Source organism: Uloborus diversus, chromosome 5, assembly GCF_026930045.1.
Source record: "Uloborus diversus isolate 005 chromosome 5, Udiv.v.3.1, whole genome shotgun sequence".
NCBI lineage: Eukaryota > Metazoa > Arthropoda > Arachnida > Araneae > Uloboridae > Uloborus > Uloborus diversus.
The window spans coordinates 23,444,917-23,589,095 of NC_072735.1; the positions used below are offsets into that span (position 1 = coordinate 23,444,917).

At 32.6% G+C, this 144,179-nt stretch overlaps 3 protein-coding genes across 3 annotated transcripts; 2 read left to right on the forward strand and 1 right to left on the reverse strand.

Moving 5' to 3' along the window:
• The first annotated feature begins 16,399 nt into the window (after window positions 1–16,399).
• LOC129221877 (zwei Ig domain protein zig-8-like) lies at window positions 16,400–33,922 on the forward strand. The gene is made up of 6 exons (XM_054856244.1): window positions 16,400–16,682; window positions 20,469–20,671; window positions 25,499–25,709; window positions 28,068–28,364; window positions 31,021–31,182; window positions 33,355–33,922. The coding sequence occupies exons 1-5, from the start codon at window positions 16,565–16,567 to the stop codon at window positions 31,140–31,142; spliced, it is 951 nt and encodes a 316-aa protein (XP_054712219.1). The 5' UTR covers window positions 16,400–16,564; the 3' UTR covers window positions 31,143–31,182; window positions 33,355–33,922.
• An 8,544-nt stretch (window positions 33,923–42,466) lies between these two features.
• On the reverse strand, window positions 42,467–50,595 carry LOC129222316 (cytosolic iron-sulfur assembly component 2A-like). The gene is made up of 5 exons (XM_054856810.1): window positions 50,512–50,595; window positions 47,902–48,063; window positions 47,775–47,824; window positions 47,641–47,686; window positions 42,467–44,054 (listed from the first exon to the last, which is right to left on the reverse strand). The coding sequence occupies exons 1-5, from the start codon at window positions 50,555–50,557 to the stop codon at window positions 43,948–43,950; spliced, it is 411 nt and encodes a 136-aa protein (XP_054712785.1). The 5' UTR covers window positions 50,558–50,595; the 3' UTR covers window positions 42,467–43,947.
• A 260-nt stretch (window positions 50,596–50,855) lies between these two features.
• LOC129222100 (glycine--tRNA ligase-like) lies at window positions 50,856–117,951 on the forward strand. The gene is made up of 17 exons (XM_054856541.1): window positions 50,856–51,109; window positions 51,315–51,416; window positions 52,890–52,992; window positions 56,883–57,024; window positions 58,782–58,870; window positions 59,225–59,301; window positions 62,732–62,877; window positions 67,228–67,377; window positions 73,194–73,356; window positions 76,135–76,299; window positions 79,336–79,440; window positions 80,039–80,187; window positions 82,268–82,353; window positions 102,240–102,349; window positions 107,732–107,825; window positions 113,407–113,594; window positions 117,794–117,951. The coding sequence occupies exons 1-17, from the start codon at window positions 51,050–51,052 to the stop codon at window positions 117,905–117,907; spliced, it is 2,043 nt and encodes a 680-aa protein (XP_054712516.1). The 5' UTR covers window positions 50,856–51,049; the 3' UTR covers window positions 117,908–117,951.
• The last annotated feature ends 26,228 nt before the right edge of the window (window positions 117,952–144,179 follow it).

Consider the following 144,179-nt stretch of genomic DNA (forward strand, 5'->3'; position numbering starts at 1 on the left):
AACGAGTTTGGAGCAGTGTAAGCCATACTTTAGAGGACAGAGCATTATCGATGGGTCAAAAAACCCTTGAATACAGACTTCAAATCAAAAGGTCAAAAGTATCGCTTGATAATTTTGATCCTACCAATGCTGTGAAATTATGGTGGTCAGACACCGTCAGAAGCAGACAGCCCAACTTTACAAAATAAGTACACCTAATCATTTCTTTTAAAAATTAAATTGTCCTGTATCCTAAATCATGCTTTTAAAAGAAATTAACAAGTACTTTTCATATTTTGTAATTTTTTAAAACATTAGTAAAATCAATTTAATACAAATCAAATTTAAAAATGTTTTTGTTTAAAGCATTTTCAATATAAGTAATTGAAATTTATCATTATGTAATAATATTGTATATAATGTGCTAAAAATAAACAATTAACATCCAGTTTCCTGTTTTTAGCATTATTACGTATTCTCCTTTTTAATTTTCATGTTTGTCAACTAAAAATTATCAATACAAACTGTGTTCTTTTAGTCAAAAAAACAAACATATATATAGATAGATATGCTTTTTATAAAATATAAAATATTATGTATAGAGTATGAAACTTAGTCTTAATCTTATTTGTGACACAAATTAATTAAAAATAGCTATTTATTATTTAGGTTTTGGTGGAACAATTACTTAGATTTTTTTTTATGTTGAGTTGATTATAATAATCACATTGTACCTCATCATTAAACTCAAAGCTGAAATTCTAATTCAATTAAATTTTGAATATTATTTTTATTCTAGCAAATTTTGCATTTCCTCTTTTTAACTTTTTCTTTAAGCACATGCTAATAATTGACGTCGACAATGTTTTAATTTAATTGTTATTTGAAATACACTAAAACTTTGCAAATGGGGGGGGGGGGGGGAGAGTGGATGATGAAATTGTAATGCAGATGAACATTTTCAGTCATCAATCTTATTCAACAATTACTAGTTAATAATACTCTAGTACTATAAGTATGAATAATTAAATTTTATATGTTTTGGAAACCATAGATTCATTTAAATCAAGTTCATAATGCGTGAATGATCAAAAAATTCATTCTTTCTTAAAATTTCATACAAAAAGAAACATGTGCAAGATTTTAATGTCTGTTTCCGCCCGGTTACAAATTAAATGCATTTTGCATATATCTTCTGGGATATGCTCATGAATAGTTGGCAGGTTATAGATTTAGAGAGAAAAATGTTTAATGCTTTGTGATGATAGTTTTTTTTCGTTATAGTTGCCATTTTAAAAAGTGGCTATTAACTGGAAAAAAGTGGCCACTAATAAAATTGAGTCTACTGGCCACTGGCTACTAACCAAATTTCCCAGTTTTCACCTATATATTGAAATCAGTCTCTATAGGGAAAATATTCTTCTAAACCATGGGGACAATATCTGAGCCCCCCCCCCCTTAAAAATTTGCATGTAGGCTCCCTTGACGTACCTCCCATCAATTTTCCTGAGGGTATACTCCCAGTAATTCACTATGTACAATATGTGTATGCGATCATATACATAATATGTCAGAATATGAAAATTTTTGAAGCTTGAGGGCATACGGCATGTGTAAAAAATGTTTGAGAGTATATGGCATGCATGTATGGAGGATACCCTATGGGAACACCACTGAGATGGCCATAGTTATTGTTGGGAAAATAGTTCAGCAATCATTAGCTGAACAAAAATTTTATTAGTTTTTGAAGTAGGGGGGAAACAATAATTGTCCTACTGAAATTCAATAGGGTGGCATTTGCTCTGGACTGTAGCTTGTTACCCTAGAAGTTCACTTAACGATGCAGAGCCGCACCATGCTTGGACCACTTGCTGGTGTGCTACAGTTAAATTTAGCATGGTAAACTGAGTTTCTGTGAAAGGTTCACTACATGAACTTTGTTGTGGCTATTCCAGACTGATAATCACTAATAAGAGTGAAACTGCAGTCTCCGGATCCCTTAACATTTTTACAATTATTTTCTTACATCTTTTAGAATGAATTTTGATCTCCAGTTTTACTCTAGCATATTGTTCTCATTCGGTATTTATTTATTTTTTAAAATTAATCTTTCAGATGAACTATCAAGATTAGTGGCTGAGTTGGGAATGGTATCAAGTTCAAGTTCTGTTGATGAGCCTAGTTGTGCTGGCAACAACATTACTTTTCATGCTGAAGAGGCATGTAACAAAATGCCTGAAGATAACACCAATGTTTCTTTTTATTCAGATACTGTTATGGATCAAGATTATCATAATAAAAATGCAGAATTGAATGTGAATGAAAATCAATTGGTATGTGTTTTGTTGTAAGCTTTTACATTATTTCAAGCTAGAAAAAACCAAGGAATCATAAATTAAATTGGTCTACATTTTAGCTTTTTACATCTAAAATTTCTTGTACATAAATTTCTAAGGTACTTGATACAAAATGTAAACTTATTATTTATTTTCAAACTGCGACAATTGAATCTAAGCAAACTGCCATTGAAAATTTCAAAATGATTTATTTGATGTAATTATTTGCATTTATTTCGACCTTCGCTTAACTTTAGATAGAGCAGCAGAATATGATTAGAAATGCTCAAAAGAGGGCTTATTTTCACCAAACGCAATTAAGTCATCACACTGACCTGCCTATACACACTATTTAAAAGCATAGCTACAGTAAAAAGTTGAATAAAAAAAATTGACGCCCCCTCCCCCTATGATGTAAAATGATCATTTTTCTTTGTATAAAATGCGTACATACCTTTTTTTAAAAAAAAATCATATTAAAGTTTCTTTGGAATTTAAAACTTTTCGTCAAATCATTAAATTAGATTTACAGTTGCTTTAAAACTCTATTTAGCGAGTGAAGCGGTTTTTTCTGCAATTTAAAATATTTCGCCAGATAAACGAAAAAAGAAATCAAATAATATCTTTCAAATGTAAAAATAGTTCTGCAACTCTGTTGCTTATCGCCAAACTCGCCCAGCAACAACGCTATCATAATCCATCCGTCCAACGAAAAAAAATACATCCAGAGGAACATTCAAATATAATCGTCAGAAAAAAAAGAAAATGTCGTAAATTTCACTCAGATAAAAACAAATCAAAAGTTTCTTTTCTTTCAAAACAATTAATTACATTTACGGTTGCTTTAAAACAATAATCCTAGACTGAACTGCTCAGCGCCTAATGCGCCAAGTGACCACGCTACCAAAACCCAGCCCTTTTGAGGGTGAAGCAGATGTTTTTTCTTTGGCAATAATAAACGTTTCACCAAACAAACAGAAAAGTATAAAATTACATTAACAGTAGCTTTCAAATCTTTATATATATTAAGAGCTGCGTTGCCCAGCTTAGTCCGGTTTACCTTGAGAATAAAAATTGTGTCAAGTGACATATTCAACAATCAGGCTTAAATAAAAGAAAAAAAACACCTTGCAAAATTACCCTTCCAAACAATGACGACAGACATTAAAATACTTTTAAGAAATTAATGCGAAAGATGGATTTTAAAAGCGTAACTATGGAAACATGAAATAAAATAAGTTTAAGAAATTAAACGCAAAATAAGGAAAGAAACAATGGATTCAGAAAGCGTAACCATGGAAACGCAAAAATAAAACGGTTGACAATCTGAATCAAAATGGCATTTTTCGAATTTGATTTTAAAACGCTTGTAACTTTTTTCCTTTGAAGATAGAAGATAAGTTTTTGTGACCATAGGTCGAGAGACATCTGGAGTAAAAAATGTCGCTTTTTCCAATGGTGTCAAAAAGAAAACTGTGGGGCAATTCCTTCACTTTTTATTGATAGATTTAATGAAGAAAGTAGTGCCTAAATTTCAGCTAAGCCTAAAAAAGTCCGAGCTAAGAACGCAAATTATTCTAGCCGTAATTAGGTTAGAGCATTGAAACAAATTGTTTAGAACGCAGAAAATTCTGCCCTTTTCAATGATATATAATATTAATATGTGCAAGTAATTTTTCACTCCCATATTCGGGAATTTATGTGAAATTGGGCCTTTAATTGGAATATAAAAAAAAAACCATTTATCGGATTTTTCAGAATTATAGCCTATGTCACTCAGTAAGAAAGCACCTTTCATGTAGTGAAGGAATTTTTCAAATAGGTGCAGTGGTTCCGGAGATTACCTCGAACATATAAATACACAAAAATCCGCCCTCTCTCTTTATAACATTAATATAGATTACTTCAATTATTTGTTAATTTCTTTTGTAGTTGTATTAGAACTGATAGAATTTGCGTGTGCATCTAATAAGTATATATGATTTCAGAATGCATCTTCATCTGGCATGCAAGATCAAATTCAAGTTTGTGGAGTTCAACCCATAAGACTTGATGGTTAGTATACTTTGTTTTTTTAAGTATCAGATTTTAAAGTATATGTACACTCATAAAATACTTAAACTGAAAGGAAACGTAGACTGCTTTAAACTTTCTTATAGGCTGTCAAGCGTTCCCACTACAATTGTCGGGATCTGGCCAGAGGAAAGTTGGGTCCTCTTTGGGACCGCTTACACAATTCCTATTGATCATATATGGCCCCTTCACAAATTTTTGATCAACCAAAATGACCTTCTTGAAATTACACTGTGCAGCAAAAAAAATACCTTCAAAATTCTTCTGACATAATTCTTGCAGATTCTTATGCAAAATGACCCCTGAATCCAAATATCAGCACCATTTTCCCCTACACATCCCACTTTTTGGAAATTATATCCTTTTTTTTTCAGTTTTTGATAGTTTCATAGCCTTTATTTTTATTTGGAGGGGAAGGGAGCATAAAATTAGCCTTTAACACTCTTTTAAAAGGCTAGAGAGGTGAAAAGTTCAAAAACATGAACATTTAGTCGGGAGACCCAGACTCACTTAGGTACTCCCGTCCCCCCCAAAAATATTTCAATAATCATCAAAACCAATATTTTTTCTAGGGGTTTGTTTTACAATCTTTTCACCAAATTTTTGGCATAAAACCAGAGTATAGAATTCACTCCTATAAGCCCTATGTCCGAAAAAAATTTCAAATATTTTAAAAAATGTAGAAAAATATTGAAAGCATCGCATTTTGCATAGTCAGAGTTGCATCTCAAATCTTCAGTAAAAAACTTCTGGTATTATTCAACTTGCATTCCCAGATATAATTATAATAAAAATTAAGCTTAGGTATGCTTATAAAGTATCATTAATGTATATATTAATATTTCTGGGGATGCACCAGCTCCATTATTTATTACTTCTTAAAAAAGTGGAAAACAGTGGGAGCAGTGCACCCCCCAGAAAAAAAAAACATGCATTAATGCTATAGTATAAGCATACCTAAATTCATTTTCAATCATAATTATATCTGGGAATGCAAATTGAATAATACAGGAAAGTTCTCTACTGAAGATCTGGGATGCGATCCTGACTATGCAAAATACGATCCTTCCTATATTTTTTTATTATTTTTTTTTCAAAGTAAAAATTTTTTCGGACATGGGGCTCTTAGAAATGAGTCCTATACTCTGGTTTTATGTCAAAAAATTAGTGAAAAAATTGTAAAACAAGCTCCTAGAACGGAAAATTTGTTTTGATGATTTAAAAAATATTTTAGGGATGAATACTTGGTCTTAATGTTCATGCTTTTGAACTTCACACCCCTCTAGCCCCTCAGAAGAGAGTCAAAGGCTAAACTAATGCTACCTTCCCCTCCAAATAAAAATAATGGCTAAAAAAATTGAATTGTAGGTGTAGAGGGAAAACAGTGGTCATATTTGGAGGTCATATTTCAAGGGGTCAATTTGCATAAGAATCAGTAGGAATTATGTCAGAAGCATTTTAAAGGTATTTTTTCCCCACACAGTGTTAATTGTCAACAAAGTCAATTAATATACAAATTATATCTGATCATGAGTGTAGCGTGAGATCAACAGTGGTCATATTTCAAGGGGTCAATTTGCATAAGAATCAGTAGGAATTATGTCAGAAGCATTTTAAAGGTATTTTATCCCCACACAGTGTTAATTGTCAACAAAGTCAATTAATATACAAATTATATCAGATCATGAGTGTAGCAATGTTGTCGCTAATGAATGAAGAATGTACATTTTGTCACTAAAAAAGACCAATTAAACTTTTAAAAACCTATTACAAATAAAAATTTCACAGAGTTGTTTGATTTTTCAACGAGTTAAAATTCGCAAAGACAAGAGCCTGTAAAAAATCATGAACATGCCCATATTACATTGTCATTTACTAGCTGAAAAATTGAACTTTCAGCCAAAAAGTTTATCAGCACTGGTGTTTCTTGCAAATTTAGTTTAAGCGAGGTAATTTAATTTCAGTGATAGATTAAAAGGGTCAAATACAGAATATTTTTAACAAAAAGCACAAAACAATTGGAATGAAAATAATGTTATGAGTCAATATCGATAAAATTATTTTTAAGCTTTTTAAGTTCCCATTGTCAAGATCAGGATAGTTTTACTAATCATAAAATTAAATTAATAAAAGTAGTTTTGCCGAAATCTTATACAATTAAGCTTTCTCTTTTTGCAAAAGAACTCGCAGAGGACGTTGAAAAGCTTAAAAGTAAAAATTTAAGCACAAAATTAGCAGTTAATTTTCCTTTACTTCTAGAGTCAACTTTTTTTGTAAAAATCCCCAATTTACGCACAATTAAACCTGTGTCCCTGAAACCTGTCAAAGGAGGTTTTAACATACGGAAGTTTTAATAGTTATGAAAATATGCTGTGGTGACTAACTTGAAAAGTTAATGTATTCTTTTGATTAAAATTCTATTTAAATGGTGTTGAACTACCTTTTACTGGAATACAGTATTTGAGTACAAAATTGGACAGCAGTGCAGTTCTTGGATGCTGCAAGAAAACTGCTTGGTATTTGCTTGCAATCAGGGGTGCCCCTTCCCCCAAGTTCAATGGCACAACCCCCCCCCCCCTCCCCATTTTTCTCAACCTTCTTTCCCGTTTTTGTTTTTTACATTTTAACTCTTTTTTTGTTTTGTTTATTTAAAAAAAATATTAATTTTAAATTACTATTATTATTTTATTAGAGAAGTTGTGTGCTACGCCAATGACATACACACACAAACAAATTAGTAAATAAATGAAATAAAATATAAACAGAATAAAATAAAATAATTTCAATGAAAAATAAATCAATAAATAAATTTAAACAAATAAAAAAAAATTAAAAATCCCCCCCCCCTATGAGCACCCCTGCTTGCAATTCTGCCTTAGCTCAGGCTATGAGGCATTATTTGTAGCTTTCTATTTTACTTAACAGAAATCATGACAAATACATTTTATTTGTTTGTTTTTTGCATTGTAAATTTATGTTTCATTTAATTGGTGTATTTTTTACACAAATTCTCTTTGTTTTCATTGTAGGATCCAAACTGGATTTTGTCAGTGAAGATGAGGCGAGTGTGGATAAATCGGTGAAATACATGATTTCACTTCAATTATTAGATTAAAATTACTAATATTTCCTGACACTGGCAGTCTTAACGGTTTTCACATGAACACTTTTTCGAAAATTTGAAAAAATGTTTTTCTGAATCAGCAATTATGCTGCTGTGTACCAATTTAAAAGCTATTGTTCAGTGTTACTTTAAAATTAATCTGAACTAGTGCCACTTTTGGTTAAAATTCGATCTGTTGTGCGAAAGTGTCTCTGTCTCTTTGCATTTCAATTTGCCTTGATAACATTGTTCTTGGTGGTATCATATAGTGTGGCTCTAAGAGTTTTATGTTTGACCTTGGACAAGCTCATTTAGGTATACGTTGAAAAGGGAGAAATTTTTAGATTGGAATAGTGATATAAAATACCTGGGTATTTATTTTTAGGGGTAAACACCAAGGGTATATACCCGGGTAAATACCCAAAATGAGTATTTACCCGGGTATTTATTTCAAAAATTTATATTCAACTAATATACTTTTCTGTATGTATTCCACTATGTATATATACAGGGTGTTTTGTTTTAACCTTCAAGACCTCTATTTTTGCAACTGTTAGTCCTAGATGCATACGTCCAATTGCAAAAATGTTCAAAATCAGATGCAGACTTAAGATATTGAAAATTTGAAGTGAAAATAAAAGTGCATAAAAAAATACAAATTTTAACTTTTTACACAGGCCTCTGACTTATGTTTAGGGAAAACATTTGTGACTTACACCACTTTACACTCGCCGTCAGTAACATCTTTTGGGGGAAAACATAGCAGTTGATGAGTGTTTATATAAAATTATGTGTGCAGAGTGTGGTTTTTCAAATTGTTCAAGGTTTTGCAGCATGTTTTGCTTATCACTGCATAACATTTGCATGAATTTTTGAATAGAAATGAAAAATGTAAATACCTTATGTTTTTTACTTTGCCAACCTGTCATTATTCTGAGAGGGTAATAAGTTCTAATCTCATCTTCTGCATGGTCCCTTAAAACTTTCAAATATTATATGTCCTTGAGTTTTGATTGCACAAATGTCAAGTTTTTTTGTGTCAGAAAGCTTTAAATGCAGATCATTTCTCTATATATAAGTTAGGGGACCTAGGGCCGTATAAAAAGTTAAATTTTGTAGTTTTTGACTCATTTTTATTTTTCCTTCAAACTTTCAATATCTTTACTCCACATCTGATTTTGAATATTTTTGCAATTGGAAGTATGCATCTAGGACTAACGGTTGCAAAAATAAAGGTCTTGCAGGTTAAAACGGAACAGCCTGTATAACCAACCATATACAAAACAATAAATTTTTCCCTAAAATTTGTATTTTGATCACATATTTAAAGAATTATTGTGTGAAACAACTCAGCAATTTAATATGATATTCACATTAAATGTGTTGGATATGCCTAATCAATGTTGATAGCCAAATTTCAGACATAAAAAGCCATTCTACAAAAAGTAAAAAGCTTAACTGGTTACAAAAAAAAAGCAAACATCTTCTCCAATTATGGCATTGAAAAGATTCTTTGGTTCACGATATGTTTCTTTCATAATTTCATTAAGTCTTTCAATAAAAAATATTATTAACTGTGTGATACATACGTATGTATCAGTTTTACCAATTATTTCATATTTAGATTTAAAAAAAAAAATTCTCATTCACTTTTTGTATTTTTTTTTTTTTTTTGTAAAATACCCAGTTTTTGGGTATTTACCCAGGCTTTGGGTAAATACCCAAAAAATATTCACCTACCCACTGGGTATTTACCCAATCCACATCACTAGATTGGAATAATCTGCCTTAGAACCCCAGAGCCCGTTAGCAGAAACAGCATGATGATGCGATGTGCATCACTGATTCTTGAGAAAGTCTGTACTATTTTTTAATTGGGGGTGAAAAAAAACTTAAAATTTAAAATAAAATTAATCTTAAACTTCAAGGGCTAGCATTTGTACCATATTTTTCTGGATATCATCTACAAGTAGAATTTTTTTGTGTCCTTTTTAAATTTAGTATCTTATCTTAAGTTTTATATCTGTAAGCATTTCTCAATGCTTATTTCGATTAACAAACTCATTCAACTTCAACAGAATTCAATCAAATTGGATATAATCAATTGTATTTTCTACAAATCTCACAGCCAAAAATTTCTTTTTTCCCACCCAAAAGGAAATTTCTCGCTGCCTTAAAATTAGATAGAATTTGATTGAATTGCACAAAATCGAGTGGAATGAGTTCTTAACCTAGCATGAGTTCTTACCTTGCAGATTATTTTTAGGGTTTTCAACTTGCATGGCATACTACTGAAAAAAATTCTGCTGCTAGATGTGTAAGTAGGCCTTTGCCCCCATTAGCTGTTATGCCATTGAATTTAGTTTAGAACTTCAAAAATCCAAACGCACTCTCATAAAGTTATAATAAACTCAAAAGAATTTCAAAGCTCTTGCAGCTGCAAATCTGAATTTTTTAAATGAGTTTAAGCCAGTTTTTCCTCATAGAAATTTCTCAACTTTCTTTGTGTAATGTATTTTTCAGAAGTTCATTTAATTTTCTTTATTTAATTACTGTGTAATAGAATAGTTCCTCACAGAGTACAAATTGTAAATTTTTTTTTTTTTTTTCAATTTTTTCCTTTACGATCAGTAAACAGTAAGAGTTAATGTTTGTTAAATTTTGTTAAAAAATATAATGATATATTGTAACATTATGTATTGTATTGTGTGTTAGGTACAAGAGTCATTCAATGAGACAAACTGGTGTGGGGGAAAAACTGTTGGTAATGCAAGCTTTATATTTTTTGGATCTTAAGTTGGCATAACTAAGATGAGTTCTAATCAGCTGATTGACCAATATTGCTCTGTTTATACCCTCCAAAATTAAGTTAAATCACAGTCTTCTTGACGTCTAGTTGTCTTGAAATTCCTACATTGGTTGAGCTAAGGTGAGTTGGGGGAAGTGGAGCCCTTAAATTGTACAGTTCGACTTTATTAAGGCCTAGACATTACAAGACTTGATACAAATTTTTTAATTTTTATTTCGTATGTTACCTGTTTTAGTGTGTTTCCCGAGACATGAGCCTGTTAAAATCATTGCAAGTAAAAAAATTGAAAAAAACATTTTAAACTATTGTGCTCTAGGGCCGCACTTTCTCAGTAAAAGTGGGGCAAGAGCATCACCTATCTGAATTTTTTTTCAAAACCGTTTGAGAAAATAAGGGGCAAATGCAATCAACAGAGTATTTTTTCCTGATTAAAAACGATTTTTTTATTTTAATTTTCACCTATTCATTGGGAAGTTATTGCATTTTTCCTAACGAAACCTGTCAATGTAAAATGAAGAACGTTCAAGGAACAATGGATTATTAAACAAAATTATGAAGTTTATTTTAAATTAAATAAGGAACATGAAAGATAACTTTTATTATGCTAATAAGCTTAAAAAACCAAAAACAAAACTTGCATACCAAGGAATAATCTTTAAAACTTGAATATCAACAAACTTATAAAATATTAATTTAATAATACAAAAGGTAACTATACAACTGACAAAAGGTAACATGTCTTTGGCGAACATGAACATATTTTTTTGTATAAGTACACTTAGTATAGTAATTAACAATAAATAAGTATAGTAATTAACAATTTAAATTATATTATATTCTGAAAATGTTACTTGGAATATCAAATTTCATCTACGATCTGAAGAGGGATTTGGAAGGATTGATGCAATGTGGTCGTCTTGGATCTCGCTAATGTCGTGTCTTGAAGGATATCTAAACACAATACTATAATTTCCAGCCGCTTTTAACTTTAAAAATTTAATTTCAGAAAAATTATCATCATTTATATTAGTAATTTGTCCTACAAAATGTTTAGTCATCTTTTTTGTTGAAAATCTCACAAGAACCCAGTCGCCTACCTTTCTCTCCGTTGGATACCTTCCCCACTGAATGATATCTTGCTGTTTTTGCTCTGGCAATCATTTCTTCGACAGTCATTTCATCATGTAAATCTTCCCTTAAACTCATATTTTCATTATCGTCACTTTCTTCCTCCTCGAATAATTTCGGAAGAATTACAAATTAATTACATTGCTTCATTAAATCGTTGCGAACAAATTATATCTGTCATAAAATAACATTGCCAGATTAATGGGAAAGTGCAGCCCCAAAAAATGCGAGGCTGCACTTGCCCCTTTTTTTCGGGCCGCACTTTCCCAGTCGTATAATTTTCTGGGGCAAGTGCAGCCCTAAAATTAATTGATTTGTAAGTAAAAAATAATAAATCTCAGCTTCAAAAATACGTAAAGCATACATGAAATAGTTGTACTTACGTTTTGGAAGCACGAAAAAGTGAGAACAACAACAGAAGAAACGATGATTTCTCGAACCATAACAACATGGCACTGTAGTGGGAATTAGAAAAGTTAGGAAACCAGGGAAGGAGTAGAGTTACCATTCAAGTAGCGCGATCCAACGCACGCAGTGCAAAGTAATAACGTTTACCAAGCTACCCAGATGACAGTAGCCTTGCAGATATTCCCGGTTTCTGATTATTAACCTAAGCCGCACTTACCCCAACTGACCTTACATTCTATAATTCGTTTTTTGGTTATTGAAGGTTAAAAACCAGCTAATGGATCCTCTAGAATGACTAAAGTTTATGGTGAAAGTTTCATGAACCACAGCATTTTTTACAAATGGCTAAAATAGTTAAAAGGTAGTTCAGAATCAGTGTCTGACAATGTTCTGGCGGGGTTATTGAGGTTTAAACTTCCTCACTTCAAACTACTGCTCGGGTTTGCTTTTGATAGGGAAGCCAGCCAAGAGAAACATCCTGGATCTCAAGGGAAAGGTGTGATGATCCAGCAAGACGATGTAGGTTCTCGCTGTGCTCAATTAACCTGCGAAACTATTGATACAATACCCTGGATGATATTGCCTCATCCCCTTACCCGATTATCACCCTCTGATTTCTATTTGTTTGATCTACTAAATAAGACAGTACGTGGAAAGAAATTCCAAGGGAGGATAACAAGGATGTCAAGAAATTTCTAGGAATCTGGCTCCAACACCAAGACAAAGAATTCTTTGCAACTAGTATCAAAAATCTAGTATCCCATTAATACAAATGCATAAATATTGATGGGGAACATGTTGAAATGTAGTACAAGCCTTACTTTGTAGGAAAAAAAACCTTTTTTTACTTAAGTCAGTTTGTCTCTTTAATTATTGAATGACCCAGGTACATGCATATTGTATAATCACTTTATTTGATCAAATGGCTTACTGTTTCTCTAAATGGTATTTTCTTGGTTATTTTCGAAAACCCAAATTGCCTGTATGGTCCCATTTAGTTCAGATTTTTGAGGCTCCACTGAACTTTGTAACTTACGAGTATAAAATCTGAATGTTTTAAGATTTCTCCATATTACAAAAAATTTGAGAAATTTTTTTATATTTTTTTTACAGCTCTTAGAAAATATTTCCAATGATTTGTATTAGATACCTGTTATGTATATATCAAGAATATAATGCTATAAATTATATACTGTTATAATAGGATTTGGTAAATGATATTAGTTATTATGTTATAATTTGTGCAAAGTTTTACTATTTTGTTATTTTGAAATTTAAATACCGTAGATTTTCTGATTGATAATTGCACTGAGAATCATTTTGCGATGTTTTATTATATCTAGAATGATGTCTTGTATATAATAGAGCATTTGCTTTTATTATTCAGTGGATTAGTTGTCACATTTTACAGTTGTGCTTTTAACCTTATTTGTTAGTACAGTTTTATTTCCTGTTACATGCTAAATTGCATTGCTGATAATTATATATTTTAAAAATAAAGGTTTAAATTCTTTGGTTGAAGTTTTGAATTGTACTTCGTTACTTTTCTTGAACTTTTTTTAACAACAATCATCTCTGGGGTTTGGGTGATTAACATACAGTGGTGTATCCAGGATTCTGTTTCCAATGGGGACCCTAAGTTCTTACCTCCAAAAGACTATCATAATAATTATTTTTCATGAAATTGCTTATTAATAGACCTCATTATAGATTATCCTAATGTAATTAGCATAATATCATTAACTAAATTATTGATAACTGCTAAATAATTGATTAATAAAATGCAAATTCATTCCTATTTGATTCTGGGTATTTTTAAGAGGGATAAATAACCTCAATATGTATGCATGAGTAATATGATTGAAATATTTTTTGAAATAGGAAACAGAAGTACTGAAGTGGTTTTTACCTGCAATAGTTTTAATTCACTTAAATTTATCAGAAAAAGTTTTTTAAAAATGAAAATGTCTTTCCTTTTTTTTTAAAAAAAATAGTTATTAAAACAGAGACTTTGATTTCACTATGTATTGACATCAGATAGAGCTTAACCACACTAAAAAAAAAGTGTAAGGTTACACGAATTCTAAAGTGTGTAGCATCACTTGTTTTAAAAATTCAAATTGTTAGAGGAATCTTGTACTATGGTTTCAGTAGAATTTAAAATGCATGCCTTAAGATCAGAATCAGCGCAGAGCAGGTGAACTCTTATTAACAGAACGAAAAACCAGCCTTCATAGCCAAGCGGTAAAACTCTTGCTTTGCGACCTGTTTCGTCTGTGAGATTCGCGTTCTGGCTTCGAACACCACTCGGATCATTTCGTCTATTAGTGCTAAAAATTTCTTGTTTGTATATTAAAATAAATAAATATTGTATTGTCAAATAATTGGTGTATATTGGTTGTTAAAAAGCATGAATTAGATCAATCGTTCAAGAAAGTCAGATGATGAAAGCTTAATTATTGCTAATGTGTAACTTTTTAAGCAATTTCTCTGTAAGCATACAGGAAATTCTGGTGCAACCGTACGCATAAATGAGTGAGATGTTACGCTGAGCTATAGTTCCATTAGCATGGTGTAACTTTCCACTAGTTATATCAGTTAAGTTACTTTAGAGTAGTGGAGAGAGCTAAGCTGCCATTGTTTTTATGAAGTAAGGATACACAAATTTTTTTACAGTGCATTTAGACCGTCTTGACCAGTAGTGTGTTGAAATTGTCCTTTCAACTGCTGCCATGCCTACTACTGAGAGAGAAGCTATTATCAAGAGCAGAATGAATATTTGAAATTGAGGTCAAAGATCGGATTTTTAAACAATATTTGGTAGCTTTGTAGGAGAGGGGGTTTTAGGTGTGCTTCCAAATAATTTTCTTAATAATTAAAGTCAATTTTGCAGTATTCTTGAGGATATTAGGGGACCGACTGATTTTCCCGCTAATTATTCGAAATTGAAGTTAAAAACGCAATTTCAGGCAATCTTTGGAAACAATAGGTGAAAAAGGGTGTTTTGTGATTAATCTCTGAAAAACTTGGAAATTGAAATCCTACAGGCACAGTTTCAGGATCTCTTTGATATAATGTTTGGAAAAATGTATGGTTCAGGGACCCTTCCGTAGAATTTTTTTTAAATTCAAGCACTTAAAAACGCATTTTTTGGTTAACTTTGGTGAAGTTACGAAATGGGTTAGAGCTTGTAGGATATGGCTTCAGAAGCTCTTTGATACGAAGTATCGAAAACGTAATTTGGTATTGTATGTAGTGACGCCAGAGGGGAAAAAATCATTGAAAAAAAATATAATATGGAGGTAAAGAATACTTCCATTCGTGGATTAAAGACCCCAAGTCACGTGATGGATTTAAAAGCATTTGAAGAAAGCAGGTTTCTTTCGCTAGCTTCAAGCAAAGAGTGTCAACCACTCGGCGTTGTTGAATCACGTGACTTGGGGTCTTTGCCTTAGCTTTTGCTAAGTCAATGATTGAACCCTCCATTTTCTAATTCTTGCTCTAAAGAGAAAATAGTCCGTAGTAATTGAAGGTCTGAAATGCACTTTTAGGCTATTTTTCGTGACGTTAGAGGAAAGGAGAGTTTTCATAAATACATTTTCAAGCCATCTTTGGAGATAGGGGAAGAAATAGGATATTCGGTAGCTCCCCCTATTGAAAAGCTGTTTTTGCTTACGTTAGATAATGGAGAGGAGAGGAGAGGAGCAAACCCTGAAAACACCATCCTTTTGAGGATCGGGGGCTCACCCCCGGAAATTTTTCAAAACAAAAGCCTAAAAACTCATAAGGCTTTCTTTTTGTTGTATAGAAGGAAATCTAGTAAAATGAAAGCATAAAAACTCATTGGCCTTTTGAGTTTTCAAAAAGCATGACACGTCACTTGGGCCCCCTCCTTTTTCTACGCTACTTCCTCTCTTTTAAAGCTGATTCAAAACAGAAAAAGCACTCATTTTATTTAAATCAGGTTGAAACCTACTCGGGCTTTGTTATAAAGGGAAAGGGATTCTAGGTTACCCTGCCCCAGCCCCATCCCCTGTCCATGGGACACGATACATGAAGACAACGTCTCCCTACTTTTGTTTTTACCTTTTTATTCCGTTCAGTTTTGATTTCATCATCCTATAATTATATCCCCTCATCTGTTGTTTTTCAAGATTACACCACTGCTCTCTAGTTTTCCTAGTAGTTAATTTAAATTAAGAAAAAAGAATACAAACACGCATGCTGTCATCTTTCAACCTGCTGTAATTTGTTATAAAATGTTCTGAATGTGTCCTTTAGATTTTAAAGGGGAAAAATTATTTCATAACTTCAAACTGTGGAGACAATCTTTTATAAAATCTGAAACTGTTTGTAAATGTAGAGACAAGTTGTGTAAAGTGGGGACTAACTTTTCAAAACGGGATCATTTGGTATGTAGGGACGTAGCCTACGGTAGGGACTCTAATTAATGCAGTGTTATTGCATGGAGGAGCAAGTTTTGCTCAAAATGCATAGCTGAGTTGAGTTGAGTAGTGCTCAAATTTGTTATATTTGTGTAGGAGAAGGTGAATATGAAGAGAATATGAATGTTACTATGTAAATAATAACATATATTTGCTTTTCATTTATGAACAAATGTCATCAATGGTGACGAAAGAATGGTTTTTGTTTAGATCATTCAGACATTCATGAACGAAACGTGTTTCCAGCGTTTTAACAAACTTAAGTACTCTGATCTATCAGAGTATGGAGGTGGATAAAAGAAACATTGCTATGGGTTCAGAATTCATGTCCGGAATATTTCAGCGTTTGTTGATTTTATTAGTGTATTATAGTTTAAGCTTCACTTTGACATTCGTTAGCTGTAAGTTTTTATTATCTTTTCTCTTATAGTTGTTCATTTGTTTACTAATGGAGTAGTAGTAGGATACGTTATGTAGGGGAGAGTGGTAATAAGGGGTCAATTTTTGGTCTTTAATTTTTGTAATTTTTTCTAATACTTTTTTCTTAACTCAAAATTGCTCCTTAGTTTTTTTTTCTTATTTGGTTACATAAAAAAGTTATAAAACCTGGATTAAAATATGTCTATAATGAATGATAATAGAAAGTAAAAGCATAGAAAATTGGCCCATTCAGCCCCAGGGGTGGGGATGAATGGGCCATTGAAGGTAATGAATGGACCACCAAAGGAATTCAATGAAAACATGCGGAATTAATCTTTTCGAAAATTCTCATGAATAAATAAAAACACAAGCAAAAAATGTTTATCAACTTCACTACACTTACTTTTTATTTATTTTGTTTAATAATTAAAATTTTATTGCTTCTAAAATTCAATATTTTTTCTTTAAAATTCAATGGTAAACTTCAATATTATGTCATTGACAATGTGTTAATAATAAATAATTTAATTATTACCTAGATTTTCAAATAGAGAAATATTTTTTTAGTGTTTGATTCAAATATACAGCAGTCTATAAAAGCAAACAGTAGGACATTTAAAAAAAAAAAACTATAAAATCAACAAAGCAAAAGCACACTTTTCTACTCTAACCTATTTATTTAATACTGGATGGAATCAATCATATCAAATTCAAATGGTGAAACACTGGCAGGTGGAGTCAATAATTGGACAGTTTATTTTAATCATTTATAGAATTTAATAGCTAATCCTTCTTGGGGTTAGTGCAAATTTTAGAAATTATTATAAACTTATTCTAACAAGACAGTAATCTAAATCTATGACAGCCAGTTATGTTTCATATTGAAGAGAAAATCAGAAAAAAAGAAAGAAAAGCCCTTTTTTTGGTGGCCCATCCATATTTATGATATAGTGGCCCATTCAGCCCCACCTATACTACTGGAATTATATTTGATTTTTAATACATGAAATTCAAATAGCATCAAAATATGTCTTAAAATTAGTTTACAGATATGGAAAAACTTGCTAATATATCATATACCTGCAGTGAAATAATAGATATATTTTTAGCTAGTATTTATTTTACTGAAAAGGGGAAAAAATGCTTTTCAGTCAGATTCTTGACCATCGTACTCAAGTGGAAAAATGGCTTTTCTCAAACAATTAAATGTTGCATAAATTTAGTAGAACAAATAGCTCTATCGATTAGTGGCATCTAAAATAATTTTATGCAAATACTTTTTCATATTTTGTTAGTGGCCCATTCATCCCCATGGCCCGTTCATTACTACTCTCCCTTATACTCAACTAGTAAGCAAACGAACTAATTTTTAAAATTATGTTTTAAAAGCAATGTAGAAATTGCCATAGCCTTTCACTTTTCAATTTTTCATTAAATATGGCAAAAAAGGTTTCTAGTAAAGATACAGTATATGTGATCCCCCCTAATATGTTGCCACATAAATATTGACTGAAAAATGTTGCAGGACAAACATTTAAAAAGTAAATTTGCTTAAAGTACATTTCCTTGTATTTTTTTTAGTAGAAGTATTCTGATGAAACTTTTTTTTTGTTATAACTATCTGGTTTTCATTTAGAAGAACGTCGGGGCCATTTACGGATTTCGCATAATATTTCAAACTTGAAAAACATTACCTCAAAAAATGGACCCTTTGCAAAGCTCTGCTGTTAAAAAGTAGTATTTAGCGATATCTATCAGTAACTGCTGCAATCTTTCGAGAAAATTAAGATTGCGTTTACTGCAAATATTATCTTATTTACTGAAAACCTTTTTCTTAAAACTAAATTTCATGAAACTTGATAAGTTTTTGCAAAAAAGGGACTTTAAGAATACTTGGAATAATCCTCCACTATGAGGGAGTAACGAATGATTGATTTGAGTTAGTATTAATTACAGTGATGAACTAATGAGATATAGGCTTGGGACATTAATTTGATGTAATTGGAAATATAATGATCCATCTACTAATGGGTAGTTCTCAAAGGTGGGAACAAAAAAGTTAATTCTGAGCAATTTTTAAAATTTTGAAATTTGAGATCAATTTTGGTTTTATTGCATAGTATGTACACCTAGGACACCATATACAAACATGAAAAGAGAGCAGGTATTTATAAAAATTAATAAATAGAAAATTTAATGATCGGTCTATGGGTATCAGATTTTGGACATCATCATAATGAAAGTTTCAGTTTTTGAACTTTTCCAATGAAAATTTTATCTATTTTTAAATTCTGCAATAAAAAACAGGAATTATGAACTACATGAATGACTTTATGTACTGGTTTTTAAATAATAAAATTTTGTTATAATTTCGTAGAACCCGGAAAAAAAACAACCCCCATCCATTTTGCCAGCGCAGGTGTTAAAGTCGCCAAAACCGACGCTGTTGGCGAAAACCAGAATTCCCTGCTAGTAACCCTTTGCTTATCGTACGCTATGAGCTGTCACCAATCGATATTGTACGCTATGAGTTGTCAAATTTAAAACTTCTGTTAATTTGAAAATTAGAAAGCAAGGGTCAAACATGATGGCAGCGTAACGTTAATTTTTAATTTTTTGCTAAAGTGAAAGTAAACAAGTTGGCAAGCCAAATGAGAAATGACTAAGCTATACTGGAAAAGTACCTGAAATGCAAATTGATGCATTAATAGTGTTGTTTTTCTTATTGCTTTGTTACAGTTGACATCCTTGGAGAACCCCCACAATTACGTATTGCTTGATTTGTCGGTTTTAAATGCTCAGATAAATCTAAGTAAGTGGGTCCCTGAGGAATGCTGCTATATCACACAAAAGTTCATTTCTTAATGACTGCTTGTTTCCAACATTAAGCACAATTTATTGTAATGTGTGTGTTTGTGCAATTGTATGGAACATATGATATTTTAAATTAAGTATTTAGCTTGAATACATGCCTTACATCTTGAAATACAGTCAATTCGCGGTAACTCAAATCTAAAGGGATCAATGAAAAACTTCGACTTATCGGAAGTTCGACTTACCACTAGTTTTGGTTTTCGACATTTTAATATTAGAAACTATCGTAAATATTTTAATTAATATGGACATATAACAGACAAAATTACAGAACTGAGAAGTTTTTAAGCACAAAATGCACGGTTTAATCAAAAATATCGAGAGAAAAAAATTAAAAGCATTGTTTTGATTTCGATACTGCTGGAACCACTTAAATAGAGCTGATTAAACTTCAAGAAAGGTGCACATCTGCGTCCGTTTCAAATTCGGATTCATGGATTCTACCGCTTTAGAAGTTTTTTTTTCTTTTAATATCATTGACTTGTTTAGACATCTTTAACCCATTAAGCGTCAAGTCTCCCATTTTCTGAACCTTTTATTGAAATTATTTTAAATTGAATGATCAGTGGCTATCTACTTATAAGATCTATCTCCATTTTTTTTATCCATCTTTATTTATTTTAACCTCCTTGCCCATTTCCTAATCTGATCAAAGATCACTCAAAAAACTGCACTTTATTCATTTAATTAAAAATTAGGCAAAAAAAAAAAAAGCTCTCTCCTTGTTTTATTTTTACCTCCTTGTTCCTCCACATTAAGCAGAGACTAGTTATTGTATCTGCTTTACAGACATTGATTAAAGAAAATTTCTATTTATAAGAATGGTATGTTTTAATATGAATATCATAATCATAACACTTTCAACTATAAAAATAATTTGAAACTTTTTACAGATGTTGAAAGAACTAGAGCTGTACAACCTATGAGTATACAGACACCCATTGAAAGCAGTATTACAGAAGATCCATTAGCAGCTTTATTACCACATTACATCAAAAAATCAAATGTTGATCCATATTTAACAAGAAATGTAACCACACAAGTTGGACAAACAGTATATCTACATTGTATTGTAAATCTGGTTGGGGATCGAACGGTATGTATTTTGAGAATTTCAAAAATTCTTGTATTAAGGGTGATTTTGTTTTAACTTATACACTGGAATTCCTGCATTTTTTTTTTTTTTTTAAATTTTAATGCTAGAAAACCAGTATCATGTGTTCTGCTTAATTTCTCTCTATCCCAAAAAACTTTTATTAGCTGCAGTAGAGTCTCAAAAGTCTGAGGTTCCGCTTAATTCGAGGTGCTTTGTTGATATTTTAAAGGTATACTTTTTATAGACAAAAATGTTTTAATCTGAAAATTGGAGTATTTTGCTATGTAGAACTTCTCTAACAATGTATAATAAGATAATAAAAAGATATTGAAATGTTTATGTCAATAACACTTGCCAAGTGGCATGAAATATTCATTGACTGTTAGAGATGGTCTAAAAGATGCCTTGGAGAAAGTAGAAAGTAGGTTGACTTAAAAAAATAACTTGAAATTAAAACATTGTTTTGCCTCAAAGAACGATCAAACAGCTCTTTTGAAATATCCGATTGCAATTAAAAAAATTAGTGCAAAACTTGATGCTGTATGAAGCAAATACACGAAATTTTATCCTTCTATGACTAACATTTTGTATTATGTGAGGTAGGTATATATGCCCACACATAGACACAAATGTCATGACAAAACTTATCAAAACTTATTCAAGGATGATCAAAGGGGCATTTTTTGGTTGCCTGCAAGTTTACACACAAGTACGTGCAGACAGCAAGAAAAAAACTAATCAAATTTGTGCTTCATTTACGTTGATTTTTCAACTTAATCCTATTGTAGCGCTAAGCTTATTCGATCTTTTTTCATTTAAGGAATATTAGGGTTTAAAAAAAGAAGAAAAGGGTTTTCTGAAAACATAAAGTGTTTTAGATAATAAATATATATATAAAAGAAAAAGAAGGTGGAAAACATTCACGAAACTGGCAGCAGTTCATTAAGCTCTAGTTAAACAAGGATCAGATACTCTAGATTTTACTGTACATCAGTTTGTATATATTGCGGAAGAATTCGACAGTCAGAATAATTATAATTCAGCAAAATTTGGATTTCTCTTTGGCAAATTGAGAATTTTTAACCTCCCAAACATATACTTTTTGTGTGCCCCTGTGTGAATTGTAATATTATGCAAATAATTACATGTACATAAATAAAGATATGTATAGTTTATCACTCTTGAACATTATTTAAATCTAATGAGTAAAGCAAAGTACAGTACTTACTTCACTCAGTAGATTTATAAATACTAGCTGATATAGGAATAGGAGGGAAACCTTTACTTTGGGTTAGGAATTGGCTGACTGGAAGGAAACAAAGACTAGTTGTGAGGGGAAATCATTCTAAATGGAGTCATGTTTTAAGCGGGGTTCCTCAAGGATCAGTTTTAGGACCTCTTTTGTTTATTATCTTTGTGAATGACATCAATTATATTTCTGAAAGCACATGAATTGTTTTGCTGATGATGTAAAAGTTATGGAGATTGTAGAAAATGAGAACAAGTAAAACAGCTTCAGAGGATTTAGATCTTATAACTAAGTGGGCGGATAAGTGGGGTATAGCAGTAATGTTGGGAAATGTCAAGTACTACACTTAGGTCATGGAAATAAGCCTATAATTTATAGTTTACAGGGTTCAGTCACAGGGTTCATTGATTTAATTCAGCTTGATTTAAATCACAATTCAAATCATGATTTAAATCAAGTGATTTTTTAAAAAAAATCATTTTTTTAAATCAATTGATTTTAATCAAGTGATTTTTTTTACTAAAATCATTAATTAAAACCAATTAATTTTATTTTTATAAATTAATTTTGCATTTTTAGAATGTGTTGATCTAACTTTAATTATACTGCCTTATACAACTTGAACGGGAAAAACTGCATAGATGCTTGTTTCTGTGTGTGTAACAGATTTTCAGAATCTTGCAATATTGCTTTTGCTCCAAAATTAGTTCCTAACAAAATAAAAATTTGCAGTTTTTCTTTTACACCATGACTAATATAGTTAAGAAAAGTAATTGTTCAACTTATTATTTTACACTAAAAATGTACATGATAATGGAAACCTTATCTTTTAGCAAAACATGAAACACAATCACATCTTATCCCGAAACATAACATACGGGTCATTCTTCAAAAAGTGTAACTTTTCTGTCACACGCCTTTTACAGTAAAACCTTTAAGGAACAATTCATTTAACAATGATTTTTAATTTCATCAAAAATGTAGCTATTTAAACCTGCAATAAAACTTTTTATTTTAGTATATTTTTGGCTCATAACATGTGATTTCTCACCTCCGTGGCATGTCATACACCTTGTGTGACTGTGTATGTTGCTTAATAACTTGTTTAATTAAAAGTGCATACTTATTTATTGATTATTCCTTTCACAAGTGTTTCAAATACTAATTGTTTAAGTATATTCAATTTTTTAATATTGTGTTTTAGTTCATTTTAGTAGGACAAGGAGTCATGTCTCACAATAAATTCTCACCTCCGTTACCTAAACACAAAATGCCATTCCTCATTAACACATTGCAGTAATGACATCAAATTTATTTTTCATGATACAAGGGAGCCCCCCTCGTTTATTTTCAGCCATAGTTGAAGTTGTGAGATTTTTGGCGAAAAACAGGATAGATTTTGCTTTAAAAGCTTAGTATGATTATTCTGACTTCTCATCTCCGTGAACTTGAATTTCAGAGATGTAAATTGATGTAAAAAAAGAAATGAACATGTTTTCACATGCTTAGCATGTGCAGATTATAGCAACGAAGATTATATTAATGGAAAATTCCTCCCCTCTGTGAATCTTACCTCCATGACAGACCTTGTTATTTCTGAGGTGAAAATAAATGATGGAGGGGAAATACATCAATAATAAACATTCTACCAAAGTTATAACTTACCAGTATATCCTCAAATTTACTAAATACTATTTTTTAACATACAATTTGAAACTACTAATCAAGCTGTACTTTAATTAAAAGAACTTAATATTATATTCCCACTAATCATTAAAATGATGTTTGCAGAAATAACAAAATTACTACTTTGATATTAAATTGGCCTGGATTTTTTAATATTACATTTCTTTCTTTTTTTTTTCATTTCCTTGAACAAGGTATTTTTTTTTTTTTTTTTTTTTTAAATTTATTAGTAAAATAATTGGAACTTAGCTGGGCCATTGTTTATGGTTACTTCTAATAGGTAACGCTTTCATGTAAGAATGAAAAAAAAAGAAAACAAAAGGTTTCGAAATTGAAAAATATTTGCGTTCAAAAGTTAAGTTTTCTGATATGACCCATACATAAATCTGCAAATTTATTGAACATTTAGGGAACTCACCCTAATTTTAAAAGTAAGCTGAAAGTAGTTCAGATTGCTTTATTATCAAGGCTTTTTGCCTTCTTCATTCCAATTGAACAATTGATCCATTCAGAACTTTTATTGACTTTAAGCTGAAAGACGTAAAAAAACTGCCAAATTTTAACAATTTTTCTACTAAAACATACGAGAATTATAATTATAGGAAATAGTGGTACCATTGTTTCCTAGAATTATAGCTGAAGAATTGGTGGTTGTAACTGGGAAGAGGGGGTGGGATGCTTAATTTGAATCATTCATTTGTATATTAAAACTGATCTACTTATACCTACTATTAAAATAAAACTACGGCCATGAAAATAGCTAGAAAGTTGCACTTTTATCTATTGTAAGAAGTATGTTATGTTTATAAATGTAAAGTAATTGATGTCTACAAATTTTTGAAAATTGAAAAAATAAATAAATAAAAAAATCTGATTTTAATCAAAAAATTCCGATTTAAATTTAAAAATCCAATTTTTTTTATTTAAAAAAATTTAAAAAATCACAAATTCTGTACCAGTCATTAGTCAGTCAGAAAATGTTATTGATCTGGGAACCATAATAAATCTGGCTTTCAAGTTTAGTCAAAAGTGCAGCATTGCAAGTAACAAAGCCAACAGAATGCTTGGGTTTATCAATAGATCTATTTCAAACAAATCTAAGAAGATTCTGCCTTTGTATAGGAGATAAGTAAGACCTCACCTGGAGTATGCTGTTCGGTTTGATTGCCTTATCTGAAGATAGATATTTCTGTATTGGAAAGGGGTTAAAGAAGGTTAACTAAACTAGAAAGGAGACTTTTAGATTTAGATTATGATATCAGACTTAGTAGAATTAATATATATAACCTGGAGCAAAGAAAAGTCAGAGGAGACATGATTCCGTTATTTAAATTTATCAGAATGAAAGATGTTAATGGATTAAATTTTTGAACGGAAATCAGGACAAGGTGTCGTTGTTTTAAGCTATTCAAATCTCAGGCTAACCAGGAAATTAGAAAAAATTATTTGTTTAGTTGTGTTGTGGGCACTTGGAACAGCTTACCGCGAGATGCGGTAATGAGTAAGGGGGGTGGATAGCTTTAAAAGGGCCATTGATCTTCATTAGGGACTAATAAACAGATTAGGACCAGCCTAGCTGGGCTGCCAGCTGTTATTCATCACATTTGTATGTGTATAAATAACATCTACTATTGCTTTTGTGTATATAGTCAACTTTCGGTAACTCATAGCCCAAGGGAAGCAGTTAAAACCCTTTATTTATTGGTAGTACAAGCTATGGCAAGCTCCCATAGCCTTCTCAGGTGTTTAGATCCCAATGAAAACTTTGAGATAAAGGAATTTTCGAGTTATAAGGCTTCACATTATCGAGAGTTGACTGTAGAATGCGTCTAATGCAAAAATTAAACATTGATGTTCTTACAGTAATCCATCTTTTAAAATTTTGTATTTAGGTTTCTTGGATCAGGCTTAAAGATTTTCATCTTTTAACTGTTGGGAAGTATACATACACAAGTGATACAAGGTTTCAGTCTGTATTTATGCATATCTCAAATGATTGGGCCCTGCAAATTAAATATCCACAAGTTTCAGATGAAGGATTATATGAATGTCAAGTTAGCTCTTTTCCCTCAAAAAGTGTTTATTTTCGACTTTGGGTGGTTGGTAAGTAAAATGAGATTATTTTTGTATTTTAGAAGTAGATATGTTCTGTGATTCATTGCTTATGCTTATAAGATTTAAGAAAAAGCTACATGAGCAAATTAGATGACTGAAATATTTTATTGTATATTATTTACAGAAGTTGTACCTCTCTGTAGACCCTCCTTTTACAAGGGTTAATTTTACGTGATTTTGATTATACGCAGTTTGAACTTTTATTTTATTTTGTGGGGATGAGTTTTGGTTTTACGTTAATGCGGCAATGCTAACAGATAAAATTTTCCCCTCTTTCGAAAACCAACCTCCTGAGATTGCAGATTACGTGTAATGAACTGCATTTTGGCATGCTAATAATCAAGCTTGGGCCCCTAGAGATATTTTATGAGATTAGTTCCAGAACTCTTTCCAGATGTAAAGTTATTAAATTTACTCAGTTCAGAACTCACTGGAAGAAGAGCTTTTAGGAGTGATAAAGAAGGGCAAAAACAACGAGGACACAACATCTGTCACACAATACCAAAAACGTTAACATTGAAAATTTTGAGCCATTTCTTGACAATGGCAAATGATCTTTCTGATTTGTTAAAGAAAGAAGATTCTATCATGGAAATGACGCAAGTGATCATGGATGTGTTAATGCTCTGCAAACAGTAACAGAGAAAAATTCTTAATGACTGCCAAACGACTATCATTGCCAGCTCCTCTTTATAAACAGAACACAAAATTAATTTGTTTGCTTTATGCATGTTGTGTATAAAAGTCGATATAAGTACACATTAAACTTATTACACAATTAGTTATCACTAGAATGAAGTATTTTGTTATCTACAGATGCATTAATGCTTTGGAAAAAAACTCCTGAAAAAAATTCTTAATGGCTGCCAAAATACTATCATATCCAGCTCGTTTTTATAAACACAAAATTAATTTATGTTTTCTTTATACATTTTGTGCATATATATCGGTATAAGTACACATTAAACTTATAATAAAATTAGTCATCACTAGAATGAAATATATATTTTTTCTTCTATATAGAAACTAACCACTATTTTAACACTACTACTCGTATTAAGTCTTAATTTATGCGATTTTGATTTACGTGGTATTTCTGTTTAACGTAACCTCCGCGTAAAACGAGGGTCTACTGTAGAAATTTTAATGTGTACTTGTTTCGTTGCTTCTTCAAAAGGCTTTATTTGTTTTTAGAAAATACTAATAATGGTTATTAGAAAAGCTTTTTTGCTTACTTGAAAGCCTTAAAACTAGTTCTTAATTTTCATTCATGCTTAGAATTGCCATGTGCATATTTTTTGGACATTTTGTTCATGCATGTCAATTCATTGCAGCTTCCTAAAAATATTCATCTACCCTAGGAAAGAGTAGGCATCTACTTACCAACTTTACTGTTTTTAGTGGGAGACTCCTGTTTTTTACTTCCATCTCCTGATTTCCAATTTTGGTCGTAGAGGGTTAGCCATGGGGATAAGACTACACATAACCACTTGAAACTGCACTTTTTTTTTCATTTTTACTACACACTACTTTCTGGAAAAGGTTGTCAGCTCAGAGAATGGGAGCTGAATCACAGGACGATGATCGGAAGATGTTGCTCCAACCTGGGTCGTTTGGGACAGGAGCTGTGTGCTATACTGCTGTAGGAAGGTAAAGGGCGGTATTTGCAAATGTTTCATTTTTTTCTGAATTCTTGTCATCTATGGCACTTTTTTTCCTTTACATATCAGAGTTGAAGGCAATGAGCGAGCCGAATCCCTGGCTAGATCTGCTGCTGAGTAGGGTGTGAGTCCTTGTGGGCATCTCACATTTAGTAAGATTTCCACCATAGCAAAAATAGAGTTAAACAGACAAATGCAAAATGTCCTGGTGAGACTCAGACCCCGCCAAACCTTTTACTCCAGACTCTCGAGTGGCCATATAGGGGCCTTCAGGTTTTGTAAGGGCATAAGACCTTTCGGAAATGCTACTGGTTTTCTGGGGATGAGGTCCTTTCTGACCCACAAATGCTTTTGGACTTTTTGGAGACATTCAGATTCATGGGGATTGTCCAGCCCTGCCAGATAATTCCAAGATAATTCAAGAAAATTAAAAAAAAAATAGCTTTACTGTACAAGCTTTTTTCTTTGGTTTAAAGAAACTGCTGAAAATAAAGCACATCATCTGTAGAATAATCAGTCCTGTTATAATTTATTTTTAGGGTACCATTGAAGTAAAAGTAATTATATTGCTTATTTTTTTCTTGTAATTTACAAATTTAAAAGATGTTTCATTAACAGACTAAATTGTAGATGAAGCAGAAAAATTTCGTCGTTAAATAAATTTGTTTACTATTTTAAAATTTAGTTCCTCAAGCGAGAATTCTTGAAGGCCCGGACATGTATGTTGAAGTTGGAAGCTCTATCAACTTAACTTGTGTGATTGTTGACAGCCCTGAGGCACCAGCATATGTGTTTTGGTACCAAGATGACAGAATGATCAATTATGATTTCAAAAGGGGATATATTACTGTACAAAAAGGTGGTGGAAATACTGCAATAAGTCGATTGCGTATTAAAGATGCTCAAGCTTCTGATTCTGGGAATTACACATGCTCTCCTTCAAATGCAGATGCTGTCAGCACAATAGTATATGTTGTAAAAGGTATTGTATGAAAAATTATTTACTATTCACTGATGCAATCTTAAGATTTTTTTTCTTTTGCATTATGTTTGAATTTTTTATTCATCAGATTGGTAAATCAAAACTCCATTTTATAATTTCTAAGAAAAAATAAATCATGAATTCAGCTGCTGTTGAAAGTATTGTACATTCTCCTTGACAGCTAATGATGTAGATTTGTGAATTAGTACAAACTTTGTTGAGATTCTGCTAACCATTCCATAAAAGCCATTCAAAAAAAAAAAATGTCAGGATGGTAACCAACAATAATTGTAGTGCTATGAACTACTGTTAATTGCCACCAATCGTCCCTCATCGTCATTGTATCTAATTATGATAATCATTCACATAAATAGTTTCATGATCAAGTGTTTCTTAAAATGTACGCTGCTGGAAATATATCTGAAAAAAATTTGTCCCCTATATTCATACATGATTGAATTTTTACAGAGAAGTGTGAGCTCAAGTATACCCTTTGTAGGAATGTAATTCCAGAGCAGTTTATCAAGTATTGTTCTTGGAATTAGAAGAAAACTTTATCATTGAAAGTATCTGGATACTGTTAACTGTATAGTGAACCATTTGATGCATGTTCTCAAAATTGATAATGTACTTAAAGTCTCAAATAGTTCTTATGCGGTCATTTTGTAAGCACAAATGTAGAAGGGTAGTTCTCAAAAGGTGGGAACAAAAAAGTTAATTCTGAGAAATTTTTAAAATTTTGAAATTTGACATCAATTTTGTTTTGATTGCATAGTATGTACATCTAGAACGTCATATACAAACATAAAAAGACAGCTGGTATTTATAAAAATTAATAAATAGTAAATTTAATGATCGTTCTGTAAGTAACAGATTTTAGACATCATCATAATATAAGTTTCACAGTGTTTGAACTTTCCCAGTGAAAATTTTACCTATTTTTAAATTTTGCAATGAAAAATACAGGATTTAAAGTACTTAAATGACTTTATATTGACTTGTATTGATTCTCTTAATGCTTAGTGGCGCATGAGGCTGCTAGCATTGTATTCCGTAACGACCGGTTTAATGCCGCCTCCCTGGCACTCCCATTTTGGCCAACCAAAGGTATTTCTTTCTTATATGGCCATCTGATGCCAGGTTAGTTTTGGACGCCCACGCTTCCTCTTGCCATCAGGGCTCCACGTGAGAACAGTTCTTGTAGGGCCTATTGAATGACTTTATATACTGGTCTTTAAATAATAAAATTTTGTTATGGTTTCTTAGAATCCAAAAAAAAAACCTATCCATTTTGTCAGCACAGGTGATTAAGTTGCCAAAAACCGGAATTCCCCGCTGGTAACCCTTTGCTTATCATACGCTGTGAGTTGTCGCCAATCGGGGTTTGTTTGGCGATTTTTGTGCAAAGAGAGAAATATCTAAATATTAGAACATTAAAGAATTATTTATTAAATAATTGCTGTTTAGAAATCGATTTGTTGTCGTAATTTTAAAACATTTTATCCAAAATATCAGCAAAATAACAGATAATCATGTTCGAAATGTTGCTGAGTTATAAGCTGCCGCCGTTTTGTTTACTTAAATGCGTTCGTTACAATCGAAACTTGTGTTTCTACTGTTATTTATGTAATGTTCAATGCATAACGTATTAATTGTGCAAAATACCAGTAGATTAAAGAAATTAACATTATAATAGCCTTTTTTATTAAGGTTACAAGACAGAAAATCATTTATAATAATGAATAAATGGATAGAATTATCGGCATCTAGATGGTAACGCAATTTGGACATCTCACATATATGTTTAAGAAAAATGAATTTGCTTCAAAGATACTGCATAAAAACATATGAAAACACTGTAAAATAATTAAAAATTGATTTATAGGATCAAAAAATACCTTTAAAACATATTTATCATATATTTAGTTCTCGAATAATAGATTTGTCCAGATCGTAACTTTTGGACATACATCAAACTTTCAACTTCTTTTTTTTTGTAAAATCCTTCACAAAATAAATAATATGTCTTTACTTTTTTATTTGTAGAAAATATCAAAAAATTATTCAGTTTGAGATTTATGCCCTTCATTTTTTTTTTTTGAAACCTATAGAAATAATAAAAAAAATTTTTTTTTTGATGGTACGTTTGCTCAGTTAACGTTTTGAATGTCCAAAATTGTGCCTTTTAGCAAAGAAAATATTTTTTAAGGGTATTTAAAAAGTATTTTTTCCATAATTTATGTCAATTCTTGTCTCTATACAGTACAGTGAAATCCTGTTACAATGAATACCAATATAACGAAATTTCCGTTACAGCGAAATAAAATTTCAGTCCCGATTTAATTTCTAGTACGTTGCTTGAATTTCATTATGACGAAATTCTCGTTACAACGCACAAAATTTACGGTCCCTTGAAGTTTGTTGTAACGGGATTTCACTGTACTACAATTTAACTCAAAAATTTTTGAGTGAATTAAAATGAAAGTTATTTGGTGTTAAGCTTCAAGGTTGAGGTCTGTGTTAGCTTCCACCTTTTGAGAACTGTCCAGAATTCTTTTAGTTTAATTTTATAAAAGAAGAGATAGCATTATAAAGTTCATTTCTAGACATGTAATAATATTAGAAGAATTGAAATATGTATTGGTTATTTTTATAGGGGAGAAACAAGCAGTTGTTCAAAATATTGAAGGTTCAACTTCCTTGAGTAGTTTTGGCTTAAATGTTAATAACATCGTACTGTTTATCAGTATCCTATTAGCCTGTTTTTTAAGAAGATGACCTCTTAAATAGTGACTGAAGTTTATTTGCTGGATAAAAGGTAATGTTTAATTATTCATTTTTTTTAATTTTAAAACTATTTTTTATCATAACTGTATCTATTATTAAATTATCTTGCTGAAACAAGAGAAATTTTACAGTTCTCAAAGTGCTTCAAGTTTTACGTCAAACTGCGTTTTACTTAGTGTATTATTTTGTTGATAGGCACTTTATCGATTTTTATTTAATTGGATACAATTATAGTACCCACAACTGTTTAGAAGTTAGCATGGGCGCCCATATGCAAAGTTACAAGGGGGGGGGGAGCTCAAATATTTTTCCTGTGGTTTAGCTGGATATTTTTCCTGTGGAAACTGATTTCAGGACAGATTAGAGTCATTAAAATTTGACATTTTTAATAGCTTATTCATTAATGGCTGGAAAAGAAATGTTTTTACATTTTTGCAAAGAAAAATGTGCCAAAAACAAGGAAGTTCCAATTTAAAGGGGGGGGGGGGGGCTCGAGCCCCCCCCCTGCCCCCCTATATGGGCGCCCTTGGAAGTTAGGCATTTTGTGATTTTGACTGCTTATGATCAAACTCATTTCAGTGAATGAGTTGTTAGTATAAAACTTATGAAGCACAATTATTATGAGATTTATTGCATAAAAGTTAATCCTGTTTAGAATAATAAGAATATTTGCTAATTCGTGAGGCAAATAATTTAAAAATAAATTTCCTCATTTTTGCTTGAAGAAAATTTTATGTATGCACATTTTTTTGAATTTCTCACATGTTAATTATTGTCTACTCATATCTTATTAAGTCCTAGAGTGTCAGTGTGTTATTGTTAAAAAACAGTAAGATGCACGACCCTAATGAACTTGTCATTAAATTTTTCTTAAGACATGTGTGGGAGTTCTATGTATTCACAGGGTTGTTAAAATTTGTTTGGAAATGGCAGTATTGCAGATAATTTCTCAATGCTAGCATGAGTCACAAGCACCAGTTTAATGGGCCGCTTGTTGCCAACCTCTGTACTCCAGATTTTTCCCAGCATAATAAGCTCTGCAAAAATTATGGTCATGGGCCAAAGAACATGGACTAGTGCAATCCCTAAACGCATGACAAAACTAATGAACTATCAACCAAATTAATTTGCATTGAAACTGAAAGTTTGATGGTGGGCAGGAGATGTATGATGTATGTTAATAAGGGCTTGTTGAATTGTTTCAATCAGATGCAGAATTACTTACAGAAATTAAACCTGCCTTAATTGACAAATTACATTTGATATTTAAATATGTCTCTAATGAAAAGATATTGCATTAATTTCAAGTGCTGATAATTATTTTAATATTTCAAACCAAAGTGAACATTTTAAAATCCTCCTTGTTCCTCAAAAATTTTCAATACTTTTAAATTTTAAGACAATTGTATAAAACCAAAAGATAATATAAAATGCAGTGAAATCTCATTACAACCTATACCAATTCATTTAACAAAATCAATAATCAATCTTGTTTAGTTGCCAATACAATGGAATTCCCATGTAAAGTGAAACAAATTTGTGTCTCTTGAATTTCATGGTTGGGGGATTTCACTTTATATACAAACCACTATAGAGATCTTAAAAATACTAACATCCCAAAATGACTTATAGCAAATTGCTGCTCAACTTGAAAATATCAACAGTCATATGCATGATGAAGTCATTGAATTATAAGATGGCCTTGAAGCAAAGAATATAAATTTTTATTTATTTATCTATCAGTAAATTTTTAATAAATGTAAATGTGACATAAAAATATCTGAAACTTTATAATGCAGAACTTTCCTTTGTAATTGCACTCCTAAACTCATATGTTATGTATTTTTCTTTTTTTTTTAAACAATTTTTACTGATGGGGGTCTGTAGGAGAACTAGTTTGTTTTTAGGAATTGATGTCAAACTTCTTGTTATTTTTAAAATTTAAACCATCTTTTCATGCATTCAGTTGTGCATATCATCCCTTCAGAGCAACAGTAAGATATCTTAGTGTTATTTCTGGGATTAGATATCTTACTGTTGCTCTTAGGTGACGATGTGTTGTGTATCTGTCAAAAAACTTTGTGAAATTTATCAAAATTATATTTTATGTTTTACTTGCCTTTAATTCTACAGTAATAATGAAGAGTAGTAAAAGTAACCATTATTGAGCATCACATAATTTATATGTTTTTTTCTTCTTCAGCTGAAGCAAGGTTAATATTTGAAGGAATTAATGACATGAACTAAACTCTCCAGTTTTACTTCCTCCTTAAAAAGTAGGACATTTATTGGTATGTAATCTATGGAGGGAGAAAACAACTGCTTTCTGGAATGTTGATTCATACTGTTCATGGAAAGTTTCAACTTTGTGAATTCCCAGATGTTTTTGCAGTGTACACTAAAAACATTTACTGTTTTTTCCTATATTCTTCATGTTGAGTCATTTAATTTCAGAAACTTAATTTTCTGAAGATGTGAATTGTTTTCCACTAAGTGTGCAATATTGTTTTATAAATGTGCCATATTAAGTTTTGAAGTTTTGTGCAATATTTTTAAAAAGTTGTGTACTTACACATATTTTCTATTTCACTCGTTTTTTTTTATTGTTTTAAGCTGTTTACATGAAATAATTCTGATGCATGAATTTAATTACATAACAAATGTATATAGTTGAATCTTTTAACATTGTTGATACTGTTTTTAATCAAAAAAGAGTATTGTATTTACATTTTAAAAAATAGTCTTACGTCAAATTTTGTACAAAAAAAATTTCTTATTAGCGTTATAATTGAATGCATTTGATGATAAATGTCAAAAAAAAAAAAAAAAAAAAGTTGCATTTTTATGTTGTCAACAATATCTTCATTATTTTAACATTTCTCTTACATGGTTTTTTTGGTAAAAAATAGTGCATTAAAATTGATGTCATCAATTTAAAATTTCCTTGTTAAAAATTCAGTAAAATTTGTTGTAGGAAAATATTTTAAAGACTAATGATGGGTCATTGAAATCAATCCTTATAAAATTTAAATAATATCACTGGTGCTTTGAAAACCTTACATCATCATTTTTAATAAACTCTCTTAACGTAAAAATTTAACGCTTTTGAATCTGAATATACTATGTCATTATTATAATTGTCTTCTTAGTTTTTGATATATTGTTAGATGAATTAAGATTCTACTTTTCTCTTTACAATTTATCGAAATTTATGTTACCATTTTTGGTTCTGTTTTGTTAGGTTGATATTTTTGTTTTGTTTTTGTGAAATTTGTCAGTTTCTCTACTGGCATACACAAAACATATTTATTTATTGAATTGTAGAAGAGATCTCGTTAAGGATTATATTGTTTCAAGAATCTCATTTTTTTGTTGTTTATTTTCTTGGTGTTTTATTCTATAGGTTTATCGTTTAACTTGATGCGCCATCATAAATGTTATTTACATTTGTTTTATTTATTTTTTGGCATGCCTTTCAATTGATTCAAATGCTTGAAAATTACACATTATTATATACAGTGTAACTTTGATTTAACAATTGTCAAGGGACTGGAAAAAGTTATTGTTAAAGCAAGGAGCATATACATTCAATGCAGTTAAATCCGGACCATTGAAATGTATAGTTAAATCAAAGTTATACTGCATATTTTCTTTATTTTAGACTTCAAACATTGGAATTATCTTTAGAAACTGCTAGAATGGCTTTTGCTCTACAGCAGAGCTCTCCAACCTACTTCCCGCGGGCCGCATACGGCCCTCAATGTCGAGCCCGCGGGAAGCTTACAAACTATCTTTTTTTCAACAAAATTTGATAACATAGTTCCTGTAAGCATTTTAATAGAAAATTTAGTTCAGAAAGTCTCAAAATCCACCACTGAGCGTTTAGTTAAAACGAAAAATATGTCAGTAAGACTAACTAGAGGGGACAAACTAGAGTATGAGTGCTAACTAGACCATCTGAACTGAAATATTGTTGGCCCAACTAGTCTCCAAAAAATTTACAATGTGGCCATTGAAAAAAAAGAAAAAAATGGAGACCCCTGCTCTATAGAATTAATTTTTACTTAGGCTGTTTACTGTTCAAAACGTTTTTTTTTTTACATTGAGAGTGAAGAATTTGTCTATGAACTTTTGTGAATTTTTATTCCTTTCAATCAGTTTAAAATACAACTGTATTTAATGTCTGACTACATAAAATCAAATTTCTGTATATATATATATTAAAAAAAAAAAAAACTTGCAATTTTATATGTATATATATAATTTTAACCACAGCGAAATATCTGCCTAAAATCAAGACACGAAAAATAACAATTAAAAGAATAAACTGAATTCTAATTAAGTTTTAGGGAATGGTAAATATTTTAAGGTTTTCAACAAATTGCTTACACAACTCTTCCTTCATATGAATTACACAGCATTTAAATTCAAAATATAAAATACTTAAAAACAGCAAATCAAGACTATTTTGAAATTCATAATATTTTCAAGATTACACAAATAAGTAATGCATTTATTAAGGAGAAAACAATAAATGCATGTCTGCATTCAGTATCTGTTTTTTTTTTTTTTTGGAATCTGTATAATGTTGGAGTAAAGAAAAATAGTTACGTCCTTGCTCTGAAATAATTTTATACAATCAGTTTTGAAGTATTTATACTCATAGTATAACAGGAATATTTTAAGTTCGGACTAGTTGTTTAGTAAGAAAGCGATAGGTTAATGGTTATAAGTTTTTAAAATATGACTTAGAAATAATTCATCATTGATATTTTATAAAATATTTCATTGCAGTTATATATACATATAATCAGTGGCATTCCTAGCACAGGTGTCAGCCGAGGTGGTAATTTGTGGTGTTGTTGGCTTGAAGTTCGAATAATTTTTAAACAGCTTATTTTCATTTTTGTGGTGACTAAAACATAAATTTTATGCATTCTATAAAAATTTTCCTTAATGCATATGTAACCCCTCCTTCCCCAAAATATTAAACTCTATTTTGATTTTCATTAAAATTTGATAAATATAACTTAAAATATATTGGGGAAAAATTTCAGAATGGAAGAATTCATATTTTTTTATTTACTCTTGAATCCATTTTGAATGTCAACTGGGACAGACTGCCCCTGCACCTCCTGTACTGCTGCTACTGTGTATATATATAATTAAAAAACATTTTATAATTGACAATATATGAGCATTTTAAATCAAGCTCTCTTATGTGCCTGATTTCAGTTTTCATTGTTTCAAATACAAGGCAGCCTGCATTTAGCGAGGGAAATAATATTTTTTGCCTTGTTGCATTATAACTTCATTGCTTTCTTTGAGTGAATTTTCTTCACCACCTTGAATTTAGTCAAAAGAAAATTGAACTTAGCACCGTGAGGGAAATACTCTCAAGGATTTTCTATTTTCATAGGCCAGACTAGTACATTCAATCCCTGACCAATGTCTATCAAATAGTGTAATAATAAGTTTACTGTATTTTAAACATTGTCAATAGGACTATAGCTTTTGTTTTACAAATTGTCACCAAGTGTACATTCCTAGCAAATGTGAATTCCAACTCTAACACTCGAAAAGAATTTGATAACTTATACCTTATATAGCGTGATAATAGTCTAGAATTTTTCCTTTCTCATAAATAAGTTTCAATTTTTTTTTTCTGCCAGTAACATGGCAATAAATTTGGTGAACAATCAAATTTTACAAATATTTTAATTTGTCTAGAGCTCCTCGTTAAATGCAGGTTTTACGATTGCATTAATGTTTATTAATATATAAAAAAAGAATAATTTTGTAGATTTTAAAAGTTTTTCTTTGTTACTTTTGAGTTATACCACTTAAAAAATTTTCTTTTGAGTACATTTCATCTTTTCCAACTTTATTTTCAAAATTTTTTTTAAATTATGTAATTATAAATAAACTAGTAATTATCCACAGTGTTGTAACGCTCATTGTGGTTATGTAGCATAAATTGCATTACTTTATGATCGAACAAGATTGTGAAAATGATGTAAGCTAAGAATCTTTATAAATGAAACTGCTTTCTCCTTACACTTTGAGTAGTGTTTTACTATTACTCTACTAGTCAGATGTATTATTATACTGTTCTAATAACTTTGTTGGTGTTATGTGAAAATGTATTATATGATCGCTAGATTTAAATTGGAATTGCTGTCACTGTAACAGTACAGTTTTAATTTATTGTTCTGTACAGAAAGGTGTAATAAAGTTGTTGTATTAAGTTTTATAATATCTTGATTCTTATACTTAACACTTACTTTCTGTATTACAAAGGAGAAGTTTTGTAAAATTCAATATCTTATCATTTAAATAACTAAAAAAATATCAATGAAAACTAAGTTAGAAAAAAAGAGAAATTAAAAACTCGGAAAATAAGTATTAGTAGTGACTCATTTGAGTGAAATATTGCAGATTATGCAAGCAAATTACTTATTAATTTTCTCTTTTTTTTTTTTTTTTTTTTTGTCAGCTCGTTGGCATGTATACATGTAATACAATAGGCATTTCTGAAATATAAATTATATGTAATGATTTCAAACAAGTTTTTTTTTGTTTTGAATTACTATGCTACAAAATATCTCAAGACATCAATTATTACACTAAATCCTTGTTGCACGTACCATTTTAAAGTTATGGTGAATTTAATTTCCGTAAAGGAAAATAAATTGAAAATATCAAATCTAAACACATTTTTTTTTGCCTGTATTTTGAATTTTAATGAAATTATAGGGGTATTATTTACTTAAAATGTATATTGTGGATATAAATGAAATCACACAGGTTTAAATATTAAATAGGAAAATGTGTTGTTGTTTTTTATAGAAGAAAAAAATCAACTTCCTTTTGTGAATCGATTCATATTTATAAAACAAAATGTTGCCTCCCAGCTAATTTTTTTCTCTAAGATTTTCATCAGTTTTCTTAATTGTGGACCGAAAAAATACCTTTTTTATTTTGTCAATTCTAAATTTGGAAAAAACTTTTTCAAATAGAAAATTTCTCTACTATTACTATCCTATCGCCTTGACTCAATTTTACATCCAAGCACAAAGTGAAAGAATTTCATTTTCTTGTGGGATAAGGGTTTCATTTGACACTTCATTTCAAACAAAAGTTTTTTTTTCTATTTCTTTTGGTCAATATTTAACTCTAGTTATTTTTTTATCTCTACTTTCCTGCAAACAGAAAAAAAAATGTTTTATAAATCCTCCTAGTCTACCAATCACTGCAATCACCCCATATCCATGATTCCCGTTAAGGAGGGGTAAGTATAGGCCCAACAAGATAAGGGTTTTTATTCCCCCCCCCTGTAGTACGGACCTTGAAAATTGCTTGAAATTATTGCCCTCCCCTCTTCCCCTTGAAAAAACATTTTATGCAACTTTTGGTCAAATGAAGGCAGAAAAAGTGGTTAGGCGGCTCTCCCCTGGAACTTTTTCGAAATTGAAGCCCTAAAATTGCAATTTTAAAATATCTTTGCTAGGAAAGAGCGTGGGATTCAGAGGTTCTTCTCTAGGAAATTGCCCCCCCCCCCCCTTTGGCTATGCGCATGACCACTCTTAAATCAGTCATTAGGCAAAAAAATATTGAAAGATAGTTTTTTCATTGTATACTATTGGGGCCTGTTCACATGATTCGATTGCTGCATCACAATTCCTGATGGGTAGAAATAATAAGTGTTAGTGACATATCAAGGTATCTAGGAGATTACATCTACAATGTGATTGTGCCGCATTCGCAAGCAACATTCCAAATCACTGCGTTTTGAACTTTTTTGTACCTTATTATACAGGGTGGCGACAGGGACTGTGAAAAAAAGTTCCCTGACTTTTCCCTGATTATGTTCTTCAAATTTCCCTGATTTACATTACCAATGATAATGGTTTCCTTTCTTTGCTCTACTTAAAATCCATTGTATGTTTGTATAAAATGCGGTATTTTAAACGTTTTAAGTTATGTAAAGTTGATGAACTAAAGATATATTTTAAAAAGATGCTACTTTTTTAACAAAATGGTTAAAAAAAAAACATATCAAGTCATTTTTTTGAAAAAAAAAACCTACAAAACAGTATATTAAATTTTTCTACTAGGAAAGATATCAGAAATTTTTTAAAAAATACTTTACTTCCAGAAACCAGTTAGCATAAGAATTTTAAGAAACTATTATAATCACTCTTAAAAACATATGTGTATTTATGGTAGAACTAAAAAGTAATTGAATTTTTTTTGAACTAAATTTTCAAACAGTATAATAATTGTTGCAAGAATAACAAGTAAGAGTGAAAGAATAGAAGTAATGTAGTTATTCTTATATAACTAATTGACATTTTTATGCAAAACAGATGAAACCTTTTGACATCCATTCATAAGGATCTTTTCTCTAATCTAGAACATAGGTTTTAATGAATGAATACAGCATTTTAACAATAAAAAAATAAAGATATTTACTTAAGTACACAAGTTATTTCAAATGATTTAAGTATGTAACGAAAAAGTCTTGGATTGCTTTTGTATGAAACGACTTTGAAATGCAAGAAAAAAAAACAGAAAAAAAAAGCAATTAGTCAATTTCAAAATATATAAAAGAAGAATACAACTTGGTTATAAAATATAAGAATCATTTAAGTCTGAAATTAAAAAGAAAACCTTTATAATTACGGCGACCGCAAATAATATAACGGCAAAACACAAAGTTTTTTGATTGAAAGTTCAATTTTAGCAATTAAATTAAAAACGAGAAGAAGTAATAACTTTTAAGCTTTTATCAGTATTAATTCAAAAACCAAAGATTTCTTCTTGAAATCATGATTGCGTACGCTAATTACTTCGAAATAATGGAATAAAGGCAAAGGAGCTAAGGCATTAATAAAGGCTTCCTCTTTGCCTGCATGGTTGTTTATTTTACACCACATTGAAAGCGTCAAAGGAAATTTCAAGCTAGGTAAAATAAACAACCTAACAGACACAGAAGCAATCTTAGGATGTTCATCCTGCAGTTAATAAGGAAGATTCAATACTTTGACGTTGAGGAAAAAAAGATTTACAACTATGCGGCAGTGTATAATCGCACCTCATTAATTTGCCTTTTTTTTTTGAACAGGTAATTGGCGGAAAATGCGTAGGGAATTATTATACAAAATTTTGTAAAGCAAAAAAAATTTTTTTTTTCCTTCATAAAATCAATTTTCCCTGATTTTTTGTTATTTTTTCAAAATTCCCTGATATTTCCCTGATCTGTCGCCACCCTGTTATAAGCAAGGGTACAAAAAATTAATTGAGACACTAACTAATGAATGTAACCTGTTACACACCCTTACGTTTAGGCAATTTTGGTTACAATTGAATAAATAATTCAAAGCACGTAACATTATTAATGTTTGAAAAATTGTGTTACAGTGAAAAAAACAGGTTACAATAACCTGTCATAGAGTTAATCCTGTGAAATTATTACACCAACAATTGCAGCTATTCTATTACATATTCTTCAGTGTGGGATATCCCCACTGTTGACTTTTTGTTCATTCATTTAATCCACCTGTTTTTTCTTGTTCACATTTCCAAAAAAAAAAAAAGCTTTTTATTTTATTTCAAATTAACAAAATTTTATCTTAATTTTCTTGTTTTCATTTTTTTTTTTTTTTTTTGTGGCCTTAATTCAATAAGCTCAATCCAACCTGAACTAAATGGGTAAAGTTGTTATACTTTAAAACTAACTCTCATCTTGAATCTAGAAAGACATTGAGATAACAGGGTTGCGACAGATCAGGGAAAAGTCAGGGAACTTTATTAATCAGGGAAAAGTCAGGGAAATATCAGGAAATTTTGAAAAAATAACAAAAAATCAGGGAAAATTGATTTTTTGAAGAAAAAAAATTTTTTTTGCTTTACAAAATTAAGTACTCTTAATTCCCTACGCATTTTCCGCCAATTATCTGTTCAAAAAAATAAATAAATAAAATCAATGAGGTGCGATTATACACTGCCGCATATTTGTGCATCTTTTTTCCTCAACGTCAAAGTATTGAATCTTACTTACAGGATGAACTTCCTAAGATTGCTTCTGTGTCTGTTAGGTTGTTTATTTTACCTAGCTTGAAATTTCTTATTACGCTTTCAATGCTACGTAAAATAAACAACCATAAAGGCAAAGAGGATGCCTTCAATTATGCCTTAGCTCCTTTGCCTTTATTCCATTGTCTCAAAGTAATTAGCGTACTATAATGACGATTTCAAGAAGAAATCTTTGGTTTTTGAATTAATACTATAAAAGCTTAAAAGTTATTACTTCTTTGCGTTTTTAATGAACTTTCAATTAAAAAAACTTTTTTTTTTTGCCGTTATACTATTTGTTGTCACTGCAGATTATAAAGGTTTTCTTTTCTTCAGATATTAGTGATTCTTTAATTTTATAACCAAGTTGTATTCTTCTTTTATATACTTTGAAATTAACTAATTGCTTTTTTTTTCTTTTTTTTCCCTTGCATTTCAAAGTTGTTTGTTACAAAAGCAATCTAAGATTTTTTCTCGTTACATACTGAAATCATTTGAAATAGAGTTAACTTGTGTACTTAAGAAAATATCTTTATTTATTTATTGTTAAAATGCTGTATTCATTCATTAAAACCTATGTTCTTGATTAGAGAAAAGCTCCCTATGAATGGTTGTCAAATGGTTTCATCTGTTTTGCATAAATATGTCAATTAGTTATATAAGAATAACTACATTATTTCTATTCTTTCACTATTACTTGTTATTCTTGCAACAATTATTATACTGTTTGAAAACTTAGAACTAAAAAGTAATTGAAATTATTTTGAACTATCATAAATACACATGTTTTTAAAAGTAATTTTAATAGTTTCTTGAATAATTCTTCTTATGCTAAGTGATTTCTGGAAGTAAAGTTTTTTTTTAAAATTTTTCTATAATCTTTCCATTGTATAAAAATTTACTATACTGTTTTGTAGGTCATTCCCCCCCCCTTCCCCCCCACATTGTCTTGTTTTTTTTTTTACCATTTTGTTAAAAAAATTCGCGTCTTTTTAAAATATATCTTTAGTTCAACAACTTTACATAACTTAAAACGTTTAAATTACTGCATTTTATGCAAACATACAATAGATTTCAAGTAAAGCAAAGAAAGAAAACCATTATCATTGGTAACGTAAATCAGGGAAATTTGGTGAACTAAATCAGGGAAAAGTCAGGGAACTTTTTTTCACAGTTCCTGTCGCCACCCTGGATAAGGACTGCATAACATATTGTAGTTAACAGAGTTGAGGTCTAAATTAAGAAGAAAAAAATATTCAGCTAAATTACAAATCTTTTAGTTCACTTCACTTTTGAACTCATTTTATTAGTGTTCACAAAATAGGTAGGTTCAATTTTCAAAATAATTAGGTATACTAGTTTGTTTAAATATTTTAGAGTTGTTTTAATGCATTAAAATTTCCATGTTTGAAAAAAAAGGCTTAAGTGTTTCACATATGTGCAAATACAATTATGATTATAAAAGAATAATTGGGATGTGGTTCATTCTTTACATTTTTTTTTTAATTGACAAAGATTTAACTGAATCATGCTTAAGTTCATTGTTTACATAATTGATGCTTCCTTAGTTACAGATTCAATTTTAAAAACTATATTTGCAAGAGATTTGATTTAATATTTTTGAATTGTTTTATTTCATTAAAACTTCCATATTTGAAATAGAGGATGTATTTGTCTTTATATATGGATGCCTCAATTGCCAAATTGATTAACTCCACTTTAAAAAAAAATCCTCATTTCTGTTTTAACAGTGCTTTATCAATGCTTAGCAGGTGAATTTATATTAAAGTTTTGGTTCATTACATTTCTGACCATGTGATGGCAGAAAATGTAACACGAAGGCCTATTCACTCTTATGGATAACACTATCTTCTTCACAACTTTTTGTTTTATGGAGTTAATCGATTTGGCAAGTGAGGCATCCATATGTGCAAATATTTATATGATTATAAAACGATAAATGGGTCGTGGTTCAGTCATATACATTAATTAAAATAAAAAAAAAGAAATACTTAAGTGAACCATATTTTAGATAATGGAAAAATTTACCTGCTTTCAATCAGAACTGTTTTTACCTGAAAATTTGATACAGAGAAATATTCACAGGACAAAATAAATTTTATTTACAAAATAACATCAAGAAAAAAAAATCTTTTAGATCTTAAGTTGCAATGACTGAGCTAATAAGCATTGTATAATCAGGCCCTGCGCTAGGGATTTCAAATTGTTTGCCAGTAAATTAGCCAAATTTTGAAAATATTAGCCAAAGATTAATGTAACCTATTTTAATCAACTTTTTCTATTGAACTTCAATCAGAGAGTTAAGTATAATTTTTTAAAATATAAAATGCAGTTTATCACTTATTTTTAATATGCAGCGTTCACTTAAGTTTAGTAAGACTCTTTCAGAAAGTTATTTTTTTCTCTTTCAGAATTTTTAACAATCTTTTGCCATGAATTTGTGGATCAAGGGTAAGTTTTTTTTCTGTGAAAATTGGGATACTTTTCTGTTTGTCAATACATTCACCAAATGAGTTTGTTTTGCCGAATTTACAATTTTATCACATTTGGCTTAGTAACAAATGCTTAGCTAGAGCCTTGCATAATATTAAGTTAAAAAATAAATTTCAAAGTGTACAGTAAAATTGCTCAATGAAATGTACTTTGTATAAAACAGTGGTAAAAAATAGGAGAAAAATTGACATTTTAGAATTATATTTTAAGATATGCCATCATCTTCACTAATGCAGTTTTCTACTATTTTCTGTAATTCTGGATTTTCCATAGCAGCTGCTATTCTTTCTTTATCATTCAATTGTTTACTTACTATAACCAAAAAAAAAAAAAAAAAAAATGATGGATTCAGATGAATATGCAACATTTAATTATGATTTTATACATGATTACATACATAAAAAAAACTTAAGTGCTAACATGAAATGCTTGCTTAGAATGGAATTCTCAGTTGAACATTTTTAGAATAAGAACTATACTTAACACAATTTCAGAGTCAAACTATCGTATTTAACCTGTAAATTGAGAATGTTTACGTGAGCTACGTATTTAATTTAAACTACTGAAAGTATGAGTGCAACTTTCTACTAAGAGTTGAGAAGCATCCATACCAAAAAAAAAAAATGCTGATAAAATTCTATTTTATCTTTACTAATAATAAAGCTGAAAGTCTCTCTATCTGTCAGATCTCTGCGACGCGCATAGCGCCTAGACCGTTTGGCCGATTTTCATGAAATTTGGCACAAAGTTAGTTTGTAGCATGGGGGTGTGCACCTCAAAGCGATTTTTCGAAAATTCGATGTGGTTCTTTTTCTATTCCAATTTTAAGAACAAAATTATCATAAGACGGACAAGTAAATTGCGAGATTATCATAATGTGGAACCGTAACATGGGACAAGCCAATTGGCGAGGTACGAAATTATCATAACGTGGAACTGTAACATGGGCACAAGCCAACTGACAAGATACGAAATTATCATAACGTGGAACCATAACATGGGCACAAGCCAATTGGCGAAATACGAAATTATCATAACGTGGTACTGTAACATGGGTACAAGCCAATTGGCGAGAAAATTCACCATACATTATTTGTAAATATACAGGCGAACCAAAAGACCTTTTAATTTTTCTATTATGGGCAAAGCCATGCGGGTACCACTAGTTTTAAATAAACAGGAACGTTTCAAAAAGAAGAAGAAGAAGAAAAATTATACATACTGCATGTGGGATCCTAAATCTGGCAGACCTTAAACGGGACTCAAAATGTAATTTGCTTTACAGAAATAAAATGGTTATAAAAATAAATCAGGAAACTATCATGGATGTTTTTTTAAAACATGGGTGCCTTGTTTGGCAGTTGCATTAAGAACGTCTAGTTTGTGAAGTTAATTAGTCTGATTCTACTAAGGCGATGTCAGTACTTGTAGTATAAGTACTTGCAAAGATCACTACCTAAATTATTGCATCTTAAGTGTTTACTTAGAATCAAATTAAATGTTTCCTGTTTTTCATTTCTAACAGGATTGTCCCTTATTTGTAATTTTCTCATTGCTAATAATTAATGAGACTTGAGTTCTAGAAAATTTCAAACTTTTCAAGAATAACAGTGAGAGGTAGACTAGAGATCCTACTGTTTATGTTTTTGCCATGAGTTGGGTGAAATGTGTTTATGAATGCAAAGTATTAATAATTGTATTTTCTTACAAATAAGTCATGACTTATGTAGGTTTAAAAATTCAACTCTAATAATTGTGACAAACATGAATGAGTAATGTTTTGATTTCCTTCAAAAATGAAAGTTGAAGCATGCTTCCACACAATCTTACTATACTGGGGTCGCCATAACATATTTGTGTAATTTAGAAAAAAACTCAGTGGATCAAACAATAATTTACAGCAATTTCCTTGTATGGTTCATCATCAAATTATACGCAATTCTGAGAGGATAAAATGGCAAGAATATTTTACCACATCATGTTTTTCTCCACAGAAGGGGGGGGGGGGCAAGTAAAAAATTGAAATTAAATTATTAAATAATTTGCACCTTCCGTAAAAATATATTAACATGTTCTAAAGATTGAAGAAATTCTCATATGACATGCTCTTGTGAAAAATTCCCTATGAAGCTCTGTCACTTGCTCATTATATGGCATTTGCTTTTGGTATCTACTTGACATTTGTTCACACAACTTGTTGCCAGGGTGCTTCACCCGCTTCTCATTAAGGGGATCTTGCACTCACTAGCCAGCGGCCTTTGTAGCTGCTCGCATTTGGTGATAAGTTGGCGATATCTCACCGCTGCCAATCTGGATGACAGCCCATAAGGATCAGCCCATAATCATCCATACTATATACACATGAATAAATTTCAATAACCAATATTTTAGTCAATATCTTCAATAATGGAGATCCTAAGATATAAGAAGCTCTGAAGGGTGATGAGACTGGGAGAAATGCTTCCTCAGAATACTAGAAATCCGATCGCAGCCATTTTGACCTTGGTTTGACAGATAATCTGGTTTGGACTGACAGATTATAATTGCATACACACGAAACAAATGCAGCTTATACTCAATGCATTGTATTCAGGCCAATGTTCAAAATTTCAAAAAGGCAGGAGGTGCAAACTTTTCTTTTCTATCTGACATTGTCAATGAAAAAAAAAAAAAAAAAAAAAAAAAAAAACCAACCATGTTAAACAATTCATTTTAGTTTGATGGCAAGGACTTTTTTACATTATTCTGATTTTTTTTTAATTTTTAAATTAATAAATAATTAATGTACAATTCTGAATTTTGTAAAAAGGAAAAAAACATTCTTTTTATAGCACCTGATGCTAAGTTTTATTCTGTCAAACGACACTAAACAGGAATTGAATGAAATAGAAATTGTTTTCCAAGCAATTACACTGTACTGTTTCCCATAGAAACATTCTTCTGCTATGTGAAGTAACAAATTTAGCACCACTCCATTACAAAAAATACTATATCTTTCCCCTGGATGCTTAGCATTGTTGTACTATTAAATAACTAAAAGAAAATATTACAATATGAAATGCACAAATTTGGAAAGAACTGCAACACCTCCTCCAGGGTTACCAGGAGCGCTTTTTAGCTGCTTATTACGCTAGTGAGCTTACGTGCTTATGAAAAAGACAGCGGACAACCCCGAAACATATTTCTGCAGTTCTCTGCAAATTTGTGTGATATAACCTAGTAACATTTCCTTTCACTTTTCTGCACAAGAGTATTTCTTTATTTTTTATTCACCTATTTTTTCATCATTGATTTTTCAAAAGTAATATCATTGTCATTGAGCTACGAACGGGGTATAGGAATTCTACAAGGCAGAAAAATATTCAAGATGGGGGAAAAGTTAAAAAGGATGAACAGATTGTTAGAGCACTAACTCTAAAATTAAACTTACAAATTTAAAAGTTAATTTAGTTATTCATTTTTTCAAGGGGAGGGGTTTACCCCATTGAGAAGAGTTAAAATGGAGGAGGTGAAGACTTTCATTCCTGAAGTAAAGACCACAAATCATGTGATAGATTTTAAAGCAAAGCATTGGAAGAAATCAGGTTTCTTTCGCTTGTTTCAGGCAAAACGTGCCAACCATTCGTCGTTGTTGAGTCATGTGAGGGGGGGGGGGGGTCTTTGGGTTAGCTTTTGCTAAGCCAATGATTGGACTTGCTCCTTCCATTTTAATTCCTGCTCTAAGGTTTATTCCTGAAACCCTACCCTTGAGCACTGCTTTGATTGTATCTGACAAAATATTTTTTCCTACCAACATTGTCAGAAAGACTTAATACTTCAGGAAATGCAGTGAACAAATAGAGAAAAAAAATGATAAAAAATTAAATCTTTTTTTGCTGTAAATCAAATGCATACATACCAGCTCCGGCTGTTTCATGAGTTCCTTCTTTCAAGTAAATATCAAGCTGCAAAAGAATAAAAACAAAAAATTAATTCAATCATGTAAAAATACAATGAATCTTGGACACTATATCAATAAAAAAATTAACATACTTTCCATTGCTTTCCCCAATATTTTTCAAGTTTTATACGAACACACAAACCTGCAAAACAGGAAATTTAATTAACAAAATTTATAATGTAAGTATTATTTTAGTAATTGTATTGATTTTAATATTACCAATAATGGTTGCTAAAGAACAATGTGGAACAGTTGGAGTAAGTTCAATTTTCACCATGCGGCACTTAGCGTAAACTTGCACAGTGATGTCACTTTCATTGATAACACCAAGTTCTTCTAGTGTTTGAGGCTTTTCAGGATCCCGTATATTTTTTATCAGATCTAATTGGAAAAAAGAGAAAAGGAAGTTTCCTTTTTTTTCTTCTGGAAAACCAGTCTTATGTAAATAAATAACTATTTGAAACATGCATATCACATAAGAGAAGCACAATTCAAAAAGTGGTGTATGATGGCGGAAAACAATGTTCATGATTCATGAGGTTACTTTAAATAAGGAGCAGCAGAAATAGTGTCAGAAACATTTTTATACCTCTTAATGTAATTAATTTGTTCATTATGAAAAACTTTACCTTCACTTTACAAAATACTTATTTTTCATTACTATGCAGGAGACCTAAATGTAACTTCAGAGCAAAATTTTTTTTTTTAAGAATAATTTTTTACTTCATTGTTCGTATTGTTCAAATTAAAAATTTTTCAAAAAGTTTCCCTGATTGTTACAGGGTCTGTAGAGGCAACTTTTATCAACAAATTTTAATTTCCAAAAAAAAAAAAAAAAATGAATTTTGAATTCAAATTATGTTTTTTGTAATCACGAGTGTGTGAGTGCATGGAGGCGTTTGTATTTGTGTTTATGTGTGTGTGTGCAGGCATGAGTGTGTGTGTGGGATATGGATGCAACCTTGAGACTGTTTTCGCTAGAGGAGCAGCATCGGGAAGGGCCTGGTCAATGGTGGTGCTGTGAAAGGAAGGCGGGGGAGAAATCAAAAGACATCATTCATCAAGTGAGAACAACAAGCAATGTGAATGTTCAAAAAAGTTTTTTTTTTCGATACACCCTCACCAGCATGCACACAACAACATTAGGTATCACTTTGAAAAATGCAAAACTGTCTCTAAGTTTGCCAAATTGTTCGATAAAATTTGACGACTGATGACATTTTTTGAGAAGTCACCAGTGGCATTATTTGAGGGGAGTCAAGAAGAGGCAATTGCCTCCCTGGCAATGAGGGATAAATGTTTTAGATATCTTCACCTCAGAGCAGCAATACAATATCTGATCCCATGAATAACAGTAAGATATTCAACTCTTGCTTTGAACTGATGATATATGTGAGAGTGGTTTCATTACTTTTCAACAAAATATACATAGAGTACATACCCTTTCACCCCCAAGAAAAATATGAAATGATGACCTGGAGGTCACCCTAACTTCCGATTGGGGTACTGCAGAGATGCTAAATGAAAAAAAAAGTGAAAACTGAAAAATTAAAAAACTATTATATTTATCTCCAGTAATCAAGCCTATAATAACCCTATGTTTACCTTGACACCTTTAGAACTTTCTGGGTTTTATTTACCCAGAAAGTTCTAAAGGTGTCAAGGTAAACATAGGGTTATTATAGGCTTGATTGTAAAAGCCTATAATAACCCTATACCAAAAGTACCAAAATTTATTGGTACTTTTTGTATTATGCAGGACAGGGAGATTAATAGCTTAAATATTAGTGGTTCTCAACTTTTTCACCACTGAGGACCACTATTTTCATTGATGTCATTCATAAAAGTAATTAACAAAAGAGGCCCTAAAACTGATCCCTGATGAACTTCGCTTAAAACATCACTCCATTTAGAATGATTTCCCCTCACAACTACTCTTTGTCTCCTTCTAGTGAGCCAATTTCTAACCCAAAGTAAAGTTTACCCTCTTATTCCTATATCAGCTAGTTTGCCCAGAAGAGCAACATGTGGTACCTTGTCAAAAGCTTTTTGAAAATCAATATAAAGCAACATCCACACTATTTTTTTTTTAAATCTAAAGCTGAGGTAACCTTGTCATAGAAATGCAATAAATTAGTAGCACAGGGTTTACTTTCTTGAGAATCACTGGCCTATATGACTATGCCAGTGATTTGTACATAGCTGAGAGATGAAAGAAATTAGAAATACACTTGAATCATAATATTCAAACGCATATTTTCACACACACACACACACACACAAAAATAAAGGGGGGAAACTGCTGGCTTTAGTAAAAGGATTCAGTTCTGTAATAATAATAGCCCCATTTAACAATTCTTAAAGAAAGTTTGTTCGTAGGTGGGATATTTTTTATTGAACAATTTTTAACCTCTTAATAAAAATACTTAAAAAATAAATAAATAAATAAATAGTATAATAAAAAGCTAGAAGAAAGAAAAACTAGAATGCACCATCACTGGACATTAAACTTTATGTTTTAAAATCAAGTTTCAACATCAAATTGATTGGCTCAAAAGTTAAACTCCTGATTAAAGATTATTTTAGCAATAAAAATGTTCAATGAGCAATTCCTTCATCCTTGAATAGATCCCCAGAAAAGATTTCATAATTTTAGAAAAAGCTTTTCTTAATGAATGCTTAGGAAGTTGCAGTTTCCCCTTTTGATAACAGTATCCGTCTTTCTATTTGGCCCATGTTGGAATTTCTGTTTATTTGAGTTTTCGGTAACTTAACTGGAAAAAATCTAAACTTATCATCGCAAAAAGTTTCAAGAATTCATTGTTTTACCATATACTTCGCCTATTATGTCATCACAATTATCCAAATTGTCCATTTTCACCTTCAGAGCATTGCAAGCATTAAAGCTGTCTGCTTTCAAAACATTAAATGCTTGTTGCCATACTCAAGTAAAAAGATTCAAATTTAAATCATATTTTTAAAATTGACAATGTTTCGAGGGTTATATTTTGCTATAAGCATTAGATACCAAATTTTTAATTTTTAGGCATTGCAAATGTAAATTTTCAGTACCCTAGAGGATATTAACGCAACGAGAAGGACTTTGCAATTAGCAAGAAAATTCTAAGCTGCGTAATGTTGAAAAGTTTTTGTTTCTTGGCCTTTCCGTCAAATGTTTGCATGTGGAGGTTTGTTTAGGTCACGTCCGAGAATTATAATAAGGTTTTTACAAACTTCTGCACCTGTCCACGTATGCAATAAATTAACTTCGCAACGCATCATTCTCTATAGATTTTTTGCGGCAAAATTACCGAAACATTGGGGCAAGAAAAGATTGGTTCGCGATAAACTTGATTTTGTCAGAAAGATGGGAGATCCCAAAGTTCAAGAATTGCTACAGCCGTTTCGAGTTGCTGTCAAGGAACAGGTTGAAAAATTAGTTGTTAAAAGCATTTAATAAAATTTTCACTCTCTCTTTGAAGCATTACAACAGCTTTGTTCATTTATGTTTATATTCTTGCATGACCGTCGCTGTTGAGTTAAAAGACAGCTATCGGCCTTTTGTATCACTGCAGACAGATGAGTTTTTCTTAAAATGTTTTGTTTATGTTATACATTCATTTAAATTCCAGGGTGACATTGTGCGTTCTTTGAAAGAAAGCGGGGCTCCAGAGTTGGATATCAAAAAAGCTGTAAATGAACTCAAGGCACGAAAAAAAGTCTTAGAAGAAAAGGTATTGTTTGTTTATTCTTGATTATGCGTTTAAAACTCCCTCTTGGTACAACAAGTGAATTCTTGAACATAGGTGCCTTAACGTCTAGTAATTTATTTAATTCTGTGAAATTTAAAAAAATTACATTTTGTAATGTTATTTATTATTCAAAAATGTTGTAACCAGGAGTGCTCAGAAGTCAAATATTTTTGAGTGGAAAATTCTCAATTTAGGAATGCAACTGAATTTAAATGAATAATAAAATATAAGCATTTCCCCGACATACACACATCTAACTATTGAAAGTGGGGACATGCAGCATCATTTTTAAAGAATCATGTCAATACTGTCTCCAAATTCACAGCATAAAAAAATAATTTGGAAGGTTACACTGATCTGCTATCAAAGTGCTCCTAGTTGCAATCATATACATGCAATATTTACTCCTATTGCGGAATTTAAATTTCCAGCAATGTGTTATAATTGGAGATATTTGTGTAATTTTTTTTTCATGGCTATTATGGTTCATCATTGTTGATGAACATTCTTTTATACAGACCCCTATCCACCTGATTAAACCACCTATAGTGGTAGGTGCGGGGTCTCTGAAGTATAAAGGTTTGTAATATATATACAGTCTAGCCTCCATATATCGAACTTCCACATATAAAAATTTTCTATATATCAAAATCCCAGCAAATTTCAATGTTCATTACATAAAAAAACTGTTTCTATATATCGAAAAAATCTCTATATATCGAAATTATTTTTCGAGATATTCGAAGATTTTTTTCCGCTTTAGACTGTTTATCTGATGAAAAATGGAGGTTAGGGGAGAACTTTATGTTCACTAAAGGTTGCTAAGAAACTCATAAGGAATCTGAGGTTGAGGAGTGTGTAGATAGGTCGTTATTCTGTTCTGGAGTTCTTAAATTCCCGCAAGTTTATTTCAAATCTTAGTTGTATCCAGTAACACTGTAAAATCATTTTCAAGTTATCCCTTTTGTCTGTTGATTATCATTCCTAATCTTTTTAGCTTCAGTAAAAATAATTCAAGTTAAGTAGATTGATTTTTTTTACTTGTCTCTCAATTATATTGTCAAAACTGAATTCCCCTCATGTTGCAAATCAAGTTGAACTGCCGAAGAATGAAGATGTATGAAGGCACAAAAATGTAATTTCTGTTAATTTTCCAGTTATTAACTTTCGTTTAATCCGATGCTTGTATAAATTAGAAATTGGGTTTCATGCACGAAAATTAGCTTTAATTTTAATGTTTTAGGAGATTTTTATGACAAAATAGGATCGTTTCTATATATCGAAATTTCTATATATCGAATTTTTTTCCTGCCATTTGCTACTTCGATATATGGAGGTCCGACTGTAGTTCCAACAATTTTTGCTTTTAAAAAAATTTCAAAGTTGTCTTTTATCTAATGTACATACATGCATATATAATTACGTTTTGTTCTGAAATTCATGTTATAATTACAGGAAATAGAATTGGCACCTCCAGAAGTTGGCTTTGATCGAGCCAGAATGGAAGATTTATTAAAGCGCCGTTTTTTTTATGACCAGTCATTTGCAATTTATGGTGGTATGTAAACTTTATGTAAGATATGAAGAAAGAACATTTCTGGGCTTATTGACCGTGGTCTAAATGAAAACGAAGAAAAACCAAACGTTTCGTTAAGCTTTGCGGCTAACATCATTGATGGATGGATTCAAAATGCAAATCGCTCAGGTATTTAAGACAAACCCCTGTGGGTGCCAGTTCCTTATTGGATGGCATTCCGAAACTGCTGGTGGATGCCGGTTCCTGATTGGATGGCCAGTCTTGCATAATATAGACAAACACGCGAACAGCGCTCGCAGAAAATTTTTGGCTCTGCAGAAAATTTTTTCAAACTGCTAACGTTAATTTTTTTTTTTAAAAAAAGGTGATTTTTTTTAAAAAAGAAACCGAGTTTATTTCTGTTGAAGATTTTTTCCAAAAGCCTCTTAAAGCACATATGTGGAAAAAAAATGGTTGGTTTCAATTGACGAAAAAAGCAAACTGTATGTTATTAAAAAAAATTAAAAGATTTAAAGCACTTTTTTTTTGACCTCTTTCATATTTGAATATAAATTTAATTCTTTATTCAAGGGCAAGTTGAGTTAGGCAAAATAATTACTTGCAGAAAACTTTCCAGCTAGGATTTGTGTTCGCAGAAAGCTTTTCATTTTATCTAAGTCTGTGGATGGCGTCCTTCTGTTGGATGGCAGTCTTCTCTGACCGCCATCCAACAAACCACGGTCAGTAAGCCCAGAAATGTTCTCTCTTCATATTGACCTCGGCCTTGAAAGCCTTAAGCTGTTTTTATTTGTATCTAAGATAGTAACCCTCAGTGAGAATTTCAACTCATTCTGTCCTTATTTTAAGCAGCTTGATTGTCATAAAATTATTATTCTTCAGAGCAGAACCTTAGTTGCATGAAGGCTCATGGAAGTTTAGTTCCTGTACTGCTTTAAAGTGATCTTTTCAATGTTAGCTGGAATCCAGACTATTTATATATAAAAATAAGCTCTGAAAACTATGGCTCCCAAACTTCTTTTGTTAGAAATTAAGCTTTGCTTCAATGCATTCAAGTTAGTTCTTTTACATGGGTTCTATTCAAAGTTGAACATGTTGCATTTTGAATTGATTTCCGTGGGCATTGACACATTTTGAGCTGTAAGTTACCACCCTTAAGCTAGGCCTAAGGCAAAACTACACTGTACTCCCAATTAGACTGTGTGGCAAAAAAAACCCCTTGAAAAAGCTTCTGACATTTCATCGACTGATTCTTATGTAAAATGACCCACTGAATCCAAATATGACCTCCATTCCCCCCCATACGTACCAATTTTTTTTAAAGCCCCCCCTTCCCCATTTTTTTTTAAAATTTTCCTTAATTTCAAAGCAATTATTTATTTTTTTTGGAGGTTGAAGGAGCTTTATATTAACTGCTTACATAGTTTTGGCGGGCAAGAGAGGGTCAAAGTTCAAGATCAGGGACACCAATAGCAAAAAGGGGGACTTGGTGGGTATACCCCCTTTAATTTCCCCAAAAGAAAAAGCAAAAAAAAAAAAAAAAAATTCTGCTTTTTTACAAAAGATGTTTGCAAAAAAATTTTTGGTGCAGAATAAGAATATAGGACTTGTTTCTATGACTTCCATGTCCAAAAAATTTTTCACAATGTAAAAATTTTTTTTAAAAATTAAAAAAAAAAAAATATCATGTGAATGTTGCACGTTGCATACGAGTTTAATCACAGGTCTTCATTCTTCTTCTGGATGATTCTTAGGTAAAATGACCCCTTGTTTCCAAATACGACCACCTTTCCCCCCTCCTATCACGCCCCCTTTTTAGAACCTCCCCTCCCCCTCTTCTGATTCAGAGCCATTTTTTTTTAATTTGGAGGGGAAAAAGAGCATTACAATACCCTATATTATTCTGAATGACTAGAGATGTGCAAAGCTCAAAGTCTTGTGCATATGTAGCAAAAAGGAAAGTCTGGGCCCCCCCCCCCCCCCCCCCAAAACACACTGCAGCAAAAAAACTCTCAAATGCTTCTGAGGCTATTCCAGCTGATTCTTCTGCAAATTGACCCCCTGAATCCGAATATGATCTCCGTTTTCTCCGTACACATACAAGATTTTTGTAGAAAAGCCCCCCCCCCCTTCTTAGCCTACTTTCCCAGTAAAAGTCAGAAAAAGAAGAAAAAAGCATGAAAGGAGGCTTAATGCATCTTAAAAATTTCGCGAAAAACAAAAAAAGTCAAAAATAAATAAAATAATTAAATAAATATCAAAAAAATAAAAATTGGAAAGTAGGGTATTGAGATGGGAAAAAAATGTCTGTTTATCCCCCTTAATAACTTTTGAATGAATAGTCCGATTCAAACAAACTTTTTTTTGTTCGAAAGATCTCCGCGAGGACGCCTCATTCCCATATTTCACTTTTTGATTTGAACTATTTTTTGTTCAATTTTGAACAGTTCAAAAAAACTTAACATTAGCACCTACAGGGAAATTCAAGGCAATTCCGAACTGTGAAGCAAATTTGCTTCAAACGAACTTTGTAGGAAAAAGCTTTTGATGAAAAACTTGTATATAAAATATCTTTTTGATTTGAACAATTTTCTGTTCAATTTTGAACAGTTCAAATTCCTTAACTTTAGCGCCTACAGAGAAACTGAAAGTCAATGCAGATTCCATATTTGAAGGTGGATTTACTTCACACAAATTTTGTTGGAAATAGCTCTTGATGACAAACTCCAGACTGAGGCTCCGAGAATTTAGGGGCATCCGACTCCTTTGCCCGCCAGTTAATCGGACTCAGGCTCCCCGACTTCGACTCGTACTTCGTAGCTTTGGCAACAATTTATACACGAAGGACAAATGACTGACTCCGATTCTTGGATATTCGTCTTCGACTCCTTTATCCCAAAATAAGATTGACTCCGACTCCGCAGCTATGGTTTTAACTGTGAAATAATTATTGTTGATATGACTTGTTTTTATTTTCACGCTAAAGTTTTAATTTAGGTATTCAGTTAGGAATAAACTCGAAGTTATTTATGTTTCTACATAAAGTTATGTGCAGATGACCGTCTCGATTTTTGATGCTATATTCCACATTTTTAGAAGTTATTAAGTCAATAATATTAAAATCCAGTTATAGAGCCCAATTTTACAAAAAGAAAAATCAGCTTCTGGGCTCATGCCCCCTAACTCTTATACTTTTGACTTCCCACTCTTTAATGCATCAGCCATCAATGTTATTAGCACTTATACCTAGAACCATGGGGTTGGTCAATTTGATCCGTAAGAAATGATACTGTGCAGTAACATACCCCCCCGTCCCAGGGAGCTTGGTATTAGATGTCGGATTTCTCATTGCTATTAGCGCTTTGCAATGATGCAGAATCCTCTTAAAAAAAGTAAATAGAGAGCAGCTCCATGCTTTTTTCTTTATAGTAAAGTTAATTATTTGGACAATTATTTTATTCCTATTATTTTGAGCTAATTTTTAAAAATAAGTTGCACTTCTCTGCGGGACATTTTCTTGCTGATGAACATATTTTACATTCAAAGATTATTTTTCACTTTTTAGTTAATTTTGCCAATAGAACTGATTTATTTACATTTTTAAACTTATTTTGTTTAGTTTCTTTCACTTACAAGTAAAAATCTTTTTAGTATCATTATGCATTGCATGTATCCAAAAAACAATCTACTATTCACTGAAAACTGCATGGCATCTTAAGAGATTTCAATCCAGTTGCTTGCTGTAAATGTTTCAATTATTAGTTACTAAATCATCTAACTGAAACATTCTTGGATTGTTGGTTCATTTTGCTTTTTAAAAATGTTCAATGTGGGGTTTTGAGTAGAAAAGTTGAAGATCCCAGAACTACAATAGTGTTTTCAGCATTATTTATTTATTATTTCTTTTTTTCCAGGTGTAACTGGGCAGTTCGATTTTGGGCCCATGGGATGTGCTATGAAAAATAATATTCTGAATTTGTGGAGATCGCATTTTATTCTAGAAGAACAAATGCTAGAAGTTGATTGTACCATTCTTACACCTGAACATGTGCTGAAGTGGGTATAAATTAAAAAATCCTGTAGATAAAAATATGTTTTGGCTAATAATCAATAACTTGATTGTAGTTTTAAAAGAATTTCTTTAATTTGTTTAAATTTTGTAATTTTGTTTTCCTTAAAATGTAGCCTTTTTGGTTAATTTTGATGTTTTTATTACTTGAATGTTTATTGTTTTATGACTTTTTAGAATAATACTTAAAGAACTGGTCTGCAATACTAAACTACTAATGTAACAATAAGTAAAACAAGGGTTCCTTTGTAAAACTATTTGCACTGGAGAAAAAAAGTGATGAAATTTCTCAAAATCTTTGAAATATCAATGTGTTATTTGAATTATGTGTAAACAAATATGGATTTTCAGCGATTTTAATATTCAACAAATTTGATATTATAACAGAAGGCAGCCATTTTGAGGGGTCATTTGGCCACACTTTATTTCTCTAAATGGCTGCTTTACTTAATTCTTAAAGAACTGGCCTATAAAACTAAACTGTTTTGATGTTACAATAAGTCTTACACAAGCATATGTTTGTAAGATTATCTTAACATTTGAGAAAAGAACTACTATCTGAAATTTTAATGTGCTATTTGAACTATGTATAAACAAATATGGATTTTTAGTGACTTTTATGTAAATGAGTTTGATATTACAGTAGAATACCTTTATAACGCTGACCTGTGTAATGAAATTCTCTAGAAACCGTACAACTCTTCAGAAGTAAACAAGTTTTGAAGTTTAAAAACTTCCATTGTTTTTGCCTTACAAACATAAAAATTGTTAAGAAAATTACATTTTGAAACAGTTTTTCATCTTTTTATCTTAATTCATAGCTTTTAAATGAAAATTAGCATTCACAGTAAAATGAAAATACCAGATGGTTCTTGAAAATGCAGCTTTTATGCAAACCATGAAGCTAGCAGAAGTGCAAGATAGTTCACTTTCTTGTAATAAAGAAACATATTTATTTGTGAATGACTAATTCTATAATTAGTGCTATAATACTCACTATAAATAAAACTCATTCTGAAGTGCTACTATATTGATATATTTTGAATATTAGTGTAAAAAGTTTGTGAAATGACCTATGTAATGCCAAAACCTGTATAACTCAAAAGCTCTGGTCCCAAGGCGTTCGTTATAATGATCTTCTACTGTATCTACATATCGCAGCCATTTAGATGGTTCAATTACCACCCTTGACTGTGAGAAATATGATGAATTTACGCATGTGTGTATGTATTTTGCTTCTGATTTAAAAAAAAAAAATGCCAGGCTTTTGGCCACTGATCCCGTAGCTTTTGTTTTGGGTCTCGATTCTTAAAAGCCACCAAGTTAAAATAATTGAATTAATTTTCATTTTAAGCATTTGTTAGAATGCTTTCTGTTCATAACTTGTCCAGAATCATATATGACAAATAGAAGAGTCTTCAAGACTAATTTAAAAAGATGGCCATAAAAACAATCATTTCATAAAACAAAATATCACTACAGTGAAACCGGTGTAAGTTGACCACTTGCGGTGCACTTCTTTAGTGGTCAACTTATAGAGGTCAAAATATATGATAAGACCCAATTCTGTGCCTGAAAGTAGCAGTCAACTTACAAGGGTGGTCAACTTCACAGGTTTTACTGTATATGTTTTCTAATGTAGTGTATATTGAATTTGTATCTCTTTTTAATGTATATAAATTTGTGCACATTTATAAACATGGTTTGCATAAATAAATGCAAAAGATGTTTTTTTCATTTATAGAGCATCAGGACACGTTGATAGATTTGCTGATCTCATGGTGAAAGATTTGAAGAATGGTGAATGTTTTCGGTTAGATCATTTAATTAAAGGTAAAAATTTTAGCCAAATTGCTTTCCTTTAAATAAATATAGAATTTATGCGAAATCTTATCTCTCATTATTCCAAATTACTTTTTTGTCTAAAAGAAATCTGCATAATATCTTTTTTGGCTGTATTTAATTTCATGTTTAAAATGTTCAAAAATCCATAGTTATTCAAAATTTTGACATGTTACCATAGTTCCTACCTTGAATTCAATGATTTTCTCTGTGCAATATTATTATTGATATTACTAAATTATTTGTTATTATTTTCCTGTGTAATTAATAAAAAAAAGTCTTGCTGTAAATTTAATTAACTAATACTGCAATGGAGAAAACTGACTAAACTATTAATTTGTGTAGCTCATTTGGAAAAATTGCAGACAGAAAAAAATATAACACCAGAAAAGATAGCAGAACATGAAGACATTATTGTAAAAGTGAGTGCCAATATTTTTCTTCAAATATAGTTCTAACTAGTTTGTAAGGTAACTTGATTTAAAATATTTACAGTAGAAATAATTAGTTTCTTTAAAGTTTATTATCCAATTAAATGGTGCTTTCAAAAATAATTTTATTCATGACTGTTTTAGTGAAAACCAAAAAAAGATAGACTTATGATTTTAAAGTTTAAAAGGAAAAGAAAAAAAATATCTATGTTTTTGAAGGGGGGGGGGGGGGCAAAAAAAAGTTTTTTCCTAATTTTGATGATGGGTAGTGCGGTAAAGGTGCCATTAGTGGTCCTTAATTCCCTCAAAATAATAATACAGTAAAACCTGTAAAGTTGACCACCCTTGTAAGTTGACCACCTGTCTATGTTGACCGCTTTTGTCAGGAACGGAATTAGTCCTATCTCATATAATAAAGGAAAAACTCTCTAACTTGACCACCTCTCTATCTTGACCACCTGTCAATCTTGACCACTAATGTGCGCCAAATTTGGTTTGAAGTATTGTAAAAAACCCTTTGAAAGTTCACCACTTGGTTTATTTTTTTAAACTTTCTTCAGCAAATTATTTTATTATTTATTTATTTATTATTTTTTTTTCTTTCTATTTTTTTTCTTTTTTTGATAACTTTCCAAAAATGTTTTTAATGCTTTGATGAGACACTAGCATTTTATTAACTAAACAGCAGCATAAAGCTTATGCTGCTCTTTATTCTCCAAACTTATTTTTCATTTGTTGTTCTATTTGAGATACCTTTTTGTACTCTGTTCAATGAAAATAGATGTCAGTAGAAAAGTTCAAAGTCTTTTCTTTCAGTTGCAATATGTTGTGGCAACACAGGAATTGTGCTAAAAAGAGCAGGCCAGGGATATATACATTTTGAGCCCGCCTGCAACAAAATATGTAGGGCCCCTCCTTAGTGGCCAGCAGTGTCTATTTGCAAAGTGAATTAGTCTTAGTGCTAGTTTTTTTTCTATTTTTTCTTCAATTTCTAGGGCCGTTAGCCCCTTTAAGGTCGCGTCCCCTTCTCTCTGTGGGTACGCAGATGAAAGCTTGCTAATAAGTAAAGTTACATGTTTCTGGTGCAAGGGATTAAGAGATAGGACATTTTAATTTTGCCTGTATGAACTGGGACGGTCGCACTTATTGCTCTTTGTGCTATAAGTTGTACAAAAAAGGCTTGAAAAAGAAAGTTAGTTGAACTTGAGATTAATAAAAAGTATGAAATATTATATTAAAATTACTTGAAAATGGAGAAAGCCAGAGAAAATTAGCCGGCACATATGGAATTTCTAAAACTACAGTGTCTAATATAGTTAAAAACAAGGAAAAAAATAACAAAATTCTTTGAATAGTATTTTTAATTATTGTTTCACTTTTAATAATGTTAAACAATGAAAGTGAGTTGAACAGAAAGAATAAGGGTGAATTACTCTAAAATGAATACATGATCCTAGAAATGACAAAAATAAAAAAAATCATTACCGCCTTTATAAGTTGACCACCTGTCTAAGTTGACCACCAAGGTACTGCACCGTGAGTGGTCAACTTACACAGGTTTCACTGTAACAGTAATAATAATTTAAAAAAAAATTATGGTATAATTCCTTCCTTTGCCACAAATACGTAAAGTTTTGGCAATTTCCTGTTTTTTAAACCTATTTAATAAACTTTGTCAAAATGTTAAATTACTTTTTTTTTTAACCATATTTATTTAAAATAGTTATTTAGATTGTCACATGATGTATTTTTAAATGCTTGATATATGATAAATTAACTACTTATTCCTTTTAAATTCTAAAATATACAATATGATACAGTCGAACCCCAATTTAACGAATTCATCAGGACCGAAACTTTTATATATTAAATCGGGGGTTTCCTTAATGTCGGGGTGTGAAAATAAATTAAAGAAAATTCACTTACCTTATCATCAACCCCTAATAAGCAACTGCGCAAAAATATCCATAATTAGGAAGTTTATACTTTTTATACAGCATTCCACGACTTATTACATGCTAGTTAATTTGAAATTTTAAACTACTGTAATAAATGTTTGGACAATTTCCTTGATACTTGACTTGAAATGGTTCTCTTTCGACTTTATGGAGACGAAACAATACTGTGTCTTTTGCAGCCTGCTGCATGAGATATATTTTTACAGTTTCCAGGCCATGGTTAGCATTTGAAAAAATAAAACAGAGAGTTTCACTATTGCTTTCAGCATCAGAACCACTATTCGTTGGTTGCCCCCTCGCCTTTGCTCATCAAAAATTGCCGATTCCAAAAAAAAAAAAAAAAAATTCTGCTTTGGTCAATATGGATGCTTTATTTAGAAAACAGTCCAATATTTCCTTACTGAAACTAGCAAAGAATTTTTTTTTTTTGCTGTTAAAGTTAAAAGAATGCATTATTTCGAGGTTTATTATTTGGTAAATAGGGGTTTTTGCCATCATTTTAGTCTGGGGAAAATTGTACTGGAAACTTTGCTTTTCATTTTCTCTGTTTGATTTGCATTAAAAACAGAGGTAGAACTTTCACCAAGAAGGGTGGGGGTTCACCGAAAAATTTCTGCCTGCCTTCCAAGCAGAGTGTTATCAACAGAGTGTTTTCTTTACTAATAATAAAGCTCAATGTCTGGATGTCTGGGACACGCATAATGCCTAGACCATTCTTCCGATTTTCATGAAAGTGGGCACAAAATTAGTTTGTAACATAGTGATGTGCACCTCAAAGCGATTTTTCTAAAATTCAATTTTGTTCTTTTTCTATTAAAATTTTAAGAACATTTTACCCAGCAAATGATCATAACATAGACGAGTAAGTTATCATAACATGGTCGAGCAAATTACCACAACATGGGCGAGCAAATTTACGTAGCATATTGGCGAGAAATTCATAATCCGTTATTTGTATAATGGAAATATACAGCCGAACCAAATGACCCTTTTATTTTCTACTATAGGCAAAGTCGTGTGGGTACCGCTAGTAGGCAATAAAAGCCTTTTTCAACATGAATTTCAGCACTTTTACTTCTACTGTAGCTTTGCTACAATGAAAACATTTCTTCCTTCATGGTCATGTTGTGGCAGTATACTATAATAATGTTAATATTCTTCAAATATTTCGTATATTTTGTTTCATGCAACCTTTTGTATGTGTCTAATGTAAACTCTCTTTTATTATAAATTAGAAGGAAAATGTTTCGAAAATTACTGCATGAGTTTCAAATGCATTTTGAAGTGCAGAGATTTTGATTTGATTTTATATTATTAATTGTAATAACAAAATTGAAATTGTAATGAAAGAAATAAGGAAAGAAAAAGTCCTCAAAGCTTTTGAAGTTTAGGAATTAAAAAAAAAATATTAAATGAGGAAATCTGTAAAAAATTTATTAATTTACTTTGTTTGTAAATTTTAGTTGGATGGTTGCTCAAAAGATGAAATGAATGCTCTTTTAAGAAGATTTGACATAAAGTCACCTAATACAGGAAATGATTTGTCTGATGCTTTGGAATTTAACCTTATGTTTAGCACATCTATTGGCCCTACTGGAAATTTGAAAGGGTAAATAATCTGCTTTCTATTCACTGAGGGAAATTAAATATCTGAAAACAGATGAAGTTTTAACAGTTTTCATCCTTTACAGATTTGCAGAACTGATATTCACATTTCTAATTGCTAATATTATGTGAATAATCATATGTATGTGAATATAATAATGTTTAAATTCAACATTGAATTAAAATAGTTAATTTAGGCGTGCAGGTTGTTTTATTTTTAATTCTGTTAAATGCTGGTACCATTATTTGAAAAAAGTTTTTAGTAATTCTCTGGATAATTCATGACTGAATTTGGATACTTCATGACTGATTCAACTGAATGTAAAATTCCACAGAAGTGCTCTCTTTTTTTTTCAAGGGGGGGGGGGGGGGATTTTCATTAAGGTTGTTGACAGAACCTATTTTCAGGTGAGATCTTTCATTTCACCCTCTTAAACTTCTATCATTAAAATTTCTCTAACGAGATGAACTTTATCTTCAGGAATCCGTAGACGACATTCATTTTAAAGTAAATGTGGGTTTTTGCCAATGCAAAATAAAAATAGATAACGACAAACGTTATTATAATTTTCAACAGAAATGAAAAATTTATAACGTATTTTCCAACTGCTGCAACCATAATTGCCACCAGCAGAATAAAAAGATTCTTTTGGTAGCATTTTGAATTCTCCATGAGTCATCCGGACGTTATTTCATTTTTTCGTAATTAGTATTTTTGTTTTGTTCTTAGTTTTGTAATAATGTTATATCGATAGGAATAAATTCATGTCAATACGAATAAATTCTTGTTAATAGGTCAAGTATTCAGAAAACTCTGCTTTGGACATAAACGAAATCAAATGACAGACTGAATGAGAAACTATTTTGTTCTAATCTGACCTGATTATTCTACAGTATCTGAACTAAAAAGCCATTAGGCTCATACAACAAGTATTTTTTCCTGCATTAGTGTAGCATTTTTGTACATCCATCCTTGTCTTTCTGTTCTTGAATTAAATTTTAAAAGTTTTAAAACCATATTACCAAATGCTGATTTTAAAAAAAGATATGTATTCCGTAATCTCATTGTAAATACATGCAAGAGAAAAATAGTAGAAGTTGACTCAAAAACTTCATTAATAACTATTGTCTGTTTTCCCATGAGAAGGAACTTGACTCCGCCTTCGTCATGTGGTATCCGTTGATGCTATTTCGCTGTTTTCAGCAGAAAGCATTTTGGGATCATAGCATTTAACCGTAAAAGCAGCAGTTTTGAAAATGCAAGTGATAAAGGTCACTAAGGCTTTTTTTGCACATTAAAATGCATGCCTAAGTTAAGGTTTTCTAGTTGTCTCACTTACAAGCACAGGGAAATGTTTACCAATCACCCCATGTAAAATTAAACTCTGCATTGGAGAAGGCGGGCTAAGTGCCTTCTTTTGGAAAATGGACAGTAAGTACAGTAAACTCAGGATAACCCTCAAAATAGGGTGGCATGACAACCGCGGATAAACGAATTCACCGATAGTCCACAAATTAGGTAAAAGTGATTCTAATGTATGCAATAGCTTAAAAAGATCAATAACACGCTCATACATTTAAACTATATCTAAAACTATAACAGTGTGTATAAAAAATGCATGTAAAAGCTAAAAAAAAAAGGATTGTGCATTATTGCAAACCAATTACACACATATGAGAGCAAATCATGTAAACAGATTAATTGCAACAGATCATGCTAGGTTATACCAAAGACTCATAGAGGAGGGAGGGGACATTTTTTTCAAGAATAGTTAGCTCTCTTTTTTATGTGTAAGTAGTAATGATCTAAAAATCAGTACATAGGAAGGGCCGTGCTTTAGGGGTTGGCAAATTGTTCCACTTAGTATATGCAATTGTATTCTGAAAAGATAAGAGATAGAAAGTTTGTCTCTTTTTATATTTATTTATTTTCACATTTTTACTTTCAACAGAAATTTCAAACTTTAAAATTTTTGTGAAAAAATTATCGTGCTATAAATTCCTTATGTGTTATGGAATTTTGTTGATCAGTTTGCAACGTTTGATATTTTTCATCGTAGTGTCATTGTTTTAACTATAGCTTATGAACAATCTAAAATATAATTGTTTTTACTTTAATGTATGCACTTATTTTCTTCGTGTTCCATTTACTTCTGTAATTGCTAGTAGTAAAAGTAAGGGAAACTTGGATGGATTTAGGTGGAGGTGAGGAAGGAGGCAGTGCCCCTTCCCCCTTTGGAGGACTTTACATATAGTTGCAACACACCTTCCAAAATCTTTAAAAAAGAAAAATCATGATTTTTTTTTCTTTTTTGAATAGTTCAGAAGTTAAAATGAAGAGACTAGCTAATGTCCTTTTCTGAGTGGGGAAAAAACACCTTACACAGAAAACCATTAGAGAAAGTACATAATTGAAAATATCCCCTGAACGAGCTATGCATTCCGTTGGAATATTCAAAGTAATGGACGATTATTTCAACTAATTAGAAGCTAAAACAATAATTTAAAAAAGAAACGGATTCACCTACAAACTAAGTAAGCTATAGCTTAGGGCACCCGCTTCGTTAAAGGCACCTTTCTCCTGAAAATTTCATGATTCGTTCCTAAAAAATGAAAAGTACTTGAAAAAAATAAATTTCATTATTTCAAAACTGTGGTTCTCACGTTTCTGTAACTTGAGAAATTTTTGTGACTCACATGTTTCATATCTTGCTGTTTATTTAATCCCGAATGCAGTATTCTGGAAATTATTTTGTATTGCTTGCTTTTATCTTACTTCTGCATATTGTTAATCTGCTTAGCCCAAAAAAAAAAAATGTATTACATTTTCACTAAATCTATTCCTTTTCGTTTTCTGCACTACTTGTAATTGAAAAAAGTTGTTTTTGTGAGAAATGTGTGTGGTTTTCTTTTAAACTTAAAATAGTTGTTTCTTACAAAGTTAGAACAATACTGTAAACCTGTACAATCTAGTAATAAATTTCACTGAACCTTTTCAGAGACTGGAAAGTGCAAATGAAGCGCCTTAAATAATTTTAATTGTTCTAGAGTCTTTGAAAAGTATTCTTTAAAATTCCTAAGCAAAGTGTTCTTCAAATTTATTTCTTATCAAATATATAAATTATGAATTATTGTCGGAATGGGCAGCATGTTACTCTCTTTTTACCCATTTTCTAAATCTGTGCACCATTTCTTTTAAAGTGTTTTTTTTACTATTGATCATTTTAAATTTAATTTATAGTTGTTTGTGGGCAGGCTGAAGGCGTGATCAAAAACTAATTGAATTGAACTGACAGGCGATGTAAGGAAATAACAATGCATAATATTCTCTTCTCCCTCGCTTTTTTCCTCTGCTGTCATTGATTTTTTGACCTTAAAACAATTTTTACTGTGTGTAGTCATAATTTGCAAAAGAGTATGTTTGTCTATTTTCCCCCCAAGATTTTTGTAGTTCCAGTTACCCCTTACAGGGTTTCAAAATGCAAAATTTTATACCTATTTTACAAAAGTTTCTCGGGGGGAAGAACTCCCGGAAATCGGAGATATTCTATACCCTATTTAAAAGGGAACTCTGCATCACTCTCTTGATACTATTTCCTCTCTTAAGTTCAGCTCAAGAAGGACAGAACAGCACATTAATAAAACGACACAAAAAAGTCAGTCATGGCCTTATGTATCACAGGAAAAGACTACAACATAGTGGAGGGTGGGGGAGGGAGGAAGATTTAAAAAAATTGCCTTTTTTGCTACCGACAGAAAAGTTGGCCAGACTACATAAGAGACCCAAAACTTGAAATAGCATAGGAAAAGCTTAATTCTGCCCCTGCTCCTCAAAAAAAAAAAAAAAAAAATATCCTGCTAATCAAATGTGTTATGTTGTAGGAGAGAATAAATAAATAAAAAAAAATGATTATCTATCGACTATTAAAACAGAATTTTGCACAGGGCCGCTAAAACTCTAAGCACGCCCCTGTAAATAGGGTACGTCTAAAAATCTGTAAGTGTGTAGATTTAAAGTAGAAAGTAGTGTGAATTTAAAATCAAGGTCTCAACTAGTCAAGTTTGGTGATCTTGGAAGAGTTGATGTTATTGAAAGGGAGGGGGGAGGAAGGAAAGAGGGATGTCTGAAAATTTTTGAAAGTGTGAAAGGCCACGGATAACTCCAAAGTTTACTGTATAGTATTTTTATATATTTTACTCATCTATTTATTTTTATTGCTTTCATAATTCTTTTCTTATTTTATGTTTATAGATTGTTACTAAAATTTATTTTTTGATAAATTTTAAAGATTTTTGTGTATTTTCATCAATTTTACTATTTGATTTAAATATTCCTGTTTTTTTTCTTTGACAGATATCTGAGGCCCGAAACAGCTCAGGGTATTTTCGTCAATTTCAAGCGTCTCTTACAGTTTAACCAAGGAAGGTTACCATTTGCTGCAGCGCAAATAGGTAATTCTTTTAGAAATGAAATTTCACCACGTACTGGATTGATACGAGTTAGGTGAGCTTTTCTATTGTGTACTTTATTGATTATTTATTTTTGCATTTTTTAAAAATTGAGAATAGAGTTATTTAGGTGTAAATGCATTAGGTGTTTGTGCATTATTACAAACTTGGAGCATTTATATAAAGCTAGGATTTATCTGTACTTGAAATTTTAATTCTTATATCCATTTCAATATGCTCGTGTAGTCATTTTTATCCATAAGTTGCTGTGATAGTTTGTGTTAACAAATTAATTTTTTAATTATGTTTTAACTTGGTCATTGGTTTTTCTGGTGTTGCATTTGTTTTGTTTAATCTTTTATGACTCAATCTTGCAATTTTTTTTATGTTCTAAATTTATAGTTTAGTTTTAAAAGTTTGAGCTAAAATTTGTATTCCAATCTTTTTTTTAACTTTGAAAAACAGGGTGGCGACAGATCAGGGAAATCAGGGAGATCAGGGAAAAGTCAGGGAACTTTCTCACTCAGGGAAAAATCAGGGAAATATCAGGGAATATTGAAAAAATAACAAAAATTCAGGGAAAATTGATCAAATGAAGAAAAAATTCTTTTTTTTCTTTGCAAAATGAAGTACTTTAGTTCTTTACAAATGTTTCACCAATTATTTGTTGTATTAAAATTGAATTTTGACTGAAAATCAAAATTGTTTTTTTGCCATGGTATTATTCGCTGTCACTTCAAATTACACGCAGGGTTTTTTTTTTTTTTTCAGACTTGAAAACTCTTTTATTTTAAAACCATATACATATATATTTTGAAACTATTACTAATTGTTTTTTTTTCATTTCAATGTTGTTTGTTACTAAAGAAATCTATGATTTTTTTTTCGACAATTAATGAAATCATTTGAAATTGAGTTGTGTAAATAAGTAAATATATTTTTATTGTTTTTTAATAGTTAAAATTCTGTATCCATTCATTAAAACCTAAGTTCTTGGTTAGGGAATAGCTCAATATGACTGGTTGTTGGAAGATTTCAATTTGTTTTACATAAATATGTCTATTCTGCCCTGTGCAGGTTAAGGGTAGTAACAGCAGTTTTTTTTAACATTTTTGTCATTCTATGGTACGTTTTCTTTACTGTACATACTCACTTATTTGGTTTACGCTCAGAAAGAGGCGCAAAAAAAGTCTTAATTCTAACATTTTCCTATTGTTAGTACTGAATCCACCACACATTTCTTCAAATATCTCGAAAACTAATCTCTGCAGATACTACTGTTTACCTGCAGACGACAGTATTATTTACGTAATTCCAACTACATTACTTCTATACTTTAACTATCACTTGTTGTTCTTGCAGCAACACTTATACTGCTTGAAAATTCAGTTCAAGATTATTTCCATTTAATTTTTTTAGTTTTATCATGATTAGATATGTCTTCAAGAGTGGTCTTAATAATTTCTTAGAATTCTTATGTTAACTGGTTCCTGGAAGTAAAGTATTTGTTTTAGATTTCCTACAATATTTCTCTGCCGATAATTTTTAATACACTATTTTTATCAAAAAAAAGGGAAGCATCTTATCAAAATATATTTTTAATTAACAGCATAAATCGTTCTAAACACTGCATTTTATTTAATATGTAATGCTTTTCAGGTAGGGCAAAGAAAGGAAACCATTATTATAAGTAACGTAAATCAGGGAAATTGGGTGAACTTAATCAGGGAAATCAGGGAAAAGTCAGGGAACTTTTTTTTCCAGTTCCTGTCGCCACCCTGAAAAATGTTTTTGCTGAAAAATATTGATTGTTCATTAACTTGTATCATGCTTATTTACGTAATTAATTCTAAGCTTGTATTCTAAACTTGTATTGCTTTCAAACTTTCAGATTCATCCTGGATTTTTATTAATGCATTCATCATGCAGTTTTTTTTCTGACCCTTTCTCCTCGCTTGTATGGGTGTCATGTTATTGTTTCAGTAAATTTGCTAATTCGCTGCTGAATTTGAGTTAACCAATTAATAGCTTGCTGAATAAAATAGGACAACGTATATAAAGTACAAATTAAGAATGAAAAAAGGTTAAAAAACCAGCAAACAGCTGTTTCGGCACTCTAAAATACAAGTGTCATCATCAGTGCATTAAAAACGAAGACAGGTTCACCGGACTAAAACACAATCGAGGCGAACAATGGAATGAGAGACGAGTTGTAAAAGATATGAGAGCAGTACCGGAAACGATGACGTCAAGGTTACGTCAGAACTCCAGAGGACAGTTGCACTAACATTTTCTCGTGAGTGCAACTGTCTTCTGGAGTTCTGACGTAACCTTGACGTCATCGTTTCCGGTACTGCTCTCATATCTTTTGCAACTCGTCTCTCATTCCATTGTTTGCCTCGACTGTGTTTTAGTCCGGTGAACCTGTTTTCGTTTTTAATGCACTGATGATGACACTTGTATTTTAGAGTGCCGAAACAGCTGTTTGCTGGTTTTTTAACCTTTTTTCATTCTCAATTTGTACTTTATATAAGTTGTCATATTTTATTCACTATGCAGTACAGAGTTTCGACTACTTTTTATGTAATAGCTTGCTGTCTAACTACTACTGATATTTAGGAACAAAGTTTATAAAATCTCTCTACCGTATTATTGCAAAGTATGTCTTAGGTTTTTTATATCACAGTGTTTATGTTTTTCTTTTTCTGTAATGCTATGTTCTAAAATCTCATAATAAATTTCCATTTATTTGTAAAATTGAAATTAGCATGTAACCTATCTAATATCATGATTTGTCATCAACTGCTACTCACTTTTGAACTGCAATTTTATAACTGCTGTCTTTCTAGAGCTGGAGGAAAATGAGAGTTATTGTCTATGAATCAATGCTCAGAACCTCTTCTGATTTTTTTTTCTTTTTTTTAAAAATTGCATTGCATTTCAAAAAGTTCTAGTGACCTCCCTTCGGGGTGCCTCTGCAATCTTGTTCAAACTATGTACAGAAGTTTTTACACTCGATTTCGCTCAAACATGACATTGAATGATTCAGATGAGGTTCTATTGATGAATATCAGTTCTCTATTTTACTATGCCCATTTCTATTTGTAATCTCAAAACTTTCTCTTCAACTATGTACATTTCTATTTGTACTCTATGTTCTCTCTAAACTTTATCTCTAACTGAATCGATTATTTCAGAAAAGGCGTAAATCCTACTGGAATCCATTAGATTTATGCCCTTTCTGCAATAATCGATTCAGCTATGCCCGTTACTACAAGTACAGCAGAACGTTCATTTTCTTCCCCAAGAAGATCTTATCACTATGAAGTAAGAAAAAATTGAATGGCAAACCACTCATTTTAAATCCATCGACTGCTTTCAGAAATACTATTTTTAAGAGTGGATGTTATAGATATTAAACGCAAGGAAAATATATTAAATCTCGGAAAGATTTGAAGCTTTCCGCTTAAGATTTAAAAACTTTCAATTCCTCTCTCACTTTTAAAATATCAATACCAATTTATGACAGTTCAATTGGCTTTGTACATTTAATTACTTATTTTCATATTCAGCTTAGCATTACTCAAACAACAAAAGTGTAACTTTTCTGTCACATGCCTTTTACAGTAAAAACTTTAAGGAACAATCCATTTCACAATGATTTTTAAGTTTATCAAAAATATATCCATTTAAACCTGCCAGCAATTTTTTAATCATTTTTATTTTATCATATTTTTGGTTCACAACATGTGAATTCTCACCTCCGTGGCATGTCACACACCTAGTGTGATTGTTTTTGTTGCTTAATACATTGTTTAATTAAAAGTATATATTTATTTATTCATTATTCCTTTCACAAGTGTCTCAAATAATAATCGTTTAAGTATATTTAATTTTTAAACATTATGTTTTAGTTTGTTTTAGAAGGACAAGAAGTCATGTCACACAATAAGTTCTCACCTCTGTTACCTAGACACAAAATGCCATTTCTCATTAACATGTGGCAGTAATGACATCAAATTTTATTTTCTATGATACAAGGGAGCCTCCTTGTTTATTTGCAGCCAAAGTTGAAGTTGTGAGAGTTTTGTCCAAAAACAAGAAGATAGATTTTGCTTTAAAAACTTAGTGTGGTTATTCTGACTTCTCACCTCCGTGAACTTGAATTTCAGGGAGGTAAATTAAAGTAAAAAAAGAAGTGAACATGTTTTCATATGCTTAACATGTGCATATTGTAGCAACAAAGAAAAAAAATGAATGATACATTCCCATGAAAAATGTACCTATTAGGCCTATATTAATGGAAAGATCTTCACCTCCATGACAAACCTTTTCAATGTCAGTATTTCTGAGGTGAAAATAGCTGATGATTTTGGTAGATAATAGGCATTCTACCAAAATTATAAATTGCCAGTATATCCTCAAATTTACTAAATACTATTTTGTAACATAAATTTGAAACTATTATCTAAGCCGTACTTTAATTAAAATAGCTTAATATTATATTCCCACTAATCACTAAAATAGCTGATTGTTTGCACAATTAACAAAATTACTTCTTTGATATTAAATTGGGTCTCGATTTTTAAATATTAGAAGTTTTTTATTTTTTTTTATTTCCGTGAACAAGGCATTTTTTTATTATTTTTATTTATGAGTAAAATAATTGGAACTTAGCTAGGCCATTATGTATGGTTACTTCTAGTAGGTACCACTTTCATGTAAGAATGAAAAAAAAAAGAAAAGAAAAGGTTTCGAAATTGAAAAAGATTTGCGTTCAAAAGTTGCGTTTTCTGGAGAATGACCCTTAAATGTCAACTCAATGCTGCTAGCTATGACCTAACTTATTGTGTATTTTTTTGCATATTTATAGCTTTACTAAAATATAACTTTTTGTAATCAACTGTCATATAAAGTTGAATATTTGTACTAAATGATTCAGGATAACACTAATAATTGGAACTTTTTGAATGCTTTGATATTTTAATTTTTTTTTTTTTTTTTGAATACATTGCTATAGCAAAAAACTCAGTGTAACACATAGTTTTTCTTATATGACTCATCCTCATTGTTTTTTTTTTTTATCAATTTAAAAGAGCAATGTAAAAGAATGTATATTCACATAAATAGTAATTAAGAAAAATTCATTGAGATAACAAATACCTAGATATATTTTTATTGTAGTTTAGCTGTTTAAAAAAAAAAAAAGTTAAATACTAGTTCTCTAAAATTCTTTTTTTTTTTTACAATCTGATGATGGAAAATTGGACTTGCTGTAAAGTAAGGTATAAAAGCATCCCCTTCGCCCCACATTGCTATTTTATATAATTTTAACTTTCCTATACTATAATTTAGATTAAAGTTAAAGTTGAAGGTTGTTAATCATTTTTAAAAGATTTCAACTGTTTTTTATTCCATCTAAAAAATTTGAAGAAAAAAACAAAAAATTCGACTTTGGAAAAAAAATGATTAAATAATTCTTCAGTTTTTTTTTCTGTAATCATATCTTTTTATAATTTTTATTAAAACAATCATTAGGAAGATGTGACTGCTCATTTATTTGTTGTTGGAAAAGTACATTTTTAATCCAGTATTTTTGAACATGATTAAATATGTACATTTTCAAAATGAATTTTAAAGTTTTAATTATGCAGGGTTACTTCTTTTTTTACTTCAACAAAATGAATTTTGTTGCATGTAATGTGTACGTCTCTTAAAAAGTTAATTTATCCAGAAAATTTCCAAAGCGTCCAGCATTTTTTCACTGAAGATTTTTATCCTCGAATAAATAAATCATTAAGGTTTTTCATTTTAAAAATACTTAAGTATTGTTTCTTATAGTTAGCTAATTAAAATTCCCCTTACTTTTAGAGAGTTTACAATGGCAGAAATTGAGCATTTTGTTGATCCAAGATGTAAAGATCATCCAAAATTCAACAAAGTTCAAGATTTGAAATTGACATTGTACTCTGCGTGTAATCAAATGGATGGGGCAGCTGCTGTTCTTACTAGCATTGGCGATGCTGTGAAAAAAGTAATTTCTTGTTAATACACATATGTATGTAGCCCCAAGACATATCTTTTTTTTTTTTTTTTGAATCCCATTCATATTTTTAGAATAAATTCCTTGGTTGCTCAAATACTTAACAGTGAAACCCCATTTTTACAATGTCTGTTACAGTGTAAAACTTGATTTAGTGAAGACTTTGGTAATCCCATACTCAAATTATATAGAAATAATCAACATTTGCAATATTGGTGTGACAAAATTTCATTTAGGAAAATGATTTCGCTGGCCCTGTGTGTTTCATTAAAATAGTATTAGACTATATTGCTTTTTTAAAACTTTTTGCCACTATGTTATGAATTCAAGGTGTAGCTTCTGTTGAACTTGTCTAATGTACTAAATTAATGTTCAGTTATTTTAGCATATGAAAATCAATTTTTTTCACATTACAAATATTTCACGTAAAGAATTTTTTCTAGGGATTTTAATTGAACTAGCAAATAATAGCGTTTTCTAAACGCTGTGCTATTTGATATTCTTCATTAAACTTTTTAAATAAACTAAAGTATTGCAAAATGCTGATTAATGCTAATTATTGAAGTAAAAGGCAAACCGATAAGAATAGCATGGTTATTTCAGAAAGCAATTTCCCATAGACTTGAAAGTGCTTGTTGAGTTCGCAAATCTCTGTCACATGAAGACAATAATATTTGTTGCATTTATTTGTTCTGTGGCATACAGGGCTGTAGAGTTATAGTCGGACTGATTTTGGGGTAAAGGAGTTAGTCATTAGAAAGTATGCTGACTCTGACTACAGGGTTCTTTTTTTCTTTAATTTTCACCGACTCTCTTTGCATTATTTAAACAACTGACTACCAATTGGTTCGATTACCTGTATAAAGGACTACTAATAAGAAAATAACTATCATATGCAACCCGCTGGCTTGATTGTTGATCAAACTTTCTGTAGCCGTCCCCTAGTTTGCCTGTTTAATAACTTGCTTTAAGTAATAACAACTGTCAGCAAACAGTTTTGTTGCCTAATATTTTCAAGTAATCACTTTCAAATAAGAATAGTAACATATTTTTTACTCAGTTATAAAATAGTAAACGGAATGTATCTCTTGAGCAAGTCGGGGCTTGTAGCTCATGTAGAAACTTCTGAGAGTGTTCGGCAAATCAGATAAATTGGCTCAAAATCACGAATTCAAAAAACCGGATAAAATATATTTCATATTTTTTAATTCCAAAGACCATTTCTATTAGCTTAGTTCTCCTTAAAAGTATGAAACAAAATAAGTATGTAATTTCTTGGTTACAACACTCAATAATTGCAGTTAATCTTTAAATCTTCACATATAGGTTAATTTTAAAGCATACAATGATATTTAAGTTAGAAATTGAGCAAAGAAGAAATATTGTTATATTAAAAGCTATTCATGCAAAGCCACATACCGCTGCATTTTGTGTAAAATTTGTTCCAGACATGCATGTACTCATCCTATCCCCACAATTAAATGCCTTATTTTTGTTAAACTTTTATGGATGAAATATAATTTAAGATTTATTGGAGAAAATATTGAGAATAAAAGTATTTATATCCTTTATAAACTCTGAAATTAACTTGGGGTGTCACCCACCAGATGGGTGTCCCCTGGGGGGGACTGCCCCCTCTCAAGAAAGTTTTTTTTTACGTAAGCAAGACAGCTTTTTCTCTCTCAAGTTACATCTTTCAAAAATTGAAAGCACACAATTTGATCAACATTTATTTGCTGAACATTTAAAAAGGAGCAAATTAATCCTTTCCATTTTTTAATAGGAATTTTAACACTTTAAAAATCGTAACTATTAGAAAATTTGATTTTTAAATTGAATTTCTAACGTTATATGCATCTTAGGTTTACAGTAAAATACAACGCAAAAATTTCATAAAAAGTAATCACTATATCAATCCATCTTCAGAGGTTCCCCCTCCCTTCCCATGAGGGGAGAAATTGAAAATAAATAAGTCCGAGTCGGAAGTTTCGAAATCCAGGAGTCGGCGATTTTCCAACTTCTCTTCCTTTTTTCTTCTAAGTATTTGTTTTACATAGTTTAAGAGAATCCAAAAAATTCTCTTATCGAGTTTTTTGTGATTTTCATTGAAAGTTCTGCATAGTTTTAAAAACATGTCTAAAAATCCAGGCAGCTCATACATTACTATCAGATATTAAAATACAAAAATATTTGAAAGGTACAGGGAGAAAACCCTCGTCAGTCAAGAAAAAGCTAAATTTTGAGAAAAACACATTTGAATATTTACCATTTCATTGGGGTCCCTAGTGTCGTCTATTTTCAAACAAATATTTCAGCTGACTTACAGGGGCTTTTACAAAAGATGATAGACTATTGGAAAATTGTACTTCAGGAATCGGTAGATTGCACCATTATTCCATTTCCTTGAAAAAACGACTTGCAGTGTTTTTTCCCTGTACCCTTCATTAATTAATAAAGTCATTCAGCATAAATAACTTAAATGGAAGTATAAAATTATTGATGATTCGAAGGATATTTTTTTCCCATGTTATTTTTTTTATTTTAATGAACGTTTTTAGGTCAAAATTAATTTTTTATGGAGTTCATGCTTTGAAGAAGTCTATTCTTAAAATATAAAAAGTTATCTGATATCTTTTATGTAATTTTTTTTTGTTTCATCATATAAGATTTCATTTTTGAAATGATTTTTCTTCTGTTGATAATGCATTTTTTTTTAATTTTGTGTGTGGTTGTGTTTCAATGTTAATGTACATCATCTCATTGTTTTAGGGTATTGTAGCAAATGAAACTTTAGGCTACTTCATGGCTAGAATTTACCAATTTCTGATTGCTGTTGGAGTCAATGCCGAAAAACTTCGTTTTAGGCAGCATATGTCAAATGAAATGGCTCACTATGCTACTGATTGTTGGGATGCAGAAATAAAGACATCTTATGTAAGTAACTCATAATGTTTACAGAGATTCATGAATCTTCTTTAAAAAAAAAGCAGATTCAATATATTTATTTAAACTTCTTTCATGCCTCAATGAATGCTATTTGATTGTTTCATTAACTTTCTTTAACTCTGATATGCATTCTTCTGCTGTGTGTGTTGGAAATGTGTTAAATAATATATTTTTTTATATGTTAAATGCAGTGTTGATCTCCAAAGACAGTGCTAGCCTTATAGACAGGAAAACAGCCATTTTCTTTTTGTTAGTGCCAACTTGTATATCGTCTAGTGGCCTGAAAGGGTCCATTTAATCAGACCTGGACTGGCCAAGTCGGCGATCGCAGAGGGCCCCCAAATGAAGCGGAAAATTTTTTTCGTAGCAAAAATAATTTTACAATTCTTTGATTTCCTTGATACTATTTCAATCTGTTTCCTTACACGTTTTGCCAAGATCAGGGGGCCTAAATACTGTATATACCAACTAAGCTGTTGTCTAGGGCTCTTGCTTTTAAGGGGCCTCCAAATGGCTAAAGTTGTTTTAGCCGATGACTAAAAGTGTAAGTGCGGCGCAGCATTTCGTTCGTGTTACGTGATACTCAGCTTGAAATCGTTGCAATTGCACTCTGGCATTATTCTCTCTTCTCGCTCTTGCTTCTACAGCTCTTCATTAACATGTGGTCCAAAATGTCTCGTAGGAAATTCACCGTTGAAAAAAAATTGGATATCTTGCGTTGACATGAATGCATTGGATCTTCTCTGCATAAAACAGCAACCAAATTCCAACTTGATCGTAAATGCTTGCGAGATTGGAGCAAGAAGAAAGATATTGTGGAGATGAATGAGTTCGGGCGAAGTGTAAAGATACGAAAAATTGGTAGCAGACGCAAGCCTTTATCCGTGGAAATGGACGAAGAACTGCTCGAGTTCTCGATTAAAGAATGAAGCTGGGCAAGCCGCTACTAACAAACTGCTTGCTAAACAAGCTATAAGAATTGGCAACAAACACTGCGTTAAAGACTTAAAAGCAACTTCGCACTACATTGCAAATTTCAAAAGACGATTTAACGTTGCAAGTGGGAACTACAGACTCTCAAAAAACCCCTGAGAACCTCGAGGAAGAAATTTCCTGTTTTATAAACTGCATAAAAAAACCAAGAGAAACATTTGATTATACAGACTATAACATCAGGAACATGGACCAAACAATGTGTGGCTTTGACATGCCCACCAACCGAACCAACAACGTTCGAGGCGAATCAACAATTTGCATTATGAGTACGGGATGCAAGAAGCGGGGCTTCACAGTTGCATTGTGCGCTCATGCTTGGGGGCATAAAATGGCAGCCCTGTGCATGCTGAAGGAGCTTTCGGGAAAAATACCAAGCAAAGCGTGGTCCAACCTCATCATTCCCGGCAATGTACGCATTACTGCAACGAGCAACAGCTGGATGCACGGTTCCACCTTCAAGCTTTGGGTTCGCAAAGTGTGGAGAGCGGATGAAGACAACTACTGATTTTGGATCGGCGTGCTGATTCACAAAACATCGGAGGCCTCTGCAGCCCTTGCAAAAATGAATACGAATCTGATCCTAATTCCTGCTGGCTGTACTAGCTTATTACTGCCAGCTGCTGGAATAAGCCTTTCAAGACCAAGCTTCAGGAACTGTGGACAAATTATGTCCGAAAAGAAGGGGGAACTTAAAATCGCCCTCCCATCAGGATGTGCTGCAATGGGTTTCCCCTGCATGGGCAGCAGTTCCGGAAAAACTCATAATTAAATCCTTGAACTGCTGTGAAATTTCCATTAGTTTAGATGGATCTGAAAATGGGGAACTGCATTCGGATTTTACCTGAGCTTTTCGTGCTCCATCAAATGAGCTGATGCCTGAAATTTTAGACTTGGCTTTAATGGACGATACTGACATCCAATCAGACTTCGAAGGATTTTCAGATAATGAAGAATAAATGTGTAAAAAGAGAGTTATTTTGTATATATCCTGGTCAGTTAGGTTATAAATAAATTTTGCTTTTATCAATTTAAATTATTTTTTGTTCTACAATTTCTGTGCCTGAATTAGGGTGTAATACTAGTGATGTTTTAAACTAGCAAAGTGCAGATTTTCATATTCTTTACTATAGTTTTTGAACTGTTATAGATCAAATTATTGATACCTTGCTAAATATCCTTTTTTCGCTAAAAGATGGCGCCACCATTCAATTTATAACGAGGATATGATTGTAACATGTTCTTATTAATTGATATTGTTAAATCTTTTTTTTTTAAATGATCATTTTGTGAAAAATTTCCAAAAAGTCTCTATTATATCCCCAAAAAGCCTCTAATATACTATCCCCCCCCCCCCCCCCAAAATGTATCGATTTGGTTTTGAAAAGAGGAGAGGGGTACTTTCGGGTTTTTACATCATGTGTAAGTGGTTGGTTATGTGTGGTTCATTTGTTATCCTATTTATGTCTAACTAAGAGTAGAGGAACCTAATAATTGTTGAATTTTAAGTTTCCTTTTCTAGAAGAGAAACTAATGAAAATCATTACAAAACAGAAGTTGAGTGCAAAATCCAATTTGAAATAAAAAATGCATTTCAATAATGTTGGAGTGAAGAATGACAAAACACTTTTTAAGAATAAAATGGCAGCTTTGATGCAAATAGATGTAGATTTCATGGCTTTTCTTTTTAATTCTATATATATACAGGGAAGTCCCTTTTCAATGAATTTCACGGCACTACATATTTTTTTCATTGTAACAGGAATTTTGTTATAGAATTCAACCAATGTGTGGGAAAGTAAGTCGAGACTAAAAATTTATTTCGTGGAAACAAAAATTTCTTTGTATCGGAATTTCACTGTATATTCCTTTCATTACTCTCGAGAAACCGGCTGTGTGCACTTTTTTTTTATATGAAAATGTATATTGTTAACTCTAAAAAGTAAGATAGGACAAGAATTGTTCTTCAAAAACTAGCTAAGTGATTGTTAAAAGACTATGGTTGTAATTTTCATTTCTGTTCTTCTGAAGGGCTGGATAGAATGTGTTGGATGTGCTGACAGGTCCTGTTATGATCTTAACCAACATACTAAGGCTACTGGTGTAAAGCTGAATGCAGAGTCCCAATTGAAGGAGGCAATATCCTTTGAAAATTTGAAAGGTGTTTTAAGTTATTTTTTTCTTTTCATTCTTTTCAGTTGTTTGGAGTTCAGTTGTTTGTTACTTTAAAATAACCCAAATCATATGTACAAAAAATTATAAATATTAAGAACTTTTACTATTTTTCTTTTTAAAATTGTAATAATATTTTAGAATTTCACTGTTGTGTGTTTTCTTACACACATTCAGTAATGTTTATTAAAACTATAAAAATTATTGCAGTAAAATGCCCCAATTTTTACTTCATTGTGATGATTACAGGAGGCGACTAAAACAGCAACTATTGCTACTATTTTGAAGAGTTGCAGGATATAACGACTATTTTAGCAGTTTTTTTACTAAAACTACTGTTTTGTAAAACACTGCTACTATTTCAGCCTAAAAGCGACTAAAATGTAACAAATACATCAATGTAAAAAATATAAGGAAATTGAAAAAAAGGAAAAAGAGATTCAGCTTCAAATTTCATCAGCTGAACTTATCTAGTTTCAAACTGTGTGTCTAAAAAATTTGAAACCATTATTTCATCTATTATGCATTGCTAGTTTCACTATTATGTTCTTTAACTCATTTTCAAAAGACAGTGCAGGTAACTGAGCTTCATCCTCAAATGGCTATTATTGGAAAGTCTTTCAAGAAAGACGCTAAGAGCATAACACAAGTTTTAAAAGAATTAGATGAAGATCATATTTTGGAGTTAGAAAAGAAACTACAAGCTGATGGGTTTGTATAAGTTTTTTGTCTTAAACTATTAGATTATTTGAATCATCAGCTCAAATCCTAAAATAATGAACTAGTTAATCATAAAGGAACTTTTTTAATTCACATTTTTTAACCCTCCGCATACGGCTCCCGTGGTTTGAGCGGGATATCAGTTTTGTCCCTGACTACGGGTCACACAAAAATCGCGGATGAAGAGTTCTCCCTCCCCCTCCTTATTTCAATCTATTTCCCCGTGTAGGTTGCAAGAACATCATTTGATGCTTCTTTTCACTGCTAGATGCCCCAAAGCAGAATACTGCTAAATTTGCGACGTACGTCGCAGAACAGATGCCTGAGCTGCAGAACAATTCTGTTCAAATGTGAGAGGAAAACTGACAAATTTTCTGCAGAAATTCTGCAAATTTCATTGAAATTTCTGCAGATACCACGGTGCCGAAAATTTGCAGAAACCGCGATGTCGAAAATTTGCAGAAACCACGGTGCCGAAAATTTGCAGAAACCACGATGCCAAAAATTTGCAGAAACCGCGATGCCGAAAATTTGCAGAAACCGCGATGCCAAAAATTCGCAGAAACCGCAATGCCGAAAATCTGCGGTGCAGAAAATCTGCAGAAACTGCGGTGCAGAAAATCTGCAGAAACTGCGGTGCAGAAAATCTGCAGAAACTGCGGTGCAGAAAATCTATAGAGTTTGCAAATTTCTTAAAATTAGTAGAAATCTAAAATTGTCTCAAATTACGATAATTTGGGGGAAAGCTCGCGATGTTGAATTCGATTAGTCGTTTGTAGGTTTTTCCCAATCGATCTTCATCCACTACAATTTCCGCCATGCATGTTTAGGAAACATGCCAACATGTCCATCGCTGGAAATTGCGTGTCTTGTTTAAGATTTCAATCCTTTTACATCCAGAAAATATTTTAATTGTTTTGAAGTGTTTTATTACATGCAACCCAAACTCAACTCATTCTATTTATTATTTCAGTAATTTCTTTGTTTAGTAACATTATTTTAATTGCTCCTTCATGCCATGTAAAATTAACCAAAAATGTGGTTTGACACCTAGGTTCGGATTTTTATAAAATTTTGTATCTTTGCTCTTTCTATGCATTTTGGAAAGCATATAAACTATTTTTGAAGAATCCCAATCGGTTTAGGTTTGACACCTTGTTAAAGTTTTTTTGATTTTATAGTTTTCATGATCAACTAATTTTCCAAATTCAGTGCTCTTTAATTAGTCATTTGGTTGAAAACTGTGATGTTTCTGGAAATATCTCATTTCCACAAAAATAAATAGTAACAGTCCAGTTAAAAAAAACAATGTGAAATGATTTTGATTTTTGCCACCCAACTTGTTTAAAATGTCACGTTTTTTCGTGTACAATGCTTAAGGTACTTGCAGAACAATTTTAGTCAAATGATTTTCCGTTGCAGAACATCGTAAAGTATTCTGCTTTGGGGGCTAGATGGCACTGGAGGGTTCTGGAATTTCTGTTATCTTATCTTTCGAGATAAAATGGTTCCTCTGAAATAACAGGCTCCGTATTATAAATATATTTCTTAAGCTTAAAAGCTAAAAAAATTCTTGTATTAATTCAAAACAACTGATGAAGATGTGAATCGCAAGATATATATGTAAAGAAAACAAAAAAATCGCCCCATATTTCAGGACTGGAAAGTATAAAAACTAAGCCGTATGCGGAGGATTAAGGCTACTTATTCTTTTATGCATTACTTAACAACATACAACATGAAAGTTGTGTTGGTTGGTTGTTGTCTCTTCTGAATTCTTAATGGTTGTCCCATTTGGTATAAATACCGGTGTCCACGTGTTAGACATTCAGTTCTTTCAACTTCCTTGTATACTGTTTTTTTTTTTTTTTTGCACTGATGAAGAGGCTCCTTTGTAACCATGAAATAACAATATGCTGTATTTTCTTGATATTTTGTGCTTTATTTACATTGGTTTTCCACATTAATTGTTTAAGTTAATTCTTTGAAAAAATATTTTATCCTTCTTAATAAGTTTGCTAAGTTTTATATCTCAATTGAAAATAAAATTATTTCTCCCTTTTATTTTCAGACTGTATAAGCTTACTTTTGATGGGAAGGAGTTTGATATAACTAAGGATATGTTATCTATTAGTAGAAATCAAAAAACTGTACATGGTAATACTTTTTGTTATTTGTACAAAATGCTTAATCTATCTAAAAACTTGAAAAAATGTTGCATATTCTTGAAACATATTCGAACTTGATTATAGCAATATTTTCTATAGAGAGGACTCTGGCATAATACCAAAATATTCTTGTTCCTCCAATCGTTTGAATATGTGCATTACTTAAGTATTAAATAGCACTAGTTAGATGCTGTAATAATGGAATTATTATAACAATCTCGTCTACATAGTCAAGATTGAGTTGTTACAGGCTGAGACCAGATGATTTGTTGTTGTTGAGGAGTCCAGTTTTTTGGATGTTTTACACCACTGGCGCAGCTGCAGGTGTTTTTTTTTATCCAAAAATTTTTGGTTCCCATTTCTGAAAATTTTGGGCTGACAACGCATTCTAAAACTGAAAAATTATTCAAAAAAACTTTTGAAATATTCCCCCCCCCCTCAATTATTTTTGTGTGCATATTTGAAGAGATTTTACATTGGGGGGGGGGGGGGGTCGTGCTTCTTCGTAGTTTCCGAAAAAAATTTCCTTTGGACCCTTTTTGCTGAAACTGGATTCTGGAGGTGTCTATTTGTCTCTGACTTTATCTGGGATAATGCTTGTTTGCGCTTTCAGATCATTGTGCGAGTCAACTTTCTTCTATCCCTCTCGGAGAGTTTTGTTTCCCTCTTTCTGTCGTATTTTGCAAACAACACATTGCCCCATTTCGTGTAGGTAGTTTTTACGGCTGACGTGTTAACCCTTTCCGGCGCGGTGGTCACAAAAAGGGACACCAATTTTAAGAATTTCTTTAAAAAAAAGTTTTTTCTTTAAAACTCCAAAAATCGCTGCATTACCCAGACAGCACGAAAAGTCCTTCGGACGTCCATTTTATGTCCTGAACGTCCAAATCTAGTCCGTTGTAAAAAATCGACGAAATTTGGCGATCCTTAGACACGTCTCGCAGGACGTCCCAAGGACAAACTTTTTTTTAGGCCTAAGGATGACCTAAAGTGATCCTTATCTTTTCAGGACGTACCACGGACTTTTTTTGTAGATATCCTTGGGACTTATCTCTAAGGATATCCCGAGTCTCAACAAAATCAATCATTTTTAGGACATTCATCTCAAGTTGAACGAGAAATTTTATTTTATTAGTTTTCTCACTGAAATTTTCTAAAAATCCTAATGAACTATGATCTACAAAACTTAAACGAGTTACGAAAATAACATTTAAGTTAAATAAGCGTAAAAAATTATTATTTTTTTAGTTTATTATTTTTATATATTTTATTATTATTATTTATTTATTTATTTATTTATTTTTTTTTTGAGGGAAAAAAGTTTTTTGAAAAAGTACAGTTTTTTTAAATCACAATTAATTATGAAATAGGAAGCTCAAATTAGTGAAAGAACTCATTTTAAAAAATCAAATAAAGACAAAACACGCTTGTTTATCCATGATACTTTTTCAAATATAGGTTAAAGCGCGGTGGGAAATTCGATGACATGAGGACATCCTCGGGAGTATCACACAAGGTAGTTCCAGGGATTAACTTTAGTCCTTTCAGGATGTACGAAGGATTTTCTTTTTTGACATCCTGCGGTCTTTGCCTTCGGATGTCCTGCGTATGTGAAAAATCAGTCGTTCGTAGGACTTTCTTGTCAAACTTCGAAAATTCTTATTTTTCGCATTTTGAGTGAAAGTAAATGTTATATGCTGCGTATAAAAAAAGTATTATTGATCTCAGAAATTTGTTGACTTCTAATATACTTTATTTAAAGGGGAAAAGTCAGTACTTTTACATTTACATATTAGTTTTAATTTTACTTCTTTGTTGTCAAAAATGAAGTCATATAAGTATTTCACTTCTCAAAACATATTAATCGAAAGAAAAAATGAATATTTTTACAGTAAAAAATGTGGAAATGTAAAAATGCAAATTTTTATGTGGAAAGGTAATAAAATGGACATAACATTTTTAAATCGGTTTATGATACTCAAAAATCCTACATTTTGGCGATAGTAAAACAAAATATTGCCAAAAACGTTATTTTCTTCTCTAAAATTTAAAACATCAAAATTTGAACTGGATTTTGTTATAAATTTATTACATTAAACTTGATATTATTATACAATAATATTCCTCTAACGCATTTTTTTTTTCAAGTAATGGTTATTTATGGCGGTTTTTCTTTTTATTTTTGGTAATTAATTTTTAAAAAAGGTAAAATATAATTTTATTCGCGCTTTTTTACCTTTATACATCACAAATTCAAATTGTAGTTAGAAATTATTATAAAAACGAACAGAACCCCCAAATTTCCCTAACTTTTTTTTTCCTTCAAAGTGTTACATTTCAGGGTTTTAAGAAGAGTTTTCTGTTTTAAACATAAACATTTGAATTTACCATTTTTAAATCATTCACTGAATTCTTTTTCATTTTTTACAAAAAAAAAAGCAATTTTTTCAAGGTTAAAAAAAAATTCTTCCAACTTTGTCTCTTCTAAAATTCTTCAATCAAATGCATTTTATATCTCTTTGAGAACGAAATGTAAAAATTTAAATTGCTGTTCAAATTATCATAATTGCAAACAGAACGGATGAACCCTCATTTTTCTTTAACGAAATTGTAAACAATGGACAGACTTCAGGGCAAAAATGTCAGGCTTGTGTCATAATTTTAAACCAAATTATACATTTGAATTTACTATTATTATTTTTAAATCTATCACTGATGTGAAATTTTTTTTATTGTTTTGAACATATTTCCTGATTATTTCTAAAAAAAAAAAAATTTTTTTTGGATTTTCATTTTTATCCCGCAAGATAAATAATTTAGAAAAAAAAAAAAAAAAAACCTACGATACTTTCTTTTTTTTTTTTTTCAAATTCTTCATCTCCGTATGCGAGATTTTGTAAGCTCTTAAAAAATCGCTTCCACCTACTCGGGGTTTGAACCTACACCCACAGGGTTACTAGGCTGAAACGTTACGGTGTACTCCAGTCTTGCTCGGCAGTGTGTAGTAACTTAAAAAAATAAATGGCGTTTAACATAGAAGGTTTCTGAAAGTTCTTTTGGGAATTTCGTTCTAATTTTGATCGTAAAAATAAAATTTATGACGTACAATGTTTTAAATCACGCACACTTTCAGTATTTCTTTTTTAAGTTAGCGCGAAAGATGGCGTTTGCTCATCGGTGAATTTCGCTGTTCAACACTCATATCTGATGCGCTTAATTCCATTCAATGGGGATCCAAAATTGCTTCTGAGCTTTACTTTAAATTAATATTGTTTCGCTGATATATAGCTTTGGTTGGTTTTTCAATTATGTACAATGATCAAAGTTTCAATATTGCAGTTTTGTAGGCTTAAGTTAGTTGGAATTTGAAATAAAAGTTGCTAAAGATCCCAAATTTAATCCAATATCGACTATCCGACCACAGGACTTACAAAAACGAAGCAATAAGCGATTAATTGTGCATTCGATCAGCAAATTGTATTTTTTTCATCGTTTTGACACTTATTACACTTTTTTCTGGCTTCTGTTATTCTGTACTTTGCACGTGCGAACTTCAATGGCGGCCAGGAAACCCCGAGAAGAAAGCTGGAAAAGGTAGAGATTTTTTAAAATACAAGTAGTGTGATAAATTATTCCCAACATATTTTAAATTTTCCCTTAGGGAGAAAAGAGACTTGAATTCTTACTGAGAAATCTGAAAATTCAGCTACAATATTATTTTTTTTCAAGATTTTTTTCCGGGAAAAACACATTTATAATTTATGTTGGGGGGGGGGGGGGGGGAGTAATCGATAAAACTGAAAATTTAAAGAGAATGACCAGATTTTGAAAACAACGGTCATTTAGGGACTTGAAAGTAAGAAAAACGGGACTATTGGGCTTAATTGGCGTGGAACAAGCATGTGTAATATAATCAGACTTTCTTAAAATTATCTCTTACTAAAATCATTTTTATTGAATAAATTTTGAACTTATAATTACTCAAGTTATTAAGAACACCTGGAGATAACGAGCAAGTTGACTCGGAGCTTTGGCTCTGTTTTTTTCAAATCATAAGCTAATTCATAAAGAAAAATAGGCGAGATACAAATGCGCTGCATTATACTAATTTCATACATTTTAAATACATATTTTCTTTTTGAAGGTGCAGTGCCCAGAACAGTCATCAGTTTACAATAGTTGCATAAAAGATAATTCTTGTAGACTTATATGAAATCCTCCCGAATATATATATATATATATATATATATATATATATATATATATATATATATATATATATATATATATATATATATATATATATATATATATTAATTTGAATTTTTGGCATCTTGAATTCAAATTATGTTTTTCGCAATCACGAGTGTGTGTGTATGAATGCGCGTTTGTGTTTGGGTAGGCGCATGTGTGTGGGTGCGTGTGTGTATGTATGCATGTGTATGCGTGTTGTGTATGCAGTGCTGTGTGTGTACGCGCGTGTGTGCAGGTGTTCGTGTGTGTGTGTATGTAGGCATATGTGTTTGTGCGCAGGCATGAGTGTGTGTATATGTGTGTAGGTGTGTGTGTGCTCAAGAAAAAAAAAGTGCTTCTAATTATAAATTCGGTAGTATTTTAAAATTAGGGGACTTTTAATATGCCTAAGTACTGAGACTATTTTTGAGAATATGAGGTCAAAAACCTCTATACAGGTTGTCCCCAAAATTCGAGAACATGTGGTCGATTAGCAATACAAATCCATAGCCAATAATGGTGCCCCCCCCCCCCCCCTCGAGTCAAGGCGCACCCTCTAAAAATCACGAAGACCCCCTTAAAAAGAAAAAAATACCCCTCAAAACACCCCTCCCCCCCAATTTTAATGGCGAGGTCTGCGCCATGACCACCTCCCTTCCCCCCTAGGTGGGCACACCTGCCACAAGACTGGGTTATATATGCATAGCTAAGCTATAAGGACTCTTTGAATCTATAATTACTTACTATTTTTTAATAACATGTCGAATGAAAAAAGGGGGGGGGGGAATGAAAACATATTTGTTGAAGAAATTCCTTTTGTGTCAAACTTTTGTCAATGTCCAAAAATTAGTACATAAGCAATCCTTGCTCATATCATATGTATACAGTGAAACTCCGATTTTATGTTCTCTGGATCCACGTTTTCCTCGCATAAAAATCGGGGTCCCATTATCGGGCCATGTATTTCCCGTATTTTGCGTTTTTTTTAACCCAGTCTCTTAAGAAACGTAAAATTCGGGTTTCACTGTGTTATTATAAACTGTATGACATATTTCAGAACTGTTATAAAGATTACTAAATATTGTTCTTAGTCATTTTAGAATTTAGTCAAAAACCAACAGGGGTGCCCAACCCCCTAAGGGCACAGGTGCACCTCCCTCTATATCGTGGAGACCCCCTCCGAAAGCAGAGGCCCCAAAAATGAGAAAAATACCCCCCAAAACACCCCCCCCTAAAAATTTGAATGGTGCAGTCTGCGCCTTACCTCCCCTAGGTGGGCATCCCTGAAAACCAATAAAAAATTGTAACTGCAAAGGTATAAGAGATGATCGCTTATTTTTATTACGAATCATTTTAAAAAAACGAAAATGTTTAAGAAAAATAATGTAGTTTGACTTTACAACAGTAAAAAGTAATGAAATCAAAATCGTTAAAGGGAAACCGGAAATTGTCCCAATTGAGTCCCCAAAAATATTTATAAGAATCCCCATATCGTTCCTGGATTTTAGGACACATCTGAAAACTGGCGTTCAGAAATACGATCACCTTAACTAAGAAGGGAAAAAATGAATCGAATTTGATTTGTATTTGAAAAATGAAGCATTCGAATGAATCTAGAAAAGAAAGTAACACGAGGCAATTTAAAAAAAAAAAAAAAAAACTGGAGGCATTTCACCATTATCTTTTTCCCTCTCTCTGATTGTCTGCAGTTAACTGCCACCGTGATGCTTTGTTTACGCTCGAGAGTGAAATGAGTTCTTGCAGCACGTGGCCGGCTGTGCCGCTTGAAGAACCTTATTTAGGATATAGGTAAGTCTAATTACTTTTATTTTATTTATTAATATTGCTAAAGTTTAACTTTTACTAAAAGAAAAAAAATTAGTTAAATTTTCATAATTTTCGCAATGATTAAAAAAAAAAAAAACTTAAGTCTCTCATAACACATGCGCTACTGAATTTCATTTCAACCTGATTTTTCTGTGTACACTGAAAGATTGTTTTATTTATTATGTCTTGGATGGTATGAAAAGAATCAAAAGAGATTTTAATTCTGAGGGAAAATTATTAATTGGTTTAATACTTTTACCAATCAGAAATTATACTGTTCCACTATATTCGCTCGTAATCTTTTTAACTAGAGTATTACATTTAAGTACAATAATGTGCCTGTCATGTGACATGCACATTGTTAACGTATCAAAATATTTGTATCAGGCATTGTATTTCTATCATATTACGAATATTTAATTAAATGCAATAGCAGGGGGGGGGTCTTAAAAATTCCTATGTGTGAGCAATTTTTTTTTTTTTACTCAAGTTTATTTTTAGAGTTATGTTTGAATTTCCTTGAATGTTATGTAGTATATATTACATTTAAATTTTCTCAGATTATGTAAGTAGTATATCTTTTAATTATGTAAAACAAATCTATCGGTAAGATACATGTTTATCTACTATATGGTTTCTTTCTGAATATTATGATCTGCATTAAACTTGTTATTTTTTATTAATATTTCAAGGTTCTGTCATTATTCTCAACTTCAAATAAATTTTGTGTTGCATCATTAGGGGCTAATTAATTACTGCCTGTAAATTCTATTTAAATGCAAGCTTGGATTTTAAGAGAACTTGAATTGTGGTTGGTTTACTAAATATTTAAAACTCGGTTATATTTTTAACATAAATTGCAATATTGTAAGCTTTTTTATTTTTTCATGATATTTTTTTTTTAATGTTTCTCTTCAGAAACATATTGCTTGAAGTGCCATCCATATTTTCATGAAAATAATTGATAATTTCTAATAATTGGATGCTGAATGGTAGCTTAAAAAATGTTCAAATTTTCAGATAGTTTTCTCCTACTGTTCCTGTAATTAAAAAATTTCCAAGTTATACTTGTTTTTTTGAGCAATCACGATTGCTTATTGTTTTCATTTGACTGTTTTTGGCGTGTTATCATTTTTCCCACCGGCGCGGCGCCACCCTCTGCCAGCACCACCCGTCGCGTCGGCCGGCCTCATGATGCTGCTCCTCTAGCAAAAACCGTCTCCAGGTTGCGTCCATATCCTACACACACAAGCATACATACACGCACACACAAACACATACACAAACACCACCATACACACACATACCCCTACACACAAACACATACACTCACGCATGCATACAGACACCTACACACACGGATGCATACAGACACCTACACATACATACACCCCCCCCACACACACACATTCATACACAGAACTACCCACACACATGCCAGCACTGAGACACAAACACACATGCCTACACACACATACACATACCCCTACACGCAAACACACATATCCCCCCCATACACGAATACATACACACACTCGTGATTGCGAAAAACATAATTTGAATTCAAGATATCAAAATTCAAATTAATTTTAATTTTTTTTTTGTTTATATTATTTTTTTTTAATTTGTAACTTGAAAGAATATTTAGGCTTTCCTTAAATTATCTCTTGTTAAAATCATTTTTGCTTAAAAAAATTTGAATAACTCAAGTTATGAAGAACACCTGGTGTTAAGGAACTAACTTGCTCTTAATGTAACCAGGTTAAACTATTTTAAACTATTTTTTAGTCTAAGTATCAATATCAAAATTAATTATTTTGCCTTGTGAAATATCTAATAGTTTTTTTTTTTAATCACAAATTAATTCATTTCAATTTGCTTTTTCTATGTGTTGAATGGCTCAAGAGACTGATCATGCTGCATAGCATAAGATGCCCTAAAAGAAGTTGAACACCTAAGACAACGTCTATCAGGCAAGTTTAAAATGTTATATGTTTATCAATGCCTTAATTTGATATTATTTCAGTATTAACTTTTTCCAATATTTTTTTTATACTTTTTTTTAAGGCTGTTGTTAGTTGTATTTTTCCCATGCAAGCAGAATCTAATAATTACAATAAACCAGTGGTGCCCAACCGTTTCGTACCCAAAGGCTGCACCTCCTTTTAAAATGCTTTCCATTCTCTCATAAAAACACATATGAAAATTTTGAGTATTTAAAATTTTTCCTATTAACATAAAAAATAATATAGGAAATTATATGGAAATTAAAAACCTCATAGTGGGAGATGCTCTATGCTCCTTTTATTTATTGCACTGTTTTTCAGGAATCAATTTCTGAATATTTAACTCCAAACTTTATATTGTCATGAATTTGCTTTCATATTGTTGCTTTTAATCTAAACAACAGGCCACATGTATCAACTTCTGTGGCCGTAGGCTGGGTACCACTGCTATAAACTAAAGAAATAGTCATACCTTACTGCTTCAAGTTCTAGGCTTCACTCTATCGCATTTTTTAAAAAAATATCTTCATTATTTTTTTCTAATGGGCTCGTGTTGATTCTTCTGAGAAGGGGCTACAGTTAAGTTTTAGTGAGGTGATAAAAACGGCTGAAGAGAGTGTCAAGCACCATGATGTCATGAATTTCTATTGACTCTTGACTGTTAAAATACTTATTAAGCTGTGCATATCATGGACGCCCATATGAAAAATTTTGAGAGTGGCAATATTTCCCCCATGGTTTAGCAAGATATTTTTCCCATGAAAACTGATTTCAGATTAGAGTTATTAAAATTTGACATTTTTAATAACTTATTCATTAATGGCTGGATCAGAATTCTTTTATATATTTTTTCAAAAGAAAAAGTACTAAAAACAGAAGGAAGCTCTAATTTCAAGGGGGGTAAGTGGGGGCTTGAGCCCCCACTTACCCTATATGGGCTCCCATGATGCAATCACTGACAGTCAAACTAAGCAGAAAAAGCTAAGGAAAATATAAAACTACACAAATTGGAAAGGCCCGGCCGAGGTTTTAAAAATATATTATACTGCTTGACATTGAAAATGCAACAGCAAGAAGGAATGTTCAGAAAATTATGTAAATTTTAGGTTAGACGTATATCACTGAGTTATGTAAATGATGTGAGATGCGCAGCTCTCTGATGCACGTGAAGTAAGATGTAAGGGAAGAAACTTGCAGAATGGGCAATATTCGTGTGGTTATTTCTGACTGCAGTATTATCGAAGAAATTTTGTGACTGAGAAGGGGAGGTTGGTCCGAACGTCAAATAGCAGCTGATACCAACATGGATGCAAGCATGGTGCATCGGCTGTGCCGAAGATGGTTGAAACAACGAAACGTGGCAAGATTGAGGGGTGCAGGGGCAGCCATAGTGACGTCAGATCGCGTGGATCGATGCATCCACCGACAAGCTGTAGCAGACCCACAAGTCACTTGTTCCTCAATTCTGCAGCAGGTGCAAGATACCCTGAATGTTTCGTGCCAACCAGAACAATTTCCCGTCGTTTGGTCGCAATTGGTCTGCAATCAGTGTCCACTAAGAAGACTGCCATTGACCTCACAACATAGACAGCAACGTTTAGTATGGTGCCGGACTAGAGCGACGTGGATGACAGAATGGCGAAATGTCATGTTCTCAGATGAATTCCGCTTCCATTTATCCAGTAACAGATCTAATCTAGCAGTAACTGGAACCTCCCACCGCACAACAACGTGGCATAATGGTTTGGGGCGAAATTGTGTACAATTCCATATCACCTCTAGTTCGTATTCAGGGCACTATGATGGTCCAACGATACTTGGATAAAGTGCTGCGGCCTGTGGCAATCCCTTACTTTTAAGGGCTACCTAATGCAATATTTCAGCAGAATAACGCCCGACTACATAGTGCTCCCATCTACCAACATGCTGTAAGAAACACACAAATGCTTCTCTAGCCACCATACTCTCCTGACCTGTCACCAATCGAACATGTGTAGGATGTGATTGAACGCCGTTTGCAGACTCTGTCCCTGCCTCGTTCAGAAGACGAACTTTGGCAAATGGTTGAAAGGGAATGGAGAGCCATCCCTCTGGACACCCTTATTGACTCTATGTGTAGACGTGTTTCTTCGTGTATCGCTGTCCCGGGTGGTCCTACATCCTACTGAGCCGACGTTGTTCTCGCTCTGTATTCTATCATTTTGAAATTAAGATAATTTATTATTCATTGCTGTCTCCGTCTTTTTTTCAAACTTCATCACTTTCTGACCACTCCTTCTTGGTGTTGCATTTCATTTTTACATGTTTGGTGGAACTTCAGGGACCTGGCAGAGGTTACAATGTATTTAATTAGCCAAAACATTTTTTAACAAACATTAGATGTCAATACACAACTTTTCCCACCACAAGCAATTTTTAAAATATTGCATAATAGTTTTTGCATATTTGGGAACTTTCAAGGTACTGGCGTGGGATCTTAATATATTTTGATTTCCAAAAAAAAAAATTACACCAGTATTTGATGCAAGTACACAACTTTCCCCCACCACAGGCGTTTTTGATTTTGAAAAAAGATAAAATCGACCCACCCTAGTATATAGGGTTTTTTTTTTTCCTTTTAGTATGGAACACTTATGTGAAAAAATAAGGTGAAGTTTCTTGTTAGTAACATCATGCTATTTCTGAAATACATTTACACTAAAAAGAATAAAATAATAGAATTCTTTAAAAAAAATACTAAGCACTTTTCATAAGGCACTCAAAAGGGCAAAATAACTTTTCTGGGCCAGAAAGGACAATTTAAGTATTCCTGTAATTTTCAAGTATTCCAAGAAAAACACTTTAAAGAAAAGTGTGGTGCATGTCATACAGAGAATGTCTTATCATTATCTAACTTTCAATCATAAATTTAAATTCCGAAACATGCATATTTTTCTTAATAGGAAAGATTGGTTTAAAATGACTTGAGCCGCACTTTTCTTCGTTTGGTTTTATTTTCTTAGAATAATTGCAAAATACAAGAATACTAAAATTGCCCTTTCTGACCAAGAAAAGTTATTTTGTCTTTTTGAGTGCATTATGAAAAGTGCTTAGTATTTTTAAAAAAATTCTATTATTTCGGAATACAATATTTTTATGTTTATCTCTTTTTACTTTCAAGTTAGGTAACTTTTGAAATCAACAATAATTTCCTGCCTGTCATGATTTATAAAGAAAAGTTATTATCATAGTAACTTTTTACTACAGTGAAGCACTGTTTATACATATCTTTTTTATACATTTTTGAAATTGGTCCCTGCAAAGTCGAATACACATTAGCCTATACCTGTTATACGTTTTTTTTCATTTGTACACTTTTTTCATACAGTCCCTTCAAAAAAGTATAAGCAGTGCTTGACTGTATTTACATGCTGGTTATCAGAAATCAAGGACACGTTCTACTAGATAAAATTTAATTTTGATATGGTGAATTTAATAAATATATTTTTCGAAATTTAGCAGTTATTTTCCCCTTATTTGAATCGCAATATATATATTGAAGTTTTTTTTCTTTAGTTATTGTGTTTGAATTTTCCTTAGAAAACATAGAAAAAAACTGATAATCATTTTAATCATCTCTGCTATCCAAATTTGAGTAGAATTTTGTGTCATAAAAATATAGATTGCATCTAAATCTACTTTTGTAGATTCTAGAATTTTGTATCTTAACCCTTTTTTGTTTATTTCCTTGCGTTTGTAACCTTTGAACCATATTCCCAGTTACTGTATTATTTTCCATTTCATATTAATTTCTTGTATAACAATACTTATTATTGAAAAGCTGTTATTTCAGTATTTTTTTTTCTTTAACAATATTTAAATTTGGTGCTATTATCTTAATCTAAAAACCAGTCTTGCATAGTATAGACAAACGTATGAACGGCGTTCGCAGAAAATGTTTGGCTCTGCAGAATTTTTTTACAAATTGCTAGCAATCAATACATATATATATATATATATTAAGGGATTTTTTTTTTTAAATCCTAGTTTATTTCTGAAAGTCTTTTTCCAAAAGCCTTTTAAAGTTCATGTGTGAAAAAAATAATGGTTTTGGCAGTTTTCTTCAGTTGGTGAAAAATAAGCAAACTTTATTATTGAAAAAAAAAAAATAAATAAATAAATAAATAAATAAATAAATCAATAAATTAAAATAAAGATTTAAAGCTTGCCTTTTTTTTTTTTGGCCTCTTTCATTATTTGAATATAGATTTAATTCTTTATTCAAGGACATGGGACGCCATATGCAAAATTGTAAGAGGGGGGGGGGGGGCTTAGATATTTTCTGCGTGGTTTAGCAGGATATTTTCCCCATAGACTCCGATTTCAGTACATATTAGAGTTATAAAAGTTTGACATTTTTGATAAATTATTCATCAATGGCTGGAAAAGAAATGTTATTATATTTTTGCAAAGAAAAAGTACTAAAAGCAAGGAAGTTCTAATCTCTAAGGGGGGGGGGGGCTTTTGCCTCCCTTGCCCCCTTATATGGGCGCCTTTGTTCAAGGGTGAGTAAGGCAAAATAATTATTTGCAGAAAATTTTTCAGTTAGAATTTGTGTTCAAATAAAGCTTTCCATTTTATCTAAGTCTGCTAAAAACCTTGTGTATCTCAAAAGTGAGTCTATGAAACATCAACATAATGATAGTACAATTATTGTTGTATTTTCTGTACAATAATGTAGCACAGCAGGCCCTGCATATTGAATTACGAAACCAGCATAAAGTGCCTTCACGAAGTACTTCATAGTTGTCTTTCGAGTGGGAGAAAACTGGGGCAATTATCACACTAAAATAGTCTGTTCAGTTATCACAAAACATCTAATCTCTGTTCTCAATGAATGGCTTGGCACCTTGAAGTCCTGCGCACCTATACCGTTTGCACAGTTCATGAGTATTGGATATCAGGGTGTTCCCCCTGACAAATTAAATTTCAGGGATAACCTTTCTCATGCAGCAGCTGATGCAGTGCTGGACTTGGTCATCTCTGTCTAGAATCTTTTTGGATAATATTTTACTGTTGAAAAATCAAAATACTGAAACACTTAATTTCTCATTTAAATTTAGCAGTTATAGAAGTAGAATTTTGAAATAAAATTTATGAAACCGAAGTCTTCATCCCAAGTTTTCAATAATTGTGTAATAATACTATGGGCGCTGACTAAGTTTTTGAAATATTTTTTGCAAATGCAAAAATTTATTGCCTTTTTAAGATAGACAAATGTTGTTCAGGATGTAATACATGTTAATAATAAACAAGTTCTCAAAAAAAAAAAAAAAAAACTTGAGAAAAAGAAAGTTTCAAAAAGTTTATTTTATTTTCCCTCTCCACCCCTTTATATTTTATCAAGGCATTCAAATAATTAGTTGTTTACATATATTTCTTTTATCTATTCAGGATTGGTGAAAGGTGCAGAAAAGTTAAGTGATGCAACTTCCGGATCTTCATGAATATGATCAAATTTTTCTATTGTAATATATGTTTTAGTAATAAATTTTTTCTCACATAAATTGGTGTGTTTACTTTGTTTCTTTTTCCTATGTGTTTAACATGTTTCATTTAAGCTTGCAAATTAAAATCCATGTGTGTATAAGAATGCTAAACTTGAAACAAAAGCTTTAAATAGGAATCATGTTTATATAATATATTCAAATATTATTTTTTTTATATTTTGCCAGCTTAATGCAGCGTGAAAATCAATTCATAATTGATAGTTTGTTGTATAATAAAAAAAAATCTTCAGGTGTTTTCAGAACTAAGAAGAAAAAGAAATCAATGCAAATTATTAACTTGAATTGATGTGCCATTGTCAAATCCTGATATTGAGGATGAATAATAATTAATTAGTAAATAAGTTAGTATTTGATAAATTAGTTTTTGTGATAATAAATAATTGGGATTTGTTTATTAAGCTTCAACATAATTGATGAGAATACGTGAAGTTTGGAAGTAGAAAATAGCTAGCAGTTATTATTTAAACAATATTTTTATGTAAACCATTTTATTTTTAAAAATTGCTGTATGCAGCAATAACAGTCATTATTGATAGTGTATACTAAAAATGGTATCATATATGATATTACTTTCAGGTATTTCCAAAAGGAGTAAAAAATCTGTGTATTTTAACTTATGAACTTTGTAAAGAAATAAAAATTAAGAGAAAATTAGAAAACTAATCAAACAATATAAAATACACACACACACAAAAAAAGGTAAGTAATTGTTTTACATGTAAGCTTTTTTTTACAGGGATTGCTACTTACTAAGCTTCAAGGTAATGATCTAAAAATACAATGAAGAATGATTTTAGAATAATAGATTTAATTCAAAAAGATTAAATAAATTGCTTTAAGTGTGATTGCAAAAGATTTGAAAATATTAGAACTGCATGAAGACTGCTGCATCTTAAAGTGCAGCTTAAATTGAATGCATGCTTGAAAGTCATACACTTAGCGGGATGGCAGAACCAGAATTGGTTCAAAAGAACAAAAAAAAAAAATTCTTTTTAAATTTTCGATTTTTCCTTTCAAATTAAAGTTAAAAAAAAAAAAACTTTTGGTATGTTGTTTTTTTTTTTTTTTTTCAAATGAGAATGATTTAAAAATATGATGTTAGAGCAATTTCAAACAAGAATGTTTTACTGTTCAATAAATTATAATCTGGTATATATTCAACAAAAATTAAGAAAATCTTGCTCATTTAAAGTTTTTTATATATATAGTACGTGAAACACTTGATATAGTCCAATTAACATCCTGAAAAAGGTCAATATATGAACGGCTATAGTTCGTAGGACATCTTTCGGACATTTGATTTAGCCCATTTAACGTCCTGAAGAAGGCCAATATATGAACGGCTATAGTTCGTAGGACATCTTTCGGACATTTGATTTAGCCCATTTAACGTCCTGAAGAAGGCCAATATATGAACGGCTATAGTTCGTAGGACATCTTTCGGACATTTGAATTAGTCCGATTAACGTCCAGAGGATCGACCACAAAAGGCATGGTCCCAGACATCGCCGAAAAATGATCGACTGACATCATTTGGACAACCTGGGGATAATATTTTTTTTACGTCCTGAGGATCACGAAATGCTTAAGTCCTCGGGACCAGGCCGGACATCATAGGGACGAACTGGGGAAAAACACTTCGCGGACATTGAACGGTCCCTCGGATGTCCCTCGATGAGAACGGGATGAAATTCAAACGTCCGGAGGATAACCTAATGTTTTGAGTTAGTCCTGAAATGATGTCAGTAGGACGTCCAAAGGACAAAGTTGTGCTGTCTGGGATTAGTTGCTTTTATTTCTCTTTAATGCACACAGATGGCAGCACTATTAAATATGACTCTTTTTTGTTGGCTTAATTTCTTGTTTAAAATACCTCGATTTTCAAGCTCAAATACAATATTTTTTTCAAGATTTTAAAATTTACACCATAAACTAAATTAGTCAACCATTTTCCCTCAGGAATCCTGAGCTAATCAATCATAATTTTGCAATAGATTCGAGTTCATTTTTGAATGCTTAAACAAAGTTTCTTTCCAGGTGTCCCCAAATGTGGACACCGCCCGTCTAGAGCATTGATCTCACTGTTGTGGGTGAAAGATGTAATTTGATACATTTCAGAAAAGGGGGACCAAAAGAATAGTTTACAATGGGTTTTTGTTTATTTATTTTGGGTTCTTGACCCAGAACAGGTGAATTTGAAGGTCCATGACTGCACACATTTGAGATCTGCTTTTCCTACCAGACAGTTGTATACTTTTTTTATTATCAGCTTTGATATTATTTTTTCTGTAAATGGTATTATACAGTCGTATTTTTTCATTTAATATTTTATAGCACAAAAGGAATGCACATAAAGCAAGAACAATGTGCCAAAAATATTTTTAACACTTTTAGTTGCTTATTTAGATAATTTTATATAATCTATATGAACTTTCTTGAATTTAACTTCATCTTTATCTTGGAATAATTATAGTAAAAATATTGAATTTTGTGTTCTAAATATTCTTAATGGCATAAATTATTGAAATAATTAGTAAAAATGCTTAAGAACTTAAAATATTTGAAATTACTCCAATTGTCATACGAGGTAAACATAACCACTTCAGAAAACAATTTCTGCTCTAGGAGGGCGGTGATCACAAACGGGGACACCACCCCCCAGCTGGAGGGGATGAATTTAAAAAAATTTTGACTGTAAAATCTATGTCCGGATAACCAATTTATCCCATCCATTGTGTTTTTTAATTATATTTCTAAAATTTTAATGACCCGCGCCTGTAAGGGTTAATTATTATAATAAGGGTTGCTGTGATTGGTTGGCTGCTTCATTCACCGAGCAACCAGGGTGCCACATTCTAACAATCATGACTTTTTCTAACTCTATCAGTTCAGTCATTTCATAACATATGGTAAGCGCATTAAACACCTATGATGAATAAGTAGGCACTGATACCTTACCTTTCATAACCACTAGGTGACAATCTGGAGTGCCCAGTGACATACACAATCTGTTTTTTTTTTTTTTTTTGAAAAGGATCATGCCTTTTTCATTGGTGCTCATATTGTTTTCTCACTCATTTGTGTATTTCCTTAAGAAAAGGCTTTGCACGAGTAGAAGTCATAAACTTAAACTGGGGAATATTTTTCTTTTATCTTGAACTGTATATATCCATAACTTTAAAGGTTTTACCGTCAAAATGGTGCATCTTACTGTAAATGGGATTTTTTTTTTCTATGAGTAAACTCTGGAGCAGTTAATTCATTTCTGTGTATGATTCTAAAGTTTTTTTTGTGCAAACTTTGAGGAACCTCTCTCCGCTGTAAGTTAAGAAAAATATTTACTCATTTTGAATAGGTTCTTGCAAAATCTTTTAAAATAGAAGTTTTACCTTAATTATTTCTCTAATATATTTTTTTTTTTGGATTAGCAATGAATTTATGAAATGTATTTAAGCAAACTTAAAATTTAATTTAAAAAAATATTTTCCCACTAAAGTGAAACCTGTTTTGATCTTACAATAAATTACAGTTTACAGTGATATAAAAACAGATAGTATGGAATAGTATGTCAGTAAGTTTAATTTTCTGCCAGTCCCTGTTGTACTGAACTGTAGCCCCCCCCCCCCTCCCTTTTCAGACATTTTTTGAACTGTGTATCATTTTGTTTTAATTGCATACGAAGTGTTCATTCTTTGAAATATTTAATAACGCAATCAGGGATATTTTAGAGCATTGAGTATCAAATTAGAAAAGCAGGAGAGTTAACCCATTCCTTGCCACGGCTGATACAGGATCGGCTGCGCAGTAAGTGTTAAAACTGCCCAGGCTGATGCTGGCTTGTCGCAAGAAAATGGTTCCTAGCTGGTTTCGACGATCCTGTATCTTCACGCCATTTCTAGCAGTTTTTGCTTTGGCCGAATCTATGTCGGCGATTCTTTCAGGGGCAGAATCCTGTTATTGCGCTTCTCTGTTGGGCTCTGGTGATTTTAGGGGAGCGGTACCAAATTTCTTTTCCTTAGTCAAAAGGGACGTAATTTATAGTATTTCAAGAAACTGTTGGTTGTAAATTATTTTATTTTACTGAGACATTAACATTTCAAGTACTCTTAGATGGTACACCCATATTGCTTTAAATAATCAGGCAAGATATTTTTATTTTTCCGTGGAAGTTTTGTTTCTCAGCATTCTGGTATTTGAACTCATGATGAACAAGTGTGAAAATATTTCCTTACAGTTTCCAATATTTTTATGCTTGAATAAAGCAAAGAAACAGAAATATTTTTTTCCTTTTAAAAGACCCACCTTCTTATAAAGCATAATTCACTAAATTTATCATGATCCTCAAATTTTTTAACTTATTTTACACAATATTATTTTTTAAAAATCTCTTACATATTTTAATTTTCAATGAGTATATTTTAATTTTTTTTAAAAAATTTAATGTGTTTACTACGTTTTTTATTTATTTATATACTATTATTACTTATTTTTTATTTATTTATTTTTAAATGATGATAAATTCAGACTTAAATTATAACTTTTTAGATTCGCGGAACCCTTAGATGAATTTTTAGTGAACCGGTTTTGAATATTTTTAATTTCACAAACAAAAATTATGACAACCGCATTGACTATACGTAAAAGTTGACCATGTAAAACATAAAATATATATGAAAGCACAAATAAAATGAAAATATCTTGAATTCTTTTGCTTAATGTACACTTTACTCATATGAAACGAAACATTCCTCCCCCCATTCTTTTTCAGATTTTTTTTATTGTCTTAAAATAAGTTCAATGTTTTAATTGCACCTTTCATGAGACTTTTAAAATAGAAATAAACTATTTGGTTTATTTTCAATAATCAAATTCCTAAATTAGTAAATAATCCATTTCAAGCAAGATTTCCTTTTTTTTTCTTCTGAAGTGTATCACATGTTCCGAAATACTATAGCAGTAATAAAGCTTGCTTTGAAATTCTTTTCTAATTTAAGCCGTATTGTTGTAAGAAAATGATGTGGAAAAGTTGACCTCAAGACACCTTTTCCACATTTCTTTGAATGGGGAGCCGTTTGAATGAAACTAATAACTTGTTTGCGAAAAGCACTCCATAGGGAATCAACCTCCCAGGGGGCAGGACCTTATGTTAGCGCTGGACATTTCTGTTATTTCTCTCTCAGCTGGGGGCTTTTAGTTACATGCACAGAAATATCCTTTAGGGAAATAGGGGATTAGCCTCAAGTTTTGATCTTTTGTAATCATTTATCTTCAAAATACTTCCCACCCTTGAGCAACTGATATCTGTGCTCTCAGAAGGGATTAAAGTCATAAGAGTTACGATAAAAGAGCCGACCAGCAAAGGGATGTTTCTGTGTTTGTTGGTCGTTTTAAAGTGTCACAATGTATCAGAATGCGCCGAAGAATACTTTTTATCCTCTTAGAAAATCATTCACACACTTAAAGCGTTTTTGTCCATTCAATTCCCTTGCTCACAGGTTGAATCTATCAGTCAATTGTTTGAAGAATGCTTTGTTGAGGCCTTTTGAAAGATAGATCATCTTACATTTAACAGTTTTGATTTCTTAGGTTTACAAAAAGAAAAAAAAAATGATATACTAAGATAGAAGAAAAAAGAAAAATAAATCAATAAAATAATTAGTGTTACAAAAATTATTGCTTTATATTCTATCATCTATTGCTTATTATTTTCCCGTTATGCACTGTGGAAATTTAATGAATATTTCAGTACATATTAGCAACCTTGTATTTTATTGCAATGCTTAATCCAGTACCTAAAAACCAATAAAGCGAAGCGATTTTCAAATGCAAGCTCAACAGCAGAAACAGCATTAAAACCCCGATAGCAAAATGGGGAGAAAAGTTCTATTACAATGTAGCAAAAATCAACTCCGTTCGTTATCTGCAGTTTTCGGTCTGATCATGGAATGGGTTAAATAAAAATTTGCTATATTTTCTTAATTCCGTATTTGAAAAAATAATGTGCTATTTGTGAAGTTTAAAGTCATTCTTATTTTCAGTGTTAAGTATTTTAGATCTGAGTTAAACTTTTATTCAGAGTGCAGTTTTTGTAAATGCAGTTTTGTAAAGTATGCAGTGTTTTTTTTTTTTTTGAATTTCACACAGTTTAAAGTACTTGGAATACATTAAAATCATCACGCTTATTATTATTTCTGAAAAATATGAACTATGTACTTATCTTTGATAATTTCTTATTTATACAAATATGCATTCTTTTCTAGTGGAAGAAATTATTCCTGCTGTTATTGAACCATCATTCGGAATTGGAAGAATTATGTATGCCATTTGGGAACACAGTTTTAGAACAAGATCTGGTGACGAAATGAGAACTGTAACTATTTAAGATTTAATAGGTTGTTAAATTAAGGTGATGGAAACTGTTGCATGTTATGTGTTAGAATAATCCTGGTTCCTGTGAAAATGATATGGTGGACTACAAATTTGTAGGTTGATGATTACGAATAAGATGCTCAATGAAGAGGAGAAAGACAAGCGAATTATTTGTACATCATAACCGATATTTAACCTTGCTTGTTTGTTATACACCTTGAAAAAGACTTTTTAAAATTCATTTATGTTATTTTATTTCATTTATTTATTTTTTTAAAAAAAGTTAAAGTTGACAATAATTTTGTTGTTGACATTCTTTTGACACAATTTGTTTTAGAATGTATTAAATGTAGCCTTCTTTAACTAAAAAAAATGCTTAGTTGTGAAAAGTAATAGCACTATAATGCAAGCTATAAACAATCCTGATAAAACTTATGTTGTGGGCTTGTTACAAATGGATATCATTGCAAGCATTCTCTGATTAATTTTAAATCATTTGCTGTTTACAAGACATACACATATAACTTTAAATACTGCTGTTTTTTTAGGATTTTTTTTTTTTTTTTGCTTGTTTTCCTTGTAATTTTAACTCATAATTTCTCATTGAAGCTGAATTATTAAGGAAAAATCTTCAGAAACTTCAAACATGTAATGTAAATAACATCAAACCAATCAATTTTCTATTGATTTTAAGTTAATTTTTTGATAAATATTTATTTTTAGTTTCTTGCCTTAAAATTATTTCTTTTTTACTTCACGTGAAAAAACTATTACATTATGTATAATTTTTATATAACTTATTATGTGTAGTTATATTTTTGAGAAATATTTTAAGGAAAACTAAAATACCTTTATTCATTTTTCTTTTAATTAAATTTAAAATATTTTTTGTCAATATGAAGGATTTCGATGAAATATAGTGCAATTCTTTGTACAGTACACTCCTGACCTGAATATCCGCAGAATTCGGTGGCACAGGTTCAGTGGATAACGAAAATCGTGGATAACCTGTAAAATGGTTTAAAACATGAGGTAAAGCAGGGGAATACTGTCTTTTGCTTAAAAAGGATTGTATTGTAGATTGTACCTAAAACTTGCACAATGAAAATGGGTGCAATATTAAAAAAGGATTGCCAGTGGCGGATGGGACAGCATGAACCGGCCCTGGCATGTACAGACCGGCCGGCCTTTTAAGAGTTACTCTTTGAAGAGGAGACGCCCCCCCCCCCCCTCTCTAGTTTGTTTCAAATATAAAAGAAATAATGGATCTAGCTTCTAGTTTTAGGAGGGATTCATCACTAGAGTCTGATGACTCAAATTAGGAGAATTGCATTTTACGAATGTGGAGAAAAAGAATTAGTAATACAAACACTTGCATAGTAAAAAGTTTAATATCCATGTAGATAATGGGGGATTCGGGGAAAAATTTCGAAATTATAGCTCTAAAAACGCACTGTTAAACTATTTTTAAATGATCTTGGACGATGTCTGGGGGGGGGGGGGATTGGAGAATTCCCCATGAAAATTTTCGAAATTAGAGTCTTAAAAACGCACGTAAAAGCTATCTTTGGAAACACTAGGAGAAGGGGTGGAGTTTAAGATTTCTCTCTAAGCAAAATTTCTCAATTGAAGTTCCCAAAACGCAAATTTAGAAGATAATTGACGCTTTTGGGGTGAGGGTATGTTTCTTGAAATTTGTTCTTTAACAAGTTTGTAAACGATAAACTGAACCCCTCCCCCTCCTCGCCTAAGACTGTCTCTGTAGTCACACCTTGCAATAACGCTTGAAGGGGGGAGCTTTTTATGTGATGTCGCGTGAAAACAGAATGTATAATTGTAATGAACGTGCAAAACAAAAATTCAGAAGATCCTTAATGATATTAGAAGAGGATTTAGAAGCAATCCCCAAGAAAATTGTTGAAATTTTCAGTTCGAAGAAGTTACATATAGGCTATCTTTGATGGCGAAGGAAAATGGATAAGGTAAAGAATCTTCCGATGGTATATTAGCCAAAAAGGAAGGTAGGGCTTCAAGTGGAGAACATGTTAAGGCATCATGGAAACATAAGCCCTGTGTTAAGATCAGCAGATATCTTCTGGACTTATGCCCGTCGCGAGATTTAAAAAACACCTTCTACGTTTTTACACTTCCCGTGTATAAAATGGGCAATTTAATTATTTCAGACTTATCTTAAATACAGAGGTAAAGAATGAGTTCAGCTTCTGGATTAAGAGCAAGTAATAAGTAGATCTTATCTAAGTATTGACAACCTGAACCTAATCGTAAGTATAATATTCCAGGGGGGGATCCAAAAGGTTTCTCTTCGGAAATAGTTTCGAGTTAGTCGTCTTAAAAATGAACTAGAGGCAATCTTTGGCAACGTTAGGGGAAGGAGAAATTTCGGGGCCTTTCCCGGAGAATTTTTGGGACATTGTAGCTCTAAAAACGCAGCTTTATACAGTTTTTGATGATGATTCGGAAAGGAGAAATTCGGTGGCCGACGTTTTTAAAATTTTCTGATTTATATAATCTCAATGCCTTTTAGGCAATCTTTACATTGGTTGAGGGGGGGGATGTTCGTGGGCACTTTCCCGGCGATTTTTTGAACTTGAAACTTCTAAAGTGCTAATGTTGTATCACTGACTATGTTAAAGATAGGTTGACTGACTTGGTAAACTATTGGAATTTTTAACTCTAAAAGTGCAGGATTGGACTTTCTTTGGAAATGTTAGTGAGAGCAAAGATCCGGTGCCCCGAATCTTTGCTCCCGAGAATTTTTATAATTTGTTTCATTAAAAATACATTCTAGATGATTTTAGGTAATGCTATGGAGTGAGGAGGTTCGGGGGTGTTTCCCAGGAAATTTTTTGAAATTGGAATCTAAAAAATGGAATTTCAGCTCTTCTTTAATAACGTAAAGGGGACCGACGTTATTTAAGTCGATTTTCAATGACGTGAACGGGAGGAGTTTTCGGGAGACCTCCCCTGAAATCTTTCGAAATTGAAGCCCATAAAAAGAAATTTAAGAAGACCTTTAATGATGCTGGTGATCGTGTTGAGAATGCTCCAACGAAAATATTTCGAAGTTATATCTTTTAAAATTCAGTTTTTAGACGATTTTTGGTAATGTTAGTGGGTGAAGCTGTTCGATTATACTCCTTTGGTATTTTTGCGAAATTTGAATTCCTCAATGAAGTTGCAGATAATCTTTGCTTTGAAACCCTAAAAACGAAAGTTCAGACCATCTTTTAGGATAAAAGAGGGAGGACAGGGTAGGTGACCTCTGAAAAGTTTCTAAATGGAAGTCCTAAAAACTAAATTTTTGGTTATCTTTAAGGATGGGGTAGAGACGTTTCTGCAGAATTTAGGTGATCACTCTTCTGCAAGCTTTTCGAATTTGAAGTCCTGAATAAAAATTGTAGGCTGTCTTTGATGACGGTAGGCGATAGAAGAAGGGACAAGGTTCCGATTTGGAAACTCTTCCCTGGCACTCTTTCAAAATAAAAGTTTTAAAACACGTTTTTCATGCTTTTTGGTGGTGTAAAAAGAAGGGATAAGGTTCGAGGACCCCTTCCCTTCCCCATTCTTGGCTAAGTCCCTATGTTTTTTCATTTAAATTGTTGATACAAATTTTGTGGGAAAACCTCCCTCAGTATTTTTTTTCCCAAGGTTTTTCCATAGCGAAATTTCCAACTTCCAGCCTGATGTTTGTACATGTTTGAAATTAAAGTTTTAGGGATTCATTAAAATAATCTTTTACCATTTTGGACTGATGTGGTACTTTTGAGTGGCACCGTAAGTCTTCTTTTCCCAACTTTATTTTTTTTAACCAACATGTCTTCTAAATCTCTTGATAAAGTTTTGGTTTACTTTCGTTTCGTAGATTCAAACACTTAGAACTACTGGTGTGACTATTCATTACTATATTTCAAATCACCCTTACAGCATTTTAATTTTTTTTCTATTCAAAACATGCTTCGGCGGCCCCTATGAAATGGTCATGGTTATTTATCTGTCCATTTCTTGTATTAAGCTGAAGCTTGTCATGGGTTTGTGCTATGTACTCTGTACTGGATACTTTTTTTCGTTAAAAAAAATGTTCGAAACATACATTTCAGCGGCCTTCAGTTAGGTAAATTACAACAAAGAAACGTGGATGTTCCTAAGTAATATTCAAAGGTTTAATTGCTAAATATTCAAAGGTTTCATTTTCTTTTAAAATTTTGCTGAAAATTACTTTTTTTTCACTGGAATTCTACCTGTTATTTTATTATTACTATTTCAATATTTTAAAACTGAGAACGTTTTCTATTTTCCTTATATTTATTTATTTATTTATTATTATTATTATTATTATTTTAGTCTTCATTGAATTAAAATTGGCAGCTTCGGTTCGGCTGCCTCCTTTGGTGACGGCCCTGCCTTGACGTGTTCATTATCCCATACGAACCAGAGGCAGTTGCTAAGACCTTAGAAGGTCCTGGGTAGTTATGCAAAAAAATTATCTTATCGGCCCGACACACAGAAAATCATCTTATTACTTATAGCATGAGTTTGTAGAGTTATTGTTTTTTATATCTTAATTTTGCAACCTTTGATTTTCTTGCAGCGACTTTCTTATAAATCGTTGAGAAATGTACCAAATTATTATGATATTACCATAGATTTTTCTTAAGAGAGGAAGAAAGAAGGAAAAGAAAAGAAAAACATTTTTTTTTTTACTATTCCATACTAAAATTTAATGCGGCCCAAACAGAGGCGGCCCACCGGGCAAATGCCCGCCTGCCCGCCGGGCCCATCCGCCCCTGAGGATTGCTTGTTATTGAAACGGATTACACACATACGCGAGTAAAGCGTGCAAACCGATTAACTGCAACAGATCAAACTAGGTTACACCAAAAAAGACTGGAGAGAAAAAGAATTTGTTCAAGACTCGTCCAGTGACTAGTTTACATGTGTAAGTACTGTAGATTTCAGTAAATTTGGTAGATCTAAAATTCAGTGAGTAGTGTAGATCTGAAGCATTAACTAGTGTAAATCTGAAAATCAGGTTTCAACGTGTCAAATTTTGATGACCTTACAAGATTTGATGGCATTTGAAAGGAGGAGGAAGAAAGAAATAGATAATACCTAAAGATAGATTTTGCACTTGTTGTGTTGAAATGGGTGCATTTATCTACTTTCAATTTATCATCATCGATTTTTTTTTTTTTTTGAGTGTGAAAGCCTGCAAATAATCGGCCTTGAGGATAAGCCACCCACGGATAATCGGGATTTTACTGTACTTGAGTGTACTTACTGTACTTGAGAGTACTGTTGAATTTACTGTACTTGGTGTATTCCTATTTTGAATCTCTTAATCATTGTTTTCTTTCTTTTTTAGTTCTTTGCCTTACCTCCAGCAATAGCTCCTCTGAAATGCAGTGTTTTACCTCTCAGTGGGCATCCCGATTTTGCACCCTTTATTACTCTTTTATGTAAGTAATGATTTTGAAATAAATTTTGTTTGTGTGTTGCATAACCACATTTGTGGCTGTTGGGCCATAATGTGACAAATATCATCCCGAAACTGACGAGTAACCTAATCAGTCCCACAGGACTAGTAAGTTCGATTCTCAAAATGATCTATTTCAAACAAACAGTATAATATTCAAATTCAAAGAAACAAACTGTGTAATGTTTCTTTCTTCTGACACCTACCACCTAGGTCTCGCCGCCTGTGGTGGGTTGATGTGAACAACAATTAGTGTTGCTTGCAAGTTGGTGTTGGAGTGAAAGAGGTGAGGAAAATCATCAACTGCATTTAAAGTCATAATAAATCGGCAGAATGGGAGGAACTATAGGCGGTTTGTCTTGACAACCAGATGGATGATAGTATCAGTGTGTAGGACTTTTAATAATTTAAACTAAAGTACACAGGACTTTTGAGACCTTGAATCCACTTTTTAGAGAAATAGACAGTTTGTAGTAATCTGACATGCTTCATTTCCTTGTAATTTTGCTTTTACTACATTTTTCTTTTTTTATGAAATTACAACCAAAGCATATTTGCTGATCTTTCATTTTGAATTACTTTGAGTTAACCCAATTTAGGTGTACTACCAAATACAGTAAAATCCCACAGCAACAAACTTCAAAGGATCACAACTTTTGGTTGTTGAAATAGGAATTTCGTTGTAATTAGTGAATGCAATACCAGTATACTGAATACCAGTATTTGGAGCTATTTTGCAATTTCCTAATACCGGTATTTTCTGGTTTAGAATACTGGTATTTTTGGTATTAGCTAAAAATAATATATAGCTTTTAATCGAAGAGTTTTCAATTAAACTAATTAGATATCTACTGTTTGTTTAAATATCAATTTCTTTTTCGGTAAAACAGCATGAAAATCAATCTTTTAAAATAAAACTTTGGCTTCAAAATCACAAATTTATAGAATATCAATGAATAAAGGTATGGGAAGTATTACAAAATAATATTTTCATCACTAGATGGTGCAATGAATTACACTTTCGTGAGTTTATGTGAAATACGTTTTTATTTTCTCCATTTCCTTGACCTGTTCTCTTGTGAAAATTAATTTTAAGTATAATATCTAATTGTTTGAACTATTAACGATTAATTTCAACCATCAATTATAGCAACTATTTATGAGTTTTTTAACCCCTTGAGGACCAGCGCACGGAAAACAAAGCGCAGCTACGGGACCGAACGTTCCGAAATGGAACGCCGCTATCGGCCCGAGCATTTACAGCAGTTAAGCCTAACTTTACAAAAATATTCATATAAAATCAGCATCTCAAAATAATGATTCCAAATTTTTAATTTGCTTAAGCAATGTACTACTGATTACTAATTATTAATATAAAGACTATGACATTATTAGAAGGGAGTGAAATAATTAGAATACTAAAACTTTAACTCTGCGCTCAAAGTTAAATGATATAAGCACAAAAACAAAGTTTGAGTTAGACATCGTGAATGCGGAATCAAAGAAAAAGAAATGTAGCGAAAAATCTGTTCCTTATGTAATTTTAATTAAAATAACTAAGGTCAACGAATTTAAACTAGTTAAATTCCCATGTGACAAGTCTCAAAACTGCTTCATAATGCACTCAAAAACATTCCCTTTCACTCACTTCGCTAACCATTTTTATTGCACTTTTCCAGTCTCCAAACAAAAAAGAATAAATAAAGAAGAACAATATCAGAATGGATTCAAAAGTAATCATAAACTTCAGCGCCTCTTAAATGCATTCCTGTACTCTCATTGAACGAGGGAATCCTAATAGTCTGGAACACATATACAAAAATATTTTAACCTTCCTCCCCTCCCCTATAATTTATTCAGCTAGATGTATATCTCTTTCAATTACTCGTAACAAAAAAAGAGAAGCAAAGATATAAACAAGAGCAATTGAGACCTCATAAATCATATGCGCAGAGCAGTGATTCACTGTCTGTTTACATAAAAATAAATATCCTATTGAGAGGCCCAAACAAGAAAGTAACGCCTGTACATGAAGGTCAAATACCATGTGACTCGAATATGATGAAAGTTAAAGCAATTTAGCGCATCTATTATTGTTTAAATATTCAATTTAATCGTTCCATTTGGAGAAAGCGTATATGTGAGGCTGGGACGTCAGCATCAATCAGAGTGCGTAGCAGGGAAGTGCCGCTGGGCTGATAAGAGAGGAATCGTTGCGTAGCGTCCGTGTGACGCTGGGTGCGAACGGGTTAATATTTGTCTCAACTGTACTGAATTTTGAGAAAAACTTTTCTTGTTATTATGACACAGTAATTTATTGTCACTGGTATTGGTTGGTTGTCCTGTCTCGCTATTCAGCTTTATACCAAGCAAGGGTGCCCATATAGGGGGGCAAGGGGGACTTGAGCCCCCCTTTGAAATGAGAACTTCCTTGCTTTTAGTATTTTTTTTTCTTTGCAAAAATGCAAAACCATTTCTTCTTCAGCCATTAATGAATAAGTTATTTAAAAAGTCAAATTTTAATGACTCTAATCTGTCCTGAAATCTGCGTCCATGGGGAAAATATCCTGCTAAACTCATGGTTAAAATATCTGAGCCCCCCCTTACAATTTTGCATATGGGTGCCCATGCAAGCAAGATGTTATTTATGATGTATTGAACATTTGCAAGGAGGTAAGGGATTATCAGTTCAAACATATTTTCAGACATTTACATAATTTTGAAGAATTTTGAAAAGGAAATGAAAATGAAAAAAAAAAGAACTATCAAGATCAAATTAATCGTAAATTTCAAACCAAACGGTCAATAAGCGCAAACACAAACCTAATCTGACCAAGAGGAAATTTTTGAAGATGATGTTAATACAGGAAAAGAATCGTCATTCAAAAAACAGTAACAATTAGCAAATAATAATAATATTACAGTAGAAGACCGTTATAACGCACACGTTGGGACCAGAGTTTTTGCGTTATACAGGTTTTTGTGTTATATAGATCATTTCACAAATTTTGAAACTAATATTCAGAGTATATCTATATATTAGCAATTCAGAATGAGTTTTATCTGCAATGAGTATTAAAGCACAAATATTAAAATTAGTTGTTCACAAATAAATATATTTCACAATCAAAAGAAAGTGCATCATCCTGCACTTCTGCTAGCTTCATGGTTTGCATAACAGCTGCATTTTCAAGAGCCATCTGGTATTTTCTATTTACTGTAAGTACTAATTTTCCTTTAAAAGCTTTGAATTAAGATGGAAAGATGAAAAACTGTTTCAAAATTTAATTTGCCTTACAGGGTGGCGACAGATCAGGGAAATCAGGGAGATCAGGGAAAAGTCAGGGAACTTTATTAATCAGGGAAATATCAGGGAATTTTGAAAAAATAACAAAAAATCAGGGAAAATTGATTTTATGAAGGAAAAAAAAATTTTTTTTTGCTCTACGAAATTAAGTATTTTAATTACCTACACATTTTCCGCCAATTATCTGTTCTGAAAAAATAAAATTAATGAGGTGCGATTATACACTACCGCATATTTGTGCATCTTTTTTCCTCAACGTCAAAGTATTGGATCTTACTTATTAACCACAGGATGAACTTCCTAAGATTGCTTCTGTGTTGATTAGGTTGCTTATTTTACCTAGCTTAAAATTTCATTTTACGCTTTCAATGCTACGTAAAATAAACAACCATAAAGGCAAAGAGGAAGCCTTCATTAACGCCTTAGCTCCTTTGCCTTTATCCTTTATTCTATTGTCTTGAATTAATGTAGTACTGTAATCATGATTTCATGAAGAAATCTTTGGTTTTTGAATTAATACTATAAAAGCTTAAAAGTTATTACTTCTTCACGTTTTTAATTTAATTGCTAAAATTAAACTTTCTATAAAAAAAACTTTGTTTTTTTGCCGTTATACTATTTGTTGTCACCGCAGATTATAAAGGTTTTCTTTTCTTCAGATTTAAGTGATTCTTTAATTTTATAACCAAGTTGTATTCTTCTTTTATATATTTTGAAAGTAACTAATTGCTTTTTTTTTCTTTTTTTTTTTTCCTTGCATTTCAAAGTTGTTTGTTACAAAGGCAATCTAAGATTTTTTTTCGTTACATACTGAAATCATTTGAAAAAAAGTTAACTTGTGTACTTAAGTGAATATCTTTATTTTTTTATTGTTAAAATGCTGTATTCATTCATTAAAAAGTATGTTCTTGATTAGAGAAAAGCTCCCTATGAATGCATGTCAAATGGTTTCATCTGTTTTGGATAAATATGTCAATTAGTTATATAAGAATTACTACATTACTTCTATTCTTTCACTATTACTTGTTATTCTTGTAACAGTTATTATACTGTTTGAAACTTAATTCAAAATAATTTCAATTACTTTTTAGTTCTATCATAAATACACATATGTTTTTAAGAATAATTTTAATAGTTTCTTAAAATTCTTAAGAAGTGGTTTCTGGAAGTAAAGTATTATTTTTTTTTTTCAAATTTTCTATAATCTTTCCATGTATAAAAATTTAATATACTGTTTTGTAGTCCCCCCCCCCCCAAAAAAAATTGTCTGGGCTTTTTTTTTAAAACCATTTTATTAAAAAAGTAGCATTTTTTCAAAATATATCTTTAGTTCATCAACTTTACACAACTTAACATGTTTAAAATACTGCATTTTATGCAAACATACAATGGATATCAAGTAGGGCAAAGAAAGAAAACTATTATTGGTAACGTAAATCAGGGAAATTTGGTGATCTTAATAGGGAAATCAGGGAAAAGTCAGGGAACTTTTTTTCACAGTTCCTGTCGCCACCCTGCCTTACAATTTTTATGCTTGCAAAGCAAAACAGAGGGATTTTTTAAACTTCAAAACATATTGTTTACTTCTGAAAAGTTGTGCGTTTTATAGAGAATTGCGTTATATAGGTCGGCGTTATAACGGTCTTCTACTGTAATAATAATGACAAAAAAACTACAAAACTACCCTACAAAAGAAACACCTACACTCACAAATTTTTTTTTTTTTTTTCAAAACCAGCAAGTTAAAAGACCGAATTATTTGAAGATGAAAGACTTTCAAGCAACTACAGGTGGCAGTGCATCGGCCTGCGTGAATTAAATAATATTTTCAACTGCAGAAAATTTCTTCAGTAAAATGAGTTCCAGGTTTGGTGACAATTAAATAGATGCATTATGTTTCTTGCTATTATCGATTTTTATTATGATATTTGTTCAAAATAAGTAAATAATGCACATTTTGCACAAAATAACAATATATGGCAACGAAACATTATGTTTTTGAATGTTTTTCGTGAATTTCTAATACCGGTATTAATACCGGTATCCCGGTATCACTTTTAGAAAATACCGAATACTGGTATTGCATTTTTGGTTCGGTATTGCAATCCCTAGTTGTAATGGAAACCAAATTGGGAGTGAATTTTTTTTTTGTTGTATTGATATTTGTTTTGTGGTAACCGGACTTTAACTATGTATATTGCTTTTTAAAAAATTGTTTTCTTTGCTTTAAGAAGTTATGTTTCTTGTTTCCTAATAGCACAAGATCTGACAAACAATGGTGTTTCTCATCGTGTCGATGACAGTAGCGGGTCTATTGGTCGTCGTTATACTCGAACTGATGAAATAGCAATTCCATTTGGTATAACTGTAGACTTTGATTCATTGAAAGAACCTAATTCTGTTACTTTGAGAGAGCGAGACACAATGGAGCAAATTCGAGTGCCTGTAAGTGTAAATTGACTCTTTTCCAATTATGTATTTCTAACTGTATCTTTTAAAATATTTGTTCCTTGTTGGTTTTGGCCTCCTTTGTCATACCTAAACGCTCTTCTTCCAGTGAGCTATGAACTGTGTGAATTTAATAACTTTACTTCTGAAAGAGCTCTGGAACCAATCGCATAAAATGTCTCCAGTGGCCAAGCTCGATTATTAGCATGCCAAAATGCAGTTGATTACACTTAATCTGCAATCTTTAGGATGTTGGATTTTGAAAGAGAGGAAAATCTATACTAATAATATAAAGCAGTAGAGTTTTTGTTTGAACGCGCTAATCTCAGGAACTACTGGTTCGAATTGAAAAATTCTTTTTGTGTTGAATAGTCCATTTACAGAGGAAGGCTATAGGTTTTTTTTTTTTAAATCAGATTGACCGAAATGTTTGAAGCGTGTAATTGCAGGTGTAATTGCAAATTAAATGTTTAATTAATAGTTTAGTTCTATGAATTCCTATAGCAGGTTAAGTTTAGTTCTATGAATTGCTAATATATGGCGGGTTTAGTTTAGTTCTATGAATTGCTAATATATGGCGGGTTTAGTTTAGTTCTATGAATTGCTAATATATGGCGGGTTTAGTTTATTCTTCGTGAGGGCGCTGGCTGACAGTGTGGATAGCTGCGAGGAATCATGCCCATGCTACACTGTTGTGATCAGGGAGCAGATTTTTGAATGCATTTCTTTTTTCGATGTTCAGGTTCATAATTTGATTTTGTAGGATTTTCTAATGGGTTTTTTTTTTTTTTTATTTCTTTATTGTTTATTTTTGTTCTCATATTTGAAGATAGTTACTTATCTAAGTAAATAATTTGATTTGTTGCATAATTTAAATGTGATTTTTCTTCATAATGTTTTTATTATAGCATTGTTTATTTGGCGAAACACTTTAATTGCAGGGGAAAAAAACTGCTTCACTCGCTAAAGGGCAGGGTTACGGTAGCGTTGTTGCTTGGGGTGTTAAGCGATGAACTATATAGTTGAAGGATTACTTTGAGTTTTAAAGCTACTGTTAATATTTTTGTGTGTTTTAGTGAATAGTTTTAAATTTATAAGATCCTTTAATAGGTCTTTTGAAAGGGTGTGTATGCATTTTAGTTGAAGAAAAATGATCATCTCACATCAGAAGGGGTGTATTTCTTTTGCTCAACGGACTTCCTTTGACTTAAAACTGAAACTCATCTGCGTAAAATAAAATAAAGGTGTCAAATCTTAAACCGCGTATAATCGAAACCAGGCCCGGCTCTTGGGGTAGGCAACCTAGGCGGCTGCCTGGGGTGGCAGATTTCAGGGGCGGCAAATTTTGGAATTGAAACATATTTTTAAAAAAAAGAATATCTATTTCAGTGTCATAAAATTCACTGCTTCAATGCTAAAAAAAATAATAATTTAGAGTGTGTACCAGTGCTTGGATAGGCAAAACATAGTTTGAAATATAATAAGAAATGCAATTTAATTTTAGAGGCAGTAAATTGCCTAACTTAAAAAGTCTTTAAAAATATTAATATCTGTTTCAGTGCCATTAGTTGCAATACTTTAATGTTAAAAATTTAATAATTTAAAGTGTGTACAAGTGCTTGGATATGCAAAACCTAGTTTGCAATTTAACTAGAAACTCACTTTAATTTTAAGCACTTTACAATTATTATTATTTTATTAATATATTGTTATTTTATATTATTATTATTATTACTCATGGGAGGGGGGCAACACTTATCAATATTGCCTAGGGCGGCAGAACTACTAGAGCTGCCCCTGATCGAAACCGTGTAAAATAAACCTGTGTTAAACGAGGGTCTACTGTATACTTGATTATGATTGCAACAGAACTTTGTGTTGCATAAGTGTATTGGCTATGTCCAGTTTGATTTCCATTTCATTATCCTCTTCTTTATGGTGAAATGACCTGTCTTCTAAAATCTAAATATTCATAAAACATGGGTGTGGGCTCTTTCTATCCTATAAATTGTTTTCTCATGAAATCTCTTAAATTCTGTGAGAAGGGTCATTCCTTGTAGGAAAAGAATGATTATTTCAGTTTCTAAGTCATTTTGTGGGAAGATATTTCATTTGGTGAGCAACTCATGTTGATAAGTTCGCATTACAATGTGACATTCAAATGGAATATTACATTTAGTAAGATAGGAAAACAAAGATTATTAGTTGAGAAGTGATTTGGAATGTGGTAATTACTGGTCAACTTCAATCTGTGTAGAAAATTGCCAAGAAGAAAGCAAAGGCAAACTTAGTCTAGCAGGGAGAAAGGTTGTTCTGAGTTAATTTTATTTGATAACATACAGTTGAACTCTGTTAATATGACCACAGTTAATATGAAATCACGGCTAAAATGAGCACTTTGTAATTTAGTTTGGTGTATTATTTAATTACATTAAAAATATCATGGATATTACGTAGATCAAAATGAAAGTTCGGTTAGGACGAACAAAACTTCTGACCTCTTCCTAGAAAATATTCCTGATTGAGTGCTTCAATTTTCTTTTTCAGCAATTTGTCACTTTAGATAGCTCTCCATGCATTTCTTAATCCTGTGAGTAACTTCCAACCCTTTCCTTTTAGTCATCAAGTAGTGACAGCTATTCTACCTTTTCTGGTTGGCACTGAAATTTTAAGTGAAAGTGAAACTGCTGTCAATGCAGGCATTATCTCCCAGTCGTTATTGCCTGCTTCTTCTTAATCATGAACATATACCCCCAAGTTCATACTTGTTAGCTCTCTAGGGGGCCGAAAATATTCTCAAATTCATTGAGCTATTGTGGGTAGCCAAGTCCTCGGCTATTCTGAAAGAGTTAAAGCTCATTACACATGTTTACCTTTGGACAGGACGAGATAAAACCGGCTGTCTTTTCATTAGTGTATTACCACCTATCCCCCCTTTATCACCATTCTTCGAATTGGTTCTTCAGTTATCGCTAAAAAAATTTTACACAATAAAAACTACTGTCCCACTATTTCCGACCCTTCTATTTAGTCTTTCGTAGAATATCGATAAAACAAGCTATTTCGTTCTGTAAATAAGCTTAGCTTTTTCTGGTTCAAGGAAAAATTCCGTAGTATTTATCTTGACTGGCAGTTCGACGTTTCTGATAAACTGAATGTTGCTTTATTTGGTAGCCCATTAAAAGCTAAAGATGACAAGCATAAAAAGAAAATCACTATCAATTCGGGAAAAGATAGACATTGTAAATGAGTTGCTAAGCAATTCTGTTTTAAATTTACATATGCATTTTTCATTTTTACCCATTTTACTTATTCACGGTTTTTAAAAATAACGGTTAATACGAACAAATTCCTGAATTTTTGGCATTTCATATTTACCGAGTTCAATTGTACTTCTAAAAGTTGCTTACTGTTCTTCAATAGTATTGATTTTTAAATAAAGGTGGGGTGAGGGAGGGGTTGGACAGGATTCAAATCATTTTGAAATAATTCTAATGTTAACATTTAATTTGTAAAACAATTAAATTTTAAACACTGGCATCTCTACCAAAAGAGAAAGCATCGATCTCTACCTAGAAATTGGATACTTATTTTTTCCTGTGACCAGTACAAGGACGGATACAAGAAAGGGGCGATGGGGGCGATTGTCCCTCCTTTAAGGGACCATACTCTAGGAATTTTTTTGAATTGAAGTCCTAACATGAAAGTGTAGGCCTTTTTTGACAATGTTAAGAAGAGGAACTTTTTTCGAATTTCCTACAAATTTTGAATTAAAAAACTGAAGTTCTAAAGTGCAATTTTAGATTGCCTCTTTCAACAGAAAAGGAAAGGAGTACTCTAAGGAACCTCATTGGCTAAATCTATGTTTTAATTGTTTCAGATAAAAATCCTGTAGCTACCCCCCCCTCCCCCAGCATGTATAAACCAGATATACAGTAAGAGGTCTGTCAAATCGACCGCCCCTCCTTGAAAACTTTCTGGGTCTGTCCTTGAATCAAGGTTTCAGCAATATTGCATTCAATGAAAAAGAAGCTAGCTGTCATGGCTAACGTTTTGTTAGATTTAAGATTTTCAACCGAAAATTAGACATAGAAAATAATTTTAAAAATTAAAACATAGTAAAGGGGACATGTTCTATTTATGAAGAATATAAGGTTGTTACTAAATCTATTACTAATAAAGTTGTGTATTTTTAGTTGGACCAAATAGCTTCACTAGTTCGAGACCTGGCCTTTGGAAGGAGAACTTGGGAAGGTGCTAAATGCTGTTTCCCAAAATTTGAGCAACAAGAAACCACTAAAGCTGGATAGTTCCTATTTTTTCATGATATTTAATAAAGTATTCATTCTTTTTATTCTCATTTGTCTTTGTTTTTCTTAACAAGTTTTTTTTGTTTCATTTCAAATCGTTTTGCGATGACGATATTGCAAAGAAATAGAATTGTTTTAGCAGGGCCTCTGCAGGACGTGGATCCAAACACTGAAATATGTATATGGCTTTAAATTTTGTTTTTTAAATTGATCTTCTCACTATTCATTATCATAATTAATTTTATGTATCGTTTCCCTTCATGTAACTTTTTTTCTAGTCTTAGAACTTATGTTAAATAAATTTTACAAAAAACATTTTTTAGGGAATTCAAGCAAGTGTTTCCAGGTTAGTTTTTATAATATTTTTGATGTTCGTTAAAAAAAAAAGTATAGTTTAACATTAAGAGCATACTGCAGTAGAAAATTTGCACAAAATGCTATTGATAAGGTACAAAAGCAGCAGTTCCACTTCCCCTGTAAGTTTTACCTACTGGGGGTAAATTAATCTTCTTTTTTATGAGGTAAGTGATTCCACTCATAATAATGATGTTTTTAAAATTATGAACAACTCTTATGAAGGAATTTCTACAATGAAATCCAAAATAATTATTAAGACCTAGAAGCAATTCGTAGTTCAGCTTCAAAAACTGCAAAAGCTGGTGACAATCTTTACTAATAATAAAGCTGAAAATCTCTCTGTCTGGAGGATGTCTGGATCTCTGTGATGCGCATAGCCCCTAGACCGTTCGGCCGATTTTCATGAAATTTGGCACAAAAATAGTTTGTAGCATGGGAGTATGCACCACGAAGCGATTTTTCGAAAATTCGATGTGGTTCTTTTTCTATTCCAATTTTAAGAACAAAAATATCATAAGATGGACGAGTAAATTACGAAATTATCATAACGTGGGCACAAGCCAATTGGCGAGATGCGAAATTATCATAACGTGGAACCGTAACATGGGTACAAGCCAATTGGCGAGAAAATTCACCATACATTATTTGTAAATATACAGGCGAACCGAAAGACCTTTTAATTTTTCTATTACGGGCAAAGCCGTGCGGGTACCACTAGTGTATATGTAAAACTTGCATCAAAGAAAACCATAAAGTATTATGTAGCTCTGAATTTGGAAGTTGATGTAAATGGAAAAAAAAAAAGGGTTGCCACGCCACAGTGAAACCTGATGAAGCAAGAAAAATACAAGGAATTCAAAAATCAGCAAAAAAAAAAAAAAGGGGGGGGAAAATCTAGGGAATTTTGAAAAAAAATTTAAAAACCTGGAAAATGCAGCAAATTTTGTAATTTTTTAAAAATTGAAGTTGCAAACATCAATACCCAAATATATAAATTACATAATAATATTTTAAAAAAAATCAAATAGATTTAAAAATGCAAGTTTATTTATTTATTTTTTGTTTAAGTAAATTTTAAAATGGGTTTCATGAGACCAAAAAATATTAATTGTTTTATTTAACATGAGTCTTGAATTTTATGCTAATTTAATTTAGAGAGCATGAAATTAGTGATCAATATTTATTGTTCTGCTTACTTTAAAAAAAAAAAAATTATTTTATGAGTAATGAAGGGTAAAGAGAAGTCTTTTTTTTTTTTTTTTTTTTTTGAATAAAAAGTTTAATAAATTCAATCGCTATGCCATTATTTCAGTTGCAATAAATTCTTCTTTTTTCCTCTTGTTTTAATCAATTAATTTTTTCCCCTGTGATGAAACTATCAGGATATTAATGTTCTTTTTCAAATACCACTGTTCGATCGTTTATAATGCTGCATATGCAATAATATTCACACGGGAAATGCAGGGAATTTTTTTCCCAGAATAGAGTCAACCCTGACATTAATCTCCTGATTATCTGCGAAATAGGATGGCACGGTAACCACGGATAAGAGAATTCTCAGATAATCCACAAATTAGGGAAAAACAAATACTGTGTATGCAAATTATTGCTTGAAAAAGGTCAATAACTCTGGCATATGCTAGAAAGTGATAGAACATGGCATGATGAGCTAGAAAATAACTGATTATTGCAAAAGGATTACACACATATAAGTAAGCAAATTGTGCGAGCAGATTAACTGCAACAGATCAATATACACGCAAGGGGGAGGGGGAGGTTTCAAGACTGGACCGGTCTGTCCTTTATGCATGTAAGTAGTGTAAATATAAAAATTGGTAAGTAGGGTTTATCTAAAAACCAGTAAGTAGTGAAGATGTAAAGCAGAAAGTAGTATCTAGTCAAAAATCAGGTTTCAATTAGTCACGTTTCAGAGACCCAGGGGTGTTTGTGATCCCAAAATTTTAAGTTGCCGTTTACGGAAGTTTTGGGCTGACAACACATTCTAAAACTGAAAAATTATTTAAAAAAAGCTTTTAAAATCTTTTTTTTCCATTGATTTTTGTATGTATATTGAAAGAGTTTTATGGGGGGGGGGGGGGGGTAAGTTAAGCTTCCTCATAGTTTCCGAATATTTCGCACTGGATTTTAGAAAATTTTACTTGGTTCCAGTATCACCTAGTCATGGGCATAATCGAGTTCTCATAATCGAATCACTCGATTATCAAAGATCACTCGAGAACTCGATTACTATGAGTTCTCGATTAACGTATCTCGAGTTCTCGATTATCATAGATCTCGAGTTCTCGATTATCGCATCTCGAGTTCTCGTTATCCCTTCGCGAGTTCTCGAGCGATGAACTGCTCGAGTTCTCGATTATCATTTTCCGAGTACTCGAGCGATGACTGCTCGAGTGCTCGATTATCACTTTCCGAGTTCTCGAGCGATGGACTGCTCGAGTTCTCGCTTTGTGAACTTCTCGAGATGTTGAGTTCTCGAGAAGTCAATCACTCGAGCAGTGTACTTCTCAATCGATTTGATAATCTGAAATTTAACTTCTGAAAGGATTCAGTTACCGGGACAGATCTATCATTTAGTGGGTCAGAGGCATTGGTGCCCACCTGGGTGGGGGAAGGGGGTCAGGGCGCAGACTACGCCATTGAAATTTTGACGTTGTTTTGAGAGGTATTTCTTACTTTCTTGGAGAGCTCTTGTTTTTTTTTTTTTTTTTGGGGGGGGGGGGGGAGGTATTTGCGAAATTTAGGAGAGGGGTGCGCCCTTGCTCCTAGGGATGTGTGCACCTGTCAGAGGGCTGGTTTTGAAAAATTAATGTTTTAACATATAAATGGGCGTGGTTTTTGTTTGCCGAAAAAAATTGCACAGGAAAATGGATCATGGCGCTCTTAAGGAGGGAGGTGGGGGTTCGTTTTAAGAAGTGCGCCAGAACACTTGAGGAATGGATACTCCTGCGGTCTAAATGATTTTATGATCAAAGATTTGCCTCTCGAATATTCGTTGTAGAAGTTTGTGTGTTGTGCTTGCATTCGACTAGTGTTGTAATTAATTCCATGCATGCTGCCGAATGCCTGCTTATCAAATGATTCTTTGGGATGATTTGGTAGCCCAATGATATATTTTTGAGAGAAAGATGTTAACGAATGAACACATTGACGGGTCTATGGGTGACATGGGTGGTGTGTTTCGGCGGTGGAAACAAAGGGGGGGGGGCGCTAAAAAGGTTCTAACTTGTGGGGCATTAAAACTAAAATTATATATCATGTCAAAAGGGGGAATACTTTAGTTAAAACCTAAGGGAACCTCTCCCCCCCCCCTTACGTCCACCTTCGACTAAACCATTGGGTAATGAAACCCAAGACACGTGTCTGCAGTAATCTACATATTTGTGCTACAAAAGTTGGTTATTTCCTGTTACTTCTTAGCACAAAGGTATTTATTTATTTCTTAATGAAGCAAATAGTCTAGTTCTCGTGTAATTCATTCGCAGGGGGTGACAACCAGTAGAGGGGGACAGAAGTTAAGACGCAAACTGCGGGATTGTAATTTTCAGGAGATTTTCTCTTTTCTGCGTAGCGCTCTTGGGGGGGGGGAACTCCATACGTGCAGGGGCGTGCACAGGGCGAGGGGGAGAAAAGGGACACCTGTTGGCCCGAGACTGAAGGGGGCCCGAGATTTTTAAAATGAGAGGTGAAATGTATTAGGGACGTAGGGATAAACAATATAGAGGGGGTCCGTCAAAGTCATTTGTGACGAGCCCCGAAATTTCTGTGCACGCCCCTGCATATGTGGTGCGTCATCGCTCTTGGAATTGATGGATTTGGAATGGTTTTATAATCGAATGATTGCTTCTTGCGTGCTTTATTTCTGATGGAGTTATATTTGAATGTTTGATGTCGAATTTTCCATTATCGAGAGGTCTCTTTATAACCGAACGATATATTTTCGAACGAAAATTATTAAGGAATTATACTATATGAGCGGGTTGGGGGGGGGGGGGGGCATGGTTTGTGTATTCCGTTGATGAAATCTTGAAATAACAGATAGAGAAATGCTTTCCATATTGTTTTGCACGTGACAGTTATTTAGATCAAAACCAATTTCAAAAGTGGGGGATAATGATAATATGGACATTGGACATGTGATTGGGCAACACAAGCAGGTTTGAGCTTGAGAGTTGTTTACATTAATAATGCATTGAAACTAAAAAGTGGGAACTGTTTAGCTAAAAATCGGAGGGGACACCTTCCTCCTACGTCCTCCCCCCCCCCCTCGAATGTGACTCTGAGAAATTGAACAAACTTTTTGAGTGGTTAACTTTTTGAGTGATTCATTCGCAGAGGTTATCGCGAGGAGGGAGATGTTGTGGCTGAAACCGGGTAATTTAAATTTTTGAGGGGTCTTTGCTCTTTTTGGGACTATCGTACTTGGAGGGGGAAGGTGATTGTCATGAGGGGTCCTGTTGCTCACAAGAACGAAAGGACATCCTAATTTAGATTCGAATAAGAGTTTCTCGGGTGCTTTTTTAGAATGGGGTTAACCAGATAATACATTTCGTTGAGTAAACGTTTTAAAACGGTTGCTACGTCGTAACAACCATTTTAAAACGTGTATGAAACGTTTAAACGATGTGTGTTTATAATATAAGGCTGCCTATCTTCCTAAGGGTGAGGAAACCCACTCCTCAAAGGCGACGGAGAACCCCCAGAACAAGAGCCTCCTAAAGTAAGACCAAAAGCCTTCTGGAGTTACCCCCTCTTCATTTAAACTTCATTTTGGCATCTCTAGATAATATATTGCTTGTTGTTGAATGTTCGTTATCGAGCGACGCTTTGGGATGATTTGAAAATCGAATAATCTGATTTTTTTAGAGAAACTTGGTAATCAGTTAACCCTTTTTGAGGACCGACGCAAGGAAAATGAAGCGCAGCCACGGGACCCAAAGTTTCCAAATGGACCGCTGCCAGCCCAAAAAGTTTCAGTAGTTTTTAAAAAATCTTAAAATAAGCATCTCATTAGAATGACTCCAAATTTTTAAGTTGAGTAAATAATGTACTACTGATCAACATTTTAAAAGTATAATGAATATAACATTATTAGACTATGCACACGCGAAAATAAATGATACGCAAACAAGAATAGTTACAAATATCGTACGTATGGAATGAAAAAATAAAATAATAGTTTAAAAACCTTAAAAAAAAAACACGCTTTCGTAGCAAAATGAACTAAAAGTGAAAAATAATCTTTGGATGATAGTAGTTGACCAATCACTTAATTTTAATGTAATACAAAAAAGCGTGGGGTGCTGTCTATTTACATTTTTGCTTGGACAACAAATGGAAGAAATCCAAGACAATTGATTAGAAGCCCCCCACGCTTTTTTGTATAACATTAAAATTAAGTGATTGGTCAACTACTATCATTCAGAGATTATTTTTCACTTTTTAGTTCATTTTGCTACGAAAGCGTGTTTTTTTTTTTTTTTAGTTTTTTAAACTATTATTTTGTTTTTCTGTTTTTTAGTCTTATGTTGGAGACGGCGACGTCAGGCGACGAATTATCAGGCGACGAAATTATTTATAAAATGAGTGCGAGGTAATATCTTAAAAATAAGACAAGGGCACCCCGATTGGAAGCTACTGTGAGTCATCGATGTATGTTTGCGGAAATCATATTTATATTACTTTGAAAATTTGAGATGCATTTGAACAAAAGTTTTGTTCAACAATGGTCTGATCAGCAATGAATTTCCAATTGAAGGCTCACCTAAATTTTTGCATGAAATTAGTTGGAAACAATTATATTTCATGTTCTAATTACCTTGGAACATTGGAACAAATTTTGTCTGATGCAGAAAAATTAAAGGCTTTTGTGGATATTTTTAAATAATTTTTGCGAGCATTTTTTAATGTATATTTTTTAATTTTTTCCTTTTTCACATTGTTGGATTTATGCCAAAATATTAATTAAAATTGGAGTAAACTAACAAGTAAAAGAGTTAATTAATTAATTTGATTATAGAATATTGCATTGTCATCGGGTCTGAGGTCGCGTGCCAAATTTCAAAAGAATCCGATCGCAGGAAGTGGGCGAAATTTGAGCTGCAAGATTTCGTTACAAGATACATACATACATACACACAGGTGAAACTAATAAAAGCGTGTTAAAAAAATAGACAATAATGATCTGCATATAATGTAATATTAATTAAAAAATTGGACCAAAGAATGTGAGCTAAAATTAATTCCACACGACAAGCATCAAAACTTCTTTATGTACTCAGAAACATCTCAAATTCACTCCCTGCACCCCTTGTTATTAGATTTTCCCCAAGTCAATAAGTGAAAAATAAAAATAAAGAGCGAATCATGAGGAAGCAAAATAATGGATTTCACTTAAAGTTGCGCTATTATTAATGCGCTGGGAATCCCAATCTCCTGTAAAACATAGCAAGAAATATTTTACCCTCCCTCCCTTCTCCTATATAAGTCAGATACTAACCCTACTATCAACAGCAGCAGCAGCAGCAAAAAATAAAAAGCTATAAACAAGAACAAATGAGCCCTTTTGCGTGGAGCTGCGATTCCTCGATTTGTTTACATTATTAACTTCTTGCTTAATAAGCGTCCGAAATCATTCGAAATAATCACGTGGTAGAAGAGACTCATACATCCCCTGAAGGCCGCCGAAATCAAGCTCTCGTTGAATCTGCATTCCCCAAGAATTTAGACCCACAATGAAGACTATTAAATGTATCTATTAAATGTATCCCCCAAAAAACAGACTCAATTAATTACTATGCAACTTTTATCGGAAAACAACGAAAACTAATTCCACTTGAATATAAAATATGAATTTTTTCAAGGAGGGGGTAAGGGCATTTGAACCCCCTAAATTGAAGTTTCAGTAGCTACGTATGCATCATAACTATCAGGTCCATATTTCAAATTTTACACTTTAGGGGGGAAGGGGTTAAAGGGCATATAATCAATGCATAGTATCCCTACTAACAGCAAAAACTTCATTTAAATATAAATAATAATTTCTAAAAGCCAGGATGGGTCGCCCCTTTTAGATGTTACCCCTGTAAAAAAAACTCGATGTTTTAAAAGTCGATTGCACCCCCCCCCCCTCCCGCCCACCAGGGCGATGGCAGGCACACCCTCTCAAATGTTACGGAGCATCTGTCTAGGAAAAGAGCCCACGAACACCCCCTCCGAAAATTGAGATAAAGAAAGTCTCAAAAATTACCCCTGAAAATTTCAATGGCGCAGACTACGCAAAAGTTCAACCTTACTTCCCTTCCCTCTAAGGATTGAAACCCTTCTCCTTAAAAAGAGACTAAAACCTACCAAATTGACCCCCATAAACAGGTTCATCCATGGTGAAGTTTGAGGGGAGGGGGCAAAGGGTATGTACCCAGTGCAAAATTAAACAAAAAACTACAAAAAGCACGTTCCCGTACATTAAGAAGCATTAATTTTCAAAGCTGGGGAGGTGATTGATCCCCTCTGGTCCAGAGGGGACCAGAGGAGTCAATCGTCTCCCCATCGGGCCTACCCTCAAAGTTGCAACGACAGAAGTACGCGTCAAGACACTCAGGCCCGTTATTTCAAATTTTCCAGGACAGGGGCGAAGGGGAGGGGGGATAAAAGAATATATGTACTCAGTGTATATTGTTAAAGTTAATAACAAAACCTACGCCCACATATATGTACCATTATTTCGAAAACCCGGGGGAGGATCGCCCCTTCCTGACCCCCTAAATTACGAGCATGATGGTACACCTTCCCTTCGTGAGCAACCCTACAGAAACAAATCGAGAAGTCAGCTGTTCTAGAAGTCAGAGTTTCCCACTCCCACGACCCCTCAAGAGCGATGGCGCATCCTCTCAAATATTACGAAGCAACTCCTAGGACAAGAACCCCCCTCTCCCCATGCGATTTGAAAGACACTCTCACCCCCCTCTCCCCTTAAAGTTTTATTAGCGTTGTGTGCACCATGGACACCCTTAGCCCGCACCTCTGTAAAAGTAAACTTGATTCTGGAACTCAGGAAATCTAGATACAGGTCGAGAACTCGATTCAAACATCTCGAGATCTCGATTTAAAACATCTCGAGATCTCGAGAAGTAAACTGCTCGAGTACTCGATTCAAAAGATCTCGAGAAGTCAATCGCTCGGGTGCTCGATTCCAAAGATCTCGAGAAGTCAATTGCTCGAGTACTCGATTCGGAAGATCTCGAGAAGTCAATCGCTCGAGTACTCAATTCGGAAGATCTCGAGAAGTCAATCGCTCGAGTTCTCGATTTCAAGAGATCTCGATTATCAATCGCTCGAGTTCTCGAACTAAAAAGATCTCGATTATCAATCACTCGATTATCAGAAGTACTCGATTCCCGAGATCTCGATTATCAAAAGATCTCGATTATGCCCATCACTAGTATCACCCCTGCAAGTGACCTTAAAAGGTTTGCTCATTGGAAGAGAGTAAGAAGAAAGCAATAAGAATGGCCAGAAAAGAGTTTTGCAAACATTTTTTGTTAAGTTTAAATGTGTGTATTTATCTGCATTCAGTAAGAAGATTTTTTTGAAAGGTAAGGTCACGGAAAATCGGGAGTTGGACTGTACTGCCAAAATTTACAAGAGCAAGAATAGGGCAACTTCTTTCGCTACCCTGCAAGGGACTGATGCAGATTATCTTGAAATTATTACTTAGGATGAAGTGAAAATGGGGGGGGGGGGGTGAAAGAAATATGAGGTGTCGGATGAAATAACCTGATAAATAGTAACTTTTAATTTTTTTTTATTTTGGGGTTCTTTTCAAAAGCAATTCAAACTTGTTCCCAAACATTAGGCATCTTTGGAAAGGAAGAATTCAAGAATCCTCCTCTGAAAGGTAAAACGCAATTTCAGGTCATCTTTGGAGACGTTTAGACGAAAGGAGAGGTTTCAGGGATCTTCCTCCGAAGCTTTTCAAAACTGAAATCTTAAAGGCACAATTTCAGACTATTTTTTGTAGTAACCTTAGTGAAGGGGTGTTGGTTCGGGGACCCTCCTCCGGAAATTTTTTGAAATTGATGTTTGAAAAACGCCTAAATAAATGCGTCTTTAGGACGTCAATTTCTGTCATTACTCCAACCGAACAACTGAAAATTATTTTAAATGTCTTGCAGGGGACGCGAGTTAAGGAGAGAAACATTTTGAAGACCTTCTTTTTCAGACAGACTAGGAAGGGGGGTAGAAAGAGAGGGGAACTTAATTTGCTAAGCAATAAGCTGCATCTGTTTAAAAAAATTAAATTGAAAGATTTCTTTTTGGGAGAATTAAAATATTTTTTCCAACATAATTTGCTTTTCTTTTTGTTGAAATAACCTAGCTTTCCCAAGACATGTTCTTTTCTTGAGTAAAGGGTAAAGATCCCCTGACCCCTTTTGAACACCATTGCCTCTAGTACCATCCCAGCTAACGCAAGGTTCCCAAACTTTAATGATTCGCGCGCCATCCTTTGAAGAATTAGAATTTTCTCACAGCATCCTATAGTCTGATTTTATGTATATACTAGCTGCGTGCCCGGCGTTGCACGGGCTACCTAAAAAATGTAAGAGCAGTCCAGTTGATGCTTTTGTAGTACACTGACACTAGTTTCTAACGCGTTAAGGAATAAATAAATGCGCGTAAAGCAAGGTTTGCAAAACACCAGTAAAACATATTTTTGCCAAAACACCTCATCAACGTTAATAATCGTTATCAATGATACAAGTTATGAGTACATTTTCAGTCAGCACAAAAGGGGAAAATATATGCATTATCAACTATAATCTTTACTCACGTTAAACTGAATTACATCTGATAGACTATATCGGAAATATTTATGCACAATAACAATCCGCTTTTTACATAAAATAGTCTACTACCCGGCGTTGCCCGGGTGTTTATTAATGCAACATACCACTCAGATAAATATTTGGATGGATTCTATCCACATGGTCGTACAAGAATTACATCAATCCGTTTTCCAGGTACAAACCCTCAAAGAACTCAAATAACTTGTAAATCACTCATTTACTTTACGACGTGCACGGTCCTCCTCGAAAATGAAAGTTATGTCATGTGACGCGTATTTAACAATCAGGCTTGAACCAAAAAAAAAAGTCACTGAAATTTTGCGGCAGATTGCGGAAAACCCCAAAAAGTAAACATTTTAAATCCCCTGATTACAGGAAAAGCCTCAAAATAAAAACAAGAATTTTACCTGTTCATATTCGAGAAAAAAAATGGCAACAGATCTTTCATCTCAATGATTTTCTTCACCCGCTATACATTTTAATAAAAGCATTGTTATGGAAAGTTGAGATGAAGCACTGAATAATAATTTGAATTTAGGAAAGCCTTCGAAAAATAGGGATTTGATTTTGAAATCTAAGAGTCATAATTAATAGTTTTTAATTGATATCTCCGCTAATTATTACCGGAGGATTATGTTAAATAGCCAAACATGAAGACGGGAAGATGACGAATCCATCGATACCTGGTTCGATGGTCAGTTCACTGTCGTTCGGGAGAAGAAGCTTGGACATAGATAGATAGATAGATAGATACTCAGATTTTATATGTATAAGATTATTGTTACTACGGTCCCTTCGCGGCACCCCTCACCTCCTCCTGCAGCACCCAGTTCGGAAATCTCCGATCTAACTTTTTATAATTTTTACTATCACTATCATAATTATTTATTCTGTTTTTTTATTATTGCTAAAAGTTTGGAAATTATTTGTGAGCAACTAAAACCAAAATTAACTAACTACCTTTAGCAAAAAAAAAAAAAAAAATCCAGATTTTGGAGGGGGCCCGGGTCCCCTCAGCCCCTCCCTTATATACGCCCTTGCTCTTCAGTCTTTAGGAAGCGTTATCTTGATTTTGTACAAATAACTTTTTGCGTCGCTCATTTCAGATCGAATATTTTCTTTCAATTAAAGTGATAAAAACAACGATTCCTTACATTTCTACATCGGCTCATATTTAAAAATGGCCCCATTTTAAAATCTATATTTTTTGGTAAAGATTTCGTTTTTGCTTTTATGACTTTTAAAGATTACAAATTCCCTAAAAAATAATCGTGTCTGGCGACAGAAGTTTTCTAACTAATAAATCAACCAAGGCTTGTATAAGTTCTCACATTTGCGTTTATTGTTCATTTAGTCATAATTCCTTACATTTGAATTGTATTTAAAAAGTTATAAACTATTTCCTTTTGCTGTATGCATACAGGGTCCGTTATAACCTGCAAGACCTTTATTTTTGCAACCGTTGGACCAAGATGTATACTTCCAATTGCAAAAATGTTCAAAATCAGATGCAGCGTTAAGATATTGAAAGTTTGAAGTAAAAATAAAAATGAGTCAAAAAATACAAAATTTAACTTTTTATGCGAGCCCCAGGTCCGCTAACTTATATTTAGGGAAATAATCTCCATGGAAAAATAATTCCAACACAAAAAGCTTGAAATTAGTACGACCAATATTCACCGAGATATGAAACTAAGCGTTTTGTGACTTACACCACTTTTCTCTCGCGGTCAATAACACCTTTTGGGGGAAAATATAGTGGTTAACAAGTGTTTAAAATTACATGTGTGCATAGAGTGTGAGTTTTAAAATTGTTCGAGGTTGTATAGTGTGTTTTTGCGCATCACGGCATAACATTTGCATTTATTTTTGAAGAGCAATGAAAAACATACCCTGTTTTTCTTGCTTTGAAGACCTGTCCATCTTCTGAAAAAGCGAAAAGTTCCAATCTCATCTTCCATATGGTCCCTTAAAACTTTAAACTGGAATATCTCCTTGAGTTTTGGTCTCACAAATGTCAAGTTTTTTGTATTAGTAATATTTTTCAATGGAGATTATTTCTCTAAATATTAGTTAGGGGACCTAGGGCCCATATAAAAAGTTAATTTTCGTATATTTTGACTCATTTTTATTTTTGCTTCAAACTTTCAATATCTTAACTTTGCATCTGATTTTGAACATTTTTGCAATTGGAAGTAAACATCTAGGATTAACGGTTGAGAAAATAAAGGTCTTTTCAGGTTAAAACGGAACATCCTGTATACTGTATGAGACCCCAATTTCGGAATCCCGAAAACCGGAACATTTTCGCTTAAATAGAAAAAAAAAATCCCCCTCCCTCTTTTTCAGTTTTAAAAGTTTAAAATTGTTAACGTTCGGCAATTACATGTTGAAAACACAGTGCTTTCGGTTCAGATTTTCTTTTCTAACGTTTCTTCGATGCCACCTGTTAAGCGTAAACATGCGTTTTGCTGAATTGTGCAACGATGATAACAAGTATATGTACATAATTTTTTTTTTTAAATCAAATGACAATGAAAAACAAATGTTTTTTTTTTTTTTTTTGCATAAAAAATTAATAAGTTGAAGAGTAAGTTGCAAAATGTATCATACATTCATGTCTTTAGTTAGAAGGAACAAAATAACTGGAAAAGGATGCTGTGTCAACAAAAGCTGCGGTGTATCATAACTTAAACTTGGGGAGAAAACCTTTTCATATTTTATTCAGTTTCACTCAATTTCTAAACTTCGTTTTGTTTTTACTCTTCACTTTTATACTTCATGCATGTTATTGTAATGTTTACAAAAAGCATTACTATTATTAACAACTTATTATTATTAACAAATTATTGTTAACAAAAGTATTCATCATAATTTCTAGTTGAAGGAAATCTTAAAAAGAAATATTCTGCAAAACATTTTTTCCTCCGATTAATCGGCCAAATTTTGCCGATTATAAATGATCGGGAACGTGACCAATTGATCGGGGTTTCTTAGTCAGAAGCATTTTTATTCCTCTAAATGTTGTTCATGCGAAGGATCTACGATCAGCTTTTCAGCAAGGCAACAATCCCCGACCTTCACTGCCCAAGAAACCTCTCTTCTACAATAGCTAGGCTATGCACTGGACATTTCAAGGACATGAAAATATTACCAACTAATAATAAATCCTATCCCATCTGCAAGCACTGTCCCCATTTACAACTCACCCCGGATCATGTTTTTAATTGTCAGGCCATTATCCGCTCCCTCCTCCAATTTAGAGCACCACCAATTGAAATCCTGTACAGCCATCGGGCTCCAGAATTAGCAGGTCTTGTTATCAAGACTTTTGTAGGCATCTAAACCTTTCGCACTCTGCACGTCATTAGACACGACAACAACAACAACAACAACAAATGTTATTCATTTGTTGATGATGAAAAATTTAACTTTAAAAAATCCTTCCCTCCAAAAGTTTTTTTTTTTTTTTTTAACTATAAAGTTCAACTTCATTGTTTACACCAGTCAACTTGCCTTCTTTTTTTTCCGTAGGAAGTTATAAACTTTAAGCGTCGTGCGGCGTACCTAAATATTTTTTTTTGATTTGAATTAAAAAAAAGAAAAAAGAAAAAAAGGTATATATCGGTCTGTTTCAGGCCAGTAGATTCAGACATACAAAACAAAATCTTTTTGTTTTTCATCAAGGTTTTTCAGTCGTTTTTTGAACCATTTAAAATTTCTTCAAAAATGAAGGGGCAGGAAAATTATTCCGAATTTAATTTCTTTGAAATGTAACTTACTACGTACTGTAAAAATTGATAAAGCTACATATCTTTCGGTCAAAATTGGCTCTTACAGCTTCGATCCAAGATCCAAAAAACTAGGAAATGCCTCTCGTTTATTAAACGTGAGCTCTATTTGCATCTCTCTATTTCAAATTTTATATATGATTTTGATTCTGTTAATAGAACTTCTTAGTCTAGAACCCTTCGTTTTTCGAAAAATAATCAAGTTGTTTTGAAAAAGAAAGTAGCTAAACTTTGTAAAAATTAAAAAGTTGTTCCTTCTGAAAATTTATCAGTGGTAAATACAAATATTTATCGTTAATATTTCTAGTGTTCCCTTTGACAGCTCTCAAATTAATGCTCTAAAATGCAATGATAATTTTACTCTGGCCAGAAGACCTTCTTTTTCGAAACTTATTGCTCCTATTGAGAAGCCCTTTAAATATAGGGTAACAGCGCCAGTAACAGACATGCTTAAGATATCGCTCTTGAGTTAACTCAATTTTCTGAGCCTTTTAATTTTACACTTTTTAAACTACTGTCTGACCACGATTGTATGGAAAGACAAACATCTTTTTTACAGCCGGAAATGGACGAATCTATTGTTTTTTACTGATGTCAGCTTTTGCAGAAGCAGAGTCTCATTCAAATGAGCGGAATACGCGCATCAAATTTTTACTTTTCCCCCTTATTCACATAGATTCGTCTTATCTGGACGTTTGAAAATTCCATGCAATCCGTGGTTGGACAGTATTCTTCTCTCATGCAACTATTATCCGTTTTCCACGAGAAGGCACTTCGCCCCGCTTCCGCGAACGCGCAGTTCAACTTTACGCGGGGGTGATCGGTAACATCCTCGTGCTTGTGAATGAGAAAACCTTAACTTTGGCGTGCATTTTAATGTGCAAAACAAGTCAGTGTCCTTTACATCACTTGCTTCACTTGTCTGTTGCTACTTTCGTTCATGGGCGCCCATATGCAAAGTTGAAAAGAAGGGCTCAAATATTTTCCCTGTGGTTTAGCTGGACATTTTCCACGTGGAAACCGATTTCAGGGCAGATTAGTCATTAAAATTTGACATTTTTAATAACTTATTCATTAATGGCTGGAGAAGAAATGTTTTTACATTTTTGCAAAGAAAAAAGTACTAAAAGCAAGGAAGTTCTAATTTCAAAGGGGGGGGGGGGAGCACGAGCCCCCTTGCCCCCCTATATGGGCGCCCCCTGCTTTCGTTATTCTTACATTTTTAAAACTGCAGCTTTTCCGACAAAATGCTGTGATCCGAATATGCCTTCTGCCGAAAACAGCGAAATAGAATCATCGGATACCACGTGACGAAGGAGGAGTCAAGTGCCTTCTCGTGAAAAACGGACAATTCATTTCATCTAACGTTTGGCTGCTTCTGGATCCTCTGAATGAGTTAATTCTATTTTCATTTGCTCAATTACCCACTAACAGATAGCATGAGGAAAGGATGAGTAATGGACAAAATTCCCCTTTTCTCTTCAAAATGTGCAAAAGTCTTTTCATTTTTAGATCTAAAACCTTATTCAATTCAAATGAATATGAAACACCGGCAGACCTCGTGATAACTGTCCATAACCTTCCACCACTGCCTTGGAAATACCAACTGGCTCATAAAATTCACTTTGATAACACTAGATTGTTGCACCGTATTCATGGGCCACAGGTAACATCAGTTTTAGTCGCTTAAAATTCTTATTATTTAAATCCCAACTTACTTCTATCTGCTACTGGACCCTTGTCTGATACTGGTGCCGTTACCCAAGTGCTTTATCATCCACTCAAAAAGATTCAATTAGGCTCCCTATGTGGACTTTAATTCTAGAATTTCTAAACCCATCTTTACTAATACTGTTAGTCGTATTGTTAGAAAATTAATTTCTAATTCAGATATAGTTGTTACCGAAGCTGACAAGGGTGGTCAAATTGTTGTTCTTGACAAATCATCTTATATTCATGAAACTAATGATTTGATTTCTTTTGGTCCATATTTGTTTCTTAAGATCCTAGTGATAGGTAGTAAAATACTATTTCTTCTACTGTCAAGTCTGTTCAGTCTATTGGAATAGAGTCTACTCCAGTTAAAAGTTAAACGCTCCGTCATTCCTTCTATTGCTAATTGTGCTAGATTTTATGCTTTACCCAAGCTACATAAAGCTCTGGCATTCCATTCAGGCCGATTGGTACGACTTCTTATAAACTTGCAAAATATTTAATCTCTGTGTTTTCTCCTCTTATGAACCGTAATGTATTCACCGTAAAAAAAAAAAAAAAAAAAAAAAAAAAAAAATGAATTTTGTCATCTTGAATTCAAATTATGTTTTTCACAATCACGAGTGTGTGTTTGTATGTGTGTGTGGGGGGGGGGTGGTATGTGTATGTGTGTAGGCATGTGTGTTTGTGTCTAGGTGCAGTCATGAGTGTGTGGGTAGTTGTGTGTATGAGTGTTTGTGTGCGTGGGGGCGGGGTATGTGTATGTGTGTGTAAGCATATGTGTTTGTGTCTGTGTGCAGGCATGAATGTGTGGGCAGTTGTGTGTATTTGTGTGTATGTGTAGGTGTCTGTATGCATGCGTGTGTGTATGTGTTTGTGTATGTGTGTAGGGGTATGTGTGTGTATGGTGGTGTTTGTGTATGTGTTTGTGTGTGCGTGTGTGTTGGTGCGTGTATGTATGCGTGTGTGTGTAGGATATGGACGCAACCTGGAGACGGTTTTCGCTAGAGGAGCAGCATCGTGAGGCCGGCCGACGCGACGGGTGGTGCTGGCAGAGGGTGGCGCCGCGCCGGTGGGAAAAATGATAGCACGCCAAAAACAGTCAAATGAAAGCAATAAGCAATCGTGATTGCTCAAAAAAACTATCGATTTTGTCAAAAAAGTTCATAACTTCGTTCCAAATAATTCTTTTATGGCTTTTTTCGATGTGAAGTCATTATTTACGAACGTTCCGGTCGAGGGTTCATTGTTATGCCTTCAGAGTAGACTTTCTGAATTTCATTTTACCTGTAAGGAAATTTGGCATTTGATTTTCCTTACTCGTACTCTGCAATATTCCTTTGTTTTTAATGGTAAATTTTATACTATTTCAGATGGTCTGGCTATGAGAAACCCACTTTAGCCCCATCCTTAGTGATATTTACATGCAGTACTTTGAGGTCAAGTTGTTTCAGAAAATTACAGCTTCAGTTCCATGTTCGCTATATTGATGATTGTTTTGTTCTTATGAACCATGATCAACTTAGCATTGATGAGGTTTTATTTATTTCAAATTCCATTGATCCTCATATTCAATTCTCTTGTGAAAAAAGACAGAACAGTTGCCTTCCATTTCTGAATCGTTTCTCGAACTGAGTCCGGTTTTGAAACTACGTTTTATCGCAAACCTTTTGCTGTTTCCTTACCCTCACATAAATTGTCTCACTCTCCAGATCAAAAATATTCAGCTTTCAACACGTTTGTTTATCGTGCAATGAATATTTGTTCTTCACCCGAGCTTCTTAATGCGGAATTTAACTATAAGAGCTGTGGCTGTTGATAGAGACTTTCCGCCCACCATAGTGGATTCCATTTTAAAAAAACTTTGCAAAAAATCTCAAAATATTGTTCTTAGTGGAACTTTTAACACTAAGAATTTGGTTGTTATGCCTTTCTTTCCTGGTATTAGTTTTCAGGTTGCTAAGATTCTGAAGCAATTCCGATTCCACAAGTAGTGTTTTCTCCTATTAATAAACTTTTGTTCTCTACTCTTAAAGATTCTATTCCCCCTCTTAATTGTTGTGGGATTTATAAAATTGATTGCAATTGTGGACTCGGATACATTAGACAGACCCGTCGTTCTTTGAAATTTCGCTTAAAAGAATCAAAGCTATGAAAAACAACAGCTAAATAAATGCAGCATTGCTCAACGCTGTTGGGGATTCGAATCACTCTTTTGATTTCAACTCATATCAAATTATCCGAAAATGCCCCAATGCCTTGATATTTGGAGATCTTTCCACATCCTGAGGAACCGGTCTTATTTAGTTAACGACCTTGCTGCAATTTCGTATTTTTCTTTTGTGTTACTTCTATTTTTATAATTGGTTTTGTTTTTCTATTATTTTTATGCAAACTGGCAAAACCCTGTAGGTTTTTTTCTTCTGTACATTTCTTCTTTTTATTTTTTTCATTTTTTTGCTTTCATATTTTCTTTAGTGATCAACTATATTTCTATCTGGTTTATCCTTTACTCTGAAATTTCTGCATTCCTCTATTCGTTGCATTGCTTCGGTACATAATTTTTCCCGTCAGTAAATTTATTGCTAGTTTATTCGGAGTGGTTTCATTTATTGAACAATATGCATTGTTTATGGGATTTCTTGGAAATTTATTACTTAACGGTTTTTTCCTGATGAAATTATGAAAATATTTCGGCTTTAAGTGTCATTTTGTCTTGTTTCTTTTGTTAATTTCCATATTTTGCTTTTTATACTATCTTCTGTTCCACCATGTTGCTTTCCTCGGATGAGTTTTCATCCAAAAGAGCACACTTCTTTGCATTGAAAAAGGGGTTCCTTGTAACCCCGAAGCACGTGTTTCCAGAAATTTGCAATTTTTGTACGTGAAAACGTTGGTAATTTTTTCCATTTAATTTTCAAGCACAAATTTTCCTTTATCATCTTCATAAATTCAACACAAAACAGAAGAACCTTAAAAAAGGAAATAGGGTAATTGCTCCAGTAGTCGGCCATTTAAGAGATCAGTTGTTGAGTTTTGTTCACCTAATTTCAGATATCAGAACAACAAACACAATGTAAAACTTTAGACTCAACTGCTCAGATAATGATTCACTAACTTGTTTCTGGGATAAAAATATTTTTATTTTAAAAACCAAGCTATTGTTAATACGAGAAAATGCTCCAGTAGTCGGCCATAGAAACCCAGTGCTCGGCCATGCGTGCAAAAAAAAAAAAAAAAAAAAAAAAAAAAAAACAAGTCGGGGGGGGGGGGGGCTAGGGTATATCAGAAACCCTAAAATAAAATAAACCCTCTCATTAATGTTGTGAAAGTGACTAATGTGTACGCCAACCTCACTTGGATCCTAAATTACTTCAAAAAATTGTATTTACTTCTTTTCATCTAGGATTTCATATGTTGTAGTAATAAGCTGTTCAAAAAAAAAAGCTTTGAACAGTTGAGTGTTAAATTTTGCGTGTGAAACTATCTAGATTTCTCCTTAATTACTAGTTTTCTTAACTATCCATATCAGCTCCAGTTTCCAATTAGATTGCTTGTATTAAGCCCGTACAGAGGGAGAGTGTGGGGGAGGGGTGACCTCATGTCACTCTTCAAAGGGGCTGCAGATCCTGAACATTTGAGAAACCCTTTTCTACGTCATTAACTAAAATGATATCATATGCTGCGAAAGGAGAAATTTGATGAATGGAAAAGACCCGTGTTAAGCCGGATTTTTTTTTTTTTTTTTTTTTTTTTGGAGGGGGGGGGGGGGAGGCATTTTGAAAATTTTCAAAACATGAGAATTTGGACTCCCCCCTCCCCCCATCCTGGCACAAAAAGGTTTTAGACAAAACTGTTTATGTTAACATTAGAAATTATTTTGGAAATAATTTCTCCTCTAAACAATAAAAGTAAAAATCCTTTTACTTAAAAGATTAGTAATCAAAGTCACGTCTAAAGCAAAATTTATCATAAAAGAACAATGGTACTTCGTTGTGAACGAACTGCATTAAGATGATGTATGTAGCCTCGTCCGTATTTTTAATGTTTTTGGGCGGTGGGGGGGGGGGCAAAAGGTATGAATTTGGTTTATTTGAAAAGAAAAAAGCAACAAAATACAAGCAAAAATGCATAATTGCATTATGTTGTGAAAATCCAGAGGAGTCAGTTCCCCCCCCCCCCCATTGATTGCCAAATGACGGGCCTGTATGTAGGTAAATTAAAATTCAGACACTTGTGGTGTCATGAAGATAATCATACATCCTTCAGCAAGAATAGTAGTAAACGATGAATAAACAAAAATGGGATTAGTAGCAATTTTGAAGCTAAGTCAGCATTATTTTAAACAAGAAATAAATTTTGATTTCCTAGAGAAGAAAATCCAAGGAAATAAATATTTGGTTATGGAGGCAGTAATAAAAAGTGTTGCCAACGTTTGAAATAATTTGCATTAGTAAAATGAAACCATAAACGTAAGATTGTTTGATAAGAAAGACGATAAATCATCATTTGGTAATGACATGTTAAGTAATAGAACATTTATTCTAAACTCAACGATGGACTAAATTTACAACATCAGTTTTCAGGAATTCTAAGTTAAAACCAACATTAGAGGCAATAAAATGACGAAATAACCCTCTTTTATCAAAAAAACTTTAGACAGAAAGTTTAAACATTTCTTTAGAAGAAATAACGTTAGAAAGGGAATTTTTTCTCAAAATAGCTAAATTGCCGCTGTGTTAATATTTTATTTTAATTAGTGTTTGATGAACATTAGAAGATTCATATTAGGTACGCAATTGACTACTGGGTAAATCAACAAAACATTATAGAACCAGTAGTCAATCTGCCATGGCCGACTATTGGAAATGCATAAGAATTCAGTACCCAGTGGTCGGCTACCCCTCTAAAAATAATTGAGTCGAAGAAGGAGTTTAATTTTTAATTGAAACGTAATGTTATACTATCCATTAAAACATAAGTAAAAACAAATTTACACCAGAATGAAAAAAATAAGGGTACTTAACATTTAAAGATGATGTGTCTTCTTAAGAAAAAAATAAGCAGAATCGCAAACTAGGATGATGGGCACACCATTAAAATGATTCAGTACTACTTAATAAAACGTATTTACAACTTCACTGTTGTTGGATGATAATTGGGGACAGGTAAAGGAATGTGGGAATGCATCATATTCGATTTTGAGTAATACATATTCTATTTATAAGCAGTTTTATGTCCTTGTGGCCAACTACTGGAGAACTTTACAGAAAAAAAAAACCCAGTCAGAATTTTTTTTTCTACATTTATACGATTGTATGGCAAATTATTTGTTAAAGTTACCACAAGTTAGTAAATTCTCCATTTTTTTCAGAAAAAAATTTGAAGTCCCCCCCCCCCCCCCCCAAAAAAAAAAAAAAAAAAAATCTGACGAATGTCGGAGGTCGACTTCTCATGAAAATAGACAAAGTGTAGTTATTATGTTTCATGCCTCAGAATTCTGACATTCATCGAACTTTCTCATAGCAGCATGCGACAGCCTTACTGAGTCACTTACAGGCTGAAAAAAAATCAACATTCTAGGGACAGGTACGGGTCCCCGTCGATACTCGTGGAGTTGGCGGGAGGACCATCGACCGGGCCCGGCGCAGCACCTGACGGCAAGATGCGCGATTCCCACGGCTCAGGGCGCGACCTAATCTCCCGCGCCCACTCTCCGGGATTACGAAGGAGATACAGAAGTTTGGAGAGGCGCCCGATCGATTTGCCACTCGCGGAAGTTTTTCGCTCTCGAACGATGGAGAGCACTAGGGTGAGTCAATTGAAAAAAGAAAAAAAAAAAAAAGGAAGTAAAGTAATGCGAAATAAAAATGCGATGTGTGTAAAAGAAGGTAGAGCTTTTACGTTAAGGGAGGGTATTTTACTCTTGGGAAAAGACGGGCTTTCTTCAATTTCATATTTTTGCGGTTTCTTATCCCAACACGTGACTGCAGTAATTTGCAATTCGGGCTTTTTGACGTTGGTATTTCTTATTTTACTAGAAAAGAGTTTGAATCCATGTAAATCAATAAGCATGTAAATAAAATTGGGAGGGGGGGGGGTCATGGTCGTTTAATCATCTATATAAATCTTGTCCTATACCCTCCATTAATGAATTTCATATGCCACTGATATCAAGGCTAGATTAAGCATGGGAACATGGGGCACCTGACCAGGGCACCAAAATTTGGAAAGCAACAAGCCTGTGACTTGAATTTTTTAAAATGATGAGTAATGTCACATTGCACTAACCAAGTTAAACTAACCAAGGCTCGTACATTTAAAAAAAAAAAAAAACATCTTCAAATTCCAAATCCAAATGTTAAAACTGCATTAATATTGTGAAAGGGCGAGGTATCAAATATTCGTTCCCAGTGTGCTCCAAAGATACAGTTGGGCCCTGACTGAGATTTATCTACTTCAAATACTGTCTTTTTTTCCATGGAGTTTTAATTACTACTACAAGCTTAGAAGGGCTCTTTGCTGAAGGAGAGAACATATAATGTGTGTAAAAAAACTAACAGAGTAGTATTCAGCAGCAGTGTGGTAATCGTCACTAGCGTTGTGATAAACAGAGCCTTCTGTGTGTGTACAGTAGCGTAAGGAAAGGGATAGGAAAGCACCCACCCCTGGTTTCGCGCTCGCACATTTCCAAAGCAGTCTTTCCATATCTATCGTACTTAACACACTAGAATTGCTTAGAAATACTTAAAACCAAGTGTTCTGAAGAGGGAGACTTAACTCCCCCTCGCTTAAGCCCTGAGCAAATAATTACCATACGAAGTACTTATGAGTAACGTTCAAATATTTTAAAATTGTGCTTCGGTATAAAGCATCTTAACATATATATATATATATATATATATATATATATATATATATATATATATATATATATATATATATATATATATATATATATATATATATATACTCTGTCGCAAAAAAATATATGCACCCAGAAGAAATTGAGCTACACTCACGAAACTTGGCAGGCATGTAGTGTATAAGGAAATAAGAAGATGATTAAAAATTCAGAGTAAAAGATAATTTTATCAAGCAGTTACAGCATGCAAATGTTACAAATCAGTAAGTAGTAAAGCCATTTCTGGCAGCTATAAAAGCCGAAACATGACGTGGCATCGAAGCAATTAGGTCACTTATGACCCCCTGCAGAAGATCATGCCATAATATTTGCAACTGCCCCTGTTAATTCCCCTGTATCCCGGGATGGCTGCAGTTGCCTTCCCAGCACGTCCAGATATGCTCTATTGGCGAAAGGTCTGGTGACCTGACTGGCCATAGGAGCACGTCGTATCCCTGAAGACAATGTTAAGAGAGACGCGTAGTATGTGGACGAGCATTGTCCTGCTGACAAATGGCATCTGGGCGACTTGATAACATAGGCAGAACAATCAGCGTCAAAATGCTGTCCATGTATCTGCGAGCTGTAAAAGTGCCTTGGAGAACAACTAGAGGTGATCGTGTGTCCCAAGAAATCGCTCCCCACACTTTCACACCTTATAAAATGGCTATATGCCGCTCGACAACAAATGCCGAATCGGAGCGCTGGCCGGTGCGCCTCCACACACGTGTAGGTGATCATCAGCACTGAGACTGAATCGGGATTCATCGCTGAAGATCACACGTCTCCAGTCTGTTACACTCCAAGCTGCCCGGGGTCGGCAAAAATCCACTCGACAATGCCTGTGATGTGGGGTCAGTGGCAAGCGTCTTAATGGACGTCGGCTCCTTAAACAAACTTCGGCCAGTCGTCTCTTAATGGTTTCCCTTGATACCACCGAAGGAGGTATGCCTTGAAGGAGGTAAGTGGCGTTGAATCGATGCTAACGACGTTGTCGTTGCCGACGTGGCCGCTCTTCTGATTGCGCGATTCTCGCGTTCATTTGTGTTCCTGGGACGCCCTGACCCTCCGTGACGGTACGCTCCCTTCCGCGGTCCACTGTTGCCAACATCGAGCAACTACCATATCACTTCGACCGAGGTAGCGGCCGATACTCCTGTTTGATCAACCTGCTTCTCTGAGGCCTATTAGAAGGCTCCTATTAAACTCCGTCAGCTGCTCGTGCTGCTGCCGGTTACGTCTTAGAGACATCTTAAGTCACAATACAGTCTATCAAAGTCAACAGATTTGATTGAATAGCTCTACGGTACAAGTATTCATGCTTTTAAACTCTCCCACCTGTGCAGTTCACATGCTCATAGCGCGCTTAGCCTTGTTTCCTTGGCGCTGAAATTTCAATCATTTGCATATCGGCTACCAAACTGCATTTGTGCAGAGTTTCATGATTGTGGCACTAATTCTTCTAGGTGCATATATATTTTTGCGACAGAGTGTATATATATACATTCATACACAGTCACACTGACATGTTGGCGACAGCACTTTAATCGTGCACCTCTGAATTGGACTAAGAGTGGAACACAAACTCATGGTACCCGGTCATATAGCCTATTCATAAGTAGCCTTCTGAGCACAGTAGTGGCAGATATTGTCTTACCAATGGCCGCTGCATCTAAAGATGTCACACGAGGCGTTTTCTTGGAAGAAAAACGGTTGGAATGCCTTTGAACCGGAGACTGTAAAACGGTTTTTTTACAACAAGGTCGTTGTTGCAAAAACACCCACATTTAGGTTACTTAATGAAATGTTGACGAACCTGAATTTTGATTAACTTTTAGATCGGAGATTCTAAAAAACATTATAGCTATGATTTCGTTGTTTTAGGAAATAGTCTTAAATGAAATATTTTCCAGTACGGGTCCACTAGACAAAACTTCTTTGAGCTATAGTCTGTAAAAGATTTTTTTTTTTTTTACAAGAGGATCGTTATTGTAACACATGCATTTGTGTTTTTTAAATCTTACATAATTGGAGGTTTGCAACCCTTTTTTTACACTGAAAATTCTAAAAACATTTATCTTTGCTTTCACTCACTGCTGCAGGAAAACGTTCTTAAAATTAAAACTAGTATGTTGTGGCCATCACGAAACTTTATTCTATATTTTTCTTTTTTTTTGTGATCCCTCCCCACGCTTGACGAGGAAGCAATATTCCCAACAAAAACAAAATTACACGTGCGAAAACTTGACGACCATCCCAATGTCTGAATTATTGCAAAAGCAAAGCAAAGAGCGAAAATTGAAAGTTATTTTAAAAGCCTTGCTTGAATTAATTACAAATATTTTATTTGTTAACAAACATAAGATGGCAACAGTTAAACATTTTAAATTATTGAGATAATATTTCCGATCATTTCCATACAATTAAAATCACGAGAAATACGCAGACGACAATCTATTACGATTTATCTTTCTTATTGTTGCATTAATAGAGCTATTTTCGCAAAAAAAAAAAAGAGAAAAAAATCAACACCTTTTGGAGCGATTGGCGTCAAAATTGAACCAAAGCCTGTTTACATATGGATTCACATATATTCCAAATTTCAACCAGAACGTAGAATTACTTCTTCAGATAGGGCACTCACAATGGAAAAAAAGAACGGGTTGATTGCGCTACCCCCTTTTTAGCTGTTGACACCAAAATAAAATCAGCTCTTATACCCACTAAGGGCTACTTGCCGATAAATTTTTCTTTCATTCCGTTCATTATTTCTTGAGATACAGCAGTCACAATTGACGACAAAAAACGTTCTATAGCTCAACCCCCGTTTGAGTTATTGACACCAAAATTGAATCAGCACCTGTTCCTGTTAATGGCAACATATGGACCAAATTTTGTTTGATTCCGCCAGTTAATTCCTGAGGAATAGCAAGCACGCGTAACTCAAAAAACGTCTCATTGCTCCACCCCCCCCTTGGAGAAATTCGCGCCAAAAACCAATCAGCACTGAGACTGAATCGGGATTCATCGCTGAAGATCACACGTCTCCAGTCTGTTACACTCCAAGCTGCCCGGGGTCGGCAAAAATCCACTCGACACTGCCTGTGATGTGGGGTCAGTGGCAAGCGTCTTAATGGACGTCGGCTCCTTAAGCAAACTTCGGCCAGTCGTCTCTTAATGGTTTCCCTTGATACCACCGAAGGAGGTATGCCTTGAAGGAGGTAAGTGGCGTTGAATCGATGCTAACGACGTTGTCGTTGCCGACGTGGCCGCTCTTCTGATTGCGTGATTCTCGCGTTCATTTGTGTTCCTGGGACGCCCTGACCCTCCGTGACGGTACGCTCCCTTCCGCGATCCACTGTTGCCAACATCGAGCAACTACCATATCACTTCGACCGAGGTAGCGGCCGATACTCCTGTTTGATCAACCTGCTTCTCTGAGGCCTATTAGAAGGCTCCTATTAAACTCCGTCAGCTGCTCGTGCTGCTGCCGGTTACGTCTTAGAGACATCTTAAGGCTCTTCTATACCGTCCATCTTGGATTTCGACGCTAATGCTTTCTCTACGGGAAAATCTGCTACCTGTGCAAAGCATAACACGAGAAATTACTGGAATATTTTCATGCGGTTTGTTTTAAACGATGG

What these genes read in the sequence shown, in the direction of transcription:
- LOC129221877 (XM_054856244.1), top strand. Translation starts at nt 16,565, where the DNA reads ATGGAGGTGGATAAAAGAAACATTGCTATGGGTTCAGAATTCATGTCC. An exon ending in ATCTGGTTGGGGATCGAACG is followed by an intron (nt 20,672 to 25,498) that starts GTATGTATTTTG and finishes TTTTGTATTTAG; the next exon opens with GTTTCTTGGATCAGGCTTAA. An exon ending in TTTTCGACTTTGGGTGGTTG is followed by an intron (nt 25,710 to 28,067) that starts GTAAGTAAAATG and finishes TTTAAAATTTAG; the next exon opens with TTCCTCAAGCGAGAATTCTT.
- LOC129222316 (XM_054856810.1), bottom strand. Translation starts at nt 50,557, where the DNA reads ATGGACAATTTGGATAATTGTGATGACATAATAGGCGAAGTATATG. An exon ending in CATAATAGGCGAAGTATATG is followed by an intron (nt 48,064 to 50,511) that starts GTAAAACAATGA and finishes TTTTCCAATTAG; the next exon opens with ATCTGATAAAAAATATACGG. An exon ending in TCATGAAACAGCCGGAGCTG is followed by an intron (nt 44,055 to 47,640) that starts GTATGTATGCAT and finishes TTTTGGTTATAG; the next exon opens with TAAGTAAACAATTGAATGAT.
- LOC129222100 (XM_054856541.1), top strand. Translation starts at nt 51,050, where the DNA reads ATGGGAGATCCCAAAGTTCAAGAATTGCTACAGCCGTTTCGAGTTGCT. An exon ending in AAAAAGTCTTAGAAGAAAAG is followed by an intron (nt 51,417 to 52,889) that starts GTATTGTTTGTT and finishes TTATAATTACAG; the next exon opens with GAAATAGAATTGGCACCTCC. An exon ending in TGGAGCAAATTCGAGTGCCT is followed by an intron (nt 113,595 to 117,793) that starts GTAAGTGTAAAT and finishes GTGTATTTTTAG; the next exon opens with TTGGACCAAATAGCTTCACT.